The sequence below is a fragment of the Loxodonta africana genome, chromosome 24, assembly GCF_030014295.1.
Source record: "Loxodonta africana isolate mLoxAfr1 chromosome 24, mLoxAfr1.hap2, whole genome shotgun sequence".
Taxonomy (NCBI): domain Eukaryota; kingdom Metazoa; phylum Chordata; class Mammalia; order Proboscidea; family Elephantidae; genus Loxodonta; species Loxodonta africana.
In genome coordinates this window covers 55,320,058-55,448,659 of record NC_087365.1, presented here as the reverse complement: position 1 = coordinate 55,448,659, position 128,602 = coordinate 55,320,058, and the positions used below count along the sequence as shown (strand labels likewise).

Below are 128,602 nucleotides of genomic sequence, written 5' to 3'. Positions count from 1 at the left end.
ACCTCGAAACAAGTACAGAGTAGAGATCCCAGAGAGGAGGAGAGATAGGAGAAGGGGGGGAGTCATTTCAGGAAGGCTGCATGAAGCAGGCGAGATATGAAAGGGGCAGGCATGGATCAGGATAGAGACAGCTCTTGCCTGGGTGGGACATCATGAACACGCAAAAGAAAAAAAGGGTGGGAATTAGCAAGTTCCACTTAAGGAAGACAAGCAGGTTCAAATGCAAGACCGGTAAGTCATGAAGACAGAAGTGTTTTCTCCTATTAATCTTACAGACACAAATCATTAAAATGCACTACCGTAACACATATTGCTAGCGGGATTTGTTTAACGCAGAGGCCACTACAAATGAGCAGACTATTTCCCTGTTGTTACATGTAAACCTGGACATCTTTCTTGGGTGGGCCTCTTTGCTCCTGCTTTTTTCTAACTTTGCCAGTTCCTCTGGTGGGTGGGCATGGATGACCTCATCTCTAGACCAGGAGGATGCAACAATGTAGCAAGGCGCTCTCAAGCCAACAGTGAGGTCTGTGTTTCAAGGGTGGGCATCTCTCAAACCTAAATTCTAGGCTTCCAGGTTTATATACCCATGATAACATCTTTTGAATAGAAAAGAGTTAGTTCAAATATCATTATTCTAGAATTCATTATTTTCTAAAACAAGAATTACGTATCTCTGGCCCCTGAACGCCCTGCTAGCTCAGAACTGAAGCCATTCCGGAAGTCCACCTTTCCTCCGCCTGTCAGCCAAAGTTTAGACAGACCTACAAAACAAACAATGACACACATGAGGACTGTGCTTCTTAGTTCAATCAAGTATACGGGACCAAATGGGCAACACCTGCCCAAAATCAAAGACAAGAAGGAAGAAAGGGACAGGAATCCTGGACAAACGGACATGGGGAACCTGGGGTGTAATGGAAAAGGGGGAGAGTGCTGACACCTTGCAGGGATTGCAACCAATGTCACAAAACAATTTATGTATACATTTTTGAGTGAGAAACTAATTTGCACTGTAAACTTTCACCTATAAAAAAAATTTTTTTTTTTTCACCTATAGCACAATAAAATTAAGCAAAAAAAGGGAGAGAGAGAATGACATATTTCTAACACGTGGAGGCCAGAACAGGATGTTTCGGAAATCTAGTCACGTATCTAGAAATCACACTAGAAATTAAATCAGGAAAATGCAAAGCAAAAACACAAACCCATCACGTATTTGGGCAATGAAAGGATGGCAGAAGAAAATAAGAGTTTCAATTAGAACAGCGATGCAAGATAAGAAGGGTGGGGTTCAGATTGGAACGACAGGGCAAGCAGAGGGGCTGTCCCATCCATGCAGCGGCAACATGGCATGGAAGCACCCCGGTACTGGCACACTGCGTTCACAGCAGCACTGTTCACAACAGCCAAAAGATGGAAGCACCCCAAGTGTCCATCAACAGAGGATGGCTGAACCTTGAAAACATTTGCTAAGTGATATAAGGACAAATGTTTTATTATTATTATATATTATAAATATAAGGAAACCCTGGTGGCATACTAGTTAAGAGCTACACCTGCTAACCAAAAGGTTGGCAGTTCAAATCCACCGGAAACTCTAAGGGGCAGTTCTACTTTGTCCTACAGGGTAGCTATGAGTCGGAATGAACTCGATGGTAATGAGGTAAAAAAAATGGGGTGCGATATATAAATATATTTATATTACAAGTGTAAAATAAGGACAAATATTATATTATTATTATTATATTTTTCACACCAATACAAAATATTTGGAATAGGCAAATATATAAAGACAAAAATAGATTAGCGGTTCCCAGGGATTGAGGGAGAAGGGGACGGGGAGTTAGAGCAAAAAATAAAAAAATAAGAAATAAATTTTATGTATGAGGTTTCTTAGGGAATTTCAGTCTATAGTTAAAATAAAAAAAGATAGGGCCCCAAAGTGGGGATGGGGGTGAATGGCTAGAAGGGAGCTGGGCCCAGCATTAGGCACACTAACAGGAATCCAGTGAGAACACCTTTATCCAGTCAGGCTGTCCTTACGTGGGGTCCACCTTTTTTTAAAACCAAGCTGGGCTGTCTCTCAAGGATCTGGCTAAAGAAATTCCTTCTTGGCAACCCCACCCACCTCCAGATAACCAACTTGATGGAGAAGAAACAAATCAACTTCTAATTCTTTCCTACGATGTATTTCTGCAGAGCCCAGGCAAAGGTTTGACCTATCGACCCGGCTGATTTATTTTGTTGGGAAACCTTCAGAGCAAAGCAGGGAGGACTGGTCACGTTTCAGAGAGTGAAGCTGTTCTCCCCATGAACGGTTTTGAATATCTTTTTACTTCCAATGTATTAGCCACCTTAGATAAGGAAGGATTATAATTTCATTCTTAGGTTTCTAAAAAGAGGTGGATTATGACTTGGGCACGATGTCTTTGGATTTCTAACATCCTTTGATTTTATTCAAAATTTATGATTGATTATTTAAATGATCAGGAATATCATGGCACTGCACTGTATTTAGATGTTCCAAGCTGTAATTTAAAAACCCTCTCCCGGTTTGATTGATGATCTAGCAAATTCTGGCCATTTCAGCTGTCCACATACACAGTAACTCAGGATTGTGCAACAGCCAGCTACCGCAGTGCAGGTTGTGTATAAATGTCACCCATCGTCCTCGAGTCGATTCCGACTCAGCAACCATACAGGACAGAGCAGAACTTCCCCACAGGGTTTCCGAGGCTATTAATCTTTACGGAAGCAGACTGCCACTTCTTTCTCTCGAGGAGCAGCTGGTGGGTTCGAACAATGGACCTTTTGATTGGCAGCAGAGCGCTTAACCACTGTGCCACCAGGGCTCCTCATGTGAACGTAAGATAAGCAATTACTAACAACTCAGTATCTAAATTCCATCTGAGTGGTTAAAATTAACCAACATGATATTAACAGGTTCAAATTTGAATGCTATTTCTTAAGAAGGAGAATAAAAAAGGCAATACTATGAGAAATGTTATTTTTAAAAATAAAGAAAATAGTGTTGATTCATTAGAAAAAAAAAAAAAAGCCCCGCAGAACGTGCATTTTCTTTTTCTTGTTGTTGAAGGGCCCAGAAAACATTTTATAATAAATAATTCTTAACATGAGGCTCTGAGGAGGGACCTCGCCTCCATTGGTCACTCACAGACCCCCAGCATCCAGAATAGTCCTGGACACTGAGTGTTAAACATTTTGGTTCTAGGCTGGTTACCAACCAGGATGTACAAAATTCCAGCAGTTGCTGTTTATTACAATAATGCCTCATGGCTACAGAAGTCTTCTGTTTTTGCCTCTTCGGTATCCCTTTCTCTCTCTTGTGGTGAAAGTCCTTCCCATATCTGGTGAAGCTCTTAGCTAAGGAGGATTTGCTAGGCACAGGGATTGGCTCGCCCACGATGGGGAAGCAAGTAATCCCACCTGGGGCTGAGTACCCTTTGGGACACTGGAAGAAAGGCTCTCTTGCCTTCCGAGATGGCAGATGGAGGCAGTAAGCCTGCTGCAGGTCGCTTTTGGTGGATGGCTCTGCCACCATGTGGAGAGTGTCTGCCAGAGAATGATGCCCACAATCAGACAGGCTGGGCAGAGAAGAGAATGAGAAAGAACCGAGAGTCACCGAAGTGCCTGGATTCAGCTGGACCTGAAGGCAATCTCTTGGCTCATCAGTTAACCAGTTAAGGGCTGGGTTTCTGAGTCTTGATAACAGCTCTTAATAACCAAGTCCTTACTACGTGCCAGGCACTGTTCTAACCACTTTGCATGCGTTAACTCATTTAATCCGGACGTCAGCCTTAAATGGTAGCTAGCACTATTATGCACATCTTACTGATGAAGAATCAGGCAAGACAGGGAGATGAAATAATTTGGCCAAACAACCCACCTAGTTTCTCCAACAAATAAACTACAAGGGGGAGAAAAGGAGGGTGGAATCAAAAGATGAAGCGAGACTTTAGAGACATCAAATCACAAGGTAGGGGCCATATCTGATCTTAATTCTAAACAAACAAGTCATTTTAAAGACTTCTGGAAATGAACACTGCCTAGATATTTGACGTTAAGTAGAGGGTCATTGAAAAAGAGGAAGACCCTCAACAAGATGGACTGACACCATAGCTGCAACAATGGGCTCAAGCATAGCAACCATTGTGAGGTCGGCGCAGGACTGGGCAGTGTTTCGTTCTGTTGCACACAGGGCTGCTATGAGTCGGAAGCGATTCAATGGCACCCAGTGACAATGGTGGTATGACTGTGGTTTTAAAAGTCTGGTGGCGCCGTGGTTCAGCACCTGGCTGCTAACCAAAACACTGGCAATTCAAACCCACCAGGTGCCCTGTGGGAGAAAGATGTGACGATCTGCTTCCATTGAAGATTACAGCCTTGGAAACCCAGTGGGGCAGCTCTACCCTGTCCTATAGGGTTGCTGTGAGTCAGAATCGACAGCATAGGGTTTGGTTTTATATCTTTTAGAAATATTTACAGATAAAATATATCTAAGATTTGCTTCAAAATAATTCGAGAAGGGAAAGTAGATGGAGGTACAGGTGAAAGAAGACTGGACGTGAGTCAGACGTTGGTAAGGCTGGGCCATTGGTACATGGTTTTTATTATACTGTACTGTTGGCTTTTCTTATGTTAAAAAAAAAAAAGAAACAGCAGTTTTGAGATGTGTCTTAGTTCTCCAGTGCTGCTGTAATAGAAATACCACAAGTGGATGACTTTAACAAACTTATTTTCTCACAGTTTAGGAGGCTACAAGTTTGAATTCAAGGTGCCAGCTCTAGGGGAAGGCTTTCTCTCTCTGTTGGTTCTGGAGGAAGGTCCTTGTCTCTTTGAGCTTCTGCTCCTGGGCAGTCTTCATGTGGCCTGGCATCTCTCTTCCCCCACCTCTGCTCTGCTCGCTTGTTTAATCCCTTTTATATCTCAAAAGAGATTGACTCATGATATACCCTCAACTAATCCTGCCTCAGTAACATAACAAAGATAACCCATTCCCAAATGGGACTTTAACCATAAACAAAGAGGTTAGGATTTACAGCACGTTTTTGTGGACATAATTCAATCCACAACAAGATGTAATTTCCATAGCATAAAATCCACCTTTTTGAAGCATACAATTCAGTGTTTACTATATTCAGAGTTGTGCAATCATCTCCATTATCTAATTTCAGAACATTTTTGTCACCCCCCAAAAGAAACCTGCACCTATTGGGCACTCAATCCTAACACCCCCCAACCCCCTCAGCAACAACTGATTTGTTCCTATGGTCCTGTTGAGTTCCGTATAAATTTAAAGCTCTCCATAATAAAAAGTAAAAGGGGTGGACAATCTTGTTCAAGGTCATAGTTAAGTGGTGGAGCCAAACTTGAACACAGCTTTCCAGAAGAAAGACTCTGCACTGACCCAAGTCTGGGCAAACTGTGATGGCTTCCCAGTACTGAAGGGCTTACCCTGAAGTTCACAATACAGATTAGAATTTGTTGTCATGTATATGAGGGAAAACACCAACCAGACCAAAAAAGGAAACATGCAAAAGTTAACTGGATTTGGCCCTGGAGTTACACAGACGAATTCCTACAGACACCCAGCGCGATATTCCTTAAATGAGGTTTGATGTCTCAAGTCTGTTATTAATTTCTTTATGATTCTTCTGAATTAAAGATGTGAGAAATGACTGTAAACGTTCTGATGCAATCTGATCGTATTTACTTCTTAAGGTAATTGAGGCTCTTATGTGCACGAATATTGCGAGAGTTGGTTATTCTAGGAACCCGGGTGGCTTTCATAATATCCGGCTGTCTGAAGGCTGAAACGGCATATGTTGGGGACTCCTGTGAGGTAATCTAAGTACTTCCGACAAACGTGCTACTGAGAACATTACTGGGACTAAATTTTTTCTAATTAGTGTGCAGAAAGGCGAATTGCTTTAGTATATTGAACTGGTTTTTGCACGCTTTGATGCTCTTTTCACATGGACTTCTGGCTATCTAGCTCCTGGAGTGGTCGTATTCCAACACCGGCCTCAATACCTGAGTTACAAAGTACAGCTGAACCAGACTCCGAATGCTCAAAGAATTAAAGCCTTGGCAGGAAATCTCAACCTGCATGGCTTTAAAATTGTCTGGAATTATCAGGCAGATTTTAACTGCATAAATTCATAAAAATAGCTCCTTTGGTCCAAAGCAGGATTTCCTAAATTGCCAACAAATGAATCGGAGTATCTTAATGTAGGAGTAACACAAGGGGGGGTTGGGGTTCTGCAGCCACCGCCATTATCGGTGATAACTCAGCTTTATAGCCTGGATTTTGGTCCCAAGGTTGAAGAGGAAAAGCGATCAGAGCAAGAACTGAAAATAAAAAGTAGACAGGAAAAGCTGTGGGTGTCCAGGGAGGACAGAAAGCTAGAGAAAGAGGCTGATGGTCGGCGTGGAGAACACAGAAAACCAGGGTCGAAAATGATGTCACCGGCAAGTAAGACACGTGTGCAGACTGAAAGTGGTAGAGCCAACTGGTCAAAAGATGAGTGGGAAGAAGGCCTCAAAAAAACCAAACCCCCTGCCGTCGAGTCGATTCCAACTTATAGCAACCATATAGGACAGAGTTGAGTTTCCAAGGAGCGGCTGGTGGATTCGAACTGCTGACCTTTTGGTTAGCAGCCGTAGCACTTAACCACTACGCCACCAAGGTTTCCTTGAAGGGAGGAGGAAGGCAAAATAAAAAGCTCCAGGAAAAGGCCAAAAGCATCAGGTGTGAAAACCATAGAGGTTGTTCCTACACAGTTTTCTAAACATTCTCTTGTTCAAATCCACTTGGCCACTTTCGAGTCTCTTGATCCCTGGTCCCCCTTTAGTTATCCTGTTTTAGTTCTTCACGTTATACAAATGTATATATTCTGCATCTGGTAATTCCTACATCTGCTTCCGGTTTCTGCTGATTCTCACCAGCAAGGTGGCTGTTTCCTCATACATTTGACTGTGAACCTGACTCTCAGAACCTGTATCTGGGAGAATCATTTGAGGCCTGCGGTTCAGTGTATTCTTTCAGAGTCTGTGCCAGCTTGTGTCAAGACGCTTGTGGCCACTACCGATTGGAGATTGTTTTAAATTCCCAGCTTGTTTTTTTCCAGGCCACAAAGGTAGTGTCAGCTGTTCCAAATCTGAGGGGGGGGTCTGTGGTTAGAAGACCCTCTCCTCTCCCACTATGCCCCTCCCCTGCAAACCCTGGGCTAATGCCCAGTCAGGCAGGTTGCCTATCTTTCTCTGAGGCAGGGTTTTTGCCAAGTTTGCCCTTCCATTGAGGGGAGCGCTTTTAGGGTTCTGGGCTTTCTGGGTCTTGATCAAAGTTCCCACCCTGTGAGGACCCAAAGTTTTGACTTTTGTTCAGAAATGCTCAGGCTACACGGGACTGGCAAATGTCCTTGGTGCAATTGTCAGCCCCAGCACGCCACTAACCCGGATTTATGTGTTCTTGTTTTTGCCTCTTAAGAATTTCCTCCTTTCTTGCTAGCTGTTATCTATTCAGACATTAAAAATAGATTCTTTCCAGGTTTGTTCTGCAGGGCTCTCAGAGTATCTGGTCTGCCATATTCTCAGAAAAAAGTCTCCACCCTAAAAGTCAACGCACCTCAAATCTGTTATATCACGTTGCATCTACAAAAAAGGAGCTTCACGTGTTGATGTGCGTGCTGGAGCTTTTTTTTTTTTAATTAAGCCCCTTAATCACAGAAAAGGAAGCTGTAGCCCAGAAGAGATTTTTTCCTTGCTCCTTACCAAGTTAGTAACAGGAGTCCCCCATGACACTGCCCTTCCTAAGGGAAAAGGTAGCTTTCTCTGAATGGGCCAAAGACACTGAACTGTGCTCAAACTCGGAACTCAGAGGGTAGATGTAAAGAGCAAAGGTGCACAGCTAAAGGTGGTTAAGCTACCAAAACCTGATTTCTAATACGAAGCACTAAAGAAATGGTGTGAAGAGTACTAGACCAAAGTCGCACCTACTGTGTGAGAGCTGATGCTCCAAAAAAATAAAAAAAGAACTAGCTTTAAAACATTATATATAAAAAGTTTATTTTAGAAATCACATATCTTTAAAAAACAACATCGAAGTTATAACTTCATATCCTAGCTGGATAATATTCACCATTTGAGTGCCACGGTACCATGTGGGACAATTAATGACGTGAGGAGGTGGAGTCTGGATAATATTCCTGGCATTTACATCAGCTCAGAACATCAATATGATTTTTAAAAGAAAAACAATAAAATAAAATAAAAAGACTATTTTGGGAACACACAAAGATATTCTGATTTTGTAAGCAGAAATCCTGAAACTGCACACCCATTGCTGAGACGACTCCTCAAACTGTAAAACGTAAGCATTACTATTTTTAGTCACGAGCAATTAAACAGACACAATGGCACTCACACCAGAAGCGCAGTGTGTGGCCGTTCTAACATGTGCTAGTACACACGCCAGGTACACACGCCAGGTACACACGCCAGGTACACACGCCAGGGCAGGATAATGAGGAAAACGTCAAACCTCTCCTTTAGTTTCTTAAGTTGAAAGCAAAAGAAAAGTCCGAAAAGGAAGTGGGGAGTTTTGGCTCATGACTTTTTGCCTGGCTGCCAACCAAGAGGTCTGCAGTTTGAATCCACCAGCCGCTCTTGGAAACCCTACCCTGTCCTTTAGAGTTGCTATGAGTCGGAATCAACTCAACGGCAACAGGTTTGTGTTTTTGGTTATCTGGATCAAGATATGATATCCCTGAGCTCTGGGATTTAACAACACTTAAAGAATGCTTTTAAAATAGCTTCACAGACCAAGGAGTTTAACTGACCCTCCCAAGGGTGATGACTAACGCAGAATTTTTATGCAATAACTTTAAGATGAGTTTAAAGTTCCTATAGCATAAAACAAATACTTTTACTTTCATCTATTTACTACTGTTATCAAATGATCCCAGATTATATTTGTAGGTATACCCTGGCCCAGGCCATTAAGTATTTGTTTTTTGGGGATAAATACAAACCACAGCTCATGCTTATAATGAGTTCAGGATTTTCTGACCTAGCTGGAGTTGAAACCATAGAAATATTGTCACCTTTTAAAAAGTTTCAAGACAAAGAAAACATGCATCAGTTGGCTAACTCTCCTGAGGCTGCAGATACCATGTGCATCAATGATGAGAAGTTACAGCTCATGCTGAAGGGAACTGAAAAATAAGATTTAAATTCTGTAAGAACAAAGTCAGTCGGTGGTAATCATTTGTGAAGATGAGCAGCACCTGAGAGCAACAGAAGGCTCACTTCATTTTGATTAGATCTGGATATACTGAATTTTCCACTATGTTCCTAATGAAATCATAATCTCATCAGAAATACATTAACTGAAGGTAAGCATAGCAGGAAATGAGAGGATAATGTGGGACGTCATGACGGAGGACGTATCTAGAAATCTTCAGGAAATAACTGGCTGTTAATATCATTGAAGTAAAAAATATGTAACACTACAATTGCAGATCTGAGCTTTATTATCAGAATGATGCCATTTCAGGATAGAACTGATAATATTCTCTAGCGTGGTTTCAATACGGCACAAAACTCTTGATTCTCAGAGCTGCAGGACTCTATCTGCCAAAATGTATCTTGAAAGGAAGTAAGTACACAAAGAGGGTGGAGCACAACAGGTACAAAAGTTGACAGAATAACCAAATGACAATTCTCCATGGAAGAGCCACCTGAGATTTAGAAAGCGCTTCAATACTCCATCCGTCCTCAAACAATCTAGAGATTCAAGAGAACTGGCAAGTCCTAGGCTTAGAAACCGATAAAAATCACACTGTAATCCTCAGGGAATGTGGAGCAACTGCACAGATCTGCATTTCCAGCTTTCTCCACCATGATTCCACATCAAGGTAAAAAAAGGTTCTTTTATACAAATCCAAGAAGGCTGTCGAGTGGCAGCTCAACCACCAAAGATGGTACAGTGACTTACTACGGAGGCTGACGCGGGCCAGCCGGGGTGGAGGGCAGTCCTTGAGAAAGGAAGCCCGTGCACGGCCCGCTCAGTCGGTGGTAGACCTGCGGTACCAGAAGCGCGCCCGGAAGTCGTCGCTGCAGGTCATGAAGCCAGGGTTGGTGGGCGAGTGCACGATGCAGCGGACGATGTTGTTGTGGCCCAGGGAGAGCAGGTTCCGGCGCTCGGCCGTGCGCGAGTCCCAGCAGCAGAGGCTGATGGTCCTCTCGTCCGGCAGCAGCACGTAGTCCTCGGTGTGGTTGAAGACCGCCTGCGTCCTGTGCACCTGCCGTCCGCTCAGACCGGCACCTGCACAGAGACCGGGAGGGTGAGGACCTGCGGGCCGAGTGAGAGCGGCCTTCCCCTTTCAGACCCTCAGCCTTCTCTACTGCAGTCCTTTCAATGTGAAAACAGCATTTGAAAACTGTCAAGGTAGTGCACATGTACTGTACAATTGTGGAAACTCTAAAAAAGTATAAACGAGAAAATCACCTCTAGGTCCACCACCTGAGGGCAACACTGTTAATGTTGTGATATACGTCCAGGCATAAAAACATTTTTAATACATAACTAGTATTTTCCTAAAACGGTTTAAACCAATTTTACGTCGGGTAATTTTCCCCCATGATTTTTAATTGGCTGCCAAGTATCCCATTGTCCGGATACACCATTAGCTAACAATTATTTTACTGCCAGGCATTTAGATTGTATTCAATTATGAGTAATGTTGTGATAAACTTCTTTTGTATAGAAAGCTTCATTTTCTTTGGATGAAATTCCTAGGAACTGAACTCCTTGGGACTAAGAGTATGAATAGCTCCAAAAGGAAGCTATATCCTTTTTTAGGACCATAAGAAAACATATGTTTTAAAGTCTATAGTTTGGTGAAAATCGTTTCCAAGTATCTCTATGTGTTGTGCACTCATATATAAAAGCACATATGTCAGAGCATACGCCATATGGTGTTTTCATTCAATAACATATGGTGACAGTCTATAAAGAGGCAGTATCACTTACTGGCTAAAAACACAAACTTTTGGTATTGGACAGATCCGGAATCAACACTACTTGTGATGTAACCCTTGGGCAAATTACTTAATACCCCTAAGACTTAATTTTCTTATCTGTTCAGTGGGTATGATTAAGCACCTATCCCACAGGATATTCTATGACAACAGTTAAAAGTTTGACTGCTAGCCAAAGGTAGGTGGTCTGAACCCAAGCAGAGGTGCCTCAGAAGACAGGCCTGGCAATCTGCTTCCAAAAGGTGACGGCCTTGAAAACTCTATGGAGCAAGCAGTTGTACTCTGCACACATGGGGTCGCCATGAGTCAGAATCGACTCTAATTACAACTAACAACAACAACAACGATGCTTATACAGCTTTGCAGCATAAGAAGGACTCAATAAGCACTGCTATGATTATTTGCTTGATGATAATCATGGGCATGTATGTTGTTTCCAATTTCTGATTACTCCAGACGACACTGGATGAACTTCCTTTTATGTGTACGCGCTTGTCTGATTATCTCAGGCTGACTTTCTAAGACAGGATATGGTGGGACAAAAACACATGTACTTAAAATATGACAACACACTGCCCTTCACAATATTTTACCAATTGACACTCCCACAATACATATAATTTCCCTAAATCCTTATCAATACCAGATACTATCAATCTTCTTAATTCCTGAAATCTTATCAGCAGGAAAAAAAAAAAAAAAGACTTCCACTTACATTTCTTAGGTTCATAGTGAGGCTGGTCATCTTGTGCTTACTGACCATTTTTATTTCTTTTATAAAATGAATCAATGTCCTTTGGCCATTTTTCTGCCAAATCTGGGCTCATCTTTTTCTTATTTATAAGGCCTTTTTACAAAGACATTAATGCAATGTCTGACATGTGTCTATTATAAACGATCCATTGCCATCGAGTCAACTTTGACTCATTGTGACCCTGTAGGACAGAAAAGAACTGCCCCGTGGGGTTTCTAAAGCTGTATATCTTGATGGAAGCAGACCGCCACATCTTTCTCCCATGGAGCAGCTGCTGGGTTCGAACTGCCGACCTTTTGGTTAGCAGCCCAGTGCTTAAGCACTGCGCCACCAGGATTTGTGTATTAACATGTGCCATGCATATTTTCCCTCTAGGCCAGCACTTTGTTTAGTGTCTTAAATTAATTTTCGTCAAAATTTCTAATATTTTCTTAAAAGTTCTTCCTTTTCCTATTTCAAGAACCCCTTGAACTCTAACTAAACGTTAAAACTGGAAACAGATCTAATGTGCCGGCATGGAAGGGTCTTAGCGGTGTTAAAGAAAAAACCCGGGAATCCGTGTACAAAGTCCCACAGAATGCCATTCTGAAAAGCAAACTGCAATTCTCCACAGAACAAACCAGTCAACACATGCCACCACGAAACATCCCCAACACTCACAGAACAAAACAAAGACAATAAACGACTGTGACTGGCTGGCTGTGTACCCACCCAGATACCCATCAGTCTTGAAAAATAACGGTGGCTACTTCTGAAGAGGGAGGGGCTTTCAATGTTTACTTTGATCACTTTTGTACCTTCTTTTTGCAATAAGCCCTTGGATACTAATGAGTAAAGATTATTTTCAAAATAGCTACATATAAAATTGAAGTGTTTCAATGAAGTCACAAAGGATTATGACAAAAATGGCTCTTTGCAAGACTTGGCAATTGTGCTATATACACTGGAAGCCAGGAAGATGGCCTGGAAGCAAACCCTGGTCACAAGACAAATCTCAGGTAGGTTGTGCTGCACCCTGGTGGTTCCAATGCCACAAACCCTTCAATTTTCTTCTCTAAAATGCTAGTTTTGAAACCCTGGTGCTGTAGTGGTTAAGTGCTACAGCTGCTAACCAAAAGGTCGGCAGTTTGTATCTGCCAGGCGCTCCTTGGAAACTCTATGGGGCAGTTCTGCTCTGTCCTACAGGGTCGCTATTGAGTCAGAATCAACTCGATGGCACTGGGTTTAAAATGCTAGTTTACAGGGACTGTCCCTGGTGGTCCCAATGCCACGAACTCTTCAGTTTTCTTGTCTAAGATGCTAATTTACAGGGACCGTCCCTGGCACAGCAGAGTCTTTTCCAATAGTGTCTTCCTGTGAGTTTTTTTTTCTTCCAAAAACCAAATACCAGTCTTTTCTGCTCCAAGGAACAGAATAAGACAACATGATATTTTAGTAACTCACTGGCAAACATAATTAGGCCTGAACAGTAACTGCTAGTGATAGGATAAATTTAAATAGATTTCACCAGAAAAAGAGCACACAAGCTCTTTTCTTCATGAGATACCAACATGAATTGATGACAGAGAATTAGACCACCTTGGTTTTTTGTCTGACGAGCTCACTAGTCCAGGCTCAGAACATCCGTGGTCTTACTTCGGGGGCTACCTCTGCCCTCTTAGAAATGGGCCCAGACCTTCCTTTTCGGCCCTTCTTTCCTGAACTTGTAGACTTCCTGAGTCACACTAACTGAGGCTTTCTCTGGACTGCACTTCCATTTTTGTGGGCAGAGGGCAGGCCATCAGTCTACAGCCAGCCTGCCAGGTTCTTCTGTGGTACCTCCATGGAAACCAACCTACACTGAGCTGTCATGTATCGCAAAGAGCAAAGCTAGGAAACTGGTTTTATTTCCAGCTCTGCCTCCTACTAACCATAGCCTTAGCAAAAACTAGATAACTTCTAAGCTTCAGCTTCCTCTGAGCATCTGAAGCTCAGAGATTTATTGTGTTGGTCTACTGTGAGCATCTAAGAGTTCTGGGAACTGTAAAATGCTACACAGATGCCAAGTGATGCCAGTTTTTCACATACCTGTGTATCTGACCAGCGTGCGTCCTGTTGATATCTCCCAGAGTTTGGCAACAGAGTCTTTTCCGCTTGAGAGAATGTATTTAGAATTTTTCGAAAAAATGGCAGAACAAACTTCCGCACCATCATGTGCCTTCTCAAAAGTTGTGATGCAGCGATTTGAAACGCCATCCCACAATTTGATGCAGCCGTCCTTGCTGCCAGTTACATACATATTGGCACTAGGGTTGTAGTTAACGGAGCATATAGCATCTGTGTGTTGATCTTGAGGATTACAAGACACAAAACACTGAAATGTGTTGATGTCATAGAGCCGAAGGGTAGGATGCTGAGTCCCAACGAGTATGAAGTCTCCGGAAGGATGAAAGGAGATGGAGCGGAGCATCTCAGCCTCCTGTTAGGACAGAGACATTCACAGGTGACCAGCAGGCAGACGCTGAGTCCACAGGAAACACGGAAATCCATAAAACAACAATCAAATATTACATAGGTATGAAAAGGAACAAAAGGACTCCCTGGAAAGTATCTTTCGAACCCAAACCAAAAAAAACCAAACCCACTGCTGCTGAGTCAATTCGACTCCAACTCATGGTAACCCTGAAGGACAGAGGAGAACTCTCCTGTTGGGTTTTTAAGGCTGAAACCTTTACGGAAGCAGACTGCCACAACTTTCTCCCGTGGGGTGGCTGGTGGGTTCCAACTGCTGACCTTCTGGTTAGCAGCTGAGTGCTTAACCACTGCACCACAATGGCTTGTCATCTTCTGCACAGAGATTTCCAAAATTGATAAGGTTATTCCAAAAAACTATAGGAGTGAGCGTCATTATTTGCAATACGAGCACCAGGTGAACTCAGATATCTATGTACCATAATAACGACCAATGAAGCATTTGTGCAGGATTACGGAATGAACGTAAAACTTGCACGTATTTGCCCCAGGACTCCAAAAACTGAGTAAAAATTTAAAATTTTAAAGTGGGGAAAAAAAAAACCCAAACCGAACCCACTGCCATTGAGTCAATTCACAGCAACCCTGTAGGACAGAGCAGAACCACGCCATAGGGTTTCCGAGGTTGCAATCTTTACGGAATCAGACTGGCACACCTGCCTCCAGTGGAGTGGCTGGTATGCTCAAAGTGCTAACCTTTTTGGTCAGCAGCCAAGCGCTTAACCACTGTGCCACAATGGTGCCTTTCCAAAAATTGAGTAAAAAAACAAATTTAATTATTAAAGTAGAAACCACTACTATTAGTATTTTTGAACTGAACATTCAAAACAGGGTACCAGATGCCACTTTTCCAGCAAGCTCTCGATAGTTTTGACTTAACAACTTTTTGATTTCCCTAAGTTACATCTTAGCCAAATTGTTGTGTTTTGTTTTTAACAGGATTTACGACCTTTGAGAGTGATATGGGTTCTGACCCCGCATCTCATGAACTGTGACCAGTCAGTCCTGGCCGCCAGAGGGAGCTGGCCTGCGACACGCCAGGATGCCTCACCCTCATGCCCCCTGCGGCACGTCTCCCTGTTGCTGTACTTGTTTTATAGGATGATCACTGGGACTGCTGTTAAAAAAGAACAGTCAGACGACGGCTCACGGCACTTAAGAAAAAATGTTACGCTCCTTTCCAAACCCCAGATTCTAACCTGGATGTATTTGAAGGCTCTTTTTGCCGATGGTTTGGAATAATCAAACAATTTAAGAGTGTAATCCCTTGAACCAGAGGCCAGGATCTGTTCTGTTGGGTGGAAAGCAAGACATGTGACTTCATCCACGTGGTCGTACAGAGTTCGAATCACTGGGTGGTTTTCCATATTCTGCTGTGCAGTCTCATTCATCATGACCTAAACCAACGAGCAAAGAGATGCTTAACACATAAAATCTGCCAGAAATCAAAGCACACAATCTAAAACCCTGACAAGAGAAAGGTGTTTAAGCCACTCTCTCATTTGACCCAAGAACAATGGTAGGTAAGCAACAGCGCGTTCTGGGACTCTCACCTCGATTGGCATGGCACTCTTGGCCAACATCCTCTCTGTGTCAAGGATCTTTATGGAGGCATCAGCAGACCCGGTTGCTATTAACTGCCCATCTCTACTATAGGTGGCGACCCGGCAGGGCCCTTTATGGGACGTGACGTAGCATGTTTCGTACTCTGAAGCCTCTGGGGACATGGTCTGGACATCTGCATCAAACTCCAGGTCAATCCCTGTGCCAGGGGCAACTGTATCTGAACGGCCAATTGCATACTGAACTGCAGTATCATCGTTTTCCATTCCTTAAAGAAAACAAAAGTATGGGCATGATAAAAAATGAAATTAATTACAAACAAACTCTCGCTTATTTTTTTGTCCTAGTGGAAAACTCTCAGTAGTAGTTTCGGGGGGTGGGGGGGTTAAATAACACGTAGAGGAAGAAGGGGGGCAAAAAACAAAATCCTCGCGAGTTAGTCAGGGAGAACGGTATTGGTGAAATCGTATATAGGTGAGTGCCAGGACATCGGTTCCTCATCGGTAACAGGCTACATGCAACCTACTTTTGACACCGCACTCCTGAACAAACAGCTCTGTATGGGGCTGAGCAACTAGAAAATGAAGAGCTACGGCCCTGGTAACCTCAGCAAGAGGCCTGCTCCTTCAACATTCTACTCCCCTCCCAGGCCTTGAGATCATCTCTGGCTGTGAGCATGTATCTGTTGGGGGCTGATGGCCTGGAGACATACTGGCAGTCACCCTTGTGTGAGATGGCCTCAGGCCCACCGTTCTAGGCACTGGCAAGCTCTTCCCAAGCTGCCAAGCAGTGCTGGGCCAAATCAAGGAGAGGCACGGGGTTGTGGGAGAGACTGGAATTCCTGAAAATCTGACAACTGGGGACCTCTGCCAGCATTTAGTTGTAACAGTTAACAATAAGAGATGCGGTTGTATTTATACCCCAGGCCCATAAGCAGTGCACACTAGTTACAGCAGAGGTGCTTGTGGGGTTCTGTAATCTATAGAGAATCTCAGCTTTTACAATTGTTAACTACTGCTTTTTAAAAAGTTTTTGCCTAGAAAAGTATGCTTCCATTCTAAATCAAACAAATGGGCACCTATTTTCTCTTCCAATCCTTCTGTGGCTTTATTTAAACTCGGTGATCCATTTGGAATTTATTTTTGTGGATTGGGTAAGGAGGTTCTTTTCATCTACACGGTTTTTCCAATGTCATCTGATGATAACCCATCCTCTCTCTACTAAGTGGCAGATTCTTGTATCCACTCATCTTGTTTCTGGGCGAGTTTTCCTCCCACTAATTGTCCATTTTTGCATCCAGTAAGAATAAGCATTTAGTAAATTTTTTTATACACGTAATTTTATACAATAATACTCGTATTCTGCGTATAATCTCGTTTTCTATTTTTCTTAACAAAATGGATGAATATATTTTTAGTGAAAGGCATTTAGTAAATCTTAAAAAGAAAACCAAGAAGCGGCCATGCCTTACTGGTATTAAAACATACAGCGTTCTTAATCTCTTGATGGTGCTATTGCAAAAACCTCCTAACTGGTCTCCTGACCTCCATGCTCAGACTTCTACAACCCACTCACCACATCATTCCTAAAAGAATTTTTAAAATAAACTGGGTATACTCTCAAAAAAAAGAAAAAAAAGAAGATGCCCCTGGACTGCCCAACCCCCTTCGAGCATATTCTGTTTTGTGTATCACTGTGGACCTTTTTGTTTCCGTTTATGCAGACAAGACAGTTCTGTGGGGTATAAACCACAGCTTGTTTCACACTATAGATACTTCTCTGAAGTTTGCCTTCTTTAAAGTGATTTCTCTAAGCTGCAGATTCAGTCATTTTACTCTCTGCTAGAAACACATCCCCAGGTACAGTACATATGTAGTCATGCCGCCCAGATTCCTGTTCTAGGAGGGATTGCTGCAGGGCACAACCTCGTCCACGGTGGTTACCTTCCCTGTGCAGTCCACATCCTAGGATGGGGTGAGGCCAGGTACACAGGCTTGGTTCTCTTGGCCTGACACAGACTCAGGGACAACATTCACTCTAGTGCCCTCCACTGGGGATGCTTTGTTGGGCCTGAGTTGCATTCGATTTATTCCTCTGCCCAATCCTGCGTGCTCCCTTTCCCTGCTTAGGTGCTGATCCCTATTAAACATCTCATACACAAACCCCACCTTGGCGTCTGCTTCCAGAGCTAGGCCTATAACACACTGCCTATCAGATACAGTTTCAACTCCAGCACAGTAACTGAGACAAGACTATGTATTCAGCCACTCTGTTCTATTGCGTTTTCTATAGCCAGGTGGGCGTTAGAATGCCATGTTGAACAGGACAAGGTCCTGACTGTTACTAACTTTAGCGAGGAGGAGGAGAGACGGCTTGTGCAGGAACAACCCAAACAATAAAGAACATTTCACACAGCGATTCCCTTATGAAGGAAAGAGCCAGGTTGGCTGTGGTGGAGTAACTGGGGAGTGTGGGGAAGATCATGGGATTACTTTAGAGGGTGAGGACAACTCTGAGGTGACACGTGAGCCAAGACCTGAAGGAAGTCAGTAATAACACATCAAAGTCCTTCAGGCCCTGAGGCTGGAAGTAGCTTAAAGTGTTCATGATCTGGACTTTGCTTACCCCATTGGTATCCAGCACTAAACCTGGCACGTTTAAAACAAAAACAAAACAAAAAAGAACCCGCTGCTGCCGAGTCGATTCTGACTCACAGCGACCCTCTAGGACAAAGCAGAACTGCCCCACAGGGTTTCCAAGGCTGTAATCTTTATGCAAACAAACTGCCACGTCTTTTTCCCTCAGAGCGGCTGGTGGGTTCGAACTGCTGACCTTTCAGTTAGCAGCTAAGTGCTTTAACTGCTGCGCCACCAGGGCTCCTTACCTGGTCCATAGTAGGCATTAAAACTCAACTATAATCATCTTAAAAACCTCTGATGCCTGAAAACACCCAAAACCTCGTCTCGGAGCTACGCATTCCCTGACAGGCTACCTAGTTTGATGAGATGCAGGAGCTGCTCTGAGGGGGCACACACGGACTGGGGCTTGATTTCGTTGATGAGGCCGTTGGCAATGCTGATGTAGCCATCATACAGCAGCTGGCTGATGATCAGCTTGTAGAGCTGCTGACGGTCCTTCAGGCCCACTTTGGTTCTGTACATCTTGGAGGCGAGGAAGACGGTTTCCCTGCCAGCTGCAAGAAGAGAACACGGGTGGGTGGGGAAGGGCAGAGGCATGAGGAAATCACCGGACGCAACACAGGTCTCTGGGGTCAACCGTGTGGGGCTGAAATCCAGCTCTAGTGGCCGCATCATCTTTGGTCAGTGACTTCATTTCCCTGAGGCTCGGGTTCCCCAGCTGTTCAGTAAATCACTGAAGGTTAACAAGATGTGCACATAGGGCACTGAGCACAGAAGGCATTTGAGTCATGCCAGCTGAGATCGAGAGTAGCATTTCCCTTCAACTTACCCTCACCCTTTCCTTCTCTGACAAAACTGTTGTTGGGTGCCATCGAGTCAATTCCAACACAGTGACTCCATGTGACAGAGTAGATGTGTCCTATAGGGTTTCTTGGCTGTAATCTTTACAGGGGCACATTGCCAGGTCTTTCCTCCTGCAAAGCTGCTGGTGGGCTTGAACAGCCAACCTCTTGATTAGCAGCCAAGCACCTACAAGCTGCACCACCCCGGCTCATTCTGCCAAAACCACTTGCCTACAATTTTAATCCTTTATTGCTGTCCCAGGAACTTCCATTTCTTCTGTTAACAAAACACTGAGTGGTGTTGACAATTGTGGACAGGTGCTACTTTCTCGAACGTCTAGGGACTACTGTTTCCACCAGCTGAGCTGTATGTTTACCAAAGTCAGTCATGCTTGTTCCTAAAATCTGTTTTACGGCAACCAATCTTGTTACTGAATTATATAATTACACAATAAATTAAAATATGAGGGCAAAAAGCTATTGTTTTAATGAAAACTAAAACAAGTTGAATGCTCTGGAAAGACAAAACATGAACCACTTAAAAAAAATATTGCCAACTAACATACGGGAAAAATGGGGGAGAGAAAAGTAAAAATCTGGAATGATTGTGCATTCAGATTGATTTCCAAGTGTCTAAGTGCTCCCAAAGTCTTAAAAGGCCTGTAGTAGTCCTATTAAAGGAGCACTGGTGGCACAATGGTTTAGCGCTAGGCTGCTAACCAAAGGGTCGGTAGTTCCAACCTGTCAGTCACCAGAAAAGACCTGGTGATTGGATCCTGTAAAGATTACAGCCTAGGAAACTCTATGGGACAGTCCCACTCTGCCCTACAGGGTTGCTATGAGTTGGAATTGACTTGATGGCACAAAGTAACAGTGGACCTAATTAGATAAGACATTGATTATCAAAAATCACAGACCCAACGAACGTGTGGGCAGGTAATCAGAAGGCTGCAGATGCCTGGGAATAGTAATAAAAAAGAAAAGTTGTGGATTTGCAGCCTGAGAGGGAGAAACAGAGACAAGAAAAACCAGAGTGAACCGTAACATCAGGACCTCTTGGTGTTGTTATATTTACTTGGTATTGCTATATTCTGAAAAAGAAGATGTATGTAGGAAAGAGATGGAGAACCACCTGTTCTAACTACATAGCTTCCTCTGGAGAGTCACTGAGGTTACTGATCATAATAACAGCTAACACTAACTGAACGTTTACCATGTTTTATCTCATTTAATCCTCAAAAGCATCCTATAATGGAGGTTTTGTAATCTCCTTGTTTCCAGGTGAAGGAAAATAAGTTACTCAAGTTCTCACAAGTATTGCCTGGAGAAATCAGGGCTGGAACACTGGGGGTGTGTCTTTAGAGCCCGTGTTGTCCCTAAACACAACTTCGTAATGTTCCCTAAAAGCTTAACAACAATAATCCTGGCTAGTATTTATTTGATATTTGTCATTCTTGTTAGTTGCCATTGAGTCGATTCCAACTATGGCAACTCCATGTGAGTACAATATGCAGTACACATTGTGTAAACAGCTTACATGCATCACCTCATTCACTCCACAGCTAGTCCTACTTAGAGATAAGCAACCTGAGGCCCAAACCAAAATGAAACCCATTGCTGTCAAATTGATTCTGACTCATAGCAACTAGAAGGACAGAGAACTGCCCCATAAGGTTTCCAAGGAGTGGCTGGTGGACTTGAACTGCCGACCGTCTAGTCAACAGCTGAGCTCTTCACCACTGTGCCACCAGGGCTCCAACCTGAGGCCCAGAGAGGTTAACTAACTCAGCCAGGGTCAAACAGCTTGCTAATGGCAGGGCCTGCGTGCTAACCCCACACTATACTGGTGGGTGTTAATAATAACAGGAACATTTACTGAGCATTCCTACACACTGGACACCGTCCTAAGCACGTCAAGAGTATGCAGAAGCAAATCTATGTACATCTATGCTTCTGTAGGCAATACTGAGACACAACGATGAAACGGGGCTCAGAGAGGTTAGGAAACCCACCAAAGTTAAGTGTGGCTGGTTAATCCACCCAGAGCTCAGAACTTAACTATTATTTTAACCCGTATCTTCAGTGTATCATGGGGTGCACAGAGAGCTCAACAAAAGAAAGCAGAGCGAGCTCCCGCTTCCCAACTCCCACTGTACGTTCACTAGCCGGGCTAGCAGGAGTCTACTTACTATCCCCCGTTTGCAGGTGGGGACACTGAGGCCCGGAGACACGAGGAATGCCGGAGTTGGGAGACCCGGGCGAGAACAAACTCTCCTTACTGTACGCGCCACAACCATCCCAAGGCAAAGGCGAACTAAGAACGGGGAGGGGACGGGCGCGACGTCCCCTTTTAAGAAGAGGAGGGGGTGTGCTGGCCCAGCCCGGCAACTCAGAAAACCGAGCTCAGGCTGCAGGCCTCTCCCCTCACTCTTGACCCTCCTGCCTCTCCTCAGTCCTGCCCGCGGGCCCTTGCAGGCCCCAACCGACCGCACAGCCACTCTCCCCGCATCCCGGAACCCCCTTACCCGCTGATCCGGCTCTCGCGGTCCCCGCTCTCTTTTAGAAAAATGGAGGCGCGAATGCTTCCCAATCGATCGCTCGGCGCGCACGTTCTCTGCGCAGGCGCACAAGGCGCCGCGCCGAGCGCTGCGCTATCGATCGGCCCCATTCTCTCGTCTGCCCTCCTCGCCATCTTACTTACTGGCACGTTCCAGAGGCTCGTTCACCTCCCCTGGATTTATTCCATGTGCGGCAGCCCTGACGCAAGGGAACTGTTGTTTCCCAGAAAAATGCCCGATCCCGGACAGCACCGCGGGCACTAGGACGGCCCCAGGTCTGGCGGGCCGTTGCGCCACCACTTCCGGCACTTTACGGAGCGAGTGCGCCTGCGCGGATCTCAGCCTTGTCATGTGACTCGAGGTCCGGTGCTTTGTTAACCAATCAGAAGGCAGTCTCTCTTCAACGCAAGCCAATCAACTTTCGGGTTAGAGGGTTTAACTCGTATTTAAAAAGAGGAGGCTTTGCTTCCTAACGGCTAAGATCTTGGGCGGATTGGCGGCCACTGGTCGGAGGTGGCAGGTGACCAGTGTGTAGCGGGCAGGGGTGAGGCCTGGGACGAGGGGGGCTGGTCGAAGGCGGCCTCAGGGCGGGTGGCGGGGCTGGAGGCCGAGGGGCCCAGAGGAAGGGTCCGCGAGGGTCGCCCTCCCAGCCTGTCCACAGTGCCCACCTGGGCTCTTCAGGCGCGTTTCCTTCGGCGGGTGGGCACCGAGGCGCCTTGGAAATGCCGCGTGTTGTTTATTCCCGTAGAAGCGGATGGGGGTTGTTGAGTGGTGTTGCGGGTGCTTCTGATGGGATTCTCGTATTCAGTGAGCCGCTGGGTTAAGAAAAATACGGAGGGGTCTCTGCCGTCCTGGAGTTCACCTGCTGTCTGGGTTGAGGAGACAGACGACGAACTAACAAGATAACGTCCAACAGTGGTGGGTGTTCTGAACCAAGTGAAACAGTTACATGGTTTAACGGGGGTTACTTTAGATCTACTCGGCTGCTTAGGAAAGGTTGGCGGCCAAAGAAAGGTTGGCGGTTGGAACCCACCCAGCGGCCCTGCAGGAGAAAGGCCGGCAGTCTGGTTCTGTAAAGATTGCAGCCAAGAAAGCCCTTTGGGACAGTTCTACTCTGTCACATGGGGTTGCTATGAATTGGAATTGGCTAAATGGCACCCAACAACAGCTTTAGATAAAGGGTCCTGAGTGGCGCAAACCTTATGGAGCGGTTCTACTCTGCTCACATGGGGTCACCATGGGTAGGAATTGACTGGAAGGCCGCTAACAACAACTTTAGGTAGAATAGTCTGGGAAGGGGCTTATCCTGGCTGGATGAGTGAATGGACAAAGAAATGAATGATAACCTTCTGCAGAGGCCTTCCCAGGCCAGCGTTTCTCAAACCTTGGACCACCTATATGAGATTACTGGGGCCCTTGTTAAAAATGTAAGAAGCCCTGGTGGCCCGGTGATTGAGAGCTCGGCTGCTAACTGAAAGCTTGGTGGTTCGAACCCACCAGCCACTCCACGGGAGAAAGATGTGGCAGTCTGCTTCCACAGAGATTACAGCCCAGGAAACCCTATGGAGCAGTTCTGCTCTGTCCTGTAAGGTCACTGGGAGTCTGAATCAACTCGACTGCAACAAGTTTGTTAAAAATGTAGACCCTTGCTGCAGACCCAATGAATCAGAATCCCTTGGGAATAGGACCCAGGTGTGTCTACTTTCAGCAAGCTCTCCAGGTGATTCTGATGTTTCAGTGAGAACTAGTGGTCTATACCAGTGCATAGTATCATCTGGGGATGATGTTAACATTTACGATCTGATTTATTTAGTAGCCTGGGGTTGGCCCTGAGAGTCTCCATTTCTAACAAAAGTCAGGCAGTGCAGCTACTGCCCTTGACTTTCAATTCTGCCCCCTCCTTAATGTTCCTTTTTCCTTGACTTAAACACTTTTCAGCAGTGTACTCAGTTCCTTTCCACTCACTTTCATCTTTGTAGACATTCACAGGTCTCCTGTGCTGAGGGAGGAAAAAAATAAGTCCTGACCGTCAACCCAGAGTGCTGTTAAAGCTAACACTTTTCCTAGTTAGAATTGTAGGATCTCATGAAGGTCCTCTTGTCACTGCCTCCTGCATCTGGTTCTAGATCAGAATCACCCGAGGAGCAGTCTCCCTGGGCGAGTCCTCAGAATTTCTGAATCAGAATCTTATCCATTCTGCTTCTTCATCATTCATCTTCATGAGGAGAAAAAGAAAGAATAAATTGGAGCCAATGTCTGTAGCTTTTGTCAGAAGACTGTTGAGTAAATGTCCTGAGGCCTCTGTGATCTCCTTAGTCAGCTACTTGTGATTGTTAGGGAAACTGGAAGCCTCAGAGCATGTCTTAGAAATTAATGTTTGCATAATATAAACATATAAGTCCTGTTACTTTTTTTGTTTATTATTATTTTTTACTTAACCATTTTCTGTAAGAGCCTGGGCTTTTTAGGCCTCTTCATCATGAAGTTTGCATATTTATAAAATGAATATAAAGCTTTGGGATGTGCTTTCTGGTTGCATTATCATATTCACTGAGCAGCTGGGTAAGACAAATATGGAAAGGTTTCTGCAGTCTCGATAGGTGATAGTGCCTGACTCACAGTGTGGGCTTACTGTGAACTTTTTGTTGATGTAGAGGCTGTCCCAGGGCTACAAACAGACCCATTCCTGACTGTGTCTTTAAGAATTTGCAGGTAGGTTGGAACAGGTGCATAGGGTTCTCATTTAGCTTTACTTTAGCGCAAGAAAAGACTTGGAGCCCTTTCGGTGAATTCAGAGCTGTGTGTGTGGCAAATGGAGGTGATCGTGATGAATTTGTTGCAGGTCAGGGGCTGGTTCAATTGTTTCACTAAATCTGTTGCTGTCCAGTCAATTCTGACTCATAGTGACCCCATAGGATAGAGTAGAAGTGCCCCATAGGATTTCCAAGGAGCAGCTGGTGGATCTGAACTGCTGACCTTTTGGTCAGCAGCCTAGCTCTTAACCACTGTGCCACCAGGGCTCCTCATTTGTTTCAAAGCGAGGGCAAGTTTCCCCAACACTGAAGGATAAGTCTGAGTTATCCGTAAGGCAGACGTTGGTAACTGGGGACTTACTGTACTTTGTAAAAAAAACTCATTGAGTGATTTGATGCATACTGTGTGCCAGGTGCTGTTCTAGGTTCCGGGGGTGAAACAGTGAGCAAAGCAGGACTGAGCCCTTGCTGTCACAGAGCTTTCTTTCTAGTGGGGAGAGGTGCACAGTAAATACATATGTAACGTTCGTGTAAGATGCTGAGAGACGTGAAGAAAAGTAAGGGAGGGGTGGTCCTGGAAAGGCACACTTGAGCCGAGACCGGAATGAAATGGAGGGTGAGCCACACATCTGAGGAAAGAGCCTAATAGGTAGATGGAACAGGAAGTGCAAAGGCCCTGTGGCAGGGCACTTGTTGGAGGAAAGAAAGGAGCCCTGTGTGGCTGGTGTGCAGTGGATAAGAAGAGGAGAGGTGGTCAGGGTCTGCGTTCTTTGGAACGTCATGGGCCTGTCCCTGCAGGTCAGTGTTTGAGATTCTTTTGAATTGAGCTAGGGAGCCATGGGAGGCTTCTGGACAAAGGACTGACATCGGGGTCATTGGCTGCAGTGTTGAGAGTGACCATAGCGGGACAAGGGTGGAAGCAGGGAAACAGATCAGGGAGAGAATTGTTGGACCGAGTGGTGGCAGTAGACATGGTGAGCAGTGCTTTTGCAGACAGAGCCTAGAAGATATGCCCATGGCTTAGATGTGGGGCTTCAGGGAAAGAACCACACAAGGCTTTCAGTCTGAGCAACCGGCAGAACGGATTTGTCACCAACTGAGATGGCGACTTTGCTGTGAGAAGTTTGGAGAGGTGGGGGTGGCAGGCATCAGGACTTCAGTTGGGGACATGTTAGAATTGAGGTGTCTCTTAGATAACCAGGAGGAGAAGTTGCGCAGATGGTAGGAAATTTGAGTCGAATTCAGGGAAGGGGTGTGAGCTAAAGATGGAGATTTGGGAGTCCTCAACCTATGGAGACTGGATGAGCTCACACAGTGAGTGTAGACCGAAAGGAGGGGGTTCACCCAGGGAGTGAGTGTAGACAGAAAGGAGGGGTTCACCCGGGGAGTGAGTGTAGACAGGTGGAGAGGTGGTTCACTCGGGGAGTGAGTGTAGACAGAAAGGAGGGGGTTCACCCGGGAAGTGAGTGTAGACAGAAAGGAGGGGTTCACCCAGGGAGTGAGTGTAGACAGGTGGAGAGGTGGTTCACTCGGGGAGTGAGTGTAGACAGAAAGGAGGGGGTTCACCCGGGTAGTGAGTGTAGAGAGAAAGGAGGGGTTCACCTGGGGAGTGAGTGTAGACAGGAGGAGAGGTGGTTCGGAATTGAGCTCAGGGCACTCTCCTGAGCAGGGAGGGGAGAAACAGCTTTGTTTTTCACGTGTTAAGATTAAGTTGCCTGGTAGACCTTTCAATGGTAGTTGGATCTCTGAGTCTGGTGGTATGAGGCGAAGTTAGGGCCAAAGGTGTAAATTCAAGTTATCCTAATAAAGATGGTGAGAGCCAAAGCACTGGATGGGGGTAGCTAGGAGGAAAAGAGGAGGGTCCAAGGACTCTTTTTTGGGTCCCCCCAGACACTTTCAGGTTGAGAAGAATAAGGCCAATGCAACCCAAGAGGAGAAGATGGGACAGCTAGTGTGGTAGGAGATGCACCTGGAAGCTAAGTGAAGGAAGGGGGTTCAGGGCATGGTGATCCACCTCGTGAAGCGCTGGGGCAGGCAGTTGGGCTTGGCATCCACAGGGTCCCTTCATGGTGGGGACGAAAGCCTGAGGGGGAGTGGTCTTGGAGGAATGAGAAACCTTGTAGAGAGGAGGAGTGTGGAGGTCTCTCTGAAGCTTTGCTGTTGGAAGAGGAGGAGAGAGAGGCAGTTCTGGGGGTGAAGAGGATGTTTTTTTTAAAGGTAGCAGGTATCACAGCGGGCTTGTACCACAACAGAAGTGATCCACAGAGCGGAAGTGATGGAGGAGAAAGACCATTAACTCGGGAGTGCAGTCTGAGCGTGCATGCCGGGGGTGGGACATGGTGCACAAGGGGAGAGGTAGCCTTGCATACAAGCTGCACGTCTGTCTCATCCATGTTAGATGACAAAGCACTTCCCTGATCAGCTTCATTTGGGCAAAGAAAGAAATTACACAATTCTGTGGTTGGCTGGGGCTTTTTCTCAGGGAGTTAGAACTCTTATGTTAACATGGCAGCACTTTGCAGCAGGTGGATTTGTGTGAACTAAAGCACGGTTCTTTTTTTCCTTTCAGGCATCATGGATAAGTCTAAGGAAAACTGCATTTCAGGACCCATTAAGGTGATTGAATAATATAATTGCAATCATGTCTCAAATGGAGATTGGTCCCCTATCTGGAATTTATACCTTTATTTATTTATTTTTTTGATTCTAACTGTAGATTCCTGTACTACACTCCCAGATATGAATGGCTGCTTTCCTCAGCATTCAGTGACATTTTGTCAATTGCCTCAGTGTATCTCTAATTTGTTCTGCCTTGTCTTATAGTTAGCAGTATCCTCTGCTGTATGCAGGATAATACTAATGTACCTGACAAACCAAAAACCAAACCCATTGCTGTAGAGTGGATACCGACTCACAGTGACCCTATAGGACAGAGTAAAACTGCCTCCTAGAGTTTCCAGCGAGCACCTGGTGGATTCGAACTGAGGACATTTTGGTTAGCAGCTGAGCTCTTAACCACTGTGCCGGCAGGGCTCCTTATGTACGTGATAGGAACCTAATATTTGTGCAGCTAGATTGATTTGTGCTCAGTTGGATGCCTGTACTCTCTTGCTTGCCAGAAGTTAATTTTCTTTGGCATAGATTGTTGGGGTCATAATTCAGGGAACAGTAAGCGCTGAGGAAAGTGAAGTTGCATTTTTAGTCAGCATTTCCTGGGAACCTACTTTGAGATGCAGGGATTATGCTGGTGAAAAGCATAGGGTCCTGGACTTTGAAGAAGTTGGAGTCCGTTGGGAGGTGTGTGAGCTAGTACCATGACTTGGGATAATATACCTAGAGCCTGGGTACTCCTGAGGAGAGGTGCTTGGTTCAGATTGGGATGGGTGAAATCCAGAAAGGCTTCACTGAGGAAACCCCACTATGAAAGACCCCAACACTTAGCATTTAATGAGTATTTGTGGGGTACCAGGGTGAATGAAATAAGCCCCAGGTTTTTTTTCTTCTTAGAACCCAAAACACCAAACCTGTTGCCATTGAGTTGATTCTGACTCATAGCAAGCCTCTAGGACAGTAGAATTGTACCATAGGGCTTCCAAGGACTTGAACTGCTGACCTTTTTAGTTAGCAGCAGAGCTCCTAACCACTGTGCCACCAGGGCTCTTCTTAGAAATCAGAATAAAAACATATATATTACCTTTTTTTTTTTTTTTGTGGGGGGGCTTGTCTTTAGAAGTCTCAGTCATCAAATAAATGGATGTTTACCTTTCTTACTGATTGAAAGTATAAAATGACCAATAAGAAAGAGGCTAAACTGAGTCCCTATTTTATTCTTGGTAGAAGGCCAGCGTAAAAGAGGAAGACCCTAGACGAGATGGATTGACACAGTGGCTACAACAATGGGCTCAAACATAGCAACAATTTTGAGGATGGCACAGGACCGGGCAGTGTTCCGTTCTGTTGTACACAGATAGGGTTGCTGTGAATTGGAACCAACTGGATGCCACCTAACAATTTTGTCTTCAAACTCTGTGATAAACATCTTTTAAAAAAATTGCTCTGTGTTTAAAATGTTTTTTTTTCACGTATCACTGCTTAAATGCCTATTGTGTTGTGGACACTGCAGACTTCAGAAGTAACTGACTCTATCTGAAAGTCTTTTAATTTTAAACCCTCTCTTTGAAGGCACTAACCTCAGTGAATGGATGATGAACTTTGAGGCTTCACTTCCCATCACTGGCTCCTTATTTATGATGCGAAACTGAAGCTGGAGGAAATCTCACCCATCCTCTCATTTTAGCCTGATTACCTTGAGTTAATTTAACTGTATTTTAAGCTTGTAATGCACTGTGTATGAACCCGATGTCGATTGTGACTCACAGCGACTCTGTACGACAGAGCAGAACTGCCCCAGAGGGTTTCCAAGGCCATGATCCTCACAGAAACAAACTGCCAAGTTTTTCTCCCATGAGCGGCAGTTGGGTCTGAACCACCAGCCTTTTGGTTAGCAGCTGAGCTTAACCAAGGCTTTTCGCACTGTGTATACCAAAAAAACCAAACGCGTTGCCGATGAGTTGATTCTGACTCATAGCAACCCTATAGGACAGAGTAGAACTGCCCCACAGGGTTTCCAAAGGAGTGGCTGGTGGATTTGAACTGCCAGCCTTTTCATTAGTAGCCGAGCTCTTAACCACTGTGCCACCAGGGCCCCAGGCACTGTGTATAGGTGTGTGAATTATACATTTTGTTAATAACTTTGAAGAACCTACATTTATTTCTTCTTTGTCAGAGTTCTTTTTGCTCATGACCACTTCGAGCCTTAGACACGAAACATTAGGGAGTAATCATTACCAAGCTTATTGTGTTAAATCTGGCCAATAAAACAATTGGGCTGTCTTCCAAAACTTCTGCTCTCAAGAGTAACCACCACTGAGCATTTTGGTGCATTTCTTTGTTTTTCTCTTAAACACAGGCATTCAAAGGAATTTCAGAATTAGAATTGAGATTTTAGTATAAAGTGTGTATATAGCGGCTCTTTGCTAAACAACAAATGAGGAGTTTCTGTTACAGAGAATTTTTAGAACGTGCTTCATGTCCCCTCTCATATCTTTCAAGCTTTCACTTTAGCTGTATTCCCCATCCTCTGGATGCACTAATTACAGTGGCCTTCCCGCTTGAGGGATGCTCGCGATTTTGTTATATAAGAAAACAAGCTTTGTGAAATTCTCAAGATATTCAGCTTTCCTTTTTCCCGCTTCAGGGATACTCGTGATTTTGTTATACAAGAAAACAAGCTTTGTGAAATTCTCAAAATATTCAGCTTTCCTTCATGCCATCCATGAACTTACTTTTATTTTTCCTCTCCACGTAGACTACACTTCCACTTGGTGATGGTCCGAAGCGTGTTCCAGTGACTCAGCCATTCCCTTCTCAGAACCCATTGTCTGCAAGTGGTGGCCAGGCTCAGCGGGTCTTGTGTCCTTCGAATTCCTCCCAGAGCATCCCTTCACAAGCACAAAAGCTTGTCTCCAGCCGAAAGCCAGTTCAGAGTCAGAAGCAGAAGCCATTGCAGATAACCACTGTACCTCGTCCTGTCTCCAGGCCACCCAACAACACCCCAAAGGGCGAGCAGGCCCAGCCGCCAGCATCTGGTAAACCAGTTTTGGAGACTCATTGGAGAGTCATTCTTTCTGGTTGTTGCGAACAAGCGAGTGTGTGAGCTGCGTTTATTGTCTGCAGCCCTAGTCTTTCCAGCCTGTCTGTGGAGGGGAGGGGGACGGTGCGGTGCTGAGCTTGAAGTGGCAGTGTCTGCCATAGGTCAGGCCTGTGGTAGAAATACAGGCCTGACCACTGCCCTCACGGGACACTTGGGAGTCGGGAAGGACACAGGACCATTCCCATGTCCCTCTGATTGCTTAATAGTGAGTGGGTTTTAAGGTGTCCTGGTGGCGCACTGGCTAAGTGCTCAGCTGCTGACCAGAAGGTTGGCAGTTTGAATTCACCAGCTGCTTTGTGGGAGAAAGAGGTGGCGGCCTGCTTCCATAGATTACAGCCTTGGAAACCCTATGGGGGCAGTTCTGCCCTGTCCTCTAGGGTCACTATCAGCTGGAATTGACTCGATGGCAATGGGTTTGGTTTATTACAGGAGATACACCTGAGGAACTGAAAAGTCTGAGGTTATGGAGCATGGGCGGAGCTTGGGGGCACATGAGAGAACTGAGGCAGACCAGGTAGGGTCATAGTGGGCTCTGTTGGCCGTTAAGGAGTGGGGGCTCCATCTAGTGCATTGGGTGTGCTGCCCAGGGGTTTTTGAGCAGAGGACGGGCGTTTTAGAAAGCTCCCTCTGGGTGTGTGGAATGGATTGGAGAGTCACACTGGTGGGTCCGGGTATAGTAGGACAGGAGGCTTTTGCAGTGGTTTAGGCTAGAGGTAGCGGTGGCTTCGGCTGGGCACAGCAGGGTGGATGGTGGTAGTTGTTACTTACTGCCTGTTGGGTGCTTACACACAGTGGACTCTGTGGTAAGTGCTTCTTCATCTGCTGCCTTGTTGCATCCTCATAACTACCCTACAAAGGTAGCCAGGGTTGCTAACTCAGTTTTACAGAGGAGGAAACTAAGACTCAGAAGAGATTAACTTAATCCAGAGACAGAGCAAGGATGGAGAGGTGCAGACTCAGAGCTGGGCACCAAAGGAGACATGGGAGAGGAGTGAAGGGGAGTTGGGGGTGGCGGTTGCGATGATAATGATCCACAGAGGGAAGGAGACAATGGAGACCCACGTGATCCATGGAGGGAAGCAAACAGTGGAGACCTGCGTTCAGATATCGGAGCAGAGCAGACTGTGCTATTGCTATTGCTTGTTTGAAGTGTCAGGATCAAGGGGAAACGTCCTGTGTGCACATCAACCACGTGGCTAATGACGTAGTCTCGGGCCCTGCTGTGCAGTTGCTTTGTTGTCTCTGCTGAGTTAGTGGCTTCTGTTCCTGTTTCTCCTTCCAGCCAGTAGAGTGGAAGGAGGGTCCTGGCTTATGTTTTGTTACATTTTTTGATGGTTTTTACGTGGCATGATTAGAGAGGAGGTGTGTGTGGACAGTTGGCTGGTCCACATAGTGGGGAGAAGCTGACAACTCATAAGTTTGTCATGGAGGGGAAGACTGGTAATTCTGCTGTAGCGGCGCTCTTCACATGGAAACAAGCTGAGGTTTCCGGGAGAATCTGCATGGTCTTGAGTCTTTAAATCATCAGCAGTCCTAACTACCTATCTGCCCAGCATTACTCTAGAAATTCTATAAAGACTTTGCTTGGTATGGGAGTCAGGTTGGAGGGTAGTGGTGTTTTTTTCCTAAAGTATAAAGAAAAGTAGCCCAATTTTTTTTTTTTAAACTTGTTTTACATAGGAAATAATTCTGGAAAGGAACTGGCGTCAAAACAGAAAAAAGAAGAATCAAAAAGGTAAGCTTTATCTTAATTGCAAAATACTGTATTGTCATTCTAGAATACACCTTTAATTGTAAATTTAGTTGTGGGAACTCTTAAAAAAAATAGGTCTTTATGTTTTCATTTAGAAAACTGGCTGTCAGACAGTTCCCAGATTTCTAATCTTTATAAAAGAGGGAATTTTTTTAATGATGGGTATTTCCTAGAGACTCGAGTTGTGCTTTTCAAATCTAGGAAAAGCCCTTATGAATCTGGTACACACAGAAATGTGTAAATAAAAGCTGCTTTCTGCCGTCAGAAGTAACCACTCACTATATGTAGTTCATGTGTGTTGCTAGACTTCTTTCTGTTCTTATACAAAAGCGCAGGTTTTTAAAAAGCAGAGGTGGTTATGTTGGAGAACTATATATACATTGTGTATGACTATCATTATTTTGACAGTATTGATAAAACTGTTGTATTTATTCTTTCATAAGCTTGCTATAACATTTTCCCAAGAAATTGTCTAAAAGGCTGCTCTCAATCTCTGAACTGCCTAGACTCTGGAATGTAGTAGCAGGAGCCAGGAATGAACCCACACCAAGACTTATTTGCTTCTAAATCCATTGGTTTTCGATCTTAACTGCCCAGTGGGATCCAGCCTGCTCCCGTCAGTAACAGTGGCTCAGCATCCACCACCAGGATGGTTCTCAGCCCGAGAGTGTTTGCATCTCTGGATGGTGAAGGAGGATGTAGTTAGCTCGAAAGAGTCTCACAGGTGGTTCTGGAGCATTCTTCCCTCCCTAGTCACTTATCTAATCCTCTTTTATGTTCTCCAGCGTAGTGTTGTTAGTAGGCCTTTACACCTGAGCATAGGACAGCCTTGGGACGATTCCCGTTCCCTGTGTCAGCTCTAAAAGTCAAAGACAGTTCCTTGTCACAGACTCGTGCAGCTGGGGGAGGGGTGTGGAGTGCGTTTGTGGAGACTCACTCATCGTGACGATGGCTTGGTTCTTAGGTACAAATCCAGAAGGTGTCTAATGCTATTGTTGACAAATTGTTGGAGAAGATTTATTTTCTTCACATTTTAAACTGTTCACATTCTTTCCTAGAAGGCAATGGGCTTTGGAAGATTTTGAAATTGGCCGCCCCTTGGGTAAAGGAAAATTTGGCAATGTTTATCTGGCAAGAGAAAAACAAAGCAAGTTTATCCTGGCTCTTAAAGTATTATTTAAAGCTCAGCTAGAGAAAGCAGGAGTTGAACATCAGGTGAGAAGAGAAGTAGAAATACAGTCCCACCTCAGGTAAGTTTTCAGATTGGTGCTCAAAAGAACGGTGTATAGAACCTAAAGTTCTTAAGAATTAAAAGATTATAAAACTCTTATTAGAGTGCTTGTGTCTTAGTACTGCAAAGAGTAATTAACTGTGATTTTTCCAAGATTTATATGGACTGTTTTGCTGTGGTTCTGAAAGATCACGTGCAGATTTGATGTTTTGTTATGAAGTAATTTATGTGAGCAAAAGCATGTTTTGTATTTTTCTCTGGGTTATTAGGGGGAATCACACCGCTTATTCTGAGGGTAACCAGTGTGCAGACCGGCAGCCTGTTGGTTGATTCTGGCCTCTGGATTTTTTTGTTTTTTTCTTTGTTTTATTTTTGCTTTCATAGCATTTAACAATTTGAATGAGTTGCTAATACTTAAAAATCTGGCTTCATCAGGCGGGTATCCATGCGTGGTGACAACGGGCTGGAGTTGAGAGGAGCCAGCGTCTCAGGCCACGTTCTCCAGCTGCCTGTGGCCCTTGCCCAGCCCACCCTACCTGGCAGCACAAACGCACTGCCATCACTGAGCACTGCGTATACATCATCTGTCTCAGTGTCTGGGGATCAAACCACTGTGGAAATGCCATGACTTTTTTTTTTTTTTTTTTACATTCACGGACAGTTAACATTTAACTGAAATTCTCCCTAAGAATAAATAAAGATGCCTAAAGGAAGGAAATACAGGTTTCCCTGCTGTCCAAAAGTAGAGCATCCCTATGAAACCTTTTGTAAGCAGAAACTGTGTAAAGCTAAGGAGCAATTACAGTTAACTAGCGTGGGAAAAGTTTCTGAGCATTCCCAGACCCAGAAAATAACCTACCAAATCACACACAAAACCTAAAAGAACACTGACATAGAGTAAAGGCAGGAAAACTGAGTAGTTCCCAGGGAAGGAGCTTGGCATTGTACTCCCACTGGTCGGCGTGCGCTGCCCCTTTAACAGCTCCCTACAAAATAAGTGAACCCCAGCCATTCGTTTTTCGCCTTTTTGCGTAGTAGCGAAAATCCTCTTTGAATTTCTTTTGGTTAGCGATAACAAGGTACTGTTGTAGGTCTTTCGTAAAAGCGAAGTGGCGTAAAACAAACTTTGGAAAAGTGAGGATACCTAAAATAATCTTAACCTGAGGTCCACGTGTACCTTGAAATTGCATGGAAAATGATGCGTGGTGTCCGTGTTTTCCTGTGGACTGGGTGTGTAGCTTCAGGATCTTGAGCGGAGCGGGAGCGGGGGCTCATGGCCAAAACCGGTTAGAAATCCCACCGGCTTCACGTGAGAGGTTCGTTTGATATCAGCTCCCAAACCAGATGCTAGTGTATTTGTCCTTTGTTGCAGGCATCCTAACATCCTCAGGCTGTACGGTTATTTCCATGACGCCACCAGAGTTTACCTAATCCTCGAATACGCACCTCTTGGCACGGTATACAGGGAACTTCAGAAGCTTTCAAAGTTCGATGAGCAGAGAACTGCTACCGTAAGTTCCCAAGTCTCGTCCCAGACTAACTCTGGTTCCTGCAGAGCAATAGGCCTGTTGTTATCGGGAGTCATTATTGTCTCATGACAGTACAGCCTGGTAGAGTCAAGTATCTGAAATGGAAGGATCAAGATAGCTGTAGCATATGTACAGGTAATATCAGGTACCAGGTTGCATGTGGTGGAAGTTTGTTTCCACAGGCGTTTTGCTTCAAAAATGTGTATACCTAGTTGCCCTCCATTTCACATTTTGTTTTTAAACAATAAACATTTTATTTTAGAATAGTTTAGATTTACGAAAAATCGTGAAGATAGCACAGTGTTCCTCATATCACACACACCTAGTTTCTCCTGAGCATCTTACAGCAGTGTGGTACAGTTGTTACAGTTAATGACCCAGTGTTGACACACTGACTGTATAGCTGAAGCCCATGTAGTCTTCCAGTCTCCTCGGTCTTTCCCATGACTAGACTCGGGTTACAGGTTGTGGAGAGGAAGGTCGCAGGTAAAGCGCATTCTCATCATGTCAGGGGTACATCCTGCCAACATGACTTCCACACCTGGCCGAGGTGTGCTTGCCAGGTTTCTCCGCTGTGAAGTTTCCCCTCCATACTGCCCTCTTGGGAGGAGCAGAAAAACAAGCCCACTTTAGTAGGTAAGCTTTCAGGTTGATGTCCAGAAAAATGATGCACAGAACTTAAAAGTTCTTAAGAGTTCAGTGTTCTCCTCTCTGAGGGCATAAATTATTTGAAATTTTTCTTTAGGGGAGATTTGCCTGTTCTTCTGTAGTTACTCAGTCCTTCATTAACATCAGAGTAGACTCGTGGATATTTTATACTTTGGTTATAATCCAGTCCTACTCCAGTACTGTTTTTTTTTTTTTGTGTGTGTGTGTGGTTCACATTGTTCCATTTTTGGCCACTGGGAGCCCTTTCAGTTGACCCCTGTGTCCTTTTGACGTACCCCATCGTTGTGGGCTGTTTTGCCACTCCTTACTTTCCGGCTCTGCACGCTGCCCCAGATTCATCTTGTGTATTTCTTCCCCTAGTTGTGGCATCGGCCACTTCTTCAAGGAGCGCTGGTACCTTTTATTGGAGAGTGATTACCTGAAACCAAGATTGGGTGCCGGGTGTGCTTGTTGCTCCTGGGGTGTCATTACTTTTAGGTCCTCTAAGCTGACAGAGCAAGAAAATATGGGTGTATATTAACCAACGTATATACACATCTGTAAATATTTCCATATCCATTTGTATCTGTATTGAACAAAACATGAGTTTATACTGATGTTTCCAACTCTGATCCATTCCCACGTGGACCATTCTAGCCTCCTCCCCTGGCTTGTCTGTAAACTCCCACTCCTGCCATCCAGTTACTTGATCATTCTATTCCAGTCTGACGTATTGCAGTATTGTGGGAAACAGTTTTATCAGCTAGGGTAGAGTGCTCAGGGACAGTTCCTTTTTGCCATCAGTCTTACAGACTCCACTCGCTTCCATCGCCTAGGTCAGCACCTTTTCCTCCATGGCCTTCAGCGAAGTTTTCATACGTTTGTAATAGAGTTAGAGTCTTTTGTTACTGTTTGCAAACATTTTCTCCCAGTCCGTGTGTGGGTTGTTTTTCATTTATCTTAACCTGTGTCTTTTTGTAGCGAGGAAGTTTTCGGTTTTTAATAGAGTCCAGTGTATCAATGTTTTCTTTCATGGGTTATGCTTTTGGTGCCCCTCTTTTTTACGTAAATGCAATTACTTGTTTTAACTAATTAACTACCAGTCTTAATTTCAGTTGGCAAGTGTTGGGGCCTATTGAATGCTGGCTGCTCTGCTCGTTAATCTGTTTCTTGGTGTAGATCACTGGGCAGTGTGCCCACTAATTGTCTTCTTGGCATTGATTTAAATAACGTTTCAGTTCAGGTGACTTTACTTCTATCATTTGGTGAAATGCCACCACTGTTCCCGTATTGATGGATGACCCTTCTCCAGCCTTGTCTCTGTAATAACATTTTATTCTTCAAATCACAGTATACCTGGTCTGTAACTTTCTTTTCATTGAAGGCATGTTATTGACAGGTTTTCATGCCAAAAATATATAATTTCTGAATATGGAATGTTTGCCATTGTGATAAACAGAAATAGATTTACTTTATTTCTGTTTTTAGTATTAGTGAAGAAAATCAGTTTGACACTGTGTCACCTATCGGGTGACTTCCTCTTAAATTGGTAGATCAATAAGGGAATGTACTTCTGAGTGATAGTGACGCTCCCTGACGTACTCTTTCTACCTTTTTTTTTCTTTTTTGAGGGACGGGGTGGGAAGCATGTGAAACTTACTTTTTCTTGAGTTTTCTGATGTTGATACCATATTCAGAAGGTTTTACCCCCCAGCAAGATTGTAAGAATATTTACATATTTTGAGTTTTTTTTTTTTTTTTCCAGGTGGAATTTATTTTGGCATAAGGAGGATATAGCTATTTGAAAGAAAATGAAGGTTCTTTGTAGATTTCTTAGTTGTTAGGTGATACATTTGTGTGTCTTTGTGTGTGTGTATCTCAACCTGTTTCCCTTTTCTAATTATAGAAATTTTAGGGTCTTTTATATATCCAAGGAGCCCTGGTGGCGCAGTGGTTAAGAGCTCGGATGGTAGCTGAAAGGTTGGTGGTTCAAACCCACCAGTAGCTCCGGGGGAGAAAGATGGCAGTCTGCTTCCATAAAGATTACGGCCTTGGAAATTGTAGAGGGCAGTTCGGTCTATCCTGAGGATTTGCTGGAAGTCAGAATGGGCTCAACAGCAGCAGTTTTTTTTTTTTTTTTTTTTTGTTTTAGCAAGGCCTGAGGTGAAGGAATGAGGTGCCAAAGAACTCCAGTTAAACTAATAGCTTTTTGTTGGGAACGATTTGAACAGGGGGAATCCACCGCCCTTTGGGATTCTGATACGTGCTCTTAAAGCATCATTAACCCAGAGCAGGAGGAGGAGAAGAACGTTTTTCTTTGCCTTCACCTTCAGCGTATCACAGCGCCCAGGGTCACTCTGAGTCGGAATTGACTCGATGGCAGTGGGTTGGCTGTTGGCTTTGGCCTGAAAGAATGAAGGGTGTCCTTTCTGATGGTAACATTTGGTTTTTACCTATTTGTTCAGTAAACATTTTTGGTGTAAGAAAATGTTCAGTCCTGTTCCAGCTACTTTGGAGAACAAAGTCTTCTCAAACTGTAGCCACAGCTAAATATTATACTTCGAGTACAGTAATAACAAAACACTTCTTACCTATATCTGGAAGGAAATGCTGGGTCTGCTTGCCAGTCCTTGTGAGTCTGGTTGGGGACTGGAAAATCCTTTCTTAAAAGAGGTGGTAACTTAAGGACACTGAAGTGATGAAAAGACTGAATTGCTTGTGCATTTTTAAGTTGGCTGATGATTAGCACATGCAAGAAGTTAAGACGCCATTTAACGTGCGTGGGTCCCTGCTTGTGTTTTCTCGGATTGTTCAGGGTTAATTTCTTCCCTGGTATTCTCGAAATAAATGTTTAACCTCAAACAAATCCTTTTTTAAAAATAACTTTATTTTGTTGTTGTTGAGAATCTACACAGCAAAACAGATACCAATTCAGCAGTTTCTACAAGTACTATTTAATGACATTGATTGTACCGTTTGATGACATTGTACTGTTTAATGACATTGTACCGTTTAATGACATTGTACCGTTTAATGACATTAATTACATTGGAGCTGAGCCACTGCACTCCTCCTTTTCTGAGCTGTTCCTTCCCATTAACGTAGACTCCCTGCCCCCCAAGCTTCCTATCCAACTGTTCGAGTTGCTGTTGTCAATTAAAAAAAAAATCCTTTTGTTGTAGAATGATCTTGGTTTGAAAAATGAGAATTGATTACACTTGAAAGATTTTTTTCCAAAAAATGTGCTTTTTTTCCCCTTAATATTGTGTTTTCAGTGAAAGTTCACACAGCAGAATAGGTTCCAATTCAACCACTGCTACACAAATTGTTCAGTGACATTGGTTACCTTCTTCACAATGCGTGAACATCTCGTTATTTCCGTTCTGGTTGTTCTGTTTTCATTCGTCTAGTTTCCCTGGCCCTTTACGTTCTCATCTTTGTTTTAATTAATTGTCGCACGGACTTTCCATCCTCTTTTTTTCGTAGTATATCACGGAATTGGCAGACGCCCTGTCTTACTGTCATTCCAAGAAAGTTATTCATAGAGACATTAAGCCGGAGAACCTGCTCCTCGGATCCACTGGAGAGCTGAAGATTGCAGATTTTGGGTGGTCGGTGCATGCCCCGTCCTCCAGGTGAGCGACTTAAGAGGTTGAAGCTCGTCGGCCTAGCAGAAGCCCCCACCGGGGGCCAACCATGAGCTAAATTGTGAAATCCTTAAATGTAAATTTTGTCCCTGACTCTTCTAAGTTGGAGCAGGTGTTTATACAGAACTACTTTGGCATAATCTAGGCCTGGTAATAAACTAGAGTCTTGGAGAAAACTTTATTCCGCAACCATTTTGGGGATTTATAGGGTTGCTATCGAGTCAGCAATGAGTTTAGGCCTGGGGATAAAGAGGCTGAAGGTCTTTAGAGACTAATGAAGGTGATAGCAAACAGATATGTCAGAAGTGACATTGGTGATGGGGGGGCACTCTCACCTGCTCCCTGGGTGAGAGGATGGGGTGAAGCTTCCAAGGGTGGCCCTGCAAAGATCTAGAGCCGAGAGCCCAGGCCTTTGGGGAAGTTAAAATGTTTGGGTGGAGCTGTGTCTGCTTCTGTCTGCAATTGAAATAGTCCTTTCTTGCCTCTGTTAAAGCTGAAGCAGAAAAGTCAAGCTCATAGAACAACTTAAATCTTATGTGAACTTTGCAAAAAGAGCCAGAATATTCTCTGCTATTTAAAATTTATTTTGGGTTAAAATAGGCTTTTGAAACTTAGCGTGACTTGACATGCCCCACTTCACAGTATATTGCCTGATTAGCATTTGTCAGCCTTGGGGGAGGACTTGAAAATGACAGCCAGATTACCTTAAAGCTGGTTTCTAGCCTAAAATGGACGACGGGGGAAAAAGCCCTTTGTGTTACCACGTGGAACAGTTTCGGGTGATGCACTGAATTAGCTGCTGAAGTCTTGTCTTTTTCTTTTTAGAAAGCACTGGCTGCCTTTCATTTGTGTGAGTTGTTGTCCCTGGCTAGGCAGATGATACAGAATTGCAGGTTTCATAGAATCACCATGTTAAACTAGACCTTAATGTGTCCGGTGGTTTGGAGTCTTTTGTTGGTCACTTTGCCCCACATCCCAAAGGTTAATAATGACTGTTATTTCCAGATTCTCGTGCCCCATGGTTTGAGAACCTCTTGATTCGGTCTGTCTCCCTCATCTCATTTGGGGATGAGAGGGGTTAGGGTCCAGAGAAGTCACTTCTGATCCCAGATCACAATCCAACTGAGTGAACATTTGCATGCTCGCTGGGTGCCAGGCGTGGCTGAACACAGTGCCGGCATAGGGTAACTATAAAGAATAGCTGATAGAAAGCAACAGGGACTTACAGTCTGTGCTCTTGTTTTGATGTCTCTGCCATCCTCAGTTTATCTTCCACCTTCGTCAGGGAGATCCAGATGCATTGAAATGTTGACCTGTAGTTGAGTGCACACTGTCTCTCCAGTGCCTACATTTGATGCATGTTGACATTTGCCATATAAGTTGCATCCACTTTTTGGTGACACACCTGAAAATAAATTGCTGACATCATGATGCTTCACCCTTAAGTACTTCAGTTTACGTCTCCTAAAAACAAGGACATCTCCTATATAAGCACAAAATCGTCATCACACTAGAGAAAAATTATGCATTCTTTCATATCTAATAGCTAGTCCCTGTTGAAATTTCCCAAGTTGCCAACAAAATGTATTTCATCACTTTTTTTAAAAATCTGAACTCAGTCAAGCTTCATGCGTTTTATTTGTCTCTTGTGATCTTAATCTAGATCAGTCCCTGAACCTGTTAAATGAAGTTTTCTGACTATGTCACTTACCTTGGTCCTTTGTCCCATGTGTTTGCTGAAAACTGGAGGTTAAGACTGAAGATCTGAATGGATTCAAGTGAAATGTTTTTGGCAAGAATATGTCATGCGATGAATGTGGTGCCAACCCTGACATCTCAGTGTCTCTTTTGTACCAACGATCTGTCAGAAGGCAGCACGAATCTATAACCCAAAACCTGGTGCTTTCCTAGTGGGACAGTTCTTAGTTTCTTGTCCTTAGTGTCACCTGGCTCTTAGCTTCTTAGCGTATCTGTCACGGAAGAACAAACAGGAAACTCCAAATGGTATTTACAGAGAACTTTGCACGGCTGCTTTTAAACAGTAACAGTTTTAATTTATACTCTGGAGTTGTGCAGATTTGGGGCTAGGCTTGGTTGCTGTGTTCTTTCTTACACACTCCCTCAATCTGTCTCCTGTCTACAAATGGGGATTTATTGATTTATTTAAAAGATTTTTTTCTTTGTGGTTGAAAATCGACACAGCAAAACATAATGCCAATGTACATGAACAATCTGGGACGTTGACCACACTCTTCAAGCTGTGGAGCCATTCTCACCCTCCTTTTCTGAATTGTTGCTCCTGAATTAACATAAACTCACTGCCCCCTAAGCTTCGATCTAATCTTTTGAATTGCTGTTGGCAGTTTGATCCCATATAGATATTAAAAGAGCACAATTCAGACATTCTTTACTAACTAAAGCTAAACTGTTGTTTGGTTTAAAGAAGACTTCAGAGGATGTTTTTGATTTAAAGTTTAAAGATTGTCTCAGGGCAATAGTTTCGGTGTTCATCCAGCCTCAATGGTTCTGTAAAGTCTGGATTCTACAAGAATTTGAAATTCTGTTCTACATTTTATCCCCTTCTGATCAGGACTCTACGGAAATGGGGATTTATAATAGTACCTGCTTCCTGGCACAGGATTTGGCCTAAAGAAAGCACACAGTAGTTAGTGTACTGTTAATGGTTTCTAGTGGCTGTCATAATAATCAAGACAGAGCCTGTCAACCTGAGCCCTTCCCTCCATTTCCAGGAGAACCACTCTCTGTGGCACCCTTGACTACCTGCCTCCTGAGATGATTGAGGGCCGAATGCATGATGAAAAGGTGGACCTCTGGAGCCTTGGAGTCCTTTGCTATGAGTTCTTAGTTGGGAAGCCTCCTTTTGAGGCGAGCACATACCAGGAGACCTATAACAGAATTTCACGGGTAAGACGTCGCTGAAAGGCATCTGCCACTTTCAGAATTCTTCTGTATTAGCCTCAACTTCGGGCTGGTGAGATCAGCACAGTTCTACTCTGTGGTGTCTCCCAACCACATCTTGTTTCTCATTTATTTTACTCCAGGTTGAGTTCACATTCCCTGACTTGGTAACAGTGGGAGCCAGGGACCTGGTCTCAAGATTACTGAAGCATAATCCAAGCCAAAGGCTGACGCTAAAAGAAGTACTTGAGCACCCCTGGATTACAGCCAACTCGAAAAAACCACCAAGTAGCCAGAACAAAGAACCAACTAGCAAACAATCTTAGGAATCTTGTGGGGGGAAATCTGAGCCAAGGCCGCTGTATAATCCGGCAGGAAAATGCTACTGAAACTTCACCCGCTGTGGACTGCCTGCCCTCCATCGAGAGCGCTGCAAAAAATAATTTTTTACTGAGCATGCAGGACCTCAGGCTCCCTATTCAGAAACCTCTACGTCAGTAAACGTGACGCTCTGTAATCTCCCGGGCTCCACTGCACCTGCCCCAACAGCCCCAGGTGAGGAGCCTTGTGGGCGACACAGGTGGAGGCTGGTGGTGGGAAGTGCCACCTTCGCCCTGATGATTAAAGGAAGTGCCGTGCAATAACCTCCAAGTCCCCGAGTGTGTGTGTAACTTATTGGGTGGCCGCGCCTGGCAAAGCTTTTGGAATGGACACTTGATCTTTGTTTCCGATGTTAAAATAAAAGACTTTTGCATAGACTTGTATTTTTACTTCAGCGCATCCCCTTGGGAATGCCCTCTGTCCAGCACCCCTGTTACGCCTGCTTGGGTGTAGTCTTTGTTAACTGCTCGTCCCCTATATGAAATTTCAGATAACAGCACGTGCTCCACCTCTGTCTCAGGCCTGGCTCCAGGCACCGCCACGTATCTCAAAGTTGTTTCTGAATGTCCGGGGCTAAGTTTTTTTTTAATTACATGAAGTTATGGCCTGTGTGCACTTTAAAAATAAAAGTGTAAATAAATGCTTGAAGTCTGAGGTGCACGGGTAGTTCTTTCCACCACCTGCCCACTACTGGCCTCAGGATGAGCAGGTGCCAAGAGGAGAGGTCTCTCCTTTGGTCTGTATTATGCTCGGTGTGCACCTAATTCATAAAGTTACGTATCTGTTTACACAGCATGGCCCTGGCTAGCAACAACTTCATCTGTTCGTCAACTAAGGACATGGTGAACTTGCCAGTGATGAAGGAAAACCTGGGCTTGTTGAACTCACTGAGAACGAATAGCAAGCTTTTATGGCTGACCTTTAGTGCAAGGGACTAAATATCAGAGGTCAAAATGTAGAAGTGGCTACATAAATACCTGCGTTGGGGTCACAGAGGAGTCAGGGAAACTTGAAAGCACAACTGGGTGAAACTGTGGCACCCAGTTACCCCCCTAGGACAAAAGGGCTCTGGGTTCCTATAGAAGTCTTGAGCCAAACCAATGTTTACATCCCCCAAGTAGTAAGATCTCAGGTCCCGCCCACCCTGGGTGTAGTTGACATGATGTGGCCAACTTCAGCGATACCAGCTAAACTGTGCTGTCTCTGCAAACCCGATCCTGCACAGGCCAAGAAAACAGTGCATTGTAGGAGCATGTTAGTAAACAAGTCACAGGGTCCTGCTTTGTCAGCAACAATGCTGACTTCACTGAAGAGGAATAAACTCGGCATAGACTTTACAAAGACTTTTATTTTTTTCACAGAATTTAAGCTGCTTTGTCAGGTTAAAAAAAAGGTGAAAGATGGCTTACATTTTTAAAATAGGTCATCCAGCATTCCTAGTTGCATAAAAGCAAGGTAAATACAATCAGTTTGTACATCCTGCTGGTGACCACGTAATGCTCCAGTTCCCTGAGCCTGTGGTCTCACCCCCTCCAGCTGTTCTTGTGGATCACTGGCCACGGGAAGAGAATGGAGCCGGGGCTCAGAAGGTAGGGACATGGCTATTTGGTGTGAGGATTTTATTGCTTGCCCTTTCAGCCCTCTCCCATTACTCCTAAGAAAGTCGAGGAACGAGGCCCTTAAACCTGACTATCAGCTTTTTTGCATAGGTACAACAAGGCCTGAATGGCAGGGAGCCTGGGATGGAAGGGGCAGGGATCGATAAACCAGTAAGCACGGTACACACGGGCTTGTGTTCACTAATCTGTACTGCACAATTTCGTATGGGTTTCACCACATACTCAATGTGAAAAACAGGTGAAATTGTGCACTACAGATTAAACCCACGCATACCTTACCGGTAATCCATCCCTGCGAAGGGGCTAGGAGCCCGAAGCCGACAAGTCACGTTCAGACACAGCACGCAATGGGGGTAAATGCCGCAGTCCACGTAAGGAGTCGCCCAGCACTGATCCAAGGGCACCTTGCTCAGGTGTGTGGATGCCCTTGGAATTAGACTCCAGAAAGGCAGTTAAGCTAAAATCTGTAAAATCTTTGGGGAGTGTGCCAGGAGTTGCTTTAAAAGAAAAATAAATCAGTTTTCTCAAAATCCTACAAGTGGAGAACGTGTCCCACAAAGACTCTTGTAAAGGGTAGTGGAATGACTGATGGACATCGGTTATTCTGCGCGAACTGGGGAGCTGTCAGAGGAGAGTTTGTAAAACCAGGAGGGTCAGTTGATAGTTCTTTAATGTTCTGACTGTCGCAAACGTAATGTGTCAAACTCCGGAACCAGAAAGATGACCACGATCCCCTCAACCACAGCGATGGGGCAGAGTTGGTAAACTGGGGTTTCCCAAAGTGTGTAGCCACTGCCCTGTGCCAGGGGGTGGCCAGCAGGGTGGTGTGAACACTGAGTACCACAGGAAGGACTTCCTTCAAGTGCTGTGGCCTGATGACTTCAAGGAGAAAGTCTCAGTTTGGGTCTAGTGTGCTCAAGTTTCTATGCTTACCTAATCCCATAACGCAGAGCGAGGGGCCTCAGGTCACACACCCTTCATGAGTAAAACCAGCTTAGAATTTAATTACATTGCTCATCCCCCACCTCCCTTTCCTGTATTTATTGTACAGGTGCTTTCCATTTATAGGAAACCCTTGTGGTGTGGTGTTGACCAAAAGGTCAACAGTTCGAATCCACCAGGTGCTCCTTGGAAACCCGATGGAGCAGTTCTGCAATGCCCTATAGGGTCGCTATGAGTTGGAATCGACTCCACAGGAATGGGTTTTGGTTTAATGGGTTTCCATTTAAAACCCTAATGCTGTCGAGTTGGTTCTGATTCATGGCAACGCTATAGGACAGAGTAGAACTGGCCCATAGGGTTTCCAAGGCTGTCATCTTTATGGAAGCAGACTGACACATCTTTCTTCCACGGACCGGCAGGCGGATTCAAACTACTGACCTTTCGGTTAGCAGCTGGGCAGGAAACCACTATGCCAGCAAGACACCTATTTATAACAAGTGATACTCATTTCCTCCTTAGGGCATGATACTTTTTTTTTTTTTTTTTTACATAGTTAAATATAAAGCCGGTTAACAATATATGAGCAACACAACGTCCACGCTGACAGTAGCTCGGGAATGTCTGCAGTTTGTAGACAGTTAGGCAAAGATTGTCTCAGCTCTTCATACGTGCAGGATCCCAATTCTCCTGGATATGGGCAGCAGGAGCCAAATGATGCTGTTACTTGGAGACATGCTGCCATCCAGTCGATTCCGACTCAGTGACCCCATAGGACAGAGCAGAACTGCCCCATGGGCAGGGCCGGATTATGCAAGTAAAGCAAGGTAGGCATGGGCTTACTTGTGCTTACTTATTAATCTGTAGTGAACAATTTCACTACAAAGATGTGGTAAAACTCATGCAAAATTGTTCACTACAGATTAATAAGTAAGCACAAGTAAGCCCGTGCTTACCTTCCTTATTGGATAATCTGCCCCTGCCTGTAGGATTTTCTAGGCTATAATCTTTACGGGAGCAGATCACTAGGTCTTTCCTTCCCAGGAACCACTGGATGGGTTTGGACCTCCGACCTTTTGGTTAGCAGCCGAGCAGTTAACCACTGTGCCACCAGGGATCCCCTTATTTGGAGGTTTCCAGTTTCACTGAAACGAAAACAAATGACCATGATCTACCTGAGTGAAATCTCAGCAAAGCCACCTGAGGTAGGACCCACAGTGCCCAGATTTGAGGGTGTTTTGGAATCTGAAACCCACCAGACAAGTCTGCTTTTCTTTTCCCAAAACAAACATGATGGATGCCGAAGGGCTGAGGCTATAATTTAGATGCTGATTACACATTGTTAGGTCTTCAGTTCTGCGTCTCTAACTGTAGCACTGGCAGCTGCTCTATAGAGCACTGTGTATTAAACCGCAGGCAGCCTGACGACAGACACCGGGCTTGACTAATCACTGCTCTTTGGCCGGAGCCAAGATTCACCTCCCAGGGTTTTGTCGACCGACCCTCACCCCCTCACCGAGATCTTCCAGAGGGGACGTTTTGTAGGCTCACAGTTTTGTTTATAAAGGCAACTCCCTTCTGATGTCTTAGATCACATATACAAGCCCGTGAGGAAGGCATTAGCAACATTTATAAAGCAAAAAACTACGATTATTCAGAAATCTAAATGTTGCTGGCAAAGGTAAAACATTCATGAGAACGTAGCAATCAGCTCTCTCTGCTCCCCCTAAAAAAAGCCCTACAGCCCTAAAACCAACCCCAAATGTGTCATTTATAAACAGTAGGTTTTCAGTGCCTACAACAGCAGAGTTCATCAAGGCTTGGCCACAGGAGGTTTGAAAAATCCCACTTTCCGGAGATATCTGACAATCAAGGGCACAGAAACTAAGGTGATGCTGATTCTCACTGGTGCAAACAGCTTGTGGATCGCATATGCCACCACGAAGGTACTTGTGCCCGCTGCCATCTTTGACTGCACCAGCGACTCTTTGAGTCCGAGCTTCAGCAGGAGCGCAGACATGTCCACGCCACTGGGGAGAAGAGGCAGAAAAACGGTTATTACAGCGAGGGGTTGACTAACGAGTGGATTCAGCTGCCAGATTTACAGCATTTGTTTAAAAAACTTTTTAAGTATTTTTAAAAATGTGATGAAAGTAGCCAGGTGGATAGAAAGTCTTAGAAAAAAAAGTTTTTATTCACATAGAACCTTATGTGACAGTAAAAAAAAAAACCCAGTATTTATTATTTGTTTTTAATACTTTTTTTATTGTTGAAAATATACACAGTGGAACATACACCAATTCAGTTTCTACATGTATGCCTCAGTGACATTACCATAAACTCACTGCCCCCCTAAGTTTCCTATCTAACCTTTCGAGTTGCTGTTTTTATGCTCAAGGAGTGTGAAGTATACCAAAGTGAATTTGATCCCACATATATAGTTCTTTAAAAGAGCATAATTTTGTTTTTAATTTTTATTGTGCTTTAAGTGAAAGTTTGCAAATCAAGTCAGTCTTTCATATAAAAACTTATATATACCTTGCTATGTACTCCTAGTTGCTCTTCCCTTAATGAGACAGCACACTTTCTCTCCACCCTCTATTTCCGTGTCCATTCAGCCAGCTTCTGTCCCCATCTACCTTCTCATTTCACCTGCAGACAGGAGCTGCCCACACAGTCTCATGAGTTTATTTGATCCAAGAAGCTCACTCTTCACCAGTATCATTTTCTGTCTTATAGTCCAGTCCAACTTCCGTCTGAAGAGTTGGCTTGGGGAATGGTTCCTGTCTTGGGCTAACAGAAGGTCTGGGTAACATGACTTCCGGGGTCCTTCTAATCTCAGTCAGACCAATAAGTCTGGTCTTTTTACAAGAATTTGAGGTCTGCATCCCAGTAAAAGAGCACAATTCTTTACTAATTAAGCTAGCCTATTAAAAAGCCAGTTATTTATCACCGTCAAGACTCTTACCTTGAAACAGCCGTGTAAAAGATGCCCAAGGAGACTAAGGAGGTTGCAATGTGGAAGGACACACCCACGGCCCCATATTCTTTAAAAATCCTTCTCAGCTGCTGTGACTTGCTTTGCTTCTCTGTGCTGCTCACCTCGTTGCCTGCTGTCTCTGTGATTTTGCTGAGGTCCTGCATACAAGCCAAAGGGGAGACACTCAGGCAGGAGCAAAGATCCAGTTCCAAGCATCACCAGCTTTTGTATTCATGAAACCTTATCCTTGCTTTCCAGCCAACGAGAGATCAACGTTATCCTTACTTTCCTGTCCAACAAGAGGCCAATTAACTCTTCCTACTCAGCGAGTTGAGACCAATGCACTCAGTCAGAAATTGCAGGCAAAGACCGCATTCTAGACAGACAGTATGCCACTAGGTACTATAGACACTAAGCCCAAAACCTACTGCCGTTGAGTTGGTTCCGACTCATAGCAACCCTATAGGACAGGGTAGAACTGCCCCCAGAGTTTCCAAGGAGTGCCTGGTAGATTTGAACTGTAGGCCTCGTGGTTAGTAGCCATAGCTTTTAGCCATTATGCCACCAGGTTTTCCCTACAGATACTAGATACTGTGGTAAGCAGCATAATGCCCTACCCTTTTCCATGTCCAGGACCTAATCCTTAGAACCTGTCAATATTCTACCTGACATGGCAAAAGGCCCCCACTTGTCTGTCAGTTTGTCGTATCGTGGGGGCTTGCATGTTGCTGTGATGCTGGAAGCTGTGCCACCGGAATTCAGATACCCAAGAAAGGTGATCCAACCAAATGTGGAAATTATAGAACAATATCATTAATACCACACACAAGCAAAATTTTGCTGAAGATCATGCAAAAATGGCTACGGCAGTATATCAAGAGGGAACTGCCAGAAATTCAGTCCGGTTTCAGAAGAGGACATGGAACCAGGGATATCATTGCTGATGTCAGATGGATCCTGGCTGAAAGCAGACTACCAGAAGGATGTTCACCTGTGTTTTATTGACTATGCAAAGGCATTCGACTGTGTGGATCATAACAAATTATGGATAACATTTCGAAGAATGGGAATTCCAGAACACTTAATTGTGCTCATGAGGAACCTTTACATAGATCAAGAGGCAGTTGTTCCAACAGAGCAAGGGGATACTGATTGGTTTAAGGTCAGGAAAGGTGTGTGTCAGGGTTGTATTCTTTCATTATACCTACTCAATCTGTATGCTGAGCAAATAATAAGAGAAGCTGGACTATACGAAGAAGAACGGGGCATCAGGATTGGAGGAAGACTCATTAACAACCTGTATTATGCAGATGACACAACTTTTCTTGCTGAAAGTGAAAAGGGCTTAAAGCACTAATGAAGATCAAAGACCACAGCCTTCAGTATGGATTACACCTCAACATAAAGAAAACAAAAATCCTTATGACTGGACCAATGAGCAACATCATGATAAACGGAGAAAAGATTGAAGTTGTCAAGGATTTCATTTTACTTGGATCCACAATCAACAGCCATAGAAGCAGCAGTCAAGAAATCAAAAGACGGGTTGCATTGGGTAAATCTGCTGCAAAAGACCTCTTTAAAGTGTTGAAGAGCAAAGATGTCACTTTGAAGACTAAGGTGTGCCTGACCCAAGCCATGGTATTTTCAATCGCCTCATGTGCATGTCAAAGACCGAAGAAGAACTGACGCCTCTGAATTGTGGTGTTGGCAAAGATTATTGAATATACCACGGACTGCCAAAAGAACGAACAAATCTGTCTTAGCAGTACAACCAGAATGTTCCTTAGAAGCAAGGATGGTGAGACTTCATCTTACATACTTTGGACACGTTGTCAGGAGGGATCAGTCCCTAGAAAACAACATCATGCTTGGCAGAGTACAGGCTCATTGGAAAAGAGGAAGACCCTCAACGAGGTGGGGACTGACACAGTGGCTGCAACAATGAGCTCAAGCGTAACAACGATTGTAAGGATGGCACAGGACCGGGCAGTGTTTTGTTCTGTTGTGTATAGGGTTGTTATGAGTTGGAACCGACTTGACGGCACCTAACAACAACAACATGGCAAAAGGGATTTGTGACTAAGTTACAGATCTGGGGTTGGGGAGACTGTCCGGGATTATCCAGGTGGGCCCAATGGAATCACAAGGGTCCTTAGAAGTGAAGAGAAGGGGGCAGGAGGTGCAGAGTGAGAGAGAGCTGAAGACAGAGAAAGGGGCCACAAGCTTAGAAATGTGGATGGCTTCTAGAAGCTGGAAAAGGTAAGGGAACGGATTCTCTCCTGGAGCCTCCAGAAGGAACCAGCCCTGCCGACACCCTGATTTAGCCCTGTGAGACTCCTTCTGGACTCTGACCGCCAGAGCCGTAAGAGAATACACCTGTGTTGTTTTAAGCCACCAGGTGTGTGGTGACTTGTTACAGTGGCAACAGGGACTAATACAGCAGAGCTTCGACACTTGTGGACAACAGTGATAATTCATGGAGCATTTTCTGCGAGCCAGGCAGTGGTCTGGTGCTTCCTCGTGTAATCCTCGCAAGATCCTGCTGAGTTAGATACTGTTATTTCCCCCACTTGTCAGAAGAGCGACACAGGCTTAGACAGGTCAAGCCTGAGCTGCTACTCAGTCACCAAGACTGGAACCCCGGCCATCTGAGTCTACAGCCTGAGCCCCTGCCAACCATGTTCTGCTTTAACCAAGACACCAAACCCATTGCTGTCGAGTCAATTCCAACTCATAGTGACCCTGCAGGACAGAGTAGAACTCCCCCATAGGGTTTCCAAGGCTGTCATCTTTACAGAAGCAGACTGCCACATCTTTCTCCTCTGAAGCAGCTGGTGGGTTCGAACTGCCAACCTTTTGGCTGGCAGCTGAGTGCTTTAACCACTGCATCACGAGGGCTCCTGCTGTACATAAAAAGGACAAAAAAAAAAAAACCTTCAAAAACAAGCAAAAACCCCAAACCAGTTGCTTTCCAGTCAACTGTGACTCATGGCAACCCCGTGTGTGTCAGGAGAACTGCACCATAGGGTTTCGAAATACATTGCCAGGCCTTTCTTCCAAGGCCCCTCTCTAGACTCGAACCTTCAACCTTTCGGTTAGCAGCCAAGCACATTAACCATTAACCAGGGGCATAAGTAGAGCAAAATCTGTGGTATGTTTACTTCGAAAATCAAGATTTACCCCTAAGACCTGAACAGGTGACAAGAGGGCCAACTCCTGACAATAAGATTTGTACAAAAACAAGGCATTGCATGTGGTGTCTGTTAACATTTTTAAAAATAATATTGTGTTTTCAGTGTACGTTTACACAGCAAATCAGGTTCCCACGTGTCTGTTAACATTTATTGAGTACCTCCAGGCCTGGAATGTTAGGGAAGAAGAAAACTCAACACTTGGATTAAGAAGCAAGAAAGGACCCCTTTTCAACATGGTCAGAGCCAGTTTTATCGAAAGATAATTTCAACTCTAATAGCAGTCCTCGGGGGTCATCTCACAGGTCCCGTGTATCTGGGTCAGACAGCACCATTTATCGACTCTGCAGCTGGGCCACTTCTATTTTCAGAGCTGTGGCTGAGCCACACTCTAGAGCCACAGGGTCAGACAGTAGCAGACCAGATCCCCAGGTGACAGGGTCAGGACTGCCCAGGATGAAGATGAAATAACACAGGGCCCAAAGCCAGCGCTGCCCAGACATGCTGCAGACCTGTCCCAGGCTGGTGGGGCCTCCCAGCCCTGCCTCTGCCCTGCTGATGGAGCAAGTCTGGGCTGAGGCCCCAGGGTCTATGTTTCTCATGAGCTCCCAGGCAGCCCAGATGCTGCTGGCCCAAGGAGCTTACCTTCAGAGCCTTTATCCATGCCACCCCTCAGCCACAACCGTTCCTAGCCTCCAAACTCCTGTCTGGCCTTGGCCTCAGCGCAGACCCTGGGTCCCACGTCCCGTTAGAATCCTGGGCTCTGGCCACATCCCACGGCTGCCCCCAACTCGCTCTTGGGCCTTTATTTCCACTTGCTGCCGAGCCCCTCCTTCCCCAGCGAGACCCTCTTGCTGACTTAATGTAACTTAATGTGTTTTCTTGTTTTGGTTGACACACATGGCCCAGGACTGCTGCTGTAAGGGCAAATACAAATTGAAAACGAAAAACATTTCATTTTTCCTCGTGCAAAAGGGAAAGAGGCTGCCCCTTCTCTCCCCGTTTTCTTTCGACACCTGTCATCGTATTCTTTCTCTGCCCCTTTGAGATGTATGTAAATCTTTCGAACAGGTGAAAAAAAAAACCCACAAACAGCTCTTGCTTTCTGGTGGTAGTCATAAGGTTTCTAGCTCAGAAATGTCTTTCTCAAGGACCTGGGAGCCACCTCATGACATGTAATCATCAAGGAAGACAGCGCACCCAATCTTCCCGTCTCCCTGGGAGCGTGGGAGCCTCACTTTCGTGGGTGGCTGGCTGGCTCCAGGCTTCGAAAACCAAAACCAGGCCAGTTGCCATCAAGTGGATTTCCACTCACGGTGTTCCCACAGGTGCAGAGTAGAACCGTGCACTGCAGGGTCTGAACCGCCAGCCTTTCAGTTAGTAGCTGAGCGCTTACCCATCTGCACTACCCAGAAATCTTCTTCCTTTGGGTGAAGAAAGCGAACACAGATGCCACTCCAATTACCAGGCAAACTGAGGATGAATTGAGGGCAATGGTGGTTCAGTGGTAGAATTCTTGCCTTTCATACGGGAGATCCAGGTTCAATTCCTACCCAGTGCACTTTGAGTGTAGCCACCACCCATCTGTCAGTGGAGGCTTGCAAGTTACTGTGATGCTGCGCAGACTTCAGTGGAGCTTCCACACTAAGACAGAGTAGGAAGAAGGGCCTGGTGAGATTCACACCCCACCACGGGATGGCACAGGACTGGACAGCATTTCTCTCCCCTGTCCATGGGGGTCGCCATGTGTTGGGACTGACTCGTTGACAGCTAACCACAACAATATGTGAGAAAAATGATGCTGTCAAGTCCTCTTACTTGAGTTCTAGTTATCATTTATCTTCAGGACAGGTTGTATCTGCCTGGCTGGATAAAAGGGTGAGATTTCTTTGCAATCTCTTTAGCGGATTGCTTGTGATACACATCACATTCTGGCTTAGTGCTTCTTCGATGATAAAATTGTTTTCCTTCTCCTCCACCGCTATGGAGAGGCTTTCTGGGTTGGCAGGAGATTCTGTGTTTAATTTCATTTTCCCGCCACTGCCCTGTGACTCCTGTCTGGGTTTAGGGTGGGAACACAGGAACAAAACACGAGAGGGCACTCTCGGGGCTGAACCTGAAGAACAGGAGGCTTGTGTTGTTGTTAGGTGCCATGGAGTTGATTCCAACTTATGGTGACCCCACGTGACAGAGTACAACCGCCCCGTAAGGTTTCCTAGGCTGTAATCTTTATGGAAGCAGATTGCCAGATCTTTCTCCCACAGGGTTGCTGGTAGGTTTGAACCACCAACCTTCTGGTGAGCAGCTGAATGATTAAGCATTGTGTCACCACGGCTTCTTTTGACCTAAGTGAGATCAGGGGAATATGTGTCAGGGCAGATCCAGGAGCTCAGGCAGTGTGGTCTCTACATCTCACTCCACGTCTCTACACGGGGGAGGGAACTGCCATCGAGGTGGGGACTGGCCTCGCATGATGGCACAGCCAGGGCACCCTGGCCTCACCCTCACCCAGTCTATGACCCTTGACTCCAAACCAGCACCTCCACTTGGCTTGAGAGTCAACAGCCAACCCAAAGGCAACATGCCCAGAACTGGGCCCCAACCCTCTCCTCTGAGGGTCATCCCTCTCAGCACGAAATAGCAATGCCATCTTTCTGGGGACTCTGGCCCCAAACCTCCCAGCCACCTACCACTAGTCTCTCTTACACCCACATCCAGTCTTCAAACTTGCACTCAGACACTGCCCCTTCTCACCTGCTCCAGCACTGCCACCAGGTAAGTAGGCCACCAGCTTCTCTCCTGGGTCTCAGGCAGCCCCAGCTGGCCCGGCTCCATCTTCACCCTGCAGTCTACTCTCTACAAAGTCGCCAGAAGCTGAATGACAGTGCTGCTCTATTCAAAACCCTCCTGGATGCCAACAGAGTCCCTGCACCAGCCACTCAGCCTCCCAAACACGTCTCTGACCCCCTCTTTTCCAGTGCAGCCTGACCGGCTCCTTAAACAGGCCAGCTTCCTTAAACATTCCCGCCTTCGCACCTGCGGTTCCCTCTGCTTTTCTCCAGATGTCCTCAGGGCTTGGTCCCTCACCCCCTTGGGGTCTTTGTCAAACGTCCCCTCAGGGAGGCCTTCCCGGACCACCCTCTTAAAACTGCTGTCCCTTTACAATTCCTCCTGGGGTCTTCTCTATCTAACACACCAGTATTTACTTGTTCCTTTGTTGTTGGAGACCATCAGCCCTGTGAGGACAGGGGCTGGGGGTTGTCTCCTTCACTAACCCCCCTAAAACAGGCCCTGGAGTAGAGTCGGGCTCAGAAAGGAGCTGCTGAAGGCACTTCTCTACCTCCTGGGGGCAGGGGAATGGAAGGAGGTGACCCGTTTTACTGACTACTAAAGCAGATTAAAAAACAACACCCCCCAAGCAGTTTTATTGATATTTAATTTACATACCACAAAATTCACTTGTTTCAGGTGTGTAGGTAAATGTTTTTCACGTATTTATAGTTGTGTAACCATCGCCATTGCAAACGGTTAACATGCTCGGCTGCTAACTGAAAGGCTGGAGGTTTAAGTTCACCCAGGGGCACCTTGGAAGAAAGGCCTGGTGATCTACTTCAGAAAACCAGCCACTGAAAACTCTGTGCAGCAGAGTTCTACTGTGACACACATCGGGGTCGCCATGAGTCCAAATCAACTCACAGCAACTATTTTTTAACCATTACCATAATCTAATTTTAGAAATTTTCATTGTCCCCAAAAGAAGCCTCGTATCCACTAGCAGTCACACCTCCTTCCGCCCTCCCCAGCCCCTTGGCAACCACTAATCTACTGTCTGTCGCTATGGATCTGCCTCTTCTGGGCATCACATAGGAGGCCTGGTGGCACAGTGGTCAAGAGCTCGGCTGCTAACCAAAAGGTCGGCAGTTGGAATCCACCAGCCGCTTCCTTGGAAACCCTATGGGGCAGTTCTACTCTGTCCTACAGTGTCACTATGAGGTGGAATTGACTTGATGGCAATGGGTTTTATGGGGCATTACATATACATGGAGTCATACAATGCGTGGTCCCCTGTGACTGCAATCTTTCACTCAGCATGTTTTTAAGGTCCATCCTTGTTGTAGCATGAGTCAGGGCTTCATTGCTTGTTAGAGAGCCGGCTTTCACTCAGCTGAATACACGCAGGCAGATTCTAACATTAATGCGGGTGCCACAGCCCACTACCCGCCCCCAGGAGGTCTGCTCTGCCCGGGGAGCACTGTGCCCTCTGGTGTCCTGGGTGGGGCATTACGACCTGGTTTCAGGCAGGAAGAGGAAGGGCAGGCTCTGAACATTCCAACCAGATGGTGGCAGGCAGTCTGCGTGTGGGGAAGATAATGCGTGCATGTTACATGTATGTGGAAGACACGGAGTCACAAAGACAGGCTTTCTCGGACTCCCATCCCCACCACGAAGGAACTAACACCCAGTGAAGGCCCAAGTTCTGCACAAGACGAGGAGGGGTGGAATTCAGCCTAGATTACAATCTGCCCAGGATCATTCTGATTTTTAATCATACGCAACAGCTACTCATTTGCCTCTCCGCTAAAAGGGCTGCACAAAGCTCAGGTTTATGAGTTGGAAGAGTCTTACTCTCTGTGCTCGACTACTAACCCAAAGGTTGGTGTTTCAAACCCACCCAGTGGTGCCATGGAAGAAAGGCCTGGCAATCTGCTTCTGTTAAGATCACAGCCAAGAAAGCCCTATGGAGGAAGCAGTTCTACTCTGTAACACGTGGGGCTGCCAGGAGTCCGGGCCCACTCAACGGTAACTAACAACAACAACAGCTAAAAGAGGATCTCTCTTGTTCCCAAACTGTAGTTGGGTCCGAAAAACAAAAAACAACAACAAAAAAGCAAACAGAAAAGTCTGGATTTAAGTCTCTCCGTTCCATTGAAGGCAGCTCTCGTCTCTGGGCATTAAGGCTGCAGGGACGGGGACAAACAGTATTTCGTCCCAGCCATTAGCCTTCCAGGAGCCCTGGTAGTGTGATGACTAAGCACGCGGCTGCTAACAGAAAGGTCGGCAGTTCGAACCCACCAGCCGCTCCATGGAAGAAAAGACCTGGCGATCTATTCCCATAGATTACGGCCTAGGAAACCCTGTGAGGTGCTTCTACTCTGTCACATGGGGTCGATGTGAGTCAGAATGAACTTGATGGCAGCTAATGACAACAACATTCAGCCTCTACTCCTGTGTGTTATTTCAAATCTATGAAAACAGACACTTAAACAGGGTGGGAGACTACTCAAGGCCAGTGCTGGTTATGCGGACCCAGAGGTGAAACTCTGACGGGCAGCAAAGCCTAACTTTTTGGGAGGTCTTGGGGAAAACTCCACTGCTGTCATGACAGGTCCCGTCCATTAAGCCGGGGACTGTGCTAAGTGCTTTAATGGCGCCATTTCTTAGAAACCCTCACGACCCTGTGAGGACGGAACCCAGCTTCCTCCCATTTTGACAGATGAGAGAGAACAAGACTGAAGTTCACAGTGGGGAAGCAAGGTGCTGGCGGGCAGTCCTAGGGTGGGTTACCCTGCTTGTCACCACCAGGCCACACAGTCTCTGTATGATCACCAGGTCCTCCTTCCTGTCTATCATGAGCATTTCTAAAGGATGACTTTTCTAGAACATCAAGGCGCTCCGGAGGGAAGGGCAAGGAAAACGGGAATCAGCCTCCTTCTGGTTACCCAGCATGTCCCCTCCCGCTCCTCGAAGCCTTTTGACTAGCTCTGCCACCACTGGCCAGAGTGGCTACTGGGAGCTCCTGTGCTGCCTGATAACAGCCCCTTGTACCCCCCACTTTCACTGCTGATCGGAGAACTGCCGGGTGTTGGGTGCTGATAGGACGCACCATCTCCAAACCGTTCTGTGAGCCAAACTGCATCTAGGATGATGATGGGCCCTTTTATTTCCAACTTGACGCTTGGCTCAATCAAACTTAATTATGCCCCGTTTCACCCATTCACCAGGACCCCGGGCGCTCTCTGTGAAGGCGCTTGTCTTTACAACCTCTGCTCTGGCAAAGGCCTTTTTTGCCGAAAAAGAAAAATAAAAAGGCAGCCAGACTCCTAGCTACAGAACTTCCTGTAAGACTATGGCAGGAACAAAATCTCCAGCCGCAACTGACCAGGACAGCACCACGAAGAGTTTCTAACGTTTTCGAGAATACTAATCACTTGGACAATTTTCTTCCTTTTATCTTCGTAGAAGGAAATTGTCTTTAAGCACTGTAAGCTGTGTACTTTTCTTTCTAATCCTGGAGGAGACTGAAGAGGCAAAAATAAAGGGGTTTATGAGGGGGTGACGTGGAAGGGACAGTCATTCCTTATTATTACCTTAGCTTTGCCGTCAAGTCGATTCCAACTCATAGCAACCCTATAGGACAGAGTAGAACTGCCCCGCAGGGTTTCTGAGGGGTGGCTGGTGGGTTCGAGCTGCTGACGTTTGGGTTAGCAACTAAGCACTTAACCACTGCGCACCAGGACACCTCAATATTACCTTAAGTACCTGCAAAGTGTTAGGCACTGCTCTGGATGCCTGTAACCACACGACACATCCTCTGAGCGCCTGTACTTAAAGTACTTTCATATACTTGTGTGCATGTGGCCCCCTCGTCCCCAGTATTTATTAAAATACAAAGTGATGTAATGGAAGGGGCAGGAAGGTTTGTGGAATGGGCTGAAGACCTTGCCCACAAGTTGCTCTCACTGTTTGCAGTGATACCTGTTTTCATTTATGCCATAAATAAGATTAATAACAAACACTATACTCTGTTTAAAGAGCCTTGGTAGCACAGTGGTTAAGCACTTGGCTGCTAATCGGAAGGTCGGCGGTTCAAACCCAATAGCCGGTCCATAGGAGAAAGGTGTAGCAGTCTGCTTCTGTAAAGACTACAGCCTTGGAAACCCTATGGGGCAGTTCTACTCTGGACTTTAGGGTCGCTAGGAGTTGGACTTGACAGCAACAGGTTTGTGTTTTGTTTATACTGTGTTTGCTTTGTATCAGACACTGGTCTGGGTGCTTTGAAAATATTAACTCACATAATCCTCATGACACTGAGACAAGCACCACAGTCATCCTTACTTAACAGAGGATCCTGGAAACCCAGAGAGGCTGAGTAACTCACTGAGGATCACACAGGTGTGAGCAGGTGGAGCTGGGATTCAAACCTGCGAGGCTGGGTCCAAGGTCTTTGTTCATTCTATACTACTACGTTCACACATTCGGGAGTATCTCTTCTGTCCCAGGTGCTGTTCTAAGTGTAGAGGCCAGAGTAATGAGCAAAACGGACAAAACCCCCACCTCAAGAAGCCTGCGGGACAACCAAGTTAGAACAGTAAAAGATCAGGGCAGTTAACGTGACCCATGCCATGGGGGAAAAAAAAAAACAACTCACAAAGGAAGGGAGGGAGACAAGTAACAGTGTTGGGGGAAGGGTGCTACAAGTTTAAATAAGGTCAGCAGGCGTGGCCTCCCCGAAAAGGCAGCACTTGAGCAAGCACTGGTGGAGATGAGGAAATGGGCCAAGTGTGAGATCTAGCAATTTATCCATGATTCCCGGCCCTGGCGAGTGTAGCACGCTGGCCACCGTACACCACATTGAAGCATGGTGAGAGAAAGAGATGGGTTTCCCCAGGGTTTACAGGCCCCTCCTTGTTACAGGAGACCCCCTGCTGAAGGCAGAGGGGCACTGAATTAACTGCTGGCCCATGTGGAGACCCCAGCTGGGCACTGGACGATCCTGCCTCCAAATGACGGAAATGAGCATGCTCCAGGGTGGTCAGAACAGCTGGCCAGGGAGGCTGGGCTCGGTGCAAAGCCCAGGCCCTCCCTCCGTCTGCTCCCAGGCCTGCTGAGCTGTGATCGCAGGTAGGTTTCTTTTGTCCTAACCTCATGGTAGGTACTGACCCCACCAGTTTGGATTCTGCAAACAGTTAATGCCCTTGGCTGCTCACGGAAAGGCTGGCGGTTTGAGTCCACCCAGAGGCACCTCAGAAGAAATGTCTGGTGATCTACTGCCAAAAAATCAGCCATAGAAAACCCTGTGGAGCTCAGTTCTACTCTGACACTCACGGGGTGGCCATGAGTCAGAATTGACTCGATGGCACTGGTTACCAGTTACCAGAGAGCAGGAGAAACAAGGACAGCTCCCGGGGCCCTGGGGCTTTATACACTGTTATACTAGAATAGCTAATGTTAACTTAGGCTGTACTGGGTGCCAGGCACACACATTATTTCATTTTATATTCACAGTCTGTGGAGAATGCATGATTAAAATCCCATTTTACAGATAAGGAAACTGAGACAGAAAGCTGAGGGTACTTGATCAAGGCCACAGGACTAGTGAGTAGAGGAGCCCAAAAAGAAACCTGAGAAGGCTGAGATCTCACTGATCTCTACTGTGTATGTGCACATGCACATGCACACACACACACACACACACACCTGCCACGTGCCAGGTCCAGGCTGGGGATAAGGTTGACAAGGCCTTGCCTTTATGGGCCGACAGAACAGCCAAGCAAGCCAGGAGACTGTTCCGGCTGGTGAGTGCAGGGAAGATTCACACCCATGGGGACAAAGGGCCAGTGGAGGAACCTGAGGCGCCACCAGTGGTCAGGGAAGGCTTCCTGGAGGATGGGACAGCTAGGCTGAATCATGAAGAATCACTGGGACCCACGTGTGTGGAGAGTGCCAGGCCCTGTAGGACCCCACAAACAGACTCAGGATTTAGAGAGAAGATCTTTGAGCTGTGTGTCAGGTGCAGGAGGAGAAGGCAGGAGGGATGTTTCTCCATCTGGGTGAGGTCAAATCCCACTCTGCTACTTTCTGAAAACACTGTGGAACATTCAGGAAGTGCTAGCTCTATGCAAGGCAATGTGCCCAGTAGCTGGTCTGCACCAGCTCATGGAACTGTCCCCCCAAACCCTCCCCAGAAGGTGCTAGTTTTAGCTCTCTGAAAGGTCAGGGAGGAGCCCTGGGGGCGCAGTAGTTAAAGCGTTTGGCTGCTCATTGAGAGGTGTGCAGTTTGGACCCACCAGCTGCTCCCTGGGAGAAAGATGTGGCAGTCTGGTTCCTGGAAACCCTGCGGAGCAGTTCTACTCTGTCCTATAGGGTGGCTATGAAATCGACTTGACAGCAACGGGTTTGGTTTTGTTTTGTTTTTTGAAAAGTCAGGGGACAGGCTTAGAGACCTTCAGCGCTTGTCTAAGGCCACACCGCTGTGCAGAGGGCCGAAGGTCCACGCCCAGGTAGACGGATCCCAGCGCTGAAAGCTTCAGGCACTCACCGTACAGGATGGCAGGCGTGGCACGCCACCTTGTTGTTCTCCTTCCATGGGCAGGGTTTCTGCTCTATCTCCAGACTACCTGCGCCACGACTTATTACTATTTTTCTTTAAAGAGACCCATTAAAAAAAAAAAAAACCGTGATAGATTTTTTTTAAAGGATAATTTGTGTTGCCATTCTGAATCAAAACCAGTTTTCACTTACCCTATTTGGAAGGCCAAAAAATGAAAAATAATGAAGCAACACAACACTGGGGATGTCTTGCCCGAGTTTTGCCTGGACCAGAACGGTAGGCCTGCTCCCTCCGTTAGATAAAAGGCAGAAGCAGCAAGTGCCGGGAGGCGTTAAAGAGCGCTCACGGGAGGCTCTCCCTGGCAGAGGCTTCAAATTGCCTTCAAAAAGGGACAACACAGAAGGCCAAGTGAGGAAGTTGTTTGGTCCCAAGTCCAGGCCCCGCCTACAGTCCTCTCGGCCTGCACCGTGGCACGGGCCCACGCTTTGGAAACCTGGGCTCTACTGCGACTGTGTGACTCGGGCCGAGCACCACCCCTTCCTCAGCCTCAGTTTCTCCAGCTGTCCACTGGGTGGGCTGGTAGGGAATTGGGACCCCGGGGCTCTTGTAGGTGCTCGGTCTTGGGAGCTGCAAGCGCAGAGCTCTCCCTGCGGCGGCGGCGGCTGGCCTCTGGCACCGCGCACAGGGGACGCGGGGATCGACGTCGGGGTCGGGGAGGCTCACCTGCCGGCCGCGATCGTCTCCATGGGCCGCGCGCAGCACCCGGGTGTCGGGCCCAGGTAGCAGGGGCAGGGCCAGGGGCGGCGGGGCGCAGGGCGCAGCGGCGCCCGGGAGCCAAGCGGCGCGAGGCCGGACTCGGGCGCCAGCTCGGCCCGTCCGGCCCAGCAGCGCCAGCAGCCCGGCCATGGTGCGCGGCGAGGTGCGCGGCCCGGAGCAGGGACCCCGGCGCGGACAGGCGAGGGCAAGCGCAGCCCTGGCCCCGCCCACCTGCCCGCCCCTCCGGAGCGCGCGGAGTGGGCGGGGAGAAGACTCGCCCACTCTCATTGGCTCCGCCCACAGGTTCCGCCCCTCCGAGCCCCGAGCCCAAAGCAGGTGGGCGAGGCCTGAGACTAGCGCTCTACCCTTGGCCCCGCCCACCTACCCGCCCCTCCGGAGGCGGAGCCCTGCGCGGGGTGGGCGGTCCCGGAGACGCGAACACTGTTTGGCTCCGCCCAGCGGCCTGGCGGCCGGGTCCTCCAGGTGAAGTGAGCCTTTGCAGCCTGTCTTCCAGGGACTTTTTGGGTTTCCAGTCTGCAGTTTCCAGGCTGCGGAGAGTGGGTGGCGGGATGTTTTATTCTGCCGGGACAAGTGTGGGCCTGTGGCTTTCACCTGAGTTTTTCACCCTTCAAAAATGGGTAGAAGCTGAAAAATTTATGTTTACATGTTAGTTCAAAAGAAGAAAACAAATATGAGAATCGAGATTAATAAATGTTAGTTAAAAGTTCAAATTCTCTAAATGACCCTCATACATTGTTGGTGTGACTGTGAAGTGGTGCAACCCCTTTGAAAAAGAATTTGGCAATTTCTTAAAAAGTTAATACTCTGAGAAGCCCTGGTGGAGGAATGGTTAAGCCCTGGGCTGCTAACGGAAAAGTCGAAAGGGCGCGGTTGGAACCATACCTGTAAAAAACTTAAAAAACTTGCGTGGAGTCCATTTCAACTCATAGTGACCCAGCAGGACAGAGTAGAACTGCCCGATAGGGTTTCAAAGGCTGTAACCTTTACCGGGAGCCCTTGTGGGACGGTGGCTGGCTGCTAACCAAAAAGTTGGCAGTTGGAATCCACCTGCTGCTCCTTGGAAACCCTACGGGGCAGTTCTACCCTGTCCTGCAGGACCGCGATGAGTCAGAATTGACTCAACAGCAACGGGTTTGGGTTTTTTTTGTTGTTTTGTTTTTTTTGGTGGTACAGTGGTTAAGAGCTTGGCTGCTAGCCGAAAGGTGGGCAGTTCAAATTTACCAGCAACTGTTTGGAAACCCTCTGTAGCAGTCCTGCTCTGTCCTGTAGGGTCCGAGTGAGTCATATTCCACTGCAGTGGGTTTGGTTTTATGGTTTTAATCTTTACAGAAGTACATCACCAGGTCTTTCCCCTGCAGAGCTGCTGGGGGGTTTGAACCCCTGAATTTTTGGTTAGCAGCTGAGCACTTTAACCACTGCACCACCAGGGCTACTCATTCAACATTGTTGTTAGTTGCAGTTGAGTCTGTTCTGACTCATAGCGATCCTATGCACAATGGAGCTAAACACTGCCAGGTCATGTGCCATCCTCACAACCATTGCTGTCTTTGAGCCCGTTGTTACAGCTACTATGTCAATCCATCTTGTTGAGGATCTTCCTCTTTTTCGCTGACCCTCTACCTTACCAAGCGTGATGTCCTTATCCAAGGACTGGTTCCTCCTGATAACATGTCCAAAGCACATGAGACAAGTCTCGCCATCCTTGCTTCCAAGGAGCACTCTGGCTGTACTTCTTCCAAGACAGACTGGTTTGTTCTGGTAGTCCATGGTATATTCAATATTTTTCATCAAAATTACATTCAGCATTACCTGGTGAAAATCATCTGGATCAACTGTTACAACTTTGGAGCCCTGGTGATGTAGTGGTTAAAAGCTTGGCTGCAAACCAAAAGGTCGGCAGCTGGAATCTGCCAGCTGTTCCTTGGAAACCCTATGGGGAATTCTGCTCTGTCCTCTACGGTTGCTGTGAGTTGGAACTGACTCAACGGCAGTGGGTTTGGTTTTTATTATAAGTTTAATTTGTTCTTTGATGGGAAAGCATAATAGTCTATCCAGCTGCTCTCCTATTAAAATACCTTAATTTTGTTTCATTAACAAGATGGTCATGATTCTTTTTCGTACTTCCCCATGAGCTGGTGCTTTTGTTTCTGTGGGGGGCATTTCTAGAGTAGACAGGGATATCTTTTTTTTAAGAGATATTGCTAAGTTGTTATTAAAAAGCAATTACAAACACTTCCCTATTTACCTCTGAGAATATCCTTTCCTCCACATCCCCACCATCAATAGGTATTATACCAGCTTACACTTCTTTCCAGTCTGATGGATGTAAAGGACAATCTCATTACTTTACGTTTCCAATACTGATTTCCTGTGACTGCGTGACAGATTAGCACATACTTTAAGCTATTAAAACAATGCACATGTCTTATTTTGCAGTTCTGAGGTCTGACATGGACCTCACTAGGCTAAGATCAAGTTGTCGGCTGGGTGCATTCTTTTTTGGAGACTCTAGGGAGAATGGCAGCCTTCCTTGCCTTTTCCAGCTTCCAGAGGCCACTTGCTTTCCTTGACTTGTGGCTTCTTCCTCCGTCTTCAAAGCTGGCAACGTTGGCCTGTATCTCTGCTTCCCTCTTTGAATTTTCTTTTCCAATTTAATTTTTTGTTGTTGTTGAAAATATACACAGCAAAACATACACTAACTCGACAGTTTCTACAAGTACAGTTCAGTGACATTGATTACATTCTTTAAGTTGGGCCACCACTCCCATTCTCCTTTTCCGAGTTGTCCCTCCCGCATTACCATAAACTCACTGCCCCCTAAGCTTCCTGTCTAACCTGTCCAGTTGCTGTTGCCCCTTTTCCACTTTTAAGGACCCTAGTGATTACATTGGGTTTACCTGTATAACCCAACATTATAGGGTTTTCTTAGCTATAATCTTTATGGAATAAGGAGCCCTGGTGGTGCAATGGTTAAACACTCAGCTACTAACCAAAAGGTTGGTGGTTTGAACCCACCAGCTGCTCTGTGGGAAAAAAAGACCTGGCGATCTACTCCCATAAAGATTACAGCCTAGGAAACCCTATGGGGCCATTCTCCTCTGTCCTGTAGGGTGGCCATGAGTCAGAATTGACTTGACTGCAGAAGACAACAACAATCTTTATGGAAGCAGTTCACCAAGCCTTTCTTCCACAGCACTGCTGGTGGTTTCGAACTGCAGGCCTTTAGGTTAGCCACTGATTGCAAACTGCTTGTACCACCCAGGGTTCTCATGATTTAGGATAATCTCCCTATTTGAAAATCAGCTGATTAGTGATCTTAATTCCCCTTTGCCGTGTAACATAACACCTTCCCAGGTTCTGTGGATTAGGATGTGGACATCTTTGCAGGGGCATTGTTCTGCCTACCACACTTGACTGCTTATGTATTTGAGCATCTTTTCACAATTCTTGGCCATTTGGATTTCTTTTTCTGCAAATTTTCTATCCATATCCTTTGTGCATTCTTTTTTTAGTTTTTTTTGTTGTTGTTAATTCTGACATATATTGACACCTGCTATGCAAAAAAGTTTATTTTCTATGTAGTCAAGTCCAGTTGCTTGTAATTCCAGGTTTTCAGTCTTCAGCTTCTGTGTCCAGGAGCTAAAATCAGAAGTTGCTTGAAGGCAGCCTCTCTCCCTGTCTTTTGCAAAAGCCTAAGTAAATAGAGGAGAACATTCCAGGTGTCTTGGAAGGAGAAAGCCAGAGATGCTGGGTTCCTCCAGTTCAGGGTGGGGACTGAGACCTGTGAGTGGGTACCTGAGTGATGGGAACTAGCACCCCCCTCTTGCTTCTTTACCACCCTTCAGAACTGCATCTATGGGTCTGGAGTGTGCATGTGTGTGGAGGGGGAGGGGAGTGGTTGGACACTGGGCACCTGGATGGGAAAGTACCTTTTGAAATATTATCTCCTTTTAAAATTTTATAATTCAAATAATATATAACACATATATTTAAGATTGCTAACCAAGAAGTTGGCAGGCGCTCCTTGGAAATTCTATCGGGCAGTTCTACTCTGTCCTATAGGGTCGCTATGTGTTGGAATCGACTCGACAGCAGTGGTTTTGGTTTTTGGGTTTTATATGTAACGTGTACGCCTCCCCTCCTCCCCACTGCCATCAAGTCAATTCCAACTCACAGTGACCCTGTAGATCAGAGTAGAACTACCCCATAGAGTTTCCAAGGCTGTGATCTTTATGAAGAAAGACTGCCACATCTTTCTCCCGTGGAGTGGCTGGTAGATTTTAACTGCCCACCTTTCGGTTAGTAGTCAAGTGCTTTAACCTCTGCACCACCAGGGGTCTTGTAAGATATATGTAAACTCGTTGCTGTCGAGTCGATTTTGACTCATAGTGACCTTATAGGACAGAGTAGAACTGCCCCATAGGGTTTCCAAGGAGTAGCTGGTGGATTCAAAATGCCGACTTTTTGGTTAGCAGCCGAGCTCTTAACTGCTACGCCACCATCACCTACTAATTCCCCCACATTGAAACTGCCCCTTGGTGGAACCATTGCTCATGTGGTGTGAAGATGGCAGGGCCCTTCTAGAGTATTTTGCTTAGAATAAACCTCCTGGCTCTTTTGCTGAACCCTTGGAGGGAAGTGCATGCTGTAGGGAGGGGAACGAAAGCCCTGATAATAACCCAGACGGCAGCTTTGGCCATCGTGGCTTCATGAGGACTCATGCCATGATTTCACTTTGTTTCAGAAAAAACAAAAGACCGTTCTGACACTTCATCTGTCTGCCCCGTGGTGGCCAGCTGCAGCCGGTGTGCAGTGAATGCCTGTGGTCATGAAGAATTATCATCGTACTTCGATTCTCTGTAATTTTTTGGTTTGTCTTGTTTTGTCCTGGGGAAAAAAATAAATAAATAAAGGAAAGAAACAGTGCCAGATACCTGCAGCTAAGGAGCCCTGGTTGTGCAATGGTTAAGCACTGGGCTGCGAACCAAAAGGTTGGTAGTTTAAACCCACCTATCAGCTCCACGGGAAAAAGACCTGGCAATTTGCTTCTATAAAGATTACAGCCAAAAAAAACCTCTATGGGCAGTTCTACTCTGTCACATGGGGTCTCTGTGAGTTGAAATTGACTTGACGACACCCAACAACAACAACAAACTGTCACTGGGGCAGTGGTGGCTCAGTGGTGGAATTCTCACCTTCCATCCGGGAGACCTGGGTTCCATTCCAGGCTTCTGATCCAACGTTGACACAGAAAGGGAGATGAAACCAGGAGAAGAAAGGTGGATTAACACTCAGGCAGACAGTCTACGTAGCTCTCTAAGGAGGCAATTTCGAGGTGAGCCGCAAAGAAAGGATATGGAAATAAGCATCATTAGAGCTTCACACGTCAACTTTTCTGTTTTTTAACTTTACAATTAAAACTGAAATGTGATTCCAGCAATGCCGCTCTTTAAAAGCCTCCACTGGTCAAGTAAATTGGAGACAGCTTTTTACAAAAGAGAGCCCCGTACGCATGACGGAGGGAGAGTAATGTGTTATCAAAGAAAATTAACTCTGTGTCGTGGGTGGAATTGAGCAAAGGCTGAGAGTGATAATGAACTTTCTTTCTTGCAGAAGCAAGACATAAACTTCATTATAGGGAATAATTTTCTCAAGTCAGAGAATTGGGGCCAGGAGGGAGGCAAGTCTGGCTCGGCTTGGGCTTGGTTTGGATCCTCAGCTTTGTTAAGAGGGTACTGTTGATCCTCATGGGATCCAAGGCTAATGCTAAATCCAGTGCCTGGTGCAGCCCAAGGAGCCCTGGTGGCTCAGTGGTAAGCGTCTGGCTGCTAAACCAAAGGTTGGTGGTTTGAAACCACCAGCTGCTTGTGGGAGAAAGATGTGGTAGTTTAGTCTTGCTTCTGTAAAGTTTACAGGTCGTCCCTTTAGTCTCGTTTTATCATTCTGATGACTCCGTTGTTAAGTCGGCTCTGACATAAGTCGAATACTTCTCTTTTTTTCTTAGTTTTCATTATTATTGCCTTCTACTGTCAGTATCTTTATAAAACTGATCTTGTCTTTAGGGGTTAGAAATGTTAGATATAAATTTGTAGATATATGCTGCAGTGCTGTAAGTAGTACATATTACTAATGATAAACCAAAGATGTACAAAAAAAAAAAGAAAACAACAGATGGTCATAAGTGCAGTTCATCGTAACTTGAATTATGTCGTAAGTCAGGGACTACTTGAAACCTTATAGGGCAGTTCTCTTCTATAGGGTCACTACGAGTTGGAATCGACTCCACAGCAGTGGGTTTGGTGCGGTCCAGTTGCCTGCAAGTTGGCCCCACGGATTCACGCCTCCTGGTATTCACCCCCGTGTGCAACCTTCCCTTGAATTTGGGCTGGACCTGGTACACCGATTCTAACAAGTAGAATACAGTGAAAGTGATGAAATGTCACATCTGTCACCAGGTGACAAAAGGATTGTGGCTCAAGACTCGAGCACTGTTATGGATTCACTTGTGTCCCCTGAAGATATGTGTTGGCATGCTAACCTCTGTACCCATGGATGTAATCCTGTTTGAAATTCAGGTTTTCTTTGTTATGCTAATTAGACTCTCCCCAAATATGGTGGGTTCTAAATCTAATCACTTCTGATTTATAAAAAGAAAAATTAGACACAGAGATAGGTATGTAAACACACACACTAACACACACACACGGGGGAAGACAGATGTCATGTGCGGATCGCCGAGAAACCAAGGAATGCCCAGTCCTACCAACAAAGAAGGAGACCCAGGCAAGCACAAGTGGCCATGTGCTGGAATGCTCACTAAAATGTTGGCAGTACAAACCCACCCAGAGGTGCCTGAGAAGTAAGGCTTGGTGACCTGCTTCTGAAAGGTGACAGTCTCAAAAACCCTATGGAGCGGTTCTACTCTGCACATGAGTCATCAAGAGTCAGAATTGATTCAACGGCAACTAATAACACCGATAAGGAAGGAATTGATATGGCTGGGACCCTGATTCAGATCTTCAGCCTCCATAACTATGAGAAGGTAGATTCTGTTCTTTAAAGCTACCCACTTGTGGTACTTCTGCTACAGCAGCAGTAGGAGACTAAGACCGTCTTTGGCTCTCTCCCCAGATCACACTGAGGGTAGCTGCCACGTTGGAAAGGCCAGTGTGGCCCGAAACAGAGGACACCAACAGCTATGCGTAGGAGCATAGAACCAGATCTTCCCCATCCCAGCCTTGTGATGACCTCAGCCCTGGCCAACACACTGAAGACAGCCGTGAGAGACCCTGAGCCACTTGCAGCTCAGCCACACCTGGACTCCTGTCTCTCAGGAACACAGGTGGTAATTGTTTGCAGCTGCTGAGTTTGGCAGTGAGACGCAGGAATAGATAACTGTTGAATTTGTATTGCATTTCCCAGACTTGCTGGAATTAAAAAGTTTCTTTAAAGGAGTTAAAGGGGCTTAGTGTAGATGTTTTTACCTTGGGCTCCTCTTGTTAAAAATTCCTACCTTCTTTTGACCTCATTGGTGTCTACAACATTTCTGCTTCCATATTTGCTTGTGTAGAAGTTTTACTTCAGACATTCAACAGACTTTTTAAAATTGTTGTTGTTAGGCGCCATCAAGTCGGTTTCCGACTCATAGTGACCCCCAGTGACAGAGTAGAACTGTCCTGTAGGGTAGTTCTAATATTTACAGAAGCGAATTGCCAGGTCCTTTCTCCTGAGGAGATGCTGCGGGGTTCCAACCACCTACCTTTTAGTAATCAGCCAAGTGCTTAAACATCGTGCCACCCGGGCATCTTCATTTAAAAGTTAAGTTTAAATGTTTAGGTATCCTGTATGTCCTTTTTTAAAAAAAATTTTTACTGTGCTCTAAGTGAAAGTTTACAAATCAAGTCAGTCTCTCATACAAACATTTATATATACCTTGCTATATATTCCTGGAAGCCCTGGTGGCGTAGTGGTTAAGTACTACGGCTGCTAACCAAAGGGTCAGCAGCTGGAATCCGCCAGGCGCTCCTTGAAAACTCTATGAAGCAGTTCTACTCTGTCCTATAGGGTCACTATGAGACGGAATCGAATCGACGGCACTGGGTTTATATGTTCCTAGTTGTTCTCCCCTTAATGAGACAGCACACTCCTTCTCTCCACCCTGCATTTCCGTATCCATTCAGCCAACTTCTGTGCCCCTCTGCCCTCTCATCTCCCCCCAGACAGGAGCTGCCCACATAGTCTCATGTATCTACTTGATCCAAGAAGCTCACTCCTCACCAGTATCATTTTCTATCCCATAGCCCAGTCCAATCCCTGTCTGAAGAGTTGGCTTTGGGGATGGTTCCTGTCTTGGGCTAACAGAAGGTCTGGGGACCATGACCTCTGGGGTCCTTCTAGTCTCAGTCAGACCATTAAGTCTGGTCTTTTTACGAGAATTTGAGGTCTGCATCCCACTGATCTCCTGCTCCATCAGGGGTTCTCGGTAGTGTTCCCTGTCAGGACAGTCATCAGTTGTAGCTGGGCACCATCTAGTTCTTCTCTTGTCAGGCTGGTGGAGTCTCTGGTTTATGTGCTCCTTTCTGTCTCTTGCCTCTAATTATCTTGTGTCTTTGGTGTTCTTCATTCTCCTTTGGTCCAGGTGGGTTGAGACCCACTGATGCACGTTAGATGGCCGTGTGCTAGTGTTTAAGACTCCAGACGCCACTCTCCAAAGTGGGATGCAGAATGTTTTCTTAATAGATTTTATTATGTCAATTGACCTAGGTGTCCCCTGAAACCATGGTCCCCAAACCCTTGCCTCTGCTATGCTGGCCTTCAAAGCATTCAGTTTATTCAGGAAACTTCTTTGCTTTTGGCTTAGTCAGTTGTGCTGACCTCTCCTGTATTGTGTGTTGTCTTTCCATTCACCTAAAATAGTTCTTGTCTACTATCTAATTAGTGGCTACCCCGTCCCTCCCTCCCTCCCCTTTCTCGTAACCATGAAAGAACATTTTCTTTGCTGTTTAAACTGTTTCTCGAGTTCTTATAATAGTGGTCACATACAGTATTTGTCCTTTTGCAACTGACTAATTCACTCAGCATAATGCCTTCCAGATTCCTCCATGTTATGAAATGTTTCATGGATTCATCATTGTTCTTCATCAATGCGTAGTATTCCATTGTGTGAATATACCATAATTTATTTATCCATTTATCCGTTAATGGGCACCTTGGTTGCTTCTATCTTTTTGCTGTTGTAAACAGTGCTGCAATGAACATGGGTATGCGTATATCTGTTCGTGTAAAGGCTCTTATTTCTCCAGGATAGATTCCAAGGAGTGGGATTGCTGGATCATATGGTAGTTCTAGTTCTAGCTTTTAAAGGAAGCACCAAATTGATTTCCAAAGTGGTTGTACCATTTTACATTCCCACCAACAGTGTATAAGTGTTCCAGTCTCTCCGCAACCTCTCCAACATTTATTATTTTGCATTTTTTGGATTAATGCCAGCCTTGTTGAAGTGAGATGGAATCTCATTGTAGTTTTGATTTGCATTTCTCTAATGACTAATGATCATGAGGATTTCCTCAGGTATGTGTTAGCTGCCTGAATGTCTTCTGTAGTGAAGTGTCTGTTCATATCCTTTGCCCATTTTTTAATTGGTTTATTTGTCTTTTTGTAGTTGAGTTTTTGCAGTATCATGTAGATTTTAGAGATCAGATGCTGGTCAGAAATGTCATAGCTAAAAACTTTTTCCCAGTCTGTAGGTAACCTTTTTACTCTTTTGGTGAAGTCTTTGGATGAACATAGGTGTTTGATTTTTAGGAGCTCCCAGTTATCAAGTTTCTCTTCTGTAATGTTAGTAATGTTTTCTATACTGTTTATGCCATGTATTAGGGCTCCTAGCATTGTCCCTATTTTTTCTTCCATAATCTTTATCATTTTAGATTTTATATGTAGGTCTTTGATTCATTTTTAGTTCGTTTTTGTGCGTAGTGTGAGGTATGGATCTTGTTTCATTTTTTTGCAGACGGATATCTAGTTATGTCAGCACCATTTGTTAAAATGACTGTCTTTTCCCCATTTAACTGACTTTGGGCCTTTGTCAAATATCAGCTGCTCATATATGGATGGATTTATGTCTGGATGCTCAGTTCTGTTCCATTGGTCTATGTATGTGTTGTTGTACCAGTACCAGGCTGTTTTGATTACTGTGCTGGTATAGTTAAGTTCTGAAATCAGGTAGAGTGAGGCCTCCCACTTTGTTCTTCTTTTTCAGTAATGTTTTACTTATGTAGGGCCTCTTTCCCTTTCATATGAAGTTGGTGATTTGTTTCTCCATCTCATCAAAAAATGTCTTTGGAATTTGGATGAGAATTGCATTGTATCTATAGATTGCTTTTGGTAGAATAGACATTTTTACAATGTTAAGTCTTCCTATCCATGAGCAAGTTATGTTTTTCCACTTATGTAACTCCGTTCTATAGGGTCGCCATGAGCCGGATTCGACTCGACGGCACTGGGTTAGGTCTCTTTTGGTTTCTTGCAGTAGTGTCTTGTAGCTTTCTTTGTATAGGTCTTTTATGTCTCTGGTAAGATTTATTCTTAAGTATTTTATCTTCTTGGGGCTACTGTAAATGGTATTGATTTGGTGATTTCCTCTTCGATGTTCTTTTTGTTGGTGTAGAGGAATCCAACTGATTTTTGTATGTTTATCTTGTAACCTGACACTCTGCTGAACTCTTAGTTTCAGTAGTTTTCTTGAGGATTCTTTAGGATTTTCTGTGTATAAGATCATGTCATCTGTAAACAGAGATACTTTTGCTTCTTCCTTACCAATCTGGAAGCCCTTTATTTCTTTATCTAGCCTAATTGCTACGGCTAGGACTTCCAGCACAATGTTGAATAAGAGTGGTGATGAAGGGCATCCTTGTCTGGTTCCCAGCCTCAAGGGGAATGCTTTCAGATTCTCCCCATTTAGAATGATGTTGGCCGTTGGCTTTGTATAAACACCTTTATTATGCTGAGGAATTTTCCTTCTATTCCTATTTTGCTGAGAGTTTTTGTCATGAATTGGTGTTGAACTTTGTCAAATGCCTTTTCTGCACCAATTGATAAGATCATGTGGTTCTTGTCTTTTATTTTATTTTTATTTATATGATAAAAAAAAGGATTACATTAATTGTTTTTCTAATGTTGAACCATCCCTGCGTACCTAGTATGAATCCCACTTGGTCATGGTGAATTTTTTTTTTTTTTGATATGTTGTTGAATTCTGTTGGCTAGAATTTTGTTGAGGATTTTTGCATCTAAGTTCATGAGGGATATAGCTCTGTAATTTTCTTGTTTTGTGGTGTCTTTGCCTGGTTTTGGTATCAGGGATATGCTGGCTTCATAGAATGAGTTTGGGAGTATTCCTTCCTTTTCTATGCTCTGAAATACCTTTAGTAGTAGTGGTGCTAACTCTTCTCTGAAAATTTGGTAGAACTCTGCAGTGAGCCTGTCTGCGCCAGGGCTTTTTTTTTTGTTGGGAGTTTTTAAATCACCTTTTCAATCTCTTCTTTTGTTATGGGTTTATTTAGTTGTTCTACCTCTATGTTAGTTTAGGTAGGTAGTGTTTTTCTAGAAATTCATCCATTTCTTTTAAGTTTTCAAATTTGTTAGAGTACAATTTTTCATAGTAATCTGATATGATTCTTTTAATTTCAGTTGGGTCTGTTGTGATATCACCCATCTCATTTCTTATTTGGGTTATTTGCTTCCTCTATTGTTTCTCTTTTGTAAGTTTGGCCAATGGTTTATCAATTTTGTTAATTTTTTCAGAGAACCAGCTTTTGGTCTTGTTAACTCTTTCATTTGTTTTCCTGTTCTCTATTTCATTTAATTCTGTTCTAATTTTTATTATTTGCTTTCTTCTGGTGCCTGAGGGTTTCTTTCGTTGCTCTCTTTCTGTTTGTTCAAGTTGTAAGGATAACTCTTTGATCGTGGCCCTTTCTTCTTTTTGTATGTGTGCATTTGTTGATATAAATTGACCTCTGAGCACTGGTTTAGCTGTGTCCCAAAGGTTCTGATAGGAAGTGTTTTCATTCTTATTGGAGTCTATGAATTTCTTTATTCCATACTTGATGTCTTCTATAACCCAGTTGTTTCTGAGCACGGTATCGTTCAGCTTCCAAGTGTTTGATTTCTTTTCCCTGCTTTTTCTGTTATCGATTTCTACTTTTAGGGCTTTATGCTCAGAGAAGATGCTTTATAATATTTCAATGTTTTGGATTCTGCTAAGGCTTGCTTTATGAGCTAATAGGTGGTCTATTCCGGAGAATGTTCCATGTGCATTGGAAAAGAAAGTATACTTGGCTGCTGTTGGGTGGAGTGTTCTGTATACGTCTATGAAGTCAAGTTGGTTGATTGTGGCATTTAGATCTTCCGTGTCTCTACTGAGCTTCTTTCTGGATGTTCTGTCCTTCACCAAAAGTGGTGTGTTGAAGTCTCCTGCTATAATTGTGGAGCTGTCTATCTGACTTTTTAATGCTGTTAGAGTTTGTTTTATGTATTTTGCAGCCCTGTCATTGGGTGCATAAATATTTAGTATGGTTATAACCTACCGGTACATTAATCATTATATAGTGTCCTTCCTTACTTATCCTTTGTGGTGGATTTAACTTTAAAGTCTATCTTATTAGAAATTAATATTGCCACTTCTGCTCTTTTTTGATTGTTGTTTCCTTGATATATTTTTTTCTATCCTTTGAGTGTTTGTTTGTGTCTCTAAGTCTAAGGCATGTCTCTTGTAGGCAGAATATAGATGGATCGGTTTTTTTTAATCCATTCTGCCCCTCTCTGTATCTTTATTGGTGCATTTAGCCCATTTACATTCAGCATAATTATGGATAGGTATGAGTTTAGTGCTGTCATTTCAATGTCTTTTTTTGTGTGTTGTTGACAGTTTCTTTTTCCCAGTTAATTTTTTGTGCTGAGTAGTTTATCTTTATATATTGTCTTTTTCTCTTATTTGTTGTTGTTGATTTTATTTCTGCTAAGTCTCTATTTTTTTCTTGTATTTTACTTTGGTGAGTAGGATTGTTAGTCTCCTTTGTGGTTACGATAATATCTACCCCTGTTTTTCTAAGTTTAAACCTAACTTTTATTTCTTTATATTGCCTTGTCTTCCTCTCCATATGAAAGATCTATGACTACATTTCTTAGTCCCTGTTTACTGTTTTAATGATGTCTTCTTTTACATAATGACACTGTTGTTTCCCTGTTTTGTCCATTTTTTTAATCTTGATTTATTTTCATGATTTCCCTATGTGGGTTGACATGTGGTTGCTCTGTCCTGTGTTCTACTCTTGGGTTGATATCTGATATTATTGATTTTCTAACCAGAGAACTCCCTTTAGTATTTCATGTAGTTTTGGTTTGGTTTTTATGAATTCCCTAAACTTCTGTTTATCTGGAAATGCTCTAATTTTGCTTCTGTATTCGAGAGAAAGTTTTGCTGGATATATATATATATAACTAATTTTTCTAATACCAAAACAAAACCAAGTCCATTGCTGTTGAGTTGATTCCAACTCACAGCAACTGTATAGAACAGAGTAGAACTGCCCCATAGAGTTTCTAAGGCTGTAATCTTTACAGGGGGCCCTGGTGGTGCTGTGGTTAAGAAGTTGGCTGCTAACCAAAAGGTCAGCAGTTCGAATCCTTGGAAACCCTATGGGGCAGGTCTACTTGGTCCTATAGGGTCACTATGAGTTGGAATCGACTTGACCGCAATAAGATTTTTTTTTTTAATTGTTACAGAAGCAGACGGCCACATTTTTTTCCCACAGAGTGGCTGATGAGTTTGAACCACTGACCTTTTGGTTAGCAGCTGAGTGCTTAACTGCTGCACCACCAGGGCTCCTTTTTCTAATTAAAATCTAAAAAAATAACTTTCTAATTAAATTATAAAAATTCTTGTCTTAAACTGAAACTATGTCTATAAATAGACACCCTCTTAATTAAAGTCCAAAATAAATATTTTTTTCTTAGTTAAAATCCAAAATTATTTCCCCCCAAAATTCAATTCCAAAAAAAAAAACAAACCCTGAAATAAAGTATCCATTATCTAAAGAATAAAAATAAGACCTCCTACCCCCTCAATAAAAATGTCTACAAGTATATTTGGTCCTCAGACCTACAATATCTTTAAATTTCTAAACCAACTTAACTAAAAATAATTTACGCTATAACTGCCTTAGTAAAATTCATTCTCTTTAAAATACAGTTATTTATTTAGGAAATAAATTTAAAAACCACACAATGTTAAAACTAAACAACTCCAAAAGAAGGCTTATTTTGACAAGTATTCTAAAGCCATAATCAAATTTAATAAATCTAAATAGCCTTCTTAAAATAAACTTTCTACAAATAAATAAATAAAACACTAACAAGTAAAAATCCAATCTTACAAACAACAAAAAGTCTATTTTCAATTATAAAAAATTACAGTAAATCTTCTTTAAACATTCAAAACTCTCTATTTTAAATCAACTATTTAAAAAAACTAAAATAACTTCACATTTTCTTAATAAATTAAAATGAAACATCACCCATTTATGAAAAAGTACCTCTTAAAAAGTACTTCAATTAATTAACATTTTAAATAAAACTTTAAAATCTCTAAAAATGAAAAAAAGTTATAGCAAATATACGTATTTATTTATACCTAATTAAAAATCAATTTTAAAATGTTAAACCTATTTTAAAATTATTTAATTTCCTAATAAAATATAAAAACGCAATAAAAATAAAATGAAAAGTCTGTAAACTCAAAGATAACAAACTAAAAACCCAAATATTTTCCAAAATTTTAGAATTATTTAACTTCTATTAAATTATAATTTCCCCAAATTTATACTGAAAATAAAACAACTCTTTTTTCTCTTACCAACTAAGAAAATTTATGAAATAAATTTCACAACAAATATTTAAAACTATATTAATAAAAGCCTAGTTAAATACCATATTCTCAACTCACAATACATTTAATTAAACACCCAATTTTTAATAAAAAAATTTATTTTAACAAAAAACACTTTACTAGGAACCAAAAAAATTGCCTATACAATAAAAATCTTCCTTAAAGTAAATAACCCATTTCACACAATAAAATATGTAATAAAAAAAAAAATTATTATTAAAAAATAATAAATTAGTCCAAAAATTAAACAAACAAAACTACCTGATTAAACCTGTAAGGGTAAGAAAAACAAAACAAAACCAAAAAACAAAAATCATTTTTACAATGAAAAAAAACCCAAAACCAAAAACAACAATAAAATTTAAAATATAAAAAGGTCATTAAAAAAATAAACAATAAAAACTGACAACAAATACTTATACATAAACAGTAAACAAAAATCTATATAATTAAAAATTTATACATAGCAGTTGTTGAATGGGAACCTAAACTGCTATGGAAAACACAATAAAATATTATTAAGAATAATTTATACAAATAAGTATAAATTTACATGAATAACTTAAATCATATCATTAAAAAGTATATAAACAAAACGAAAATATAACTAGTTTAAAAAATGTTTATAAATAAAAAATTAAAAAGCCATAAAAATAGACAAAATAAAAGTAAAATAAAACAAAATACCACAAAGCTAAAGATATTTTAAAATAAAATAATAAAATTTAAAATAAAAAATCAACTTTACCTTCAAAAAAGAAAATATCTAAAATATAAAATTAAAAAGTAATACAACTAACTTAGCTACAATTTCAAATTATTTGTAACGTTAGGGTCAAAATAACCACAAACAATACACGTAGTCCCTGGGTTACAGACAGATCTGGTCCTGCGTCTCTAAGCTGAATTTGTAGGGAAGCCCGGAACCGGCACACAGCGTTCTTACTTAGCCTTACTTTAGTGCAAGAAAAAGCATCCCGCCTTTTCAATGAATTAAAAGCTGCACATCCAGCAAGGGAAGGTGATTGTGATGAAGAATTTGTTGAGAGTAGGGGTTGGTTCATTTTTTCCAAAGTGAGGATGAATTTATATAACATTAAAGGGCAAGTATGAGTTTGTCTGTAAATCGGATGTTTGTAACCCAGGGACTGCCTGTCCAATTACAAAAAACAAAATAATCGTAAAACAAAAAATATAATATTTTAAATACCTTTATAAAACATTATCCCATTCTGTTAAAGCAAAATGTAAACACTTTTTAAACTTTCTTATTAAACCCTAAATTACTTAAAAACAATACCTACAATTACAAAACTAATAAAAATATTTTAAACTACTAAAAAACTTAAAAAATTTATTAAAAATTTTAACATTATGTAAAAAACAAAAACCCAAATTAACTAATAATAATTAAAACATAAGTATCTTAAAATGAAAGTCTAATTATACAAAAATATAAAATAATAAACTTAAAATTTAAAATAAAAGTCATATATCATAAACAAGTTTATAATAATACTACTACAAAATATTACAAAATCTTTTTAACACTCCAAGTCCCACATATAATTAAAACCTGATTAAATAAAAAACAAGAACATTTTTCTACTGGCCATTTAACCTCTTATAAATTATTATTACTTTTTCCATCTCATATAGTTTTTAAAAAATATAATATTTTAAATCTTGCCACAGCTTTATCAACTCCTGTTTTAACTCAAATTTATTAAATTGCTTCCAAAAATACTAATATTTATAGTCAATTTACCCTGAAAAAATACAGTTTTAAAATAGTATAAAAACAAAAAATTAAACTTCAAATAATAAAACTATTAAACATAAATAGTAAATTACTACAAATGCCCTGCAACTTCTAAAAAACTATTACTATCATAAAATTAAAGCTATAAATAAAATTCAATTATGTATATTAAAACCATTCATAATAAAAAAAATATCCATTTAAACCCTCACGAACTAACTAAAGAAAAGTTGGCCACAAAAGAAAGTCAACTTCTTAAGACAAAATAAAAATGGGCAAAAATTAAGTATAAGAAAAATACATTAAAAGGCCCTAGTAAATTTCTTTCCCTTCAAAAATCCATTATTTTGTTCTGTTAAAAAATAAAAACAAACCTTCCACTCTCATACCAGTCATAAAACAAACAAAAAACTAATAATTTTTTTCTTAAAAGTATTCAAACAACTATTACTCAATATTCCATAAAACTTATAATCCAAAAAAAATTATACAAATTCAAATTGGTGATGAGCCACCATCAATTAATCCAATCAGACACCTTCAAATAAATTTTTCAACTTTCCCCATTAATATGTTTTCTAATTAAAGTTTTTTCCTTAGCAAAAGATTAATATCATCACAATAGCAAACAAAATTTTATGAAATATATTTTCCCACTTAAAAAATTCCTCTTCACATATCAAATAACTAAAATACTTAAACAACTAACTAAAAATATAAAAATTTATTAACATTATCACCCTCAATCTTCCAAGCAATTAAAAAAATAAAATCTTTAAATAGAAAATATAAAAAAATCACTTAAAAAAACATCTTCCATAGTCTAAAATATTTAGGCTTTGGAAGATCACAATCGAATTGCCATCGAGTTGATTCAGACTCAGAGTGACTCCATGTGACCGAGTAAACTGTCCCATAGGGTTTTCTAGTCTGTGATCTTTAGAGAGGAGCCCTGATGGCTCAGTGGTTAAGTGCTTGGCTGCTAACCAAAAGGTTGGTGGCTTGAATGGAACAGAACTGAGAACTCAGATGTAAATTCATTCACCTACGGTCACCTGATCTTCGACAAAGGCCCAAAGTCCATCAAATGGGGGAAAAGACAGTCTTTTTAACAAATGGTGCTGGCAAAAGTGCATGTTCATCTGTGAAAAAATGAAACAGGACCCAAAATGGATCAACAACCTAAATATAAAACCCCAAACTCTAAAGATCATAGAAGAAAAAATAGGGTCAACTCTAGAGGCCATAATACACGGCATTAACAGGATACAAACCACAACTCACAATACACAAACACCAGAAGATAAGCTAGTTGACTGAGATCTTCTAAGAATTAAACACTTGTGCTCATCAAAAGACTTCACCAAAAGAGTGAAAAGAGACCATACAGATTGGGAAAAATTTTTTTGGCTATAATAAATCTGACAAAGGTATAATCTCTAAAATCTACAGGAACATTCAACACTTCTACAACAAAAAGACAATCCAATTAAAAAATGGGCAAAGGAAATGAACAGACACTTAACCAGAAAAGACATTAAAGTAGCCAACAGACACATGAGGAAATGCTCTTGATCACTAGCCATTGCCCAATGTCACTAGCCATTAGAGAAATGCAAATCAAAACCACAATGAGATACTATGTCACTGCTGGCATTACTGGCATGAATTAAAAAAACAACAACAACAAAACAGGAAATAACAAATGTTGGAGAGACTGTGGGGAGATGGAAACTCTTATGCACTGCTGGAGGGAATGCAAAATGATTCAACCATTTTGGAAAACGATACAGTGCTTCTTTAAAAAACTAGAAATAGAAATACCCTATGATCCAGCAATCCCACTCCTAGGAATGTATCCTAGAGAACTAAGAGCCATCACAAGAATAGACATATGCACACCCATGTTCATTGCACCATTGTTTGCAACAGCAAAAGATGGAAACAACCTAGGTGCCCATCAACAGATGAGTGGATAAACAGACTATGGTACAAACACAATGGAATACTACACAACGATAAAGAACAATGATGAATCTTCAAAGCACCTTACAACATGGATGAATCTGGAGGGCATTATGCTGAGTGAAATACGTCAATCACAGAAGGACAAATATTGTATGAGACTGCTACTATAAAAACTCGTGATAAGGTTTACACACAAAAACAATCTTTGATGAGGGAGGGGAGGGGTTGGAGGGAAAAATGCTGAATAGACAATAGATAAGTGATAACTTTGGTGAAAGGTAATATAGTACACTTTACGGGGGAAACCAGCACAACTTTGTCATGGAAGCTCCATGTTGTTGTTACATGCTGTCGAGTCTATGTACCATATAACGAAACACTGCCCGGTTCTGCGCCATACTCAAAATCATTGTTACGCTCCAGCACATTGTTGCAGCCTCTGTGTCAATTCCTCTCGTTGAGGGTCTTCCTCTTTTCCGATGACCCAGTACTTTACCAAGCTTGATGTCCTCCTGACATGTCCAAAGTATGTAAGATGCAGTCTCGCCATCCTTGCTTCTAAGGAACATTCTGGTTGTACTTCTTCCAAGATAGAATGTTCGTTCTTTTGGCAGTCCATGTTATTCAATATTCTTTGCCAACATCATGATCCGAAGGTGTCAATTCTTCTGTATCCTTATTCGTTGTCCAGCTTTTGCATGCTTGTGATGCGATTGAAAATAGCATGGCTTGGGTCAGGCATACCTTAGTCTTCAAAGTTACATCTTTGCTTTTCAACACTTTGAAGAGGTCCTTTGCAGCAGATTTGCCCATTGCAGTGTGTCTTTTGATTTCTTGACTGCAGCTTCCATGGCTGTTGATTGTGGATCCAAGTAAAATGAAATCCTTGACAACTTCAATCTTTTCTCCGTTTATCATGATGTTGCTCATTGGTCCAGTTGTGAGGATTTTTGTTTTCTTTATGTTGAGGTGTAATACTGAAGACTGTGATCTTTGATCTTCTTCAGTAAGTGCTTCATGTCTTCTTCACTTTCAGCAAGCAAGGTTGTGTCATCAGCATAACTCAGGTTGTTAATGAGCTTTCCTCCAATCCTAATGCCCCGTTCTTCATATAGTCCAGCTTTTCAAATTATACGAAGCCCCATAGACACATATCCAAACTACCTGAGGGACCAAATTACTGGGCCGAGGGCTGTGGGGACCACGGTCTTGAGGAACATCTAGCTCAACCGGCATAAAATAGTTTATAAAGAAAATGTTCTACGTTCTACTTTGGCGAGTAGCGTCTGGGGTCTTAAAAGCTTGTGAGTGGCCATCTAAGATACTCCACTGGTCTCACCGTGTCTGGAGCAAAGGAGAATGAATAAAACCGAAGTCACAAGGGAAAGATTAGTCCAAAGGACTGATGGACCACAGCTACCACAGCCTCCACTAGACTGAGTCCGGCACAACTAGATGGTGCCCAGCTACCACCGCCGACTGCTCTGACAGGGATCACAATACAGGGTCCTGGATAGAGCCAGAGAAAAATGTAAAACAAAATTCTAACTCATAAAAAAGACCAGACTTACAGGTCTGACAGAGACTGGAAAACCCCAAGACTATGGCCCTGGATACCCTTATCACTCAGTAATAAAGTCACTCCTGAGGTTCATCCTTTAGCCAAAAATTAGACAAGCCCGTAAAACAAAATGAGACTAAATCGGCATACCAAACCAGGGGCCAGGACAAGAAGGTAGGAGGGGACAGGAAAGCTCGTAATGGGGAACCCCAGGTCGAGGTGGGGAGAGTTTTGACATGTCCTGGGGTTGGCCACCAGTGTCACAAAACAAAATGTATATTAATTGCTTAACGAGAATGGTGGCTTGAACTCACCAGCGCTCAGCAGGAGAAAGACTTGTCAATCTGCTTCCATTAAGATTACAGCCTCGGAAACCCGATGGGGAAGTTCCACGCTGTTTTATAGGGTTGCAGTGAGTTGGGACTGACTGGAGAGCAATGAGTTTGGCCTTTTTTTTTTTTTTAATCTTTACAGAGCAGATCACCAGGTCTTTCTCCCAAGTAGCTGCTGGTGGATTGGAACCAACCTTTCACTTAGCAGCTGAGTGCCCAACTGCTATGCCGCCAGGGCTCCTTTTCTTGTCCTTAACCATCTAATTTAAAAATGATCCACTTCCAAGCTCCCTCAGGCTGTCGGCAGAATTCTTCTTATGGTTGTGGGACACCATTGAGGTTGAGGTTCTCATTCATTGATTTTCCTGGTTGTTGGCCACCAGAGGCCACCATAGCTCCTTCTCCGATGCCTTCTCCATAGACAGTTCACAAGCTGGCAGTTTAGTTCTCCAAAGCCAGCAGGGAGAGTCTCTCCAGTCCACTCACCTGCTGCCGTGGAGCCAGTTCCTACCGTGGCGACCTCATGTGTGCAGAGTAGAACTGCTCCATAGGGTTTTCTTGGCTGTAATCTCTACAGAAGCAGATCACCAGGCCTTTCTTCCACGGCACCACTGAATGGGTTTGAACCTTCGACCTTTAGGTTAGTAGTGAAGCACAAACTGTTTGCACCACCCAGGGATATCCAGTCCACTCAAGGTGGAGTCTTACATGACGTAGCATACTCATGAGAGTGCTCCCCGTCACCTTTGCCATATAGCATAATCTAGTCAAGGGAAGTCACATCCCATCACCTTTGCCATATTCTGTATTGGTTAGAAGCAAGTCACAGGTTCTGTCCACACTCAGGAGTGAAGACTACACAAAGGATGGACACCACGAGGTAGGAATTATTGGGGTCAATGACCTAAGGTCTGTCTGACACAGTGGGGGACACTTACATGGCTGGGTGACTTGAACAGCTGAGGGCTGGGATCATCTGGAGGCCACTTCACTCATGTGTCTGGCACTTGGGCTGGAATTAAAATACTAAAAATACTAAAAATATGTTAACATGCACATGAGAAGCCCCTGATGTTTCATTAGCCAGAATTGGTCACATGGCCACTCTTAGCTGCAAGGGAGTCTGGAGGAAGCTGTCTTGGCTTAGACCTGAGCAGGCACTTTGTTTTCCTGAGCAAAATTGGGGTTCCGTTAGCAGGAAAGTAGAAGATAATGACCACTGAGTGGGTAACTCATAGAGGGTGTGTGTGTGTGTGGGGGTGTGGTGATGTGTGTGAGTGACACAGGGAGTGTGTGTGTGCACATGGGAAGTTGCAAATGTGAAGGTGTGTCCATGTGTGTAGGTATGTATATGTGTGTGTGCATGTGTGTGGGTTATGTGTGAATGTGCACATATGTGTATGGGTATGTGTGTGCATGTGTGTATACAAGTGTGTATGTGCGCATGTGTATGTGTGTGCAGATGTGGATATGTGTGTGCATGTTTGGGTATGTGTGTGCATGTGTGTGGATTATGTGTGAATGTGCACACAGGTGTATGTATGTTTGGTTATGTGTGGGCATGTGTGTATGCATGCGTGTGTGTGCACATGTGGGTATGTGTGCATGTGTACGTGTGCGCATGTGTACATCTGTGTTTACATGCATGTGTGTATATGTGAATGCATGTATGTGTATGTATATGTGGGTATGTGTGTGCATGTGTGTATGTATGTGCACATGTGGGTGTGTGTGTGCATGTGTGGGTATGTGTGTTCATGTTTATGTGGGTGCATGTGTGTGCACATCTGTGTATACATGCATATGTGTGTATGTGAATGAATGTATGTGTATGTATATATGGGTATGTGTGTGCATGTGTGGGTGTGTGTGCATGTATGGGTAAGTATGTATGTGTGGGAACGTTTGTATATGTGTGTTAATATTGAAGGGGTATGAGTCACTGAAGCAAGAAGGACCTTCCACTTCAGGGGAGGAACCACTTGTTCCTAGTTTCCAAGGGAACACAGTGTTGATCTGTTCTGGGGTCACTGGCCTTGGGATTACTTATAGTGGCTTGTGTTTATAGGAATGTGGGAAGGTAGACTCAGAAAAACAAGCAGAGATGGTGTTGAAATAGAAAGTGGGCAATGCCGGGGATCGATGGCTCTGTTTCCTCCAAATACTCCTTTTTGACTTATGGAGTCTTCCTGAGAACAAGGGCATTTTTATTCCAGTGCTGTTTCTCTCTTTCCCGGGTTCTGCAGAAACTGTTCTGAGTGTTTCCGGTCCTCCTGGGGTCCGTCCTTTTGCCCTGATGTCTCCTGTCTCAGCACCTGCCCTCGCCTCCTGCTTCCCAGGGGAAGCCTGCAGCCAACTGGAGAGAGTTCTAATCCATCTCCATGTTTCTCTCCAAGTGACACTATACCTCCTTCTACTTCTGTCCCACTCACATCAGAAAGACCCCCTTCTCCTGGCCCACACCTTGGGGAATTTAAACTTGAATTGACTTTGGATCATGTTCTTTGCTTTTCCGCATGGCTCTGGGGAAAGTCAAGGCTGAGGACATGGGCCATGGAGTCAGACAGACCGGGACTCCATTCTGACTCAGTCGCTTACCAACTGTGGTGACTTGGCAAGCAACTTCGCCTCTATCACCTCTGAAATGTGGATAACAATAGTGAGCACCTCTTAGTGCTTAAATCTGGTAGCATCTTTAGAGCGCTGAGCCAGTGCCTGGCCTGTGGTGGTTGTGAGGTACACTCCAGTTGATTCTGACTCATAGTGACCCCATGCATTCCAAAGCAGAACTTCCCCATGAGGTTTTCTTGGTTGTTATCTTTATTTATTTTTTTTTTATCTTTATTGGAGCAGATTATCATGTCTTTCTCCCCTGGAGCAGCTGAGTGGGTTTGAACCACCAACTTTTCGGTTAGCAGCTGAGTGCCTAACTGTTTGCACCTCCAGGGTTCCTTCTGGCATGTGAGTTAAGAGGAATTCTGATTCCTCCTGCCCCAGGTTCCCACCTTATTGGGTTTTCTCTTCTTGTTTCTGCAAATGAGGTGGATGATTGGTCTAATACTTTGGGGCTAAGGGTCTTTTAGGGAGTCCTTGGGTGGTGCGAATGATTAATGCACTCAGCTGCTAACCAAAAGGTTGGAGGTTTGGGTCCACCCAGAGGCACCTCTCTGAAGAAAGGCCTGGCAATGGACTTCCAAAAAGTTAGCCATTGAAAACGCTGTGGAGCACAATTCTCCTTTGACACACATGTGGTTGCCATGAGTCAGAGTCAACTCAACTGAACAACAATCAATAAGAACAGGACTGGGTTTAAAAGTTAAACTGGCTTTAGCTGGAGTTAAAAGCTGGGGCTTAGGTGTGCGTTCCAGCTTTACCTCATAGTAGCTGTGTGACTAGACAAGTCAGTCAATGGCCCCGAGCCTTGGTTTTCTCATCTGTAAAGTGGGGATAGTAATAGTACCAGCCTCATGGGGTTGCTGTGAGGATTAAGAGAGAGAACACACGAATCTGCACAGAGCCTGGCTCATACCATGCCCTCCCTGAAGCTAATCACAGTAACACTGTAACCATTGTTGAGTTTCTTTCTTCATTCATTGTAAGAGGGTAAACCTTTGAGCCAGACTCAAATAAAGGCTTTGAGCTCGGCGGGGACAGGGAGTAGGACCTGGGCCATCTAATCTGATGGGGGCGCTTGAGGAAAGAAGTACTCGTAAAACCACCACAGCGAAAAAGAGTAGCTTATTGCGTAATGAAGGTGCCCTGGTGATGCAGCGGTTAAGGGGTTGGCTGCTAACCAAAAGGTTGCGGTTCAAACCCACCCAGCGGCTCCGCTGGAAAAAGACCTGGTGATCTGCTCCCATAAAAATCACAGCCTAGGGAACCCGATGGGGCAGTTCTACTCTGTCACACGGGGTTGCTGTGAGTCAAAATCTACTTCACACCACGAGAAGTCGGCTGGTGTTTAAATTCTGGTCCTGCCACATGCTTGCTAGGAACACTTGGACAAGTTGCCTTAACTCTCTGAGCTTATTCCTTATCTGTAAAATGAGAATAATAATGCTATCAATTTTATGGGAATGCTTCATATTAAAAAACATTCAGTACATGTATGGATCTAATATAGTAAGTTCACGGTCTGTGATACTGGCTACACCGCTATGCCAAGGCAGCTTCCATTTATGATTGTTACCATTATCGAGGGAGTCGCGCTGTCATGGATTGAATTTTATCGCCCCCAAAATATGTGTCAACTTGATTAGGCCACGATTCCCAGTATTGTATGGTCATCCTCCATTTTGTGATTGTAATTTTATGTTGAGAGGATGGGTAGGATTGTAACACCATCCTTACTCAGGTCACGTCCCTGATCCAAGGTAAAGGGAGTTCCCCTGGGCTGGGGCCTGCACCACCTTTTATCTCGTCAAGAAATGAAAGAGAAGGAAACAGGAGAGTTGGGGACCTCATACCACCAAGAAAGCAGGACCAGGAGCAGAGCACGTCCTTTGGACACAGGGTCCTTACTCCTGAGAAGTTCCTCCACCAGGGGAAGATTGAGGACAAGGACCTTCCTCTAGAGCTGATGGAGAGAGAAAGCCTTCTCCTGGAGCCAGCGCCCTGAGTTTGAACTTATAACGTACTAGATCGTGAGAAAATAAATTTCTCTTTGTTAAAGCCACCTGCTTGTGGTACTTCTGTTAAAGCAGCACTAGATGACTAAGACACAGGCCTAGTATTAATTGCTGCTGTTTATTGTACACCCTTGTGCAGGCTCTGAGTGCTTTATACAAATTGTCCCATTTACTCCTTACACTAACCCTGTGGGGTTGGCATTGTCACCACCTCTGTTTTGCAGATAAGAGGCTTGAGGCGTAGGGAGGTTAATGGGGCCCCTGGGTCCCTACTGACGTGGGAGGCATCCCGAGCCCTGGCTGGCAACAGGGCAAGTTTCTTCCTTCCGGATGCCAGCTAATTGGAAGCCGTTCCTATCAGCATTTCGGGCACGCTCTGCGGCTAAAGATTGGGGGCGCTCCTGCGTGAAGGCGACGTGGACCCAGAACCCTGAAGGTTGCCAGGGGCTGCAGAGCTCGGCCTAGGAGGCGGGCGTCCGGGGACCCACGCTTCGCTGACCTCCAGCCCGGGTATGCGTGCAGGTGGCTGTGCAACTGAGCGGTCCCCCGGCCTCCTTTATCCGCAGACGTGGTTGGGGAGCTGGAGAGCCTTGTACTAAGCCTGGGCGCCCAGGAGGTGGCGCTGCAGGCCCTCTGGAGGATCCGACTACGGCCAGGTGTCTGAGTGCTCTTCAAAAGTTGTAATTTGCAAGTGTCAACTGCTTAAGACTGCCCCCTGGGCAACTGAGTCTGCACTACTTAGCAAACTGCTTCTGCATCTGAGTCACGTAGGAAGCCCCTCATAAAATTATCAGACGCCCCGGACCCCTTAGAGCTAAACAGGGAAATACCATTAACTACTCCTCTAAATGTTTTGTTTTGGCCTTCCCCCCCTCCCCAAATTTTTCGTTACACCAAAACGAGTCAATATTTATGCAATACGTATGGACTCGCTGGCATAATATCTTCTAGGAGAAGTATGCCTTCAAGGAGAAGTATGCAAACATAGCTGCTGTTTATTTGGCACTTTTCCTTGGCGCCCTTAATCCTCACAAAAACCTCATGAATCAGGTACAGTTCTGCAGATGAGGAAACTGAGGCTTAGGTGGAGTGGAGTGGTGAAGGCAGGATGAGACCCACATCTGTCTGGCTCCACACGTGCTGTCTTTTTCTAAGCCTCTGGATTACTGAAGAACTCCCCCACAGCCACTTGGGGATTCTTCCAGCAGAAAATGGGATTTTTGGGCACGGGGAGGAAAAAGGGCAAACAGAAGGGAGACATTTTCTGAGAAGTGAAAGTGATTTAGGGTACTGCATAAGAGTCACATTTGGGGCCAGCGATGGATCTTTGGGAAATGTGTGTGTAGGGGTACCTAAACCAGACAGTTCCGACTCATCAGGACCCCATGTGTGTCAGAGTAGAACTGTGTTCAACAGGGTTCTCAGTGGTTGATTTTGGGGAAGCAGATTGCCAAGCCCTTCTTCCGAGGTGCTTCTGGGTGGATTTGAATCATCAATAGCCAAGACCCTTAACCATTGCACCACCAGGGACATCTGGGATATGTGGAAGTGGAAGGGGGTAGTTCTAGGGTCAGGAATGGCAACCTCTACCATGCTCCTGGGGCTGGAGGGCTGTGTAAATGAGTGAAGCCAGTCCAAGGGGGCAGCTGCCTCTTGGTTCCAGTACATTGTCACCAGGTAGCTATGTCCCCAGCTCACCAGCTCACCACTAACATGGCCCAAAAGGTACCTGAGTGGCACAAATGGTTTCCACTTGACTACTGACCTAAAGGAGGTTTGAACCCACCCAGCAGTGCCACAGAAGGAAGGCCTGGAGACCTGCTTCTGTAAAGATTACAGCCTTGGAAACTCTATGGGCCCATTCTGCTCTGTCCTGTAGGGTCACTGTGAGTTGGAATCGACCCCACAGCACACAACAACTAACCTCCAAGGGCATGGGTCTATTTGGGCTTTCCTCTTGGGATATGGAGTTCCGATTTTGTGTCTGTGGGGTTATCACTTCAAGATGATCTCTGGTCCTATTTGTAAAATTGGCATGGCGGGGGGCGGGGGGAGTGTTGGACCTCCTCATCTATGTTTACAAGGGTGTAGAATGGTCAGCATCAGCTCAAGGCTAATTCCCATGAAGTGGAGGTCAGACATACCCCTCTCTCCAACCTCCTCTCTCTGACCTTTTTTTAACCAATTCTGATACCAGCTGTCCCTCCCATGGCACTCTCTACTCCTCTGCTGGGTTTGATAATTGGTTGCAATGGCCACACAGAACTCACGGGTCATGCTCACAGTTATGGGGCTTATTAGGGAAGCAACAGATTATATTTCAGGGTCAGGAATGACTCAGGATACAGTTCTTCAATCAGGATAGCTTCTTCTCAGCCGAGCCAGCAGGCAGGCCTCTCTCTGGCCCTCAGTCTCTTGGCCCCTGGGCCCGGTCCCTGCCATGCTTGGTCAAGTGTTACAAAACTCTTCAGCTCCACTGATAAGTGCCTGGAGGCACCCGACTCCTCCAGGAAGCCTTCTGCCCGAAGGTGCTCAGCTCTGTCGCTCTGTGGGTTGGCACACCCGTTGTAACTGCCTTGCACCATAGGCCTGGAAGCCCAACTTGCTGTCTCCTGCGGATCTCCTGGTTCTGCTGCCACCATTTCTCTGCTGCTGCTTCTTGCCTTCTCAAGCTGTGTCCGGTGTTACAGCTTTATCTCCTGGGTCTAGGAGGTTCTCAATACAGGGACCTGGGTCCAAAGGACGTGCTACACTCCTGGCTCTTCTTTCTTGATGGTTGTGATGTTCCCTTTTCCTGCCTCTGGGATGGCTCATTTTAGCCTAGCAGGATGGCAAAGCTGACCAATCCCTTTGTTAGGATTCCATTCACCTTATTTGCATGGTCCTACCTCTACAAGGGTGCCATGCACTTTATTTGCATTATTAGCAAGCTGTCTAATCCCCTCGGTGGGCCACAGCACCTCATTTGCATAGCCCCTCCCAATCATTATGCGGGGAGTTAGGAGACCACGCATGGCTAAAAGGACCATATTAAGTAATTCACTGCACTGAACGTCTTCATGCTTCAGCTGCTGCAAAACCGCAGTCTTGTCACCCACTGCCTGAGCCTGGGCCCCAGTGCTGTCTTAGCTTCTGCACAGTGACTTGCTTTAATAGCCTCAGCTGCTTTAATAACATCAACGGGCGTTGACTAGGGCAAGGGAATGATTATTTTTGAGTCGGTGCCGCTGAGAAGAGCTAAGCGTAACAGGGAGGATGAGACCCCTTTCACACTTCTGTTTTCCTAGCTTTCCAAGTTGTTTTCCCTGCATCGTTAAGCGAGACTTTATAAAGCCATTGCAACCAATTTGGTCATCGACATCTGCCGTAATGAGGCAGCTTTAATTCCCCCAGGTTTGCCAGACTAGGAGAGAAAACAAAAAGCCTGCAGGAGGTGGGAATGGCTACTGAAGGTTTCGAGAGCGTTCTCCTCTGCCTTATTCACTGGTGGATCTTTTATGGAGGCAGTGAAAGGATTGTGATTGTGTGAATTTCACACAATGGGGCTCAGCTTACTTTCCTCCCACTTCAGGCTTGGTGAAGGCTGGGCTCGTTTGTCCTTTCAAGGCTGTTCCCATTTTACAAGTTGCCATCACTTGAGCTAATGAGTTAAGGGGAGAGGAGGCACCTGTCTTTTCTCCAAGTGTGGCTTGGGGACAAGTTGAATCACTTGGTGGGGGTGGGGGAAACCCCCCCTCCAAAAACAAACAAACAAAAAAACATAGCCATTGCCATCCAGTCTGTTCTAACTCATGGCTACCCTATAGGACAGAGTAGATCTGCCCCATAGGATTTCCAAGGCTGTAATTTTTTTTTTTTTTAATTGTGCTTTAGTTGAATGTTTACAGCTCAAGTTAGTTTCTCATACAAAAATTTATTCACACATTGTTATAGTGTGACAGCACACTCCCCCTTTTCACCCTGGATATCTCATGTCCATTCAACAGGCTCCTGTCCCTTTCTGCCTTCTCATCTCGCCTCCAGACAGGAGCTGCCCATTTAGTCTCATGTATCTACTTGAACTAAGAAGCACACTCTTCACGGGTATCATTTTATGACTTATAGTCCAGTCTATTCTTTGTCTGAAGAGTTAGCTTTGGGAATGGTTTTAGTTCTGGGTTAGCAGAGAGTCCGGGGGCCATGTCTTCTGGGGTTCCTCCAGACTCAGTCAGACCATTAAGTCTGGTCTTTTTACTAGAATTTGAAATCTGCACCCCCCCTTTTCTCCTGCACCATCAGGGACCTTCTGTTATGTTCTCTGTCAGGGTGGTCATTGGAGGTAGCTGCTCTCAGGCTGATGGAGTCTCTGGTTTATGTGGCTACTTTTGTCTCTTGGGCTAGTATTTTCCTTGTGTCTTTGGTGTTCTTCATTTTTCTTTCCAAGGCTGTAATCTTTATGGGAGCAGATTTCCACATCTTTCTCCTGTGGGGTGGCTGGCGGGTTTGAACCACTGACCTTTCAGTTAGCAACCGAGTGCTTAACCACTGGGCCACCAAAGATCCTTGGGGGTAGGGGTGGGGCTTACTTAAAAAGTAGATTCTTGGGTCTAGACTAAAACCATTGATTCAGAATCTCCCAGCAGGGGGCTATGGGATCTATATTTTTAACAAGCTAGCCAGTTGCCATCGAGTCAATTCTGATGCATGGTGATCCCATGTGCGCAGAGTAGAACTTCGTTCCATAGAGTTTGCAAGGCTATGACCTTTTGGAAGTAGATTGCCAGACCTTTCTTCTGAGGCACTCCTGGGTGGCTTCGAACCACCAACCTTCCGGTTAGTAGCCAAGCTGTTAACCATTTGCCCCACCCAGAACTCCCAGGTGGTTTTCTGCAGTGCATTAGAATTGGAGAGGAAGCAGGCAGTGTGGTATAAGGGAGCCTTCTAGAAAGCCTTCCCCTTTATTAAAGTGTCTGTGCTGCCTGTAGCTCAGATTGTGTAGACAGTTGCTTTGATTTTTCCTGGTAGGATCAGGAGAGAATTTTGAGAATGATGAAGTTCATGTCTTGGCACAGGGTGACAGGACCATCTCTGGCTGGGAGAGGCCCACCCCTCTATCTCCCTGACTTAGAATATGGCTATTACGGAAGTAGCCATGCACTATGAAATATGGCCTTCAGAAGGGCAGCCAAATCTACAGAGAACTGTGTTTGTTATCTAGTGCTGCGTAAGAAATTACCCCACAACTCAGCGACTTTAAACAACAATAAACATTTATTATCGCTTACAGTTTCTGTGAGTCAGGAATTAGCTGGGGAGTCCTGGATCAGGGTTTTTCATGTGCCTGCAGTCAACATATCAACCAGGGCTGCAGCCATCTGAAGGCTTGACTGGAGATGGGATCCACCTCCAAGGTGGTTCCTTCACTTTGCTGGCCAGTTGGTGCTGACTGTTGGCCGGAGGCTTCAGTCTCTCTCTGCATGGGCCTCTCTGTGGAGAAGCTTGAGCGTCCTTACAACATGGTTGCTGGCTTCCCCAGATGGAGCAATCCCAAGAGAACAAGCAAGAGCTGCAGTGATCTTTATAATCTGGGCTTGGAAGTCACCCACTGTCACTTCTACAGTTTCCTAGTGTTCAAACAGGGCATCCCTCTTCAGTCTGGGAGGGGACTACCAGGAGGTGAGGCTCACTGGGGTCATTTTGGAGGCTGCCATGTTTATTGAAACGTGAACAATAGCTACCTTGTCATAAAAATAATAATAATATTGATTGAGGGCTTACTCTGTGCTAAATGCCTTGGGATGCTCTTTGCACAAACAATCTCATAATAGTGTTTATGAGATATATTCGTTGGTTTTCAACATTGAGAATTGATTCACAGACTTTGTTGTTTCAGAAGGAACTGTGAATAAGAACTGCCTTGAAACATAAAAGCCAAAGCTTTTTTAAAAGAAAAAAATTATTCATGAGTAATTCAGCATATTTACTGAAAGCCTACTGTATTCCCGGTTCTAGACAGAGCAGGATAGATACAATGCCTGAATTTGGAGAGGTCACCATCTGTAATCCATTAGAACTGGTTCCAAATCACTGTGAGCCTTCATTTCATCTTACACTGACTTCCTCTACAGGTAAATAAAGTCCTTCCTTATGCAAGCCATTCCTTGGACTCTTACAAGAGGAATTTTGAAATCCATGTATTGACAAGGCTGACACTCTGTGCCTTCTGCTACTTATGACAATGTCAGGTATTTTGTTCATCTTCCCAGGCCTCCCCAACCAACCTTCTGCAGTTTTGTCTATCCAGTTGGCTTTTTCTATGGCACTCTGAGACAGCTTTTCGTTCCCTTCATTGTTGGCCTTTTTTGCTTTCCTCCTTGCTAAAAACCTGTCTTCTGGGCTGCCTTGTCTTTCCTTTCCTGGCTTCTGATTCACACAGGTGACTAATCTTAACACTTTCTTAAATGGCAGTTCTTCAATAAGCATACTGAATTGAATCAACATCTCCAGTTAGCATTTCCTTGAGTTTTGTGATGTTCTTAGCAACAATACTGCCTTCCCGAAAGCCGCTTAGAACTACTACTCTCAAAAAGACAAAGATTTCTTGAGGATTCCTGTTATAAAGGTGGTACTAAGAGAGATTAACGAAGGAATGCATAGTTCAGCAAAGAAATTCAAGTTCTGCTTTTTGGAACTTTCTTTTCTTTTTCCCCCCAAATATTTTTGATCTGCAGTTGGTAGAATCCACAAATGGGGAGCCCACAGATACAGAGGGCCAACTGTAATGAAGACTTCAGCTCTTCTTGAGTCCTGCAAGTCAGATGTTATCAAGCAAACTGCCATTGATGAATCATATATATGTATATTTTAAAAATTTTAACTCAAGAACAAATAATTAAAATTCAGTAAATTTTCATTTTCCAAATGTTTTCATAATTATCGAAAGTATCTTTCAGTTATAAAAACACAGTTTGATAGTCTGTTTCCCCCAAGTGAACTACCTGTTCGTGCTGTGAGGTAGCAATGAGAGACCATCTGACTTTCTGCGGTGTCGGCGGTCACATTTTATAAGCCTTCCCTCTTCAACAAGAAGTTTAGAAGAGTCAACTTTCATTAACTAGTGGCATTTTCACAGTATTTTCTAGGGCCTGATTTCAGTTTTCCAAAAAAAAACCAAAAACAGAACAAATTTATTCTGGAAATATGTTCCATGTAGCAGCTATTAACCACTTCCAGCACTGTCTCTAGGAATAATCCGCATTTCTGAGCCATGCTTTGGACGAACATTCCAGCAGTCAGTCCAGGGTTTGTTCCTGTCCCATCACTGGCCATAACTGTGCTTGTCACCGCAGGATCTTAAATTCTTCTGCTGCAAACTTGAAGACTGCTTTTTCTATTTTCAGGAACACTGAGTACTGGATGGAGACCTTGCACCAACTACCTAAAAGCAAAGGATTAAAACAAAAAAATTGTGATAAATATATATGTAACAAAATGTTTGACATTTCCATAGTCTTCACGTGGACAGTTGGTCAGTGACATTGATTACGTTCAAAATCATGTTCGCCCATCACCCTTACCTGTTCCCAAATAATACCACCACGCTGAACTGAAGCTCAGTGTCCTCAGAGGGGTTGTTGAGGAAAGTTGTGAAGTGGGAGGGAGGAAGGGAGGAGAAGCAGAGTGAAGACAGGGAACCAACGTGCCATCTTAAAGAGGGAGAGGGTCCACAGATCCCGTGGAAAGTTGATGGAACAATAAACAAAGTGTTTAAACCTATTATTTAAAGCTCTGAAATGTTCAAACAAAAATCATGTTAAGCCAATAATAGAAATCGATTGAAGTTTATTGAATATACGATTTGCAAATCAGGGTAGCATTTCAACTAAAACCCATTGCTGTGAAGTGGATTCTGACTCATAGCGACCCTATAAGTCAGAGTGAAACTGCTCCACAGGGTTTCCACGGCCGCAATCTTTATGAAGGAGTCCCTGGTGGCACAGTGTCTAAAGCACTGGGCTGCTAAACAAAAGGTGGACAACTTGGACCTGCCAACATCTTTGTAGGAGAAAGATGTGGCAGTGTGCTTCCATAAAGATTGACAGTCTTGGAAACCCTATGGGGCAGTTCTACTCTGTCCTGTAGGGTTGCTATGAGTCAGAATTGACTCAACGGCAGTGGGTTTAGGAATCTTTATGGAAGGAGACTGCCACATCTTTCTCCCGTTGAGCAGCTGGTGGGTTCAAACTGTTGAACTTTTGGTTAGCAGCCGAGCGCTTAACCACTGCACCACCAGGGCTCCTTAACATTTCAACTAACCAAACTAAACCAAACCCATTGCTGTCTAGTCAATTCTGACTCATAGTGACCCTATAGGACAGAGCAGAACTGTCACATAGGGTTTCCAAGGAGCAGCTTGTGGATTCAAACTCCCGACCTTTTGGTTAGCAGGCGAGCTCTTAACTACTGTGCCACCAGAGTGCAGTGTGCTGTGTGCCGTGTGCTATGGGCTCTGACTTTTCAACTAGAGAGTCAAAAACTTTCCAAAATGAGAAGAGCTTCCAAAATTCTTATACCACATCTTAACGGCATTGCCACGGAGGAGGGGGCCGGAACTGTGTTTATATAATAACAATTTACCCTAAAACATAGCTCACAGCCTGATCTTGGAGTTTCTGTGTCTGGAAACTGACTGGGCACAGGTATTTCTTCAGGAGAGCCCAACGCTAAAGGCTAACCTGTTCTAACTAGTTTATCTAGACCACTGTTTGACTTAAAAGTGACTTTTAGGAGACCAATTTCTTTAAGGCTCAAGGTTCAAAAGGACATGTATGGACAATGGCTTTGGCGGGTCTCCCCAACTCCACAGACCCCAGAAATCTGGATTCTAGGAGCATTAAAACAGTTTCACGGAAGGAATCAGAGCGGGACTGAAAATAGGTCTAAAAACCCAGAAACCAAATCCAGTGCCATCAAGTCGATCCCGACTCATAGCGACCCTGTAGGACAGAGTAGAACTGCCCCATAGAGTTTCCAAGAAGCGCCTGGCGGATTCGAACTGCCGACCCCTTGGTTAGCAGCTGTAGTACTTAACCACTATGCCACCAGGGTTTCCACAAAAAAGTAGGTCTATAAATACCAAAACTGGAGATGGAGAGGGGTGGTGATCGAGGCAATACACATTGTCAGAATCCAGACGTTAATAGTATAAGCACATCTTCTAAAGACTTGGAGGCCAACATTGGGATTTCCGGGTTGGCAATTAGTGCTGTGGGCCCAGTTGGAATGATTCCATCAGATGGGAGACACTGAAGGGACTTCCCAGGGGAAAAAAGCAAAGCTCTCAAGCTTGAGCTCCATGAGAATCACCTGGCTGGCTTGTTCAAACTCCGACTGCAGGCTGTACCTGCAGCGTTCCTGATTCAGTGGGTGGCCTGAGAGCCTGGACTTTGAACAAGCTCCTAGGCAAAGCTGATGCTATTAAAGCCACACTTGAAGAACCACTGGGCTAAAGAGCGAGGAGCAGGAAGGAAGGAAAGGACTCCAGGAATAGCCAGTGATTGGGCCTTCTCATCCCCTCTGCCTTTTTTTTTTTTGCAATTTTAACCATTTTGAAGCGCACAATTCAGTGACCTTAGTTACATTCAGCACATCGCACAAACATCACTACTCCCATTTCCAAAATGATTTTCATTATCCCCAACAAAAACCCAGTGCCCCTGCAGCAGTAACCCCTTCAGCCCTCTCTCCCCTCACGACTAGACTTATGTTGATGGCCCTCATTTGTTTATTCCCTATTTGTTTATTTAATTGCCCCATTCTTTGGCTTCCCCAAAGATAGGGCAACTGGGTCATGAAGCCACAGAACTTCAGGGCCTTGGAAATGCCCTGATCAGGTTATAGTAGGGGAACGTGGAACCCAGCAGGAGGGTTGGGGCTTACCCAGAGAACTCGCTTCTGTCTAGCACTCTGTCCACTGTCCCCACCTGCTGCACTGCTGCCACATTGTGACTTTCCATCTCAGTTCCTCCGAGTTGTGTTTCTCTTTGTCCTGAGTCCTGGGGGACTCAGAAAATGGCCCCTTGTACCCAGCCCCAACCCCTTCCACCAGAGAAGCACAGGACGGGCTAGCGGGACAAACGGGGGGACATTTCCCACCCAGACACTCAGCCCTGTCCCGAAGCCCCCTGCAGCCTTGGTCCCCGCCCTCAGGGAGCTCATCCTGACTGAGTAAACCATGAGATAAGCACAAAGGAGGTATGATTTTTTTTAAAGTAAAAAAGAAAGAAAGAAAAGGATGCTGCTAATAGGACTAATATTTTCCCATGCCGTTTCTTTTCACGTCGAATTATTACACAGAAGCATGAATGCTTTTGAATTAAGTAACTAATTTTCTCTTGTAATTTTATTTCAGAACAGTGGCTGCTTACAGGTTTCCATGGTAACCAAAGGAACACTATAGGTGAACCTCAATGCCACCAAATGCACGGTGATGCCTATCATCTGCACGAAATATTAACCTTGTCTAGAATACCTGCTAAAGACTGGCCTTATGCCATTCCTTTATTTGTTTGCTCATTCATGCACGCATTCATTCATCATCATGGGTATCTGGTGCTGCTGTAACAGGAATACCCGGAGTGAGTGGCTTTAACTGACAGACAGTTCTCTTCTCACAGTTTAGGAGGCTACAAGTCTGAATTGGGGTGCCAGCTCTAGGGAAAGCCTTTCTCTGTGGGCTCTGGGGGATAGTCTTGTCTCTTCATTTTCTGTCCCTTGGCTCTTGGTGATCTTCGTGTGGTGTGGTGTCTGTCTACCCCCATCTCTGCATCCTTGCTTAATCTGCTCTTTTTATATCTCAGAAAAGATTGATTTAAGACAACCCTACACTAATACTTCCTCATTAATGTAACAAAGAAAACCCATTCCCAAATGGGATTATAACACAGGCATAAAAAACCCATTGCCTTGAAGTCGATTCCAACTCATAGCAACCCTATAGCAGCCAAGCTCTTAGCCACTGTCTTAGTTATCCAGTGCTGCTATAACAGAGGAAACCCTGGTGGCATGCTGGTTAAGAGCTATGGCTGCTGATGAAAAAAGGTTGGCAGTTCAAATCCACCAGTGCTCCCTGGAAACTCTATGGGACAGTTCTACTCTGCCCTATAGGGTTGTGCTATGAGTTGGAATTGACTCGATGGCAATGGGTTTGCTATTACAGAAATACTACAAGTGGGTGTCTTTAACAAAGAGAATTTATTTCTTCACAGTAAAGTAGGCTAAAAAGCCCAAATTTGGGGTGTCAGCTCAAGGGGAAGTTTTTCTCTCTCTGTTGGCCTTCTTATCAATCTTGCCCCCAGACTAGAAGCTTCTCTGCGCAAGGACCCCGGGCTCAAAGGACACACTCTTCTCCTGACGCTGCTTTCTTGGTGGTATGAGGCCCCCGGTCTCTCTGCTTGCTTCTCTGTTTTATATCTCAAAAGAGACACAATGAATCTTGTAGATTGAGTCCTGCCTCTCTAACACAACTGCTGCCCATCCTCCCTCATTAATGTCACAGAGGCAGGATTTACAACATACAGGAAAATCACACAATACCGAGAATCATGGCCCAGCCAAATTGATACACACATTTTTGGGGGACATAATTCACTATAGCCCCTATAGGGGTTAGGATTACAACACATTTTGGGGGAATGAAATGCAATCCATGACATTCATCCTACATATATTTATTGGGCATATACTATGTACTAGGCACTCTTCTAGATGCTGCGGCTATAGCAACAATAAGACAAATACTGCCGTGGTGGAGCTGACATTTGAGTAGGAGGAGACCCTAAACAAGTAAATACTAAAATAGATAGCATGTCAGGTCATAATACAAGCTCTGGGGAAGAAGGAATCCCTGGGTGTTACAAATGGTTAATGTACTTGGCTGCTAACTGAAAGGTTGGAGGTTTGAGTCCACCCAGAGGCACCTCTGAAGAAAGGCCTGGCAATCTGCTTCTGAAAAATCAATGAAAACCCTATGGAACAATTCTACTCTGACACGCACAGGGTTACTGTGACTCAGCGTTGACGGCAACTGGTAACTGGCGGAGAGAAAGAAAGCAGGCAAGAGGAATAGCAAGGGTCAGGATGAGAACATACTTTACACTCGGGAAGTCAGGTGAGGCCTTGTGACATGGCGACGTATGACCAGCGATCGAATGGAGGGTGGTTGAGCCCTGTGTTTAGTGGAGGAGGAACTTCAGGGAGACAGCACAGCCAATGTAGAAGCCCTGGGCCAACACATGCAGGGAACTTACCGTTAAGGGAAAATGATGAATGAGAAGAAAAAATGTGGCTTGTTTCCGGACCGTTACGCTTCCTCATGCCTAGCTTTTTTCTTCCCCTCTGCCCTGTGAATTCTTTCAACTAAAAAGTACATTTTTTCTAGATCACAATGTGTAGAACATAAAGCCATAATTGCCTTTTTTTTTTTTTTTTTAATGGCTTACAACAGCACCCACAGTTATTATTTCAGTTTCCATGGGTCAGGGGTCTGGCATGTTTTAGCTGGGTCTTCTGCTCAGCGTACGACATGGTCTTCAGGCAAGGTTTTCCAAACGTTGGCACAGTTTTCTACCATGGCACAGTGCTTCATTTTGCTTAATTGTTGGGGTTCTTATTCAGCTGAAGGAGTCCTGGTGGCACAGTGGTTACAGTGATCAACTGCTAGCCAAAATTCAGCGGTTCAAAACCATCAGTGGCTGTGCTGTGGTTGTCTGCTTTGGTAGAGATTTACAGCCTTGGATACCCTATGGGGTCACTGTGAGTCGGAACTGACTCGATGGCAGTGGGTGGTGGAGGTGATTCAGCTGAGTTTCCCAAAGGAACTGTGTTGGAGGGGGCACACACTGCAGGAGCTTCGTTACCTGCCCTCTGAGCTGCCTTCTGCAGAGAGAAAGCCTTTGTCCCAGGGCAGATGGACATGTGCTGAACCTGATAGAAGACAGAGGAGAGGTGTCTGGTGTTGTCTCAAATGAGGGACTCATGCCACTTTGTTCCCTCTACTCTGAATCAGACCCGAGCCTTCTGTGCACACAGTCCAGTATAAAAAACAAAACAAAACAAAAAAACAGTTGCGGTCGAGTAGATGCCAACTCACGGTGACCCCAGGTGTGTCAGAGTGGAACTGTACTCCATAGTGGTTTCAATGGCTGATTTTTGGGAAGTAATTGCCAGGCCTTTCTTCTGAGACACCTCTGGGTGGCTTTGAACTGCCAACCTTTTGGTTAGTATCTGAGCACTTAACCATTTACACACCACCCAGGGACTCCCCAGTCCACTATAACTGTAATTAAGAGCAGGAAAATGATTTCAGACTCAAAGTGTGGACGTTGCCAAATTGCAACCTCAGATAATTTGAGAGTAAAATTTAGGAGGCTGTATGCTGTAGTGGGGGGCCCTGGTGGTGCGGTGGTTCAGCATTTGGTTGTTGACCAAAAGGTTGGCAGATGGAATCCACCAGTCACTGCTTGGAAGCCCTCTAGGGTGGTTCTACTCTGTCCTACAGGATTGCTATGAGTCGGAATTGACTCTACAACAGCGGGTTTGGTTTTTGGTTTATGCCATAGTGGATGTGGGGACATTGGAGGTTCTATGGTAGAATCCTCACCTTCCATGCAGGAGGCCCAGGTTTGATTCCCAGCTGATGCACCTCAAGCGCAGTGACCGCTCGTCTATTGGTGGAGGCTTGTGTGCTGCTCTGATGCTGAACAGGTTTCAGCGGAGCTTCCAGACTAAGATGGACTAGGAAGACAGGCCTGGTGATCTGCTCCCCCAAATCAGCCAATGAAAACCATATGGATCACAATGACCCAATCCACAACCCATCTTGGGGATGGCGCAGGACCAGGTTGCGTGCGTCTCCTTTTGTCTGGGGTCGTCATGCGTCAGGGGCTGACTTGATGGCAGCTAACCACAGCATGCTGTATCGTGGGAAAGGGGGCTGGGTTTGTAACCGTGAGGGTTTAGGTTCAAATTCTAGCTTTCTTAAGCCATTTCATTTATTTCTGAGCCTCAGTTTCTCTATGTGGGGTAGTTGCTGCTTAGCGTACGGGGCTTGGGGAGAGTTGGGAACAACGAATAGAGCAGGCCTATCCCAAAGCCGTGCTCAGCAGTGGCCAGGCGTACCATCCGACATAAAGTCAGGCTGACCTCACGGATCCAGTCTGTGAAGCCTTGGGCTAGAATTAATTTGGAATTTTGTAGAAAGCGCAGCAAGAAATTGATATAAGTGAAATCCAGACCCTTCATTTTCTCAAGAACTTTCTAATGAAAGGGAACTTCCTAACCCACGCAACTGGGAGACCTGGGGAACTCAGTGCCAGGGTAAACAGGCTTTTTGTGGCAAAGTCAAAACTCTCTTAACATTTAAATGGTACAAAGCAGTGCATTTTGTCTCTCAGGCAACCAACAAAACTAGATTCCACTGCCAAGTTCAAAAAAATGTGAATGTTTTTCAGGGAAGGCTTGAACTTAATATAACAGGGACCGTGCTTCTCAACGCCAAGTCCAAACTGTAGTTGTTGTTAGCTGCCATGGAGGTAATTGTGGCTCATAGCGACCCCGTGTGATAGAGCAGAAGTGCCCCACAGGGTTTCCTAGGCTGGAATCTTCACAGGAACAGATTGCCAGGCCTTTCTCCCTTGGAGCCAATGGGTAGGTTTGAACTGCTGACTTTTGGTTAGCAGCCAAGTGCTTAATCACTGTGCCACTAACCAAAGCCGTCGCCACTGAGTTGATTCCTACTTGTAGCAATTCTAGAGGACAGAGTAGAGCTGCCCCATAGGGTTTCCAAGGATTGGTTGGTGGATTCAAACTGCCAACCTTCTGGTTAACAGCCATAGCTCTTAACTATTGCACCACAAAAAAAAAAAAAAGACTCCTTAAATTCAAACTAGGCTGTTTGAAATGTGGACAGGCTCAGGAAGTCTGGGTTATAGAGGCACAGTTCCAGAGACGTTCGCTGAGTGTGTGCCCTGTGCCCGCTCCTGGCTGAAGACTGGGGGCCGCTCCTGCACTGTGCCAGTGTGCCCCTTGGTATATAACGCAGGTGTGCCAGCCAAAACCTTTACTTTGCTCCAGCTCCACTTCAGTTCTACTTCGAAATTCATTCCCACCTAAACTGACAAAAACAAAAAAAACCAAACCAGTTGCTGTTGAGTTGATTCCAACTCATGGTGACCCCATGTGCTTTGGAGTAGAACTGTATTCCATAGGGTTTTCAACGGCTGTGATCTTTGGAAAGGAGATTGCCAGGACGTTCTTCTGATGCACTGCTGGGTGGATTTTCACCACCTAAATGGCAGAAAATTGGTCTCAGCCAATTGGCATTCCTCTCTTTCCTGGGTGTTGTGTCTTTATTTCTGGGGGCTTACAAAGGGCCATGCTGTTGGGTTTTACAGTCTGTCTGGCCCTTGTGCCATCTTCCCATCTGGGTATACGCTGAGGCTCCCATTACCCCCCTTCTGTCCCCTGGTTACTGGGGCCACTGTTACAGGCCATTGTTGAGCAGTGCTTTGGGTCTGGCTGCAGACTCCTTCAAGCCTCTCCAGACTTCTGCAGGCTTGGACTCATAGTGCTATTTATGCGTCACTTTTTTCTGTGGCACCATGATTGCCGGACTGATCCTGAGGCCCCGTGTGCCCAGGTACCCACAGCTCCCTGCTCTCTGAGGCTCTGTCCAGATTTCAGGGAGAGGCACTCACGTGGCCTGGATCCAGAGTATACATGGAGGGCCGTGTTCCACATGTCTAAATATTTAAGGGGGCAGTGTTTGTTCAGTGGTAGAATTCTCGCCTTCTGTGCAGAAGACCCGGTTTTGATTCCCTGCCAACACGCCTCATGCGCAGCCACCGCCCATCTATCAGTGGAGGCTTGCGTGTGCTATGAAGCTCAACACATTTCAACGGTGCTTCCAGATTAAGACAGACTGGGAAGAAAGGTCTTGGGGATCTACTTCTGAAAATCTGCTAGTGAAAATCCTATGAATCACAATGGTCTGAACTGCAACCAATCATGGGGATGGCGCAGGACCTGACAGCGTTTTGTTCTGTTGTGGATGGGGTCGCCATGAATCAGGGACCGGCTCAGTGACAGTTAACAATGACAACATCTTTTAAAGGTTGTGCATCGGGCTAACAAAGTGATAAATACAACATGTCCTGGCCTCTGCTGTGAAACATACACTTCCATAATTTAGAGTTCTTGGACCCTTCAGGCTTTTGCTCTGGGCCAGGGCAGCTTGGCCAGCTCAGGCTCCCGGCCCTAAGTGGCCCATCACTTCTCTTCCTACTCCCGCTCTGCTTTGTCTTGAGCAGCCTTGCACACGCGCGTGCACACCTAAACTGATGGGCATGTGCAAACTTATTCCAGACACCATACAAATAGCCACTCCTTGGCCACCCTGCACCAGTGGAAATGTCCTTCCTCAAGAGGACAGACCCAGGGACGAGGCTTATGAGGCGCTGGAGTAAGGTTGAGCCATTTAGCAGGGGGTTCCCAGGTCCCAGGCAACTGAGAGTCCCAGAAGTGGATCCTGGGCTTGGGGAGGACAATTCTTCTTGTCTCCAAGGATTCCTTCAGTAGGGAGGGGTATGTGGGGGGAGAAGGAGGGCAAGAGCAGGGCTTACTCAAGTGTTGGGCTTAGGGTAGAAGTCCCTCTTGCACGTCTTGACCAAGGAAAGGCCTCTGGCAACAGGTCCTAATATTTGGTTGCCCTGACTTGGGGGGTGGGTGCTTCTGGCATCTAGTGGGTGCAGGCCAGGAATGCTAATAAACACCCTACAACGCACAGGGCAGCTTCTACCACAGACAATTTTGCTGGCCCCGAATGTCAATGGTGCTGAGGTTGAAATACTGTGCCTCAGGCAAATTACAGAGATGATCATATCCTACCAGTGCCTATTAATACAAATACCTTTGCACTCTATAATTTTTACACCCATGGGTCATGCCTAAAGAGTATTTTCACAGCACTTTTGAACTGGAGGTGAAGTCATCACCCAATGACATGGGTATTAAGGAAAAAAAAAAAAAAAACTCGTTGCCATCGAGTCGATTCCAACTCATAGTGACCCTGTAGGACAGAGTAGAACTGCCGCATAGGGTTTCCAAGGAGCAGCTGGTGGATTCAAACTGCTGGCTTTTTTTGGGTTAGCAGTCAAGCTCTTAACCACTGCACCACCAGGGCTCCTGGGTATAAAAGGTGGCCAGCCTCTAATCAGATGGGAGTCCCTGGGTCACTGCAGAATCGTGGGTACAACTTGGGGAGGACTGAAGCCCATTTCCTGCTCTCTGAGGTAAGCACTTGAAAGACCCATTCAAAGGGCTCCACTGAGAAGAATAAACGAGGACTCGTGAGCAGTGCTCTGGGCCGGCTCAGGAAACGAAGAAGGGATGATGAGAGCCCAGGGACCCCCAGCAGCTGGGAACCCTCACCCTCCAGGCAGAAGGGGCAGAGGAGGAAATGGCGTCGCTGTGGCCTTGAGGGAGCCTCCTAACAGAAGCTGGAGCTGTGGAAGGACACAGCCACTGTCAAAGCCAGAATTACAGCCTAGGAGGGCGAGGGGAGCCCTGACTGCTCTCCCGTTTCCTTCCTGGTCTCTGGTTAGCCATACCCAACCGGAAGCAGAGTCAAAGGGTACTTGGGCAACACAGTTCCTAAGAGCTAGCTCTAAGGGCACAGGGCAGGGTGGGGAGGGTGAAAGCAGACGGGGGTTGTGGTGGGCAGTCAGAGAATACATAGCACAAGATCCAAGTACAGCCACCTTAGGAAGTTGAGGAAGCAACCAGAAGACAAAGAAAAAGCCTTAATCCCTCGGAGCAGAGAGCTGCAGTTATCTTGGCAGAATCTGGGGGATTCGTGGTGATGTTTTAGGACAGCCGCAGGGCTGAGGGTTGACTGGGGCGGATTACTAGACCTTCCATTCCTCCAAAAAAGGCTCTTCTTGTATCTGGTTTTGATCGAGATCCTCTTTAAGATTTGGTCTGAAGAAAATGTTCCATGCATTAAAAACACATTTTAAAAACCACTCTCTAGCACACCCTGACCCCTTGCCCACCACCTCATCTATAGGTAATAGGTCACATTCAAGTAAAACTCTCCGTTTACTGCAGTCTGAACGTGTCTCTCACCATCCGGAGGAGGAGCTTCTCTGTGATGGCTCTTTCCTCTTAGATTCTGCTGCAGAGCACAGAGCGGAGTGAGCGGCCCCACAGAGAAAAGGCCTGACATTTAAGATCAAAACACACTCCTCTTTGTGTTTGGAAGATGGGAGGAAGGACAGGCAGGAGGCCTAGCACCCCACTGAGTTCTCTGCTGTCGCTGGAGTTCGTGAGGGAGGTGATGTCACTTCTGCTAGACAAGTGCATTTATTTTATTTTATGGTGCTTTTAGGTGGGAGTTTACAGAGCAAATTCGTTTCTCACTCAGAAATTTTATTCACAAATTGTTTCGTGATGTTGTTTGCAATCCCCTCAATGTGTCAGCACTCTCCCCCTTTTCATCCCAGATTCCCTGTATCCATTCGTCTCATTTTCCTGTTGCTTCCTGCCTTCTTATCTTTGCTCCTGGGGAGGCGTTGCCCATTTGGTCTCACGTACTTGATGGAACTAAGAAGCAATTTCCTTACTTGTGTTATTGATTGTTTTATAGGCCTGTCTGATCTTTGGCTGAGAGGTGGACTTCAGGAGGGGCTTCAGTTCTGAGTTAGCAGGGTGTCCAGGGTCTGTAGTCTTGGGGGTTTCTCCAGTCCTTGTCAGACCAGTAAATCTGGTCTTTTTTTGTGAATTTGAATTTTGTTCTACATTTTTCTCCCGTTCTGCCTGGGATCCTCTATTGTGATCCCTGTCAGAGTAGTTGATGGTAGCCGGGCGCCACCTAGTTGTGCTGGACTCAGTCTGGTGCAGGCTGTGGTTCGTGTGGTCCATTAGCCCTTTGGACTAATATTTTCCTTGTGTCTTTGGTTTTCTTCATTCTCCTTTGCTACGGACAGGATGGGACGAATATATGTATCTTAGATGGCCACTCGCAAGCTTTTAAGACCCCAGACACTACTCATCAAAGTAGGATGTAGAACATTTTCTTTATGAACTATTGTCTTGGTCATCTAGTGCTACAAGAACAGAAATACCACAAGTGAATGGCTTTAACAAACAGAAGTTTGTTCTCCATCAATCATCCCCTGGAGTAGGAGCTTCTCCAAAGGACGCACTCTGCTCCTGGAGCTGCTTTCTTGGTAGTATGAGGTCCCCAGTCTCTCTGCTCGCTTCTGTCTTCTATATCCCAAAAGAAACCAGCTCAAGACACAATCCAATCCCGTAGATTGAGTCCCACCTCATCAACACAACTGCCGCCCATCCCCGCTCATTAACAACATAAAAAAAACCCACAAAATAGAGGCAGGATTTACAACACATAGGAAAATCACATCAGATGACAAAATGGTGGACAATCACACATTACTGGGAATCATGGCCCAGTCAAATTGATACACACATTTCTGGGGGGACACAATTCAATCCATGACAACTATGTTATGCCAGTTGACCTAGATATCCCCCAAAACCATGGTTCCCAGCTCTCAGCCCCAGTAACTGGGTCTCTCTAGGTGCTTGAATGTGTCTAGGAAGCTTCTATGACTGTGCCCCCTTTGTGCTCTATTATATATATGAATATGCATGCTGTTATACAAATACGTCTATAAAAATATCCCCAGCCCAACCTATATACGTGAGTGTACTCCTATATGCCCTCCCCCCATTCAGCATGTGTATCTGCCTATATATCTGCTTGTAAGTTATTATTTGTTTTTACTGTTGTTGTAGGGTTGTGTATACTATAGTATTTACTGTGGTTGCCTCTGTTTTTCCCTTGTAGTCCTCTAAGTGTCGTCCTCTGCCTTGGTCAAGTTGTGCTGACTTCCCCTATATCCTGTACTGTCTTTCCCTTCACCAAAGTTAGCACTCGGACAAGTATATTTAAAGAGAGCATTCAGATAAGCAACTTTTTTGGGGGAATGAGATTCTACATGTAAGCAGGTTTCATGGTACCGCTTGAAATATTCTTTTTATTTCTAATTTTTTATTGTGGTAAGCACATACATCTGCCATTGCAGTTATTCACTATTCACTGACATTAATTGCGTTCATCATGTTCTTCAACCATCGCTATTATCCATTTCCAAATTTTTCCAGAAGCTTGTGTCACCTAAGCAATGAATCTCCGTTTTCTCATCCCTCCCACCCCACCCTGGTAACCACTAACAAGCTTTGGTCTCTATGTATTTGCCTGTTCTAGGTATTTCATGCAAGTGAAATCGTCCACTATTTGGCCTTTTGTTTCTGACTCATTTCACACAGCGTAATGTTGTCAAGGTCCATTCATGTCATAGCATGTGTCAGGACTTCATCTTTCCTTACGGCTGAGTAATGCTCTGGTGGCAAAACAGTTAAGCGCTTGGCTGCCAACCAAAACGTTGGTGGTTTGAACCCACACAGCGGCTCCACAGGAGAAAGACCTGGTGATCTGCTCTGGTAAAGATTATGGCCAAGAAAACCCTGTGGGGTGGAACAAAACATCCAGAATGGATTTAATGAGAACGCTGGCACATTTTGAAAAATGTAACCAATATCACCAATTTGTGTAGTAATTGTTAAACGGGAATCCAATTTATCGTGTAAACTTTCACTGAAAACACAATAAAATATTACAAAAAAACACCCTAAAAGAAAAAAAAAAGGAGTATCTCAGGTGACACTGAGGCAGGTGATATGATCACTTCGTTTTGAGAAACATTAGTCTGAGGGGAGTTTTGTTCTGTCCGTGCTTCTTTTTGAGGTGTTTTATAAATTTAGTTAACCCAATTATGTCTGGTAACTACAGAAGCAGTAAGTGTATTAAAACACAACACGACACAACACAACGCAACACCCCTATGGGGCAGTTCCACTCTGTCACATGGGGTTGGTGTGAGTCAGAATCCACTCGACTGCACCCAACAACAACAGCAACAACAATGTTCTCTGCACTGCTGTTCCCAGAGGCTAGCACCCACACAGAGAGAAATGCTGGTCTTTATTTCTTCTTTAATTTAGCACTACTCTGATGGATGAGTTACCCCTGTCCCACCCCCTTTTTGTGGTTTGTGGCATTGCTTGCTCCTTCTGTTCCAGGAGGTTTTAAGTGTTAAATACTTCGTTTTAGGCTGGAATTTCTTTTTGACATTTCCAAGGACTACACAGTGAGGTCTCCTTTCAGATAGAATTCAGATGCTGTTATAGTTATGCTCTTGGAAAATGAAACGTGTCGGGTTCCTTGGGAATCTCCATGACTGGAGCTCACAGCAGTCTCTGGAGCTTCCACAGTTAACCTCGTGGTGACCTGCAGAGCCTTCCTGATTCCTTCTTCTTACTGCTCCTGAAACAGAGTTTATCAGCTGAATATGAGAACGGAAGTAAGCCAAGCGTCCCAGTGGGTTATTTCCTTGTCCCAGGAAAAATCTCTGAGGGTCTAAGATCATGCTTCAATAAGGATTAGATTCTGCTACATATAACTCGAAGTCCCTGGGTAATGCAAACCTTTAATGCACTTGACAGCTAACTGTAACACTTGACAGCTAACTGTAAAGTTGGAGGTTCAAGCCCACCCAGAGGCACCTTGGAAGAAAGGCCTGGCAACTGACTGCTATTGAAAACCCAATAATGCACAGTTCTACTCTGACACATGAATCGGAGTCGGCTTGATGGCAACTGTTTTTTTCTCCCCCTTCCTGATCATCCTGATCATTAGGCCGTCCCTGCTCCTCAGCAAGTGGTAACAGCACGGTGTTACGTCCTTAACACGGCACACGAAAGGGCCGGCCTTGGGAAGCCCATCTTCACAGGGCTCATCTGAGAGTTGGGAGAGAGCTACAAAGAACACCTGCTGCTGTCCTGGCCTTCCCTTCACTATTCCTGGAGGGACTGAAAGCAGGAGTGAAACAAGGAGAGTGGAAACACACAGCAGGCCTCTCCCTCCAGCCGAGATGCAGGATTGGCTCAGGGATGGGCCTGGTGCAGGATCATGTTCAGTGTGTGGTCCAGCAGTTCTGTCCCAGGAGTTCGGAGAAGGAGATGCTCCCTGTCCCCCTGGCAGGATTATAGCCAGAGCTCCTGGAGCCATCTTGTTGAGAATGTTGATGCTGAGGAGAACAGAGCCAAGAGATAGAAAACAGCTCCCTTTCTCTCTCTCTCTCTTCCTTTTAAAAAATATTTTATTTATTTTTGATGGCAGTATCTACCACCAAACACACATCCATTCACAATTTCTACATGAACAGTTCAGTGACATTGATTACGTACTTCACATCATGTCACCAGTCTATCTCTGCCCATATTGTTTCATCGCCATTAATTTCGTAAGGAGCCCTGGTGGCACAGTGGTTAAGAGCTTGGGTGCTAACCAAAAGGTTGATGGTTCGAACCCACCAGCCAGCTTTGTGAGAGAAAGATGTGGCAGTCTGCTTCTGTAAAGATTTATAACCTTTGAAACTCTACGGGGCAGTTCTACCCTGTCCTATAGGGTTGCTATGAGTCGGAATCAACAAGATGGCAACAGGTATAGCATTCATAAAGAAGCCCTAGTGATGCAATGGTTAAGTCCTCAGCTGCTAACCAAAAGGTTAGGAGTTCTAACCCTTCAGCAGCTCCATGGGAGAAAGACCTGGCAATCTGCTTCTGTAAAGATTACAGCCTAGAAAACATTAAGGGGCAATTCTACTCTGTCACATGGGGTCACTATGAGTCTGTCTCACCCAAGGAGAACGGAAGGCCAATGAAGGTATGGATTTTTACCTGTATTTATGTGTCTAAAACTGTGCTTAGCACATAGTAGGTGCTCAATAGATATTGGCTCAATGAATGAATGCCAGGACCCGTGCTAAGTGCTTTGCATTCATTAATTCATCTAATCTTCATGACAGCCTTTTGAAGTAGGAACTATTTTTCCCATTTTATACATAGGGAAACTGAGGCTCACAGAAGTTAAATCGTTTGCCCAAGGTCATTCAGTTAATAATCGACGGAGCTACGGTCTCACAGGATGCACTCTGGCTCCTGATCCAGATAAAGGAGCAGAGGATCTAGGTGGCTTGTTCAAGGGCAAGTGTAGAGCTAGTAAAGCTAAGTCCTACGGTTTTTATAGGTATAAATGCTTGAGTATATAACTAGGGTCAACACAGGCTTACACCAAACTCTTGATGTAGCTGGCACAAAATTAGTAACCACAAGAAATGAGAATCCTGTATTCATGATATTGATATTAATGACTTTGTCTTCTTTTCCTAGAGCTGCCGTGACAAAATATCACCAAGTGGGTGGCTTTATTTATTTATTCACTTTGTTGTTGTTGTTGAGAATGTACACAGCACAACATACACCAATTCAACAGTTTCTCAGGTACAAGTCAGTGACATTGGCTGCATTCCTTGAGTCGGGCAACCATTCTCACCCTCCTTTTCTGAGTTTTCCCCCTTACTAACATAAACTCACTGCCTCCTAAGGTTCCTCAAAGTAGGTGCTATAAGGAACAGAAATTTATTTTCTCACACCTGTGGAGAATGGAAGTTCAAATTCAGGGTGTTGGTAGGAAGGTCCTTTCTCATCCCCTCAGGCTTCTGGTTGCCCGGGCATTCCTTGGCTTGTAGATGGTTCCTCACATGCTATCTTCCCCCTGTGTGTGACTCCATTTTTATAAGACACCACTCAGAAGGGATTAGGAACCACCCTACAATTGACGTTAACTGATAACATCTGCAAAGAAAAGCCCTGTTTCCCCAAATAAGATCATATTCACAGGTGCAGAGGTTAGGACTTGAACATTTTTGGGGGAGAGGGGGCAGTTCATGATTCAATCCGTAAAAATCTTACATTTTGAAGTTTAGTGTTGAGCTTTTGATCAGAATGAGTTTTCAAAACCCATCTTTTGCTTCCCAGGGGGAAAAACCAGTGGAACATTCTGTGGGCACCCTTTGCACTGAGAACCTCTCAGACCGCTGTGTCCATCAGCCCATAGATAAACCTCAAGCTTCTTTTTACACCAGATTTTGACATAGGAATCGGCAAAAATATTGAATCAATTTCAACAAATTTAGAACAGCAGGTTCTTGGCTGGAAAGATATTTCCATGTGTATGAGCTGATTTTTCCCGAAGGGCAGTGGATATGACATGTGAGGCACCGACCTTTTCAGAAAAATGGTTTTCTTTTTGAGATTGGGTGATGAAAGCATCCAGCTTTGAAATGTCTTCATGGGTGAATGGATGGATGGATGGATGCAAATCCCTCAGGACAGATCAGATGAGTTTTCAGAAGGAATTGAATTCTATGGTTACTTGAAAACATTGGTAAGCATATTCTGAACTTCAGAGGTCAATTGATTGTTGTTGTTGTTGTTAGGTGCTGTCGAGTCGGTTCCGACTCATAGCGACTCTATGCACCACAGAACAAAACACTGCCCGGTCCTGCGCCATCCTTACAATCGTTGTTACGCTTGAGCTCATTGTTGCAGCCACTGTGTCAATCCACCTTGTTGAGGGTCTTCCTCTTTTCCGCTGACCCTGTACTCTGCCAAGCATGATGTCTTTCTCCAGGGACTGATCCCTCCTGACAACATCTCCAAAGTATGTAAGATGCAGTCTCGCCATCCTTGCTTCTAAGGAGCATTCTGGTGGTACTTCTTTCAAGACAGATTTGTTCGTTCTTCTGGCAGTCCATGGTATATTCACTATTCTTTGCCAACACCACAATTCAAAGGCGTTAACTCTTCTTCGGTCTTCCTTATTCATTGTCCAGCTTTCACATGCATATGATGTGATTGAAAATACCATGGCTTGGGTCAGGCGCACCTTAGTCTTCAGGGTGATATCTTTGCTCTTCAACACTTTGAAGAAGTCCTTTGGAGCAGATTTGCCCAATGCAAAGCGTCTTTTGATTTCTTGACTGCTGCTTCCATGGGTGTCGATTGTGGATCCAAGTAAAATGAAATCCTTGACAACTTCGATATTTTCTCCGTTTATCATGATGTTGCTCATTGGTCCAGTTGTGAGGATTTTTGTTTTCTTTATGTTGAGGTGCAATCCATACTGAAGGCTGTGGTCTTTGATCTTCATTAGTAAGGGATTCAAGTCCTCTTCGCTTTCAGCTAGCAAGGTTGTGTCATCTGCATAACGCAGGTTGTTAATGAGTCTTCCTCCAATCCTGATGCCCCGTTCTTCTTCATATAGTCCAGCTTCTCAGATTATTTGTTCAGCATACAGATTAAATAGGTACGGTGAAAGAATACAACCCTGACGCACACCTTCCCAGACTTCAAACCAATCAGTGTCCCCTCGTTCTTTCCGAACAACTGCCTCTTGATCCATGTAAAGGTTCCTCATGAGCACAATTAAGTGTTCTGGAATTCCCATTCTTCACAGTGTTACCCATAGTTTGTTATGATCCACACAGTTGAATGCCTTTGCACAGTCAATAAAACACAGGTAAACATCCTTCTGGTATTCTCTGCTTTCAGCCAGGATCCATCTGACATCAGCAATGATATACCTGGTTCCACGTCCTCTTCTGAAACCAGCCTGAATTTCTGGCAGTTCCCTGTTGATATATTGCTACAGCCATTTTTGAATGATCTTCAGCAAAATTGATTGTAGAGACGAACAAATACTTCTGTAATAAGCTAACATTTGTTGAGCATTTGTGTGCTAACACTGTGGTTTAATATTTTTTTTTCATCAAATCATCAGAACAACCCTATAAGAAAGGTACTACTATTGTCTTAATCTTATTATTGAGGCGTGGTAGATTTTTTTCTGTGTGCCTTTCATACCCACTGTACCATGCTCTGTGCCCCGGCTGGATGACCTGTGTGGATAGCATCAGTTGCTGCCTTGTCTTCTGGTTTCCAGTTGGGTTTGTCCAATGGGAACCATGAGAAGATTGAAGATCAAGCCAAAATGTCAGGCTGAGCTCCTCCCCTAAGGCCACTTTGTGTCTCTATTGGTCATAGCTAGTCACATGGCTCTGACTTACTGCAAAGGGGATTGGTAACTGTGGAGAGGCACATTTTGTGAACAATAAAGGTCTCTGCTACATCACAAAATTAAAAGAGGCTGGGTTAATGCTTTGTTTTAAGGACTCTTGTTAAAATATCACCCCCCTTTTCTTTTTATGGAAACATTTTAGAATGCAAATGAGGATGGAAGATGTTTTTATAAGGATAACCTTCAATCTGATCTAACTTAGAAAAATTGTCAGTCAATTCCAAACCTTGGTGCTATTGCTTATGACCCACCTCACAACTGATCAAGAAACACAGTGTATCTTGCCTTCAGGATAAGATTGCTGTGGATTGAGCTGTGATCCCCCAAAGAGAACTGTTAAACTGTTGCACTATGCCACATTCATGTATCTCTCCATTTCAAAGGCTAAAACTATGATAATTGGTCCTGAGATGTAATCATGTTTATTTACCCACCTATCCTCCCATCCACTCATCCACTCATCCATCCGCCCATCCATGCATCCATCCATTCATCTTCCCACCCACCTATCCACCCACCTGTCCACCGACCCGTCCGCCTGTCCTCCTGTCCGCCCACCCATCCGCCCATCCGTCCATCTGTCCATCTGTCCATCCGTCCATCCGTCCATCCGTCCATCCATCCATCCAAGAAATATCAGTTGAATGTCACTGTGTGGCGTGCACGGTATTAGGCAAGGAGGTGAGAAAGTTAATAAGACAGATACTGTTCCTAACTTCAGGGAGCTTAGAGTCGTTTGCGGCAAGGGAAGATAAAACTAATAATCCCACAAGTAGCTATGTAATAACAGTTGTTGCCGTTGTTATGAAGGAAGAGTAGAGGGCGCTGAGAAAAGTAAACAGGGGACTTTCCCCCAATGGTTGCCTCTCCCAAGTGCTTTACCTACATTTTGATATTCATCTAATGTTTTGATATTTATTGTGACCTGAGAATTCATAGAAGCGGGAAATACCTTGATAATGAAGATTCTTCCCTTGGGGCTGGCTGTGGAAATGATGGCATTCAATATTTGTGCTTTATTTATTACACTGACCTATTACCTGATAAATCTTATTTCTGAATTGTGCCAAAATTATAGATTAAGTAAACAGAAAACAGTATTTTTGCAAATGCCTGCCTGCAAAAGTATCTTTGACTAATTTTCGTTTTTGACCACTTCCTCCCCAATTTCCCCTTGGAGACATCTGTGGTCCATATGCTCCCATTCCACCTCCTGCCCACCCCTGACTCCCATGACATGGCAACAATTGGGAGGCCAATACCAGGCTCAATTTATCCTCCATTCATGAAGCGGAATGCAAAAATGAAACCAGAGCCAGACACTGCTCTGAGTGCTTTATTAACTTTAACTTGTTAACTCCTCATAACAACCCCGGGAGATGGGCACTATTACTATTGTTAAAATAATCAAAACTCAATGAAATTTCAACATAAAGGTATTCTGTAGAATAACTGCTCAGAATAAACATTATGTTCAAATGGTCTCCATATATATACGTGGAGACCATTTTGAGACGAGAAAAAGCAAATGGCTCGAAGAAGGTAGGCACAATGAGGCTTTTAAAGAGAAGGAAAAAGCCAAAACCAAACCCGTCGCCATCAAGTCGATTCTAACTCATAAGAGGAGGGGGAAACGTAGACGATCAACCTTGGGCTAATCTTAACGTGATTGATTGGACCCTGCACCCCCGCATTTACTGAGATCAAACTGGTAGCAGGTGGCAAGGTGGTCTCAGCCCCTCCACTCAGCCATATCTTTTGAAATCCAAATTTAGTAAGCCTCGCTCCAAACGGGAAAGAAAGGATTTGCAACTTTGAGTGAAAGAAAATCCGCTGATGGGTTAATTTTGGTCAGGAATTACTTTTAAGTGAGTATTTGGTTTTGTGGGTAAGAAAGCCCTAAAATCAAAACAAGATATCTGTTATCAGCTTCTCTTTGACACTATCCCCATTTTATAGGTGAGAAAACTGAGGGACGGAGAGGCTAAGAAACTTTCCCAGGTTCCCAGGGCTAACAGGTAGAGGAGCCACTGGCCTACTCTGAAACCTTTTTAGTCTCTCAGTGTTATCACATTGAGTTGTCGTGTTTCTGTCCTCGAGTATTAACGTGAGATGACTCTGCACCAAGCTCTGTGCTGTGGTCGACTGTGAACCTCTTGAGGGCCAGCAGGTGCTGGTCTTAGCTATCCTCACAGGCCTTGCCCCACCTGGCATACGGCCTGCCCAGAGAAATGTTTGTTCACCTCACAGGTTCTGAGGCTTCTCTATCATCCTTGCTCTCACAGGTCAGGTCGCCTGGCCTAGCTCCTTACATATATGATTTTTTGTTTAATAGCAATTAAAAAAATTTTTTTTAGTGAACATATACACAGCAAAATCTGCTCCCATTCCCCAGTTTCTAGACCTATCAGTGACATTGGTTACATTCTTCATAGCGGGTCAACATTCTTGTTATTTCTGTTCTAGTTGTTGCACTTCCATTTACTTAATCTCTCTGCTCCGCCCTCCCCGGTCCCCACCCCCCCATCTGTGCTTTAAAATAGCTGTTGATCCTTTGGTCATATAATATATATGTTGTTGTTGTTAGGTGCTTTCCAGTCGGTTCCAACTCATTGCAACACTATGTACAACAGAGCGAAACACTGACCAGTCCTGTGCTATCCTCACAATCATTGTTATACTTGAGTCCATTGTTGCAGCCACTGTGTCAGTCTTATCTCATTGAGGGTCTTCCTCTTTTTTGCTGACCCTCTACTTTACCAAGCATCATGTCCTTCTCCAGGGACAGAGCTCTCCTGATAACGTGTCCAAAGTATGTGAGATGTAGCCTTGCCATCCTTGCGTCTAAGGACCATTCTGGTTGTATTTCTTCCAAGTCAGATTTGTTCATTCTTTTGGCAGTCCGTGGTATATTCAATATTCTTCACCAAAACCACAGTTCAAAGGTGTCAATTCTTCTTTGGTCTTCCTTATTCATCGTCCAGCCTTCTCATGCATATGAGGCAATTGAAAACATCATGGTTTGGGTCAGGTGCACCTTAGTCTTCAAGGTGACATCTTTCTTTTCAACACTTTAAAGAAGTCTTTTGCAACAGATTTGCCCAATGCAATATGTCTTTTGATTTCTCAGCTGCTGCTTCTGTGAGTGTTGATTATGGATCCAAGTAAAATGAAATCCTTGACAACTTCAATATATATATGTAATACCTGTTGCCATTGACTCATGGTGACCCTATAGGGAAGAGTAGAACTGCCCCATAGGTTTTCCAAGGAGCGGCTGTTGGGTTTGAGCTGCTGACCTTTTGGTTAGCAGCTAAGCTCTTAACCCCTATACCACTAGGGATCTCTCTCTATGTATATAACCCCACTGCGATCGAGTTGATTCTGGCTCATATCAACCCCATAGGACAGAGTAGGACTGCTCCGTAGGTCTTCCAATGGTATAAATCTTTACTGAAGCAGACTGCCACATCTTTCTCCTGTAGAGTGGCTGGTGGGTTCCAACTGCTGACCTTTCGGTTAGCAGCTGAGTGCTTTAACCCCTGTGCTACCAGTGGTTAAGGAATGCAATACTCAAAGGTGACAATCTTTACTCTTTGGGTTTACATATGATTTTGAAAATGTTAAAACCAAAATCATATTAAGGCAATAATAGAAATTGATTGAAGTTTATTTAATATACAATTTGCAAGTTGGGTTAGCATTTCAACTAGGCAGTCAAAAATGTTCTGAAGATGTGAAAACCTCCCCAAACCCTTATACCCCATTATCCACATTGCTCCAGGAAAAGAGCCAGAACAGAACTGATGAACAATTTGTAGTCAGGAAGAATTTTAGCAATGGTGAAATAATTAATGATTTACCCTAAAACATAGCTGTAGTCTGACCTTTGGAGTCTATGATTACCGAAGCTGACTGAATTCTTCGAAAGAGTGCAATGCCTGTCTTAGTCATCTAGTGCTGCTATAACAGAAATACCACATGTTGGATGGCTTTAACAAAGAGAAATTAATTCTCTTAAAGTCTAGGAGGCTAAGAGGCCGAATTCAGAGCTTCATGGCCAGGGGAAGGCTTTCTCTCTGTGTCAGCTCTGGGGGAAGGTCCTTGTCATCAACTTTCCCCTGGTCTAGGAGCTTCTCAGCACAGGAAGCTCAGGTCCAAAGAACGCCTCTACCTCCGGTGTTGCTTTCTTGATGGTATTAGGTCCTCCTATCTCTTGTCTTGCTTCTGTCTTTTATATCGCAAAAGAAAATGACCTAATGTTGTGGATTGAGTCCCGACTCATTAACGTAACTGCCTCTAATTCTGCCTCACTAACGTCATAGAGGTTAGGACTTACAAAATGTAGGATAATTACATCAGATTACAAAATGGAGGACAACCACACAGTACTGGGAATCATGGCCTAGCCAAGTTGACATATATTTTTGAGGGACACAATTTAATCCACAACAATGCCCAAGGCAAAACAGTCTTACTAGTGTCTCTAGACCATTGTCTGAATCAAAGGTGACTTTTAGAATCCAGTGTCTTCAAGGCTAAAGGTGCAGAAGGACATCTAAGGACAAATAGCCTGGGTGGGTCACCCCAACTTCGTGGATCACAGAAATATGGATTCCAGGAGAAATGAAAACTGTTTTTCAGAAGTAAAACTTTGCTAGAAACTTGCCAAAAGCCAAAAGCCCTTTGCACCAACACCGCCCACATCCACCCATTTTCCCTTATTTGGCAAGTCCAAGCAGGAAGCTCTTTAAGTTATTCTTTCTTCCTTAACAGGGGAGGCTCTTTGCTTGCAACTGGGAACACACAGCTGGAGACAATAACCCACGCTGAAAAAGAGAAAGCCTCCAACATGCTAGGCAGGTTCAAACACCCAAATCAACTGTATTCCTTGACCCATGGAACGCCTGTCTGAGTTCAAATAACAAATCCTTGTCGTTGCAAAAGCTCGAAGGTTCAATCCACTCTGCACAATGCAGCGAAATTGCCTCAAAGTTAGAGACTGTTGGAATTAACTGATTAGGCAATCTACATCACGGTTTATAAACCACATTCCTCATCATTTAATAAAAGCTGGTCTCCTCTCCGCTCTAGAAGGATCTATGTGATCCTGCAGGGCTCTGGTTTAACTTCGACATTCTGCCTAATGACTGTTGAGCAAACTGAGCCGGGTATCGGCCTCTCAATTGTTATGAAATCCTGGGAGCTGGGGGATGGGTCTGGGTAGGGAGGAGGAACTGTGGGGTTCCAGGGGATGTGGGGGAGGAACTGGTTGGGAATGAAAAAAAAAAAAAAACCAGCCAAAGATACTTTTGCAGGCTGGCATTTGCAAAGAAATTATTTTGTTTATTTAATCAAGTGTTTGTTAATTTATAAAAGAGAGGAAGAGAAAGGAAACTTCTAGTTATTGGCCATATGCCTGAATTGGGGCACAGACTTCATCTCAGTAAGTGTTATGGATTGAATTGTGTCCCCTCAAAGTATCTGTTGAAGTCCAAACTCTGTGCCTGTGAATGAGACCCTGTTTGGAAAGAGGGTTTTTCGTTTGTTATGTTCGTGAGATCATATGGGAGTAGGGTGGGTCCTAAACCTAATCACTTCTGGGTGATGTCTTATAAAAGGAGTACAGACACAGAGAAAGACACACACAGAGGCAAGGCAGAGGCAGATGAATCTACAAGCCCAGGAAGACCAAAGACAGTGGCAGCTACTAGGAGTTGAGGAGCCCTGGTGGTGAAAGCGGTTAAGTGCTTAGCTGCTAACTAAAAGGCGGTTGGTTTGAATCCACCCACTGGTTCTGTGGGAGAAAGACTTGGCGATCTGCTTCCATAAAGATTATAGCCAAGAAAACCCTATGGGCTGTTCTACTCTATCACACGGGATCACTATGAGTTGGAATTGACTCAATGGCACAGAATAACAACAACTGGAAGTTGTGTCTGTCAGTGTGTTGTACTGTGGGGGTTTGTGTGTTGCTGTGATGCTGGAATATATGCCACTGATATTCAGATACCAGCAGGGTCAACCATGGCAGACAGGTTTCAGCTGAGCTTTCAGACTAAGAGACTAAGAAGAAGGACTCAGCAGTCTACTTCTGAAAAGAATTAGCCAGTGAAAACCTATGAATAGTGGCAGAATGTTGTCTGATATAGTGCTGGAAAATGAGCGCCTCAGGTTGGAAGGCACTCAAAATACAAAGACCCTCAACCAGACGGATTGACACGGGGGCTGCCACAGTGGGCTCAAGCACAGCGACAATTGTGAGGACAGCGCAGGACCGGGCAGTGTTTTGTTCTGTTGTGCGTAGGGCCTCTATGAGTCAGAACCGACTCGACAGCACCTAATAACAACGACAAGAACAGAAGTTGAAAGAGACAAAAAAGGACCTTCCGCCTAAAGCTGACAGCCTGATTTGGACTTTTAGCCTTCAGAACTATGAGAAAATATTCTTCTGTTCTTTAAAGCCAGCTGCTTGTGGTGCTTTTGTCATGGCAGCCCTAAGAAATTAAGACAGTAGATTTCATCTAAGTGGGTGGATGGGAAAAATGCCACAAGTGAGGAGGGGTTGGAGATGCATTTTGAGCAGTGTGTGGGATTCAGGACACAGTGGTGGGAGGGAGGGTCCATCAGGCTGGTAGTGGCTTTTACAAGCAGAAGAGAAGGAATGAGGGAAGCAACTGACAAATGGCTCTTGAGACACCTGTGGCTTCTGTGTATGGATGACAGCATATCACTCAGAGCAACTGGGGGCCAAAAGAGAGACCCCTGAAGTGGTATTTGCACAGCATGCTCTCAAGAGTTGACCGTATCTAACTTGTTGTATTAGAATAGACACAACCCCCTCCCCCCACACAAAAAATACACACAAGGTCTAGAAATTTCGGTAGCCCAAATGATACATCAGCAACTCTCTCCCTTTTTGCTGTTTTTCTATTAGGTTTTTTTTTTTTTTTTTTGGTCCTGAGAATAATAAACCCAAACCAAACCTGTTGCCATTGAGTGGATTCTGACTCATTGTGACCCTGAAAGTAATAGGTGCTTTAAAAAGATATTTGAGAGCTAAAGGAAAGCAGAAAATGTACTCAAAACTCTACCACCTGAGCACAAACATGCTCACATTTGGGTGTATTTTCTTCCAAACATAGTTTGTCTCTACACTGTTGAAATCATAATATGCGTGCTATGATGCTGGTGTCCTCTTTTTTCACTTGTATCAGATTATAAACATTTCCAATTTATCACAGATACTTTAGAGCCTTTATTTTTAGAGGTAGGGTAATATTCCATCCAAGGAGCCCTGGTGGCCCAAAGGTTAAGTGCTTGGCTGCTAACTGAAAGGTTGGTGGTTCAATTCCCCCCCCCCCCCAGTGGCTTCCCTGGAGAAAAGACCTGGTGATCTGCTGTCATAAAATTACAACCTTAGAAACCCCATGGAGTGGTTCTAGTCTGTCACATGGGGTTGCCATGAGTCCAAATTGACTGGATGGCACCCAACAACAATAGCAACAACAGTATCCCACCCAGTGGCTGTATGAAAACTGACTTAACTATTCCTTTTCAAACTCCAGGTAGTTCAGTTGTTCTCCATTTTTCCTCCTCAGATATAACAACTTGCCAACATTACCTTCGTGCATTTTCTCTTAAATTGATTTTTGGGACGTGGATGCCACTTGTCAAACGGCAGAATTGAGAGCTAGAGAAAATGAGCAGATAAGAAGTTAGCTAAATAAAAGAAGACATTATTACTGGGATATAGACGCCAGGCAGTGAAGAACAGTTGATCAGTTTCCCTTCTAAAAATCATGTCCTGCCAAAATCTAGTTGTGTAAGATGTTGTTATGGGTTGAACTGTGTTCCCCCAAAATGTGTGTCAACTTGCCCATGTTTTTTGCAGCTCTGTTTACAATAGCAAAAAGCTGGAAGCAAGCAAGGTGTCCATCAACGGATGAATGGTTAAATAAATTGTGGTATATTCACACAATGGAATACTACACATTGATAAAGAACAGTGACGAATCTGTGAAACATTTCATAACATGGAGGAACCTGGAAGGCATTATGCTGAGCGAAATCAGTCAGAGGCAAAAGGACAAATATTGTATAAGACCACTATTATAAGATCTTGAGAAATAGTATAAACTGAGAAGAACACATACTTTTGTGTTACGAGGGGGGGAGGGAGGGAGGGTGGGAGAGGGTTATTTACTGATTAGTTAGTAGATAAGAACTACCTTAGGTGAAGGGAAGGGCAACACTCAATACAGGGAAGGTCAGCTCAACCGGACTGGACCAAAAGCAAAGAAGTTTCCGGGATAAACTGAATGCTTCAAAGGTCAGCAGAGCAAGGGCGGGGGTTTGGGGACTATGGCTTAAGGGGACTTCTAAGTCAATTGGCAAAATAATTCTATTATGAAAACATTCTGCATCCTACTTTGAAATGTGGCGCCTGGGGTCTTAAAAGCTAACAAGCTGCTATCTAAGATGCATCAATTGGTCTCAGCCCACCTGGATCAAAGGAGAATGAAGAACACCAAGGTCACATGACAACTATGAGCCCAAGAGACAGAAAGGGCCACATGAACCAGAGACTTACATCATCCTGAGACCAGAAGAACTAGATGGTGCCCGGCCACAACCGGTGACTGCCCTGACAGGGAGCACAACAGAGAACTCCTGAGGGAGCAGGAGAACAGTGGGATGCAGACCCCCTATTCTCATAAAAAGACCAGACTTAATGGTCTGACTGAGACTAGAGGAATCCCGGCGGTCATAGTCCCCAAACCTTCTGTTGGCCCAGGACGGGAACCATTCCCGAAGACAACTCATCAGACATGGAAGGGACTGGACAATGGGTTGGAGAGAGATGCTGACGAAATGTGAGCTACTTGTATCAGGTGGACCCTTGAGACTGTGTTGGCATCTCCTGTCTGGAGGAGAGATAGGAGGGTAGAGAGGGTTAGAAACTGGCAAAATTGTCACGAAAGGAGAGACTGGAAGGAGGGAGTGGGCTGACTCATTAGGGGGAGAGTAAGTGGGAGTATGGAGTAAGGTGTATATAAGCTTACATGTGACAGACTGACTTGATTTGTAAACTTTCACTTAAAGCACAATAAAAATTATTAAAAAAAAAAAAAGAGCCATTTTCAGAAAAAAGACGAGAACCCTACCACCACCAAGGCAGAACAGCCAGGAGTGGAGAACACATACTTTGGACGTGGTATCCCTGCCCTGAGAAGCTCCTGGAAGCAGGAGACTGAAAGAGACAGAGAGAGAGTCAACTGTAACCCTAAAGACAGTAAGAAGCGATGGCAGGAAAGACCTGGCAACAGAGACCTGGCAGCAGGAGATGGTGTGGCGGGCTTCCTGGCCCACTGAGAGAGAAAGTTGAGTGCTTTTGGGCAGAGGCAGAGGCATGTCTGCGAGCACAGTTGGGAAGAGGCTGTCCTGGTGAAAGAAATGTATCCTGAGTATTTCTGAGCCTGAATTGTAACTGTTCCTTCCCTTATAATAAACTCTCTAATTGTGAGGAAAAAAAAAAAAAGGTGTGTCAACTTGGCTGGGCCATGGTTCCCAGTATTACGTAATTGTTCACCATTTTGTCATTAGATGTGATCTTTCTATGCGTTGAAAATCCTTCCTCTATAATGTAAAAGAGGCAAGATTAGAGGCAGTTATGTAGTGAGTCAGGACTCAATCTACAAGATTATGTTGCATCTTGAGTCAATCTCTTTTGAGATATAAAAGAGAGATGTGAGCAGAGAGGTAGGAGGACCTTATACCACTGAAGAAAGCAATGCTGGGAGCAGAGCGCCTCTGTTGGACCTGGGTTCCCTGAGCTGAGAAGCTTGTTGATCAGGGAAGATTGATGACAAGAACCTTTCCCCAGAGCTGACAGAGACAGAAAGCCTTCCCCTGGAGCTGACGCCCTGAATTCGGACTCTTAGCCTCCTGGACTGTGAGAGAATAAATTTCCCTTTGTTAAAGCCATACACTTGTGATATTTCTGTCAACCTGCGTTCAAGGTCTGTAGGATCAAATAAGTGTGAGAAACAGTTTAAAAATTCAACCTGTTATTTTACTGCAGGACTTCTCAGAGTCTTTGACATGCTGGTGCACCTTATCAATTATCGAGAGCAGCACCGTTCAGTAGATCTTTCTGTGATGACGGAAATGTTGTCTGCACCGTCCAGTACGGTAACCACTAGCCACCTGTGGAAGTCCCTGTGAGGTGTAAAATGTTCAGGCACTTGGCTACTAATTGAAAAGTTGGAAGTTTGAGCCCACCCGTAAATGCCTCAGAAGAAAGGACTGGCAATCTACTTCCAAAAAAGCAGCCCTTGAAAATCCTGTGGAGCACAGTTCCACTCTGACAAACCTGGGGTTGCCATGACTCAACACTTTGTTTTTTTCAGCTCTGGATGGCTACTGAGAACTTGAAGTGTGGCTAATAGTATTAAGAAACTGAATGTTAACATTTAATTTAATCTTAATTTAAATAACCACGTAAGGCTAGCAGCTCCTATACTAGGCAGGGCACCTGTAGAGGGAGATACAATGTGATCTATGTTTCCAATTTATCTGATCACAGGATCTGTGCTCTTTTTTTCATGTGGCATCTCTGGAGAAACACGTGTATTTCACAGAACATGCTTTGGGGACACTAGTACAGAATATTCTATATTATAGGTCTATATTATAGAAGAGAAGATCTTTAAGAAAAGCAGCAGAAATTGAGATGCAAGGGTGAGTTCTTCTAGGGTTGGAACCACCTCCGCCACCGCCATTTGCCCTCGAGTCAGTTTCTACTCGTGGGAACACCAGGTGTGTCAGAGCAGAGCTGGGCTCCAGAGGGTTTTCAGTGGCTGATTTTTTTTTGAATTAGATCACCAGTCCTTTCTTCCAAGGCCTCTCTCAGTGGACTTGAATCTCCAGCCTCTTGGCAAGCAGTCAAGCATGTTAACCGTTTGCACCCCTCTGAGCGGGAGCGGTGACTTATTAATCTTTGTCCTGCAAGTGCGCACAGTGCTGGCACACAGTAGATGCTCTGTGAAGATGGGTGACAGCCCGTGGCCATTTGGGAGAATTACAACCAGAACCCATGTCTGCTGAATCCCACACAGTGCTTCCCATTTGTTGCTGCTCACGGACCACTTCTGCTTTGACTTCTTGAGGTGACCCTCTTTCCGCCCCACTCCTATTTCCTCAGTTCTTACAGTGTTTTGGTTGCTCTGGGCTCATGTCAATGTCCATGTGAGATTCTCTTGTTTTCCTAATAGCTCTTTAAATAAATTGTCCATTCTGCCTTTCCTGTCGTCCGCAGCACTGGGCGTGTGGTGTGCGTAGACAGAATGACTTACTCTTCTGTTTGATTTCCACGAGGGAGGCTTCCAAATCAAATCACTGCAAGGAGAAGTCAGGTAGGTGGCTTTCTGTTGAGACCAGTGTCTCTACCACCGTAGAGAGGCTTGTCCTTGTTTCTTTCTCCCCTGTTATTTTCAGTTATTCTTCTTCCAGGTCAAAGGTCAAATATATCTAACCCTGGGTGTGATGACTCTGAGAAGGCAGGAGTTTAGACTCATTTGAGACCATTTCTTGAAATAGGAATTATTTTAATTATGCCTTTTCTGCATACAAGGGGGTGCTCACTCAAGCACCTCAAAGAATGGTGAGTGGGGAGGTTTGTAATAAGTTCTTGAATGCCTGGGAAATGTCAACAGTATATGTTAGGAACGCATTTAGCTGCACATAACAGAAAGGCAGACTACAGGTGGTCACGCAAATAGGGGTTATTTTCTCTCCTATGAAGCCCAGAGGTAGGAGCCCAGAGCTGGGGCTCTCAGGGACCTGGGCTCTTTCTCTCTTTCTGGTCCACCATTTTCAGAGTGTTGGTTTCATTGTTGTGTTGTCATCTCATGATTGCAATGTGGCTACCACACCTCCAGGCATCACGTCTGTGTTTCAGGCAAAAAGAAGAGTAAATGGGTTATGGGCATTTCTAACTTGGTCTATCCTCTTTTGTCACAAAAGCAAAAGGTTTCTGAAAACTGTCCCCAGAAGATGTTTGCTTACATCTTATTGGCCAGAACTGGGTCCCCTGGCCATCTCAACCTTTCCAGATCCCCTTTGTCTGGACTTTTGCTGATGTCAGAACCTAACTAACCTGTGTGCCACTTCTTGACGGCTTGCCTGGTAAGTGACTTGTTTATTTCCCCCAAGCTAGCTCATACTAAGTTGCCAAAGTAGGTTTTGACTTCATGTCATCTTTTCTGAGCAGGATTTCTATTTTAAGCATGGAATCCTGGAGACACAGCTGCCTTCATTTGAATTAGTGTCTGATGGTAGAATTTTAGGCACTGTGACCAGCTGATTGGGGAGATAATTTGGAACAGAAGTACTTGTCACCTACTTCAAATTTGGCCACCACCTGGCCATGGTTCTGCCTCAGTATTGAGAATACCCACCGAGACTGATCTCAGGATTAGGAGTTAGGAAAGGGACGTTCCCATAACTCGTGTTCTGTGATATTTGACTTGTCTTTAATATCTCTAAACTCTGTGATCCCACCCACTCACCTCTCAGTCTACTTACATGTTTTTGAAAGTTTTTCTTCTCCTGCCGTTTAACATAATTGGAAGATTGGAATGACTTATTTCACCAAAGAATAATAACTTTAAAAAGAAAGTTGTAGAGTTTCTCTTTCAGTCTTACCTGTGAGAGTCACTATCCACAGTGAACCCTGGAGCCCTAGGTGGGGACTTTTGGAAGAACTGGCTCACCTGCCTGGGTGCGTGATTGCTCTGAGCTTCGGGCACATTTTTCCCTGAATAGACTACTCTTGCTGTAGACTCATTTCACTCCTTAAGAGTGGGGTTGTAGGTTTCTTCTGTTCTGTGTGTGTCTTGGAGAAAAGTTCTTTAAATTCATCCTCAAGAATCAAGAGTGCAGGCTTAGGAGTTAAAACAACAACAAAAAACTGGGTTTCAAGATGTACATCTGCCATTTGGCTGTGTGTCTGGGGACATGATTCTTAACTTTTCATTATACATAAAATGGGGATAATATTAGCAACTGTGTTTTAGTTATCTGTTGTTGTTAAATGCCATGGAGTCAGTTCTGACTCATAGCGACCCTACGCACAACAGAATGAAACACTGCCTGGTCCTGTGCCATCCTCATAGTCGTTGCTATGCTGGAGCCCATTGTTGCAGCCACTGTGTCAATCCATCTTGTTGAGGATCTTCCTCTTTTTCGCTGACCCTCTACTTTACCAGGCAGGATGTCCTTTTCCAGGAATTGGTCCCTCCTGATAACGTGTCCATTCTTGCTTCTAAGGAGCATACTGGCTGTACTTCTTTCAAGATAGATTTGTTCATTTTTCTGTTAGTCCATGGTATATTCAACATTCTTTGCCAACACCATAATTCAAATGCATTGGTTCTTCTTTGGTCTTCCTTATTCACTGTCCAGCTTTCCCATGTGTATGAGGCAACTGGGAATACCATGGCTTGGATCAGGCACACCTTAGTCCTTAGAGTGACATCTTTGCTTTTTGACACTTTAAAGAGGTCTTTTGCAGCAGATTTGCCCAATGTAATACATCATTTGATTTCTAGACTGCCGCTTCCATGGGTCTTGATTGTGGATCCAAGTAAAATGAAATCCTTGACAACTTCAATATTTTTCCATTTATCATGGAGTTGCTTATTGGTCCAGTTGTGAGAATTTTTGTTTTCATTACGTTGAAGTGTAATACATACTGAAGGCTGTAGTCTTTGAGCTCTGTCAGTACGTACTTCAACTCCTCTTTGCTTTCAGTGAGCACGATTGTGTCACCTGCATATTGCAGGTTGCTAGGGAGTCTTCCTCTAAACCTGATGCCGCGTTGTTCTTCATATAGCCCAGCTTCTTGCATTTAGTTGTCTATCTCTACGTAACAAACTACCCTTAAGCAGCAACCTATTTGCTCACGATTCTGCAGGACGGGCTGAGTTCAGTGTGCGATTCTTCCATTGGTCTCGCCTGGGGTCATTCATGCAGCTTCAATCGCTTGGAAGCTTGACTGGGGCTGGATGATCTAAAATATTCTTATGTACGTGTCCAGTGGCACAGCCGGAGTGATTGATAGACCTGGGGCTGTCTGGTCTTCTCTCTGTCTCCTCCTCCAGGTAGCCACAATTTTTTACAGGGTAGCTCAGCAAAAGTAGCAGCTGCCAGGCTCTTGAGGGCTGTTGTTGTTAGGTGCCATCAAGTTGATTTTGACTCATATGACCCCATATGATAGAGTAGAACTGCCCCCTAGAGTTTTCTAGGCTATAATCTTTACAGAAACAGATTCAGGGCTGGGTGGGTTCGAACTGCCAACCTTTTAGTAAGCAGCTGAGTGGTTAACCGTTGTGCCACCAGGGTTCCTTTCTTGAGGTCTAGTTGCTGGAATTGAACAATATCACCTCTGTCATGTTCTGTTGGCCAAAGGTTGACCCAGACTTAAGGGGAGGGGACATAGGCTCTACCTTTTTATGGGAGGAGTGGGGGGCATGTGGGTGCAGGGATGGGAGGAAATGTTGGTGGCCATCTCTGCAGACAATTTAAGTCTCAAAGATTATGGTGAGGCTTAAAGGAGAGAATGGAAGTGAGGAGCTCAGCCCTGTACTGGTCCAGCATAAATCATGCCAATGTTAACGTAGTGATCAATGTTACTGATGGTAATCTGGGTGATTTTCCTGCATGAGCTGCCCTGCCAAAGGGAACTCTTCTCTTGTTCTCTAGCGGATGGAGAGATTGTGAGCCTGGATTTGTCTTCTGGATAGCATGACAATCCACATGTCCTTTCACAAAGACAGAGGTCTCAGGTGTTGGAAGTGGCTCAGAAAGCTTTCTTTGGAGAGTGTGATGGTTAAGGTTGTGTGTCAACTTGGCTGGGCCACGATTCTCAGTGGTTTGGCTGTTATGATGTAGTTTGGCAGCTATGTAGTGATGTAATCACCTCCATAATGAGATCTGATATAATGTAATCATCTCCATGATGAGATCTGCTATGAGCAGCCAATCAGTTGAAAGAAAGTTTCCTTGGGGGTTTGGCCTACATCCAGTATATGTGTATTTTCTGGCAAAGCTTGTAGGCTTTTGTTTGAGGTGGATCCTCGTCTGACCTCCAGTTCTTGGGACTTGAGCTAGCAGCTTACCTGCCGATCTTGGGATTCGTCAGCCTTTGCAGCCTGTGAGCCAGAGGCCTGATGTCTGACCTGCCAACCTTGGGTTCACCAGCCCCTGCAGCTATATGATTTAGAAGCCTCTAGTCTGACACATGGACTTGGAATTTTCCAGCCTCTGCAACCACGTGAGCCATTTCCTTGACACAAATCTTTCTCTCTCTATATGCTACATGGTTTTGCTTCTTTATAGAACCCAGCCTGAGGCAGGGTGGGTGTTCAGTTTCTCTCTGGACTGTCTGTATTTTTCTCTGTTGCTGGTTCTATGTAAAGATGCTGGCTTTTTGCCTCCTTTCCTTCCTGCCAACATCCCCCTGTTGGATGTATAGATACCTGGCACCGTGCTGAACAATTATATTTTGAAATCTCTGAAAGCAGAATGACTCTTACAGTCGTTGGTGTATGACGATTGCTGTCAGGCAGCGAGTGTGATGTGGCTGCCATTGTCTGACCATGAATAACTTGGTCTGAACTGTTCATGTCATCACTTCCATTGAGTGAGGTGCATTGGTGGTGCCACAAGTTTATTGTTGTTGTTGTTGAGTTTATTCCGACTCATGGCGACCCCATGTGTTACGGAATAGAACTGCTCCTTAGGGTTTTCTTGGCTGTAATCTTTATAGAATCAGATTAAGAGGGCTTTCTTCCATGGTGCCACTGGGTAGGTTCAAACCATCAACCTTTAGGTTAGCAGGGCGCAAATCATTTGCACCACTTGGGAACCACAATACCACCAGGGCTCCACGGAT

The 128,602-nt window shown here is 44.5% G+C and overlaps 3 protein-coding genes and 1 long non-coding RNA gene across 9 annotated transcripts; 2 read left to right on the top strand and 2 right to left on the bottom strand.

Moving 5' to 3' along the window:
* Positions 1-9,534: 9,534 nt before the first annotated feature.
* On the bottom strand, positions 9,535-22,193 carry CSTF1 (cleavage stimulation factor subunit 1). Of its 2 annotated transcripts, none has more exons than XM_010599444.3 (6): positions 22,078-22,193; positions 18,888-19,088; positions 15,886-16,163; positions 15,532-15,729; positions 13,889-14,279; positions 9,535-10,351 (listed from the first exon to the last, which is right to left on the bottom strand). In XM_010599444.3, the coding sequence occupies exons 2-6, from the start codon at positions 19,054-19,056 to the stop codon at positions 10,092-10,094; spliced, it is 1,296 nt and encodes a 431-aa protein (XP_010597746.1). In that variant the 5' UTR covers positions 19,057-19,088; positions 22,078-22,193; the 3' UTR covers positions 9,535-10,091. The 2 variants fall into 2 exon arrangements, with proteins under 2 accessions (XP_010597746.1, XP_003419954.1); XM_003419906.4 differs by lacking the exon at positions 22,078-22,193 and adding an exon at positions 21,902-22,021.
* Positions 22,194-22,202: 9 nt separating this feature from the next.
* AURKA (aurora kinase A) lies at positions 22,203-42,883 on the top strand. Of its 5 annotated transcripts, none has more exons than XM_064276239.1 (9): positions 22,203-22,295; positions 27,257-27,303; positions 30,056-30,335; positions 32,081-32,135; positions 33,212-33,403; positions 34,757-34,895; positions 39,048-39,196; positions 41,959-42,133; positions 42,271-42,883. In XM_064276239.1, exons 2-9 carry the CDS (start codon positions 27,262-27,264, stop codon positions 42,451-42,453), a joined length of 1,215 nt encoding a protein of 404 aa, XP_064132309.1. In that variant the 5' UTR covers positions 22,203-22,295; positions 27,257-27,261; the 3' UTR covers positions 42,454-42,883. The 5 variants fall into 5 exon arrangements, with proteins under 5 accessions (XP_064132309.1, XP_064132311.1, XP_064132307.1 ...); XM_064276241.1 differs by having other exon boundaries at positions 22,203-22,359; XM_064276237.1 differs by lacking the exon at positions 22,203-22,295 and adding an exon at positions 22,369-22,478.
* A 947-nt stretch (positions 42,884-43,830) lies between these two features.
* On the bottom strand, positions 43,831-61,492 carry FAM210B (family with sequence similarity 210 member B). Its single transcript, XM_064276242.1, has 3 exons — positions 61,295-61,492; positions 48,035-48,204; positions 43,831-47,096 (listed from the first exon to the last, which is right to left on the bottom strand). Exons 1-3 carry the CDS (start codon positions 61,475-61,477, stop codon positions 46,880-46,882), a joined length of 570 nt encoding a protein of 189 aa, XP_064132312.1. The 5' UTR covers positions 61,478-61,492; the 3' UTR covers positions 43,831-46,879.
* LOC135228619 (uncharacterized) lies at positions 58,335-69,016 on the top strand. The gene is made up of 3 exons (XR_010319322.1): positions 58,335-59,142; positions 66,093-68,390; positions 68,480-69,016. It is a non-coding gene; the product is annotated as an uncharacterized LOC135228619 (long non-coding RNA).
* Positions 69,017-128,602: the final 59,586 nt, after the last annotated feature.

Excerpts from the sequence above, each read along its gene's own strand:
- CSTF1 (XM_010599444.3), bottom strand. The coding sequence starts at position 19,056 with ATGTACAGAACCAAAGTGGGCCTGAAGGACCGTCAGCAGCTCTACAAG. Across the intron at positions 16,164-18,887 it reads CCTGCATCTCATCAAACTAG|GAATGGAAAACGATGATACT; the intron begins GTAGCCTGTCAG and ends GTTTTCTTTAAG. Across the intron at positions 15,730-15,885 it reads AGAGTGCCATGCCAATCGAG|GTCATGATGAATGAGACTGC; the intron begins GTGAGAGTCCCA and ends TCGTTGGTTTAG.
- AURKA (XM_064276239.1), top strand. The coding sequence starts at position 27,262 with ATGGATAAGTCTAAGGAAAACTGCATTTCAGGACCCATTAAG. Across the intron at positions 32,136-33,211 it reads AAAAAAGAAGAATCAAAAAG|AAGGCAATGGGCTTTGGAAG; the intron begins GTAAGCTTTATC and ends ATTCTTTCCTAG. Across the intron at positions 39,197-41,958 it reads GTGCATGCCCCGTCCTCCAG|GAGAACCACTCTCTGTGGCA; the intron begins GTGAGCGACTTA and ends CTCCATTTCCAG.
- FAM210B (XM_064276242.1), bottom strand. The coding sequence starts at position 61,477 with ATGGCCGGGCTGCTGGCGCTGCTGGGCCGGACGGGCCGAGCTGGCGCC. Across the intron at positions 48,205-61,294 it reads GAGACGATCGCGGCCGGCAG|GACCTCAGCAAAATCACAGA; the intron begins GTGAGCCTCCCC and ends GCTTGTATGCAG. Across the intron at positions 47,097-48,034 it reads TTTTACACGGCTGTTTCAAG|TGGCGTGGACATGTCTGCGC; the intron begins GTAAGAGTCTTG and ends TCTTCTCCCCAG.